The 121,896-nt window shown below is 42.2% G+C and overlaps 1 protein-coding gene across 2 annotated transcripts; it reads right to left on the bottom strand.

Moving 5' to 3' along the window:
• Positions 1–2,958: 2,958 nt before the first annotated feature.
• Positions 2,959–115,635, bottom strand: PRODH (proline dehydrogenase 1). 2 transcript variants are annotated; one of them, XM_069961279.1, is made up of 15 exons: positions 115,240–115,635; positions 105,130–105,338; positions 78,540–78,574; positions 77,912–77,986; positions 70,153–70,302; positions 62,776–62,840; positions 59,989–60,105; positions 56,096–56,175; positions 41,189–41,270; positions 34,155–34,247; positions 25,665–25,811; positions 24,083–24,258; positions 14,733–14,831; positions 8,831–8,919; positions 2,959–7,768 (listed from the first exon to the last, which is right to left on the bottom strand). In XM_069961279.1, the coding sequence occupies exons 1-15, from the start codon at positions 115,573–115,575 to the stop codon at positions 7,578–7,580; spliced, it is 1,944 nt and encodes a 647-aa protein (XP_069817380.1). In that variant the 5' UTR covers positions 115,576–115,635; the 3' UTR covers positions 2,959–7,577. The 2 variants fall into 2 exon arrangements, with proteins under 2 accessions (XP_069817380.1, XP_069817381.1); XM_069961280.1 differs by lacking the exon at positions 77,912–77,986.
• Positions 115,636–121,896: the final 6,261 nt, after the last annotated feature.

The following is a 121,896-nucleotide window of genomic DNA, read 5'->3' as shown; positions in this document are numbered from 1 at the left end:
AGATTTCCAACCTATGAAGTGTTTCAGAATGTGAATGGGCAAATTGGTGAATATGAAACAGTGCAAACATCATAAACTACTGTAGTATGGAAAGTCATAAAAAAACTAAATTTAAGAATATTATAGGCCATTTAAAGATGGTATCTCACATAGTAAATGTAGATGCAGATAATATTTCAGAACAAATCTGCCACCCTGTATTAATGGATTGGTATATTCAGCTCCCCAATAAACAGAGAAACAGAAGACTTTGCTATTGGAGTAATTTCTAGTTCATATCCTACAAGGATAAATATGTTCCTATAAAAGGCCGAGGAAGCGTGACCTTTGTGAGATACTGTCCGCAGTTAATGGTACGGCAAGCCCCGGTAAAAGTAATTGTGGGCCTCTGAACTATTAAGGCAATAAAGACTAAGCCTTCCTGAAGATACACGAGAATGGTTTTCTTCCTCTTACCGCTTTAATATCTGTTTACATGACACTGGAAATCTATTTGCGTTTGACCTCTACGAACAGTTTATATCAGGGTATAGTTCGCTTTTATTTCTCCACGTTTCACGCATGTCTGGTTTTTGCTATTATTTTTAATAATCCATGGCCTGTACACCACTCATCCGAACGGCTGATTGACTCTGTATAATATAAGTAGGATGCAAATGCTGGAGTCATTGGCAGAAACCACACCAAAACTCTGCAACAAAGTGAAGAACAGTGTTAGTGAATTGGGTTTTAAGCATACTTAAAATTTTCAAATATGGAGAATTGGTACTACCTACCTGTGTGTGTGTGCGTGTGCACTTAACATTTACCTAATGTGGGAGATGGGGGTGACTACTTAAGGGCATACAGTACCTGTCTACTTGGGGGGGGGCTACCTGCATAGTGACATACTGGTCTGCTGAGGAGGGGTAACTACACACCTAAGGGCATACTCAACTACCGGGAAGGGGGAAAACCTACTAAAGAACATGCCTGCCTATTGGGGAGACATACATAACTAATAAGGGAACTACATACCTACTGTGGGGATATACCCAGTGAAGGAACTACCTAACTACAATTAGAGTTATGAGAAATATGTATATATAATGCGGGAACTACCTGCCTACGCCTTCAAATGGGTTATAGGGGATTAGAAAAACACGGCCACTTTCCTTCAGAGACAGCACCGCTCTTGTCTCCAGTTCAGGTTTGGTTTTTATTTAAGCTCCATTCACTTTAATGGAACAGAGTTGCGAAGCCTACACCAAAACTGGAGACAAGAGTGGTGCTGTCTCTGGAAGAAAGTGGTCATGTTTTTCTAACGCTGGAAATGAACATTTTAGCATTTTTATTTTTTTCGCCTCTAAGGGTATGTTCACATTGAGAAAAAGTTCCGCCGTGGAATTCCGCCTGTCTCAGTGTCCCATAGCCTGTCCATGGGAGAGCGCGCTCTCCTCCTGAGACGCCGCACTCCGCTCAAAGAAGTGACATGTCACTTCTCCGAGCGGAGAGCGGCGGCAGCGGAGGAGCTCGCGCCCTCTCATTTACTCACAGCGGGACACTGAGCACAGCGGGATTCACCCTTCATTTTACCAGTAATTATACAGCATAACTAGAAAAAAAAATGTGGAGGTGAAATTGAAACAAGTAACAGTATTGTCAGTGATAGTATTGTGTGTTCTTGGTGCACGGATATTATTTGGCCCTAGTATAAGGTTATTGTTGGTCTGTGTATAACGATTTTTACCCAGTAACAGTATAGTGGTATTATCTAGTCATTCTGCTGTGGTAATTTTAGTGTATATAGTGTAGAAGTCCTTTGTATTATACTGGTATTAGAGTCTCGGCATGAGGTTTTTTTTGTTTTTGTTTTTAAGTTAAATCCAATGCTTCATTTCCCTCTGTACTTCTTTCCATTCTCCTCCAAGGGTCCTCAAAGGTGATGGCAAAGACTGCATTAATATTTTTGTAAGTCTCAAAGCTGTGGCCACACAAATGCTCTTCTGCTCCATTTACGAGAGGCTTTTGGAGACCACTGTTTTTGAGATCCTTTGGATCCCTAGAACTCACACATTTATCTACTAAGCAAGGAACAGGGGGATAAATTATTTTAGTGGCGTCTAAGATTCCTTTTACATTCCCTACATTGGTACGTGCAAGGACACAAACAAGCGCCGATCAGTGAGATTATGGAGCTGCCAGGCTGCACTAATGAAGCCTGTATCGTTCTGCAGCCATTCAGAGAAGGTAAACTGACCGCATAGATATGCGTATATCTGTGCTACCAGTTTCCAGATACAGTGACAGAGAGCTGGTCAAAAGCAGGATGCATGTGACACTGTCAGGAAGAAGGTGAAGATGTCAAATAACAGCAGCGCTAATGGTAAGTATGCACCACTAATGTGTTGGCAGTTTCCAGATGCCTTCACAAATACTGTATATGCCTATCCGTTCTGTGTGTTCCCCTTTTGCTATTGGCTGCACATCTCCTGTTTACATAGAAAGATGTGCGGCCAATAACGATAAATTTTGAGGTGAACTCTAAAGATGTGATCAGCCAAGGACTGGGCGTTTTCCCGCTCCTCGTCTGATCGCCGCCGCCACCACTTTTAGGCTATGTTCACACTACGTGAACAACCGGGTGTTCTGGGACTTAAGTACCGGCCAGGTGATCTTTCCGGCCGCGGAGCTCTGATGCGGGCGCATCAGCGCGCGCCCACATCAGAGCTTCCCATAGCCCACAGTCGCTTCCCATAGCCGCTTGCTCCACTGTGTGAACTGACAGGTCTTTCTGCAGCCGGAATTCATTGAAATCCGGCCGCAGAAAACTGACATGTCATTTTTTTCCGGCGCTGCATGGGATCACAGGATACTATGTGTGTACGCTCCGGCCGGGATCCCATTAAAAAAAAAAAGCCATGTCCCACCTCACAAAACTACGGTCTTTTTACAACAACATAGCACTTCAGAGACGTGTTTCATTTACATATTTTTTTAATTAAAGATAAAGAATTATAATTTCATGTAAAATAAACTCTTTATTAATATATCCCTGTAGCAGTTCTTTCATCTATGTCAGAACAGCAGAATTCACAGTTCCCTTTAATACAGACCACAGCATAATATCATAGCAGTTAGATAGCAGATACATAAACCATTATATATTGGCTTCAGAAGCCCTATTACCCATTATCTACTACACCGAGGTCTATTTCCACAGTAGGCACAGCATATGCTGCACATATACTAATCTATATATATATATATATATATATATATATATATATATATATGTGTATGTATATGCTTTTTCTGTGCGTCTTCAACCATTGTGGCTTTTCAATGCTTTGGTTATCTTGGGTTATCGCTTAACAGGACAAAACAAGTGCTTCTTCTGCAAAGCCTACCCCTCAGTTATTACACATATATTGGATCTAATATTACTGTGGCTATTTAAATAGATATGGCAGAGAATAAAATATTCTTAATACAGTTTTAAAATTTTATATATTGTGTAATAACTTTATTCAACAAAAAAAAAAAAAAAACTATGTGTAAAGGGCTCTCTGCTGCCACCAATGTCCGCCTTGGGAAATGCAGGGTTTTTGAGAAGCAGATTGATTTACAAAAACAAAAATAAAAGACACAGATCGACAGGTTCTGAAAGCCACAACCAAAGTTGTAAAATCACAAGGAAAGGATCGGGGGAGAAAACGGACCAGAGCACTTGTAAATCCACATAGAAAACCTCACTGGCTCTGGACAGTTCCTGTCACAGACAAAGATGGCAGCAGAGAGCACTGCGTCAGACTGAAAAGATATAGCACTTACTGCAGGACATACAGCAGTTGATAAGTACTGGAAAATTTCAGATTTTTAAATAGAAGTAATTTACAAAGCAGTGTAACTTTCTGACACCATTTGATTTGAAAACTATTTTCTCTGGTGTACCCCTTTAATAATTCTGTGGACTGATGAGCTGCCTGATCAAGTAACATACGGTCAGGTTATAGAAGTTTCACAGATCCTCTTGACTCAGATAGTGGGATATTGTTATGCCCTTTGTGTTCTTCAAGAATGAGACCAGTTTCCTGTGCTACTACCATATAGGCCGGTTCTTTTTGTAAAATAACTGGAGTGCATACACCATACTAAGGCAGGACACATTCTATAGACAAAAACAGCATTAATACACCATTACCTACTTGTAACAATTTAGACCTACAAATCAGCAGTAAGACACATTTGCTAAGGTGCTTTATAGTCTATATAAGTATAAGCGGATGTACCTAGAAACCTAATACAAATCTCAATGAAGATTATTACATGTAGTAGTAACATTGCTATACAGTAGACATTTATAGTACTCCCCTATGAGAGGACTGGCTGTAACATGGCCACAAGGAAAAACACAACTGTCCTGGCTATACATAAACCAGGGCAATGATTCTATATATATAAATATTGGGTTCCATCACTTTACATTTTACACATAATAAATACTTTAATTTCACACGTTCATATTTGCTTTTGACCTAAAACAGAAAATACTTGTAATGTTGGCCACACACGATTCACTGTAACGTCAAATAGGGGTACTGAAAAAGCTGGGCACTGTCAGGCCCTGTTCACACTGTTTCTGCATCCTGAAAGGGTAGACTTTTATTATTATTATTATTATTATTTTATAGAACATAGTTTATATTTTATATTTATATTTTATATTATTTATTTATTTATTTAGAACAGAAAAAAAAAACTACCTTTAGACCATGTTCACACATGAACTTCCGCCGTTGTTTCAAACGGTCGGTGTGTGACGTGTCAAACAACGGCTGATGTTCATGTGTGAACATGGTCTAAAAGGTAGTTTTTTTTCTGTTCTAAATAAATATAAAATATAAACTATAATTTATTAGAACAGAAAAAAGAAAAACTATCTTAAGACCATGTTCACACATGAACAACGGCAGTTGTTTGACACGGCCGGTGTGTGACGTGTCAAACAATGGTCGAGGTCTCAGATGTTCACCCGGCTGATATTGCAGTATTCGTCAGATGAACATTCGGGTGTGCCCGCACTCCAGTTAGCCATAGAGAACAATGTAAAGTATGGCCGGGAGTAAGGCCGTACTTTACATTGTGAGAAAAGGCTACCCAAAATAGACATGGGAGTTATTTTGTGCGGCCGTGGAGAACCACGGCTGTAGTGTATATGGAGTGTAGACACTCCAGCCGTGATTCCATACAGTGAAATGTAGTTGTACACTGTCATTAAACAACGGCCATTGTTGCAGTCTGCAACAACAACCGTTGTTTAATATAAAAATACATAGTGTGAATATATAGGGAACTTGTCAAACAAGAGACTGGGCACAACCCACTGTACCCCTTAGTAAAGCTTCTGATACTCACCTCCGTCTAGTGATGCTACGGTTGTCGGGAAATCGCCGCCGCTCGTCTTCCCGTTCATTATGTTAATGAGTAGAGACGAGTAAGACGTCCTTAGGAAATCACAACACAGTGATTTCCTATGATAGTTGGACTTATCTCCGCTCATTAGCATAACAAGCAACAAGACTGATATCTGTAGTGTAACCAGGACAAGAGGGTAAGTATGCAAAGCTTTATTAAGGGGTAGAGTGGGTTCTGCCCCTGTCTCCTGCCTGACAGGTTCCCTTTAAAACAGGATGCCTATCCTGCTGCAATTGACTTCTGTTCTAAAGATAAAATAAAATCGTAGGGGTATTTTAGGATTGTAAGCCTTCTGCTTCCTAGGGCTAACTTCCTGTCTTCCGAGGTGAGAGGCAGAGGGCGTAAGTATCGATCATCATATGTGGGTGACACCATATCCATGCAATGTGGCAGCAATAATGATCTCTTATATGGAGAGAATGGCTTTCACAACAGAACATCCCTCTGATCACCTACAGTCTCCTATCAGCTGGCTGTTGTTTCCAATATTCACTATTAATTGGGAGTTTCCTAACCTTAATGGGATATAAAGCTAAGTACTTAATTACATAAATCATAGAATGTGAACAGCGCTCATCAGAACTCTCACAATTTTTAAAAAATCTCCTTTAGAGTTTACTTCCAAGAAGATCTCCAAGCCGGCTGCCGATAGCGTCCGTGTGACTAGAATCAATGCTGAGCGAGACCCTTTGAACTGCAATCTTCCCGCTGCACGCCGATAAGAGCAAATTGAAATTAATGGATAACATGATTTATCACTTAAAAGTAATCAGGCACAAGTTCTGTCTGAAAGCGTTGCTAACTGTATAGTGTCTGGGGTGTGTGTATAAAACATATTCTCTAACGCTAAATCTTTTGGATTGGTAAGTATGATGCCCCATAACTGTCAGTTTATCTGACACATAGTAATTGAGCTGTGTTCACACTGTGCATTTTTGTTGCATTTTGAGACCATGTTCACACATTGTCTATTTTTTTTTTAGTACAATAACGGCCATTATTTGATTATTTGATATTGCAGTGACGGCCACCAGAGCATGTTAAACAACGGCCGTTATTCGGTACTCAAAATAATGGCCTTTGAAAATCATTTTGTGGACATAGCCTTAACATGTATTTTTTTGTTTTGGTTGGTGAACTCCTATGTTTCTCAATGAGTTCTGCAGTCAAAACAAAAAAGTATGTTAGAACCACAAGAACAATGCCCAATGTGAACATAGTCTTACACTACACATCCAACTATCTAAAAAATATATATCTGAAAATCAGAATAAGTGCCTGGAGTTTGGTTACCCCCCCACCACTTACATATGATTCAATGTAATATGGTCCCCATTTTAAAGAGGGTGTTCAGGAAAATTAACTTTTCCCCCTATCCACAGCATAGGGGAAAAGTAGGTTATTGCAGGGGGTCCAACCTCTATACCCCCCACCGATCTTCGTCTTGGGCCCCACCGTCTCTTATGAATAGAACCAAAGGTACGGCACGTGACCCACGGCTCTATTCACTCCTATGGAGCGATGGAAAAAGAAGAGTACAGCGCTCTTCTGGCATACTTGGCTCTTTCTGTTGCTCCATAGGAAAGAATAGAGCCGATGGTCGCGTGCCATACCCTTGGCTCTCTTCATAACAGAGATGTTGGGGCCCGATACGGAGATCAGTGGGGGTACAGAGGTTGGACCCCTCCGCGACCTCTGACTTTTCCCCTTTGCTATGGAATTTTTCCTGGAATACCCTTTTAACTTTAAATATATCCTCTGAATTAATGTTTGGTAAAGCTTCCCATTTTGTACATCTTGGCTTGTACATTGCAGAGTATCTAAAAGCTCTTATGTAAAATCCCTGTATATACCTGTTAATGTTAGTAGCAGCAGCGGGCAAATCTTACTGTGTGCTGTAAATCCAGTTGGCTGATACACAAGTGACGGTTCCACAAAGGTAAACGCCATAGCTGGTAATAGTATTACAAATAGTATTTCCTACTCGATGCACTACAGCAGCCCATAATGTGCATCTATCAAAGTAAATAGATAACCGATTCGCTTGATGAATACTACGGTATGGTTTATGTCACCTATATATCAATTTTGTCAGTTTCACGTCAGGTAGAAAGGTCCCTCTAGAACCTGGGGGTGTAGAATAGGTTTCCGGTCAGCAGACGTCTTTTGAATTCCGTCCAGAGAAGCTCCCGCTCTTTAGTAGCGCCTTTCATGATGCCCCGGTTCTCCTGTGCTCTTCTGGACAGGTAGGGTAGAACTTCATTGACCGGTCCATAAGGAACATATTTATAAACAGGATACCCGGCTTGTCCTGTCATAGGACCAACAGACATATGAACATACTCCCTGGCAGGTATGATTTATTCATTTTAAAACAAATATTTGTAAGGATAAGCTATGCAATTCACAACTGACTGCAAGGCTACATTTTTGCAATCCACCCTTTTCATCAGTTTTTGCAAAACAAACAAACAAAAATAAAAAACGGATGAAAAACGTATGGAAAAAAATGGATGCAGTTGTGTGCATCTGTTTAGATCCGTTTTTCCATTGACTTCCATTATAAAGAAAAAAAATGGATCAAAATGCAAATGGTTTTAAAAAAAACGGATGTGTTTTGATCAGTTTTTTTTTTTTTTTTATAACGGAAGTCAATGGAAAAACGGATCAAAACGGATGCACACAACTGCATCCGTTTTTACCATCCATTTTTTGCAGTAAAAGATGAAAAAAAAAGGATTACAAAAACGTAGTGTGGACCTAGCCTTAGCAGCCCATTAGTAGTAAAGAAAGTGACTGTATTATTCCATGGAAAAATTACCGTCCCCCCCAAAAAAACAAACAAACATTGTCTTCCCCATAATGGATACTTTTATTCTTCCCCACAGTATCTTAAAGAGGTTCTCCAATGAAAACTTGTAATAGATACAAGTAATCGACTGCAGTGGGTCCCACATCCGTGCCCCCCAGCTTCTTCTTTACTTTGAATTCAGCCATGGATCGGTACGCAACCTGTACCTCTATTTGTTCTCTTTGGAGCTGCCGGAAAAGAGCAGAGTGTTGTACTCTGCTCTCTCTGGTGGCTCCATAGAGAATGAACAGAACCGCGGGTTATGTGCAGATCGGCGGCTGTATTCAAAATAACGACGTATTCAAAATAAAAGGGGCTGATCACCGACACCCCTCCCTCGTCCGTGATCTCCTTTTTGTCCCCCTTATGCTACAGATAGGGGACAAGTAAGTTTTAATTGGAAAATCCCTTTAAGTTTGGAACACTTCCACAAACATAGTGGACACTACTTTGATTTCCCTTATTACAGAGAGCTGAGTCAGAAAAGTAATAGAATAGTTAGAAATCAATGTCAATACCTACCAAGAGGAAAACTTATCTGGTCACACATGCCGAGCAACTGTCCAAAATATACTTTTTTCTCTTCAGGATAAATACCCAGCTCGTTCATTCTGGAAGAGAAGGAAGAAAATCATTTCAACCATCGGGACTTAAATACCCAATACAATCTTTTACCGATACATTGTGTTCTTAGCTATCAGAATGAAATCATAATCTTACATTTTGCCGAGTGAATTAGACAATAAGGTCATTGTGTGCATTAACACGATCACATCAAAGTTAGCAATTATTCCTTATTCTGAAGGTGGCCTTTTGGTTGGGATTACTATGTAAAAACGGTACGGCAACAAGTTGCAGAGCCTTATCTCAGCAATTTATCATAAAGGTTACACTGATAATCTGGAGGACATAGTAAATTTCTCCTGAGGGTAGAACAATAAGGTTCACTGTGACATTTAATTTAACAAATGAGGAGAAAGAGAGAACAATGACTCAAAATCTAACTTTTTGGAACTTTTCCAGCTATAAAAACACTGGTGCACATACACGTTCCATTATGTTCCTGTTGACAGGATGGGAAGGAAATGCTTCATATGGCAGGGAGTATAATGTGAATAGCATACACCGCTGTCTTCTTTATAAAATATAACTATAATCTCTCTACTTTTCCTTTAACTTGTAGGAGCAGTCGTGATCACCTGTAACAGTCAATGTCATGGCTTCCAAACTCCAGCAGAATAGTGGTAACTTATATCTATTAGCTTAACATGAGGCCTTTTTGATAAAATTATCACATGGGGTAAAGTGAAGAGTCTATATAGAGGGAAGAGCCAATACAGAAAACAAATCCAAAAAGAAATACAAAACTGTACATTATTATTGCACTCAGCCTTAAATGAGGACAGCATAAACTAGTGACAGAAATGCTGAACAGATCGGTGTATTACATACAGAATTCTGTTCTGCTGTTCTTCTGATATGCAGGAGAATGGGGCTCATGCTACACCATTCAACCCGCCCTCCAGCTGCTGATTGACAGTTGACTGCCTATACACAGCATGGATGGATTACTACCATTCAGCAGCTGGGAGGTGGAGTTGGTTGTTGCTCACGAATATCCAGGACTATTGAGCTTACACAAATAATAGAGAGGACTACTCATTGTCTAGGTTACTGACATTGATAAGAATTGTGGTTACTACATTTGTCTTTCATAGTATGAGTAATAAGATCATAAGTATTGTAGATTGTGTCCGAGCATGAAGAGAGTATTAGCATAAGTCAGATGTGGCATCTTTTACATATAGTACATCTCCTAGTGCATACATTGAGGATCATAATTGTTAGCTGCAGGGAATAGATGGTGTTAACAAAAAAAAAAAATAATAAAATTGTACACACACACACACTCACACATAGTCCTCAACGGGGAAAAAAAAGCACAGAAAAATACAGTAGAACAAAACAAGTATACTCCCTTGCTTATTAAATAATACATAACTTTTTACTTTCTAGTTCAACATGAATAGTATTTTTTTTTCCTTTATTATTTATGATTTCTGTTGACAAAGTTCTACACATGCTAGATAGACAAAAGTATTGGAACACATTACGCCTGCAGGAGCTGTTGGGATAAACCATTCTAAATCGATAGGCAATATTACGGATTTAGTCCCCCAATTGCATTTATAACAGTTTCCACTCTTCACACAAAACCCAACCAATAATGCCTTTAGGGACCTTGCGGTGTTCCCTGGAGTACAGTCATGCTGGAACAGAAGGAGGCCTTCCCCAATTCCCAGGGTCGGGCACAGTTCGTTCAGCCTGGGAAATCTATTACAGTAAGGTGGGATGCATAAAGTATCCTTAGCTTACTGTCATGGATTCCCCATATTGGCCCTAAATAACTGTCTGGATGATGTGCATTGTCAATCTTTATACATATAGAAAACCGTATACCTGCCTCGCCTTGATCGCTGGTGGGTTATGATATCCTACTGCACTCCTAAAGTTATCCTATTACATTACACAAGTATTACTCCGCAATTACAGTGTCCCTTCAGCTTACAATTGCCTTATACAAAGTTCTTTTCTAGACCAATCTAATTTGAATCCATACTCTACATACGTCACCGACAATCTGGACCGATAGCACACGTGGCTGGCTGGAAGATCTGGGTGGGCATTTACCTGATAAGATATATCCTGTATTTTCCTGGGTATAAGACTACTTTTTAACCACGGAAAATCGTCTCAAAAGTCAGGGGTCGTCTTAAACACCGGGTGTCATCTTATAGGGTGGGTGCTAAAAAACTTTAGAACCGGACTGGAGAATCTGTGGTTACCGCATATGGTGGAGGAAGCTAAAAAGCGGCCGCATCCCTGCCATATGCGGCAACCATATGAAGGGCAGGGCAAGCTGCAGGCATCCGGGGTATGGAAAAAAGAAATACAGTAGAGTGGCGCTGTGCCCAGGAAAACCCACCTCTTTCATCCATCTGGCCCTCCCTTGTATCCTACCAGTATTACTGTACCTCCTTCTCTGCCTCTCAGATCTCACTGCTGTCTGATGTTTTTTATTTGGTGTATAATGGAAGAGGAGTAGTCTTATACGGCGAGGATATCCCAAACTCTATGGGGGAGATTTATCAAACATGGTGTAAAGTGAAACTGGCTCAGTTGCCCCTAGCAACCAATCAGATTCCACCTTTTATTTTCCAAAGAGTCTGTGAGGAATGAAAAGTGGAATCTGACTGGTTGCTAGGGGCAACTGCGTCAGTTTCACTTCACACCATATTTGATAAAATTTGATATTTTAACTAGAAAAGCTGGGGGTCGTCTTATATGCCCCAGTTGTCTTACCATTTATATAATTTACAGCCTCCGCCAGCTTTCTCACTTTAATATGTAAGGACTTGCTTCATCTGTTTTAGTTATCAGCTTATTTATATCTAATATTTGTGTTTTGCTATTTTGTACCATTGGAGGCTTCATTATTATTATAACTTGAGGGACCACTGCACTGGTCTTTATCATGATCCCTGATGCATTAGGATATCCCAGCACAATACATTGCTGCCTTTATGTATGGTTTATGTACTGAAGATAACCACGGCTACATCTGTACACAGGGGCAGTTCTAGTGTTTTTTTAGATTGCAAACATATTATCTGTTGTAAGTTTCAAAACTTTTATAGTCTTACACGGGAAGCCGCAATTGTAAGCTCCACCTTCAGAGTCCTTTTAATTATTGTATTACACAGCTGCCAATTCGGAATTATATGGTCACTGACCTTTTAACAATCGTTGCATCCAATCAATAGTTCAAGCAAACAGAAGAGATTTTGTAATGCATCTTAAACTCTTTTTCAACTTATCAGATTGGCAAGGAAAATCCTCCATCCTAAACTTATTGTTCTGTCAGAAGAACACTGCTAATGACCCGCCTCACTGAGTTATCATATATTATGCTTCTTATAAATATCTATGGAGAGGGGGCAAGGAAAGGTTAAAGAAGTTTTCTGATCGGAAATAAATGGGAAATGTATTGGAACTAGAAGTCTTGACTTCTGCCTCACAGAATGTATTTTAATTTCACTTTTTTCCCCCCAAGGAGGACTGCCCTTAAGACTTAATTTCATGAGTCAGTACAATTTCCCAGAATCACGTATAAAATCTAACTTTTATTAGATATGCATTAAAAGTAAAAAATGTGTTCTACACATATGAAATCGGCACTTCAAAACAGATCTAGGGTGTTGACCCTCTGATAGACTGGTATACTTAGGGATAGATTAGCCCAGATATATAAAGATAAAACCAGACTTCAGAAAAAAATTGCGATAAACAGGTATCTCTGTCTCAATCCAAGTCTCTACGTGTTTCACCCAGATATGTCCCTGGGATCATCGGGAGACCTTCACAAAACACAGTGGTTACTGTTTAGAGATTATATAGAATTGTTCTGTTTAAATAAATAGAAAAATCAAATAAATATAGAAAAGGGTAGGAGACAAGTGGGGGTATATATAGTGTGTATACTCTGTGTATGCGTCGGGTGTTAACCCTGGCCCGGCCTCCGATAAGCACTTGGAGCGACAGGTCAGGATAACCCCAAGACACAGACAAACCACACACACAATAGAGTCAGGAGTACACTTTTATGGTTGCAGTATTGCACGTCAGAAAATGTATGTATGACCAATAGGGATAGCAATGACCCTCAGAGACAGTCCTTTGGGGTTCAGGTTAGATACCAGTATCCTATGATGTCACAAGCCACATGTAAACATACATAACCTCTATGATAATCTATGGCAACCATGCATATACTAGCTATGTCTGCCGAGTACTAGAGGAACATCCAATCCTGGAAGATGAAAAAGGTCTCATACAGCAGGTACAATCACAGAAACTGGCAAGTGCATGAAGCATATATACTGACAGTGTTTGCCAAGACAGCCATCATGATAAGTCACAGTGCAGATATGGTGCACTCATCCCCACAGGGATTACTCACTACCCCCAACGTGCCCAGGATGGTGATTCTGGTGCACGTTGGGGGTAGTGAGTAATCCCTGTGGGGATGAGTGCACCATATCTGCACTAGTTGTAATGTGACATTACAACTAGAAGAGCTGCACGACACCAGTGGCTGTCAACCCAGGTGTGATGCTACGGGGCACGAAAAAGGGTAAGTTTAAGTAATTTTCCCGCACCCACCTGCCTGTTTTCAGTTTCATTGAACTTCTGCTTTAAATCTGTACCATCAAATATGCAGTGTGAAATACGTAGGAGATTACGTATTTGTGAAAGTACGCTAAAGGGTTAAACATTGCTTCAAAAGCAGGGCCGTATTTACCACTAGGCACCTGTGGTCCGATGCCTAGGGCAGCACCTTACAGGGGGCAGCACCAGGGAGCAGGGGGAAGGAAACAACTTTTTTTTGTTTTTTATTTTTTAGTCTCCTACCTCCTGTTTATACTTGCCAATAAATCTGGTGTCTTTTCGAAGGGGGGGAAGTGGGGTGTATGGTGGTATGTTGTGATGGGGTTATCCAGTCACTGTATGGTGGTATTGGTCAGGTCTGGTATGGTGGTGTTATCCAGTCACAGTATGGTGGTATTGGTCATGTCTGGGATGGTGGTGTTATCCAGTCACAGTATGGTGGTATTGGTCAGGTCTGGTGTGGCGGTGTTATCCAGTCACAGTATGTCGGTATTGGTCCGGTCTGGAATGGCAGTGTTATGCAGTCACAGTATGGTGGTATTGGTCAGGTCTGGTATGGCGGTGTTATCCATTCACAGTATGGCGGTATTGGTCAGGTCTGGAATGGCAGTGTTATCCAGTCACAGTATGGTGGTATTGGTCAGGTCTGGTATGGCGGTGTTATCCATTCACAGTATGGCGGTATTGGTCAGGTCTGGTATGGTGGTGTTATCCAGTCACAGTATGGTGGTATTGGTCAGGTCTGGTGTGGTGGTGTTATCCAGTCACAGTATGGTGGTATTGGTCAGGTCTGGTGTGGTGGTGTTATCCAGTCACAGTATGGTGGTATTGGTCAGGTCTGGTATGGCGGTGGTAAATGTGACGCCTGGAGCCATTTAGAAACTAGAAAATCATGATGCTAATTGGTGAGAGAAGATGGGGCGTCTTCAGATTTAGTGCCTAGGGCAGCAGCAGCTGTTAATACGGCCCTGCTCACAAGGTAGCCATTTACAGGTGGCACTGGAACTGTCAGTCATTTATTGCCATCTTGGCCGGCTACCCATGATTGGGGGCCTGTTAATGCAAGGTTTGGCATCAGTGAGATTATGATCTCCTGTAAAATTATTCCTTTTATGAACTAAATCCAATAGTCATACATGCTAGCCAGAGTCCATTCAATAAAGGCAATCCATAAAGAAACGAACACGCTACCTACCTTTTCAGAGTGAATTTTACGGTATCTTCATTGTGAGAGGCCACCATCACATTTGCTTTACGATTGTGCCGAATCTCCTCCAAGACATAATCAAGGCATCTGTTATATAAAATGGCAATAATCAAAACTCACAATGGTCTCCATGATTTCACGCGGAATTATACACCTACCAAAGGGATATTTTCTATTCAGATACTGATTTTTTTTCTCTCTCCCCAGAAGGTTAATATATTAAGATAAGAAAATGCTATTTTTTAGAGACGCAATGTCCTAAAACCATTTTTGAAATTATGAACCGGAGACGGTTACATTTAAAACAGTGATATTATTAAAAGCACTTTTCTTGTGCCGGTTCTGATTTATATGAAAAGAATAAATTACAGTTTATCAAAGTAAATTCAGTTCTTTCCACATAGGTCAATGTACATTAACATTATAAAGAACTATTTAAATAGCAAATAAAATCGCATCAAAAATAATTGGCTGCACCTCGAGCGATGATGTATTCGTAATTTTCTAGCATATATAGATTTGCGGTTATTTCAGATAGGAGGAGGTGAACTACCATTCTATGAGCTAGAAAAAAAATTGCAGAACTATTGGAGTAGCTCCAATTTTGACAGACCTCTGTAGTTCTGGTCTTACGTTTACAGCCACTTATGTGAATGGCCACAATGTCATACTTACTTCCCCTGTAGCATCAGTCTCATGGGGCATAGCTTTTGGCAAAATTCCCGGTTTGCTTGGGGTATTGGAAGAGCGACCTCTTATCAGATAGAAGCTCCCCCATTGGGCCAATCAGTGAATCATGTATTGTGTTGATTCTCACATTGCAGGTGTGTGACATATCCTGTGTTCCAAGTAAAGTTGTGATTGTGCGCTGGTCTTATAGATAATTTAGCAAAACTTCCACCTCAGTTTCCTAGATTGTCATCCCACTGCGAGTATGTCAAATTCAGCGCCATTAACCCCAGCGGCCCAGGAACATACTGTACTGGATCCGGCTTGCTTCGGGGGCTCCCAGTGGGCAGCCAATCAGTGCGCTGTGGTTCAGTAAAATACTAACACCTTGTGTAAGTAACTGGTTGAAAAGGTACAGCGCCGCTGCCAGGGATTGGCTGAACAGTCAGCCAATCACTGGCCACAGCACTGTCCCATCTTAGTCAGTGATTGGCTGAACGGGCTGGGGTCAGCTGAAGACACCAGAGAGCCGGAGAAGGACACCGGGGGGAGAACGGACAGGCAAGAAAATTTGTTTCTTTTTTTGGATGTCATCTCTCCAAACTTGTTCCGAACTAATCTCGGTTCAGGAAGTTTGCATTACTCATCTCTAGACTCTACCCTTCAAATCCTTCTAGTTTATGGTTCTGCAATTGTCCCATAGAAATGTGCAAACTACCTGTAGTACCCATTAAATGCCTTGACCTTAAAAGGCAAATCTCGGAGCCCTAGTAAATATCACATTGGAGTACAGAGGTAGCAGCAAATGCAATGATCTCAGAGACAAGGTGAGAACCCATTGCTCCGATTTAGACTTAGAAATGTGATGTACTCCTAAAGGTTGTATAAAAAGGTTCATCAATGTGACTACTGGGAAAAGTAAAGGAGAGTAGAGTAGAGAAGAGCAGAGCTGGCAGGAAACAATGTGGCTGGCACATCCAAGCAGTGCTGCAGAATGTTGATGCACGTCACCAGGCACTCATATCAGGGTTTGCTCCAAGTTTTTGTGGGCCCCCAGGTGACAGAGCCTCAGTGGGCCCCACATCCATCCACAATGCACCCATCATCCACACACTATACACAATCACTTTAAACATCTCTTAACATAAACAAACATACATTATTGACACAGACACTGACTGACACACTCAGACACTAACACAGTGCTTACAGCTCAGTCTTCTCCCTCTTCCTCTCTGTCAGGCTGCTCTCCACACTGTAAGGTTGAGGACTTGCAGGTCATGTGATCAGGTCCTTCACCTTTCTCTCTGTGCAGGTGGTGCTCAGTGTCCCGTGTCTTCTGATGTTCAGCCAGCTCACCCTGCACTACAGTGAGCAGACTGAACATTAAAACACCAGGGACCCTTCTTTGTGCCCCTAGAGGCACTGTGGGCCCCGACACTTGCCCGGGTAAGCCCTGGGCCGACGCCGGCCCTGCCCCGACCCATATAATTTGTTAGGTTATGCTACTGCCTTAGTGTATGATCACACAATATTTTTGTCGTATTTTTGACTCGGCAAAACGTTGTGTGAACATACCCTTAACATCAATAGTTTCAAAGTTTTAATTTTTTGGAAATCAAGAACCTATTTGCCGCTTTTAATATTAGGAGAATAATAGAAGTTATAAAAGGGACCATTACATTATATCACATGTTCTCGCACAACGGTGCTGCATACAAAATAACCTGTTCTCTTGGAATTAGTATCCAAATTCTCATTTTTGGGCAGCACCTGTGAAACGTAGCCCAGACACTGCACAGAGTCTCTCTTTTTGGCTCCAATACACATCGCTAGCAGTAATGAAACTAATCCAGAAGATGTTATTACTAAACTGTAATAAGCCGTTCTCTACAGCCTGAATGCGCTATAAAGCATATGTCCTCGACTTTCAACCAGAATGTAAAGCACGCCCTTGTTCCTGATAAGTGGGCTACAAACACTTGCTGTGCGTATAATAATTAGCACAAATGGCACCTACTGTACCGCAGATTAAAGGGCTCGAATAGTGTTTTATGGTCGGAACGGTGTTAAACTGTAACTGGAGTTTAAAATGAAAAATCACTGTAGTTATAAGCAGCATTAGACGTCATTCCACCGCACCACATTTCAAGAGGATTGTTTTACCCAGGATATTTGTATTTGAAGCTTCTAGATTTACTCAATAAACACATTAGCTTAGGAAGTCAGCTTTGCATTGCTTTGCCAGCTCCATAGGTACCAATGTCATTTACAATAACTAAATACATTATGAACGCTACACTGGATAGGTCTCATTCTCCCTACTCTGGGATTTGGGTACACCCAGGTTTTCCCTTTTATCATCATGGCTAGATGAAGGCCACTAATCCTTGTTCTGTCTTAAAGTGTCACCAGTGTTGGACTGGGGTACCTTGGGCCCACCAGAGAATATTTTATTCTAGGGGCCCACCCTACATACACCAGATATACCCAGCGCCAAACCTTTCACAGTACTTTAGGGACTTTGCACAGTGCTGTGTATGTGACCGGCAATGCTCACCCACTGTTAGTAACTGGTCAGACACTATGCTAGGGATGGGGAACCTTCGGTCATTCAGCTGTTGCAAAACTACAATTCCCATCATGCCTGGACAGCCTTCGGCTGTCCAGGCATGATGGGGGTTGTAGTTTTGCAACAACTGGAAGGCCGAAGGTTCCCCATCCCTGTTCTTGTGTAAAGGAGCTGTCCAGGCATGATGGGAGTTGTAGTTTTGCAACTGCTGGAGGGTCGAAGGTTCCCCATCCCTGCTCTATGCAAACAGCACAGCCGTTCACTTAAAGGGGTACTCCAGCAGGGGGGGCACTTTTTTACTGGGACCAGGGACGAGGTGGCTGAGGGAAAAGACGTCGTCTCACCTCCCTGGTTCCAGCAGCAGGTCCCGCATCGCGGCCCTCCGATGCCCGGTTCCCGGCTGCTTCCTGGTGTCTGACGCGGGCCCGAGAGGTGACGTCTCAGGTCCGCTCAGCCAGTCAGTGAAGGAAGCGTGATCCTTTTTAAGTCTCGGGCCCGCGTCAGACACCAGGAAGTGGCTGGGAACCGGGCACCAGAGCGCCGCAATGTGTGACCCGCCGCTGGAACCGGGGAGGTCCCACCAAAAAAGTGCCCCCCCTGCTGGAGTACCCCGTTAAGTTTCTTCAAAGGTGAAGTCCCATGAAACTAACTGGGGGATTATATGTCATCCTGAAGCTGCTAAAAAGGGATGCAGACCTCCTGCTCAGGGGCCCACCGGGGGATTCCCCTGCTCCCCTGTGGACCAGTCCGAGTCTGAGTGTCACTGTCATCATAAAAAAAAAAACTTTTGACATATCAAAAGTTTTGATTGGTCTGGGTCTGAGTGTTTAGACCTGCACTGGTCAGAAGGAGCGGGGAGAAGACCGCGCTAAGCGGTCATGTGATCAGTCGACTCATAATGTAAGTCTATGGAGCCCAACTGATTATGCTGGAGCAGGTGCACTGTAGTGCGGTCTTCTCCAGGCTCGTTTTGACAATCGGTACAGGTCTGAATGCTCAGACTGGGGCCGATCAAAACTTTTGACATGACTATGACATGTCAAAAGTTTTCTATGACGACAGTAACAATTTAAAATTATGGACATCCAGTAAATTAAATTCATACATACGTACCTGCTGATAAATGCCAGTGGGGGGCATCTTTTTGTCCTCTGTGGCACCATCTTAGAGTAAAGCAAATGTGTCAATCAGTCCTTTTGGTGCACTGGCCCTGTTCCTTAGCCCCTCCCGCTCGGATGTCGCCTTTTACTGGCTACTTACGCATAGATGAATATGTATAAGTGGGAGAGGATGTATGATCCAGAGGGCGGGATGGTACACCAAGGGGACGCCACCAGAGCACCAAAAGGACTAATTTGCATATTTGCTTTATATCCAATTATTTAAAAATGGCGCAATGGACAACAATAAGACCGTCTCTGGGATCTGTAGCTCTGATGGTACAGGTACTTATCAGAAGCTTTGCATGTATGAACCTGCTGATAGATTTCTTTAAAGAGGAACTGTTGGCTGTTGTTGGTTTTATAAAAGGTAGCTGGTAGAGTTAACCCTTTGAGGACCAGGCCCAAAATGACCCAGTGGACCGCGCAAATTTTGATCTTAGTGCTTTCGTTTTTCCCTCCTCCCCTTCTAAGAGCTCTAGCACTCTCAGTTTTCTATCTACAAGCCATGTAAGTGCTTGTTTTTTACAGGAATAGTTGTACTGTGTAATGGCGTCATTCATTTTACCATAACATGTATGATGGAATTCCAAATATATTATTTATGAAGATATAAATAGGTGAAATCGTAAGAAAGAATGCAATATGGTAACGTTTGGGGGGTTCCTGTGTCTACGTAATGCACTATATGGTAACAGCGACATGACACTATTATTCTATAGGTCAGTCCGAACACAACTATATGCAGGTTACACAGATTCTCTAATGTTATATATATTTTTTTTTATGAAATCCTTTTTTTTGGCAATTAAATATTAATAAAATGGGCCTATTGTGATGCTTATAACGGTTTTATTTTTTCACCTATGGGGCTGTATGGGGTGTCATTTTTTCCGCCATGATCTCTAGTTTTTATTAATACCATATTTGTGAAGATCGGACGTTTTGATCACTTTTTATTGATTCTTTTAAATATATAATGTAACATAAAATCGGTAATCTGCGCACTTTTTCCCCTCTTTTCGTCTACGCCGTTTACCGGTCGCAATGACGCTTGTTATATTTTAATAGATCGGACAATTACGCACGCTACGGTATATTATATGTTTATCTATTTATTCATTTTTATATGTTTTATTTATATAATGGGAAAGGGGGGTGATTTAGACTTTTATTGGGGGAGGGGTTTTGGGGTAGTGTAATAGTGTTTTGAACTCTTTTTTTTTTACACATTTGAAGTCCCTTTGGGGGACTTGTACATAGATTAGTCTGATTTCTACACTGATGAATGCTATGCCATAGGCATAGCATTGATCAGTGTTATCGGCGATCTGCTCATTGAGCCTGCCTGTGCAGGCTTAGAGTAGCAGATCGCCGATCGGACCGCACGGAGGCAGGTGAGAGACCTCCTGCAGTCCGTTTTACCGATCGGGACCCCCGCAGTTACACTGCGGGGGTCCCGATCGGTAAGTGACAGGGGACTCCCCCTGTCACTTACACTTAAACGCTGCGGTCGCGGCGTTTAAGGGGTTAGAACACGCGGCAGCGCGATCGCTGCAGCGTGTCATTACCGGTGAGGTCCCGGCTGCTCACTGCAGCCGGCCCCCACCTCCTATGAAGCGCGCTCCGCTCCGGAGCGCGCTTCATAGCGGGAATAACACCCATGACGTAAGGTTACGTCATGGGTCGTCTGGGGACAGACTTCCATGACGTAACCTTACGTCCAGGGTCGTCTAGGGATTAAAGGAGAAGTCCGGTAAAATTTTTTATTGAAGTATTATATTGCCCCCCAAAAGTTATACAAATCACCAATATACACTTATTACGGGAAATGCTTATAAAGTGATTTTTTTTCCCCTGCACTTACTACTGCATCAAGGCTTCACTTCCTGGATAACATGGTGATGTCACTTCCTGGATAACATGATGACGTCACAACCCGACTCCCAGAGCCGTGTGGGCTGTGGCTGCTGGAGAGGATGATGGCAGGGGGACACTGAGGGACACAGGGCACTGGAGGGACACTAATCATCCCTCTGCCATCATCCTCCAGCAGCCACAGCCCGCACAGCTCTGGGAGTCGGGTCGTGACATCACCATGTTATCCAGGAAGTGACATCACTATTTTATCCAGGAAGTGACATCACCATGTTATCCAGGAAGTAAAGCCTTGATGCAGTGGTAAGTGCAGGGAAAAAAGCACTTTATAAGCATTTCCCATAATAAGTGTTTATTGGTGATTTGTATAACTTTTGGGGGGCAATACAGTACTTTAAAATACACCGTAAGGTTCTCATTTAGTAGTGCCCTAGGTTCCACTGTTGCAAGCTGCACCTCACACCTATGGCTGATACTAGTGCCTCTCGGCTGCATAAAAAACAGCAGAATTCTGTGTATGAATTGATCAAGCCACACTGACCCATGTGTATCAGATACCGGCACGAGGTACATGGGGCAGTATGGCTTGATCAATTCATACACAAAATTCTGATGTGTTTTTTATTTAGCCTAGGGGCACTAGTATCAGCCATAGGTGTGAGGTGCAGCGCTCTTTTTCTTCCCTGAACCGCATTTTGTTTCTCTCTTTTCTCCGTGTATTGCACTCCTCCTGGTGAGACCCACATGACCGCAATAAGCAGGAGACACCTGAGTGCACATGGTTTTAATCCCTCCTGTCTTTTCCCATTCTGTCTGCAGCAGCTATGGTGAGCGCAATAACTCATCCAGACTTGTGCTGTTTGGGGGCGACCTTCTCCGCCGGCGGTGCTGGCTGGGTTCTGGTGTGGTGTTTTTGGGTCTGGTCCTGTGGCATGGGGGTCGCAGGGCCGTCCCATGGCCCCCGTTCCCTGACTGTGCACGCCTGCGGGGTTGGTGGCCGCTGACTGGCACGGTGTGGACTTAGTGTAGGGACCCATGTGTATCAAATACCTGCACGATGGTACATGGGGCAGTGGGGCTTGATCAATTCATACACAAAATTCTGATGTGTTTTTTATTTAGCCTAGGGGCACTAGTATCAGCCATAGGTGTGAGGTGCAGCGCTCTTTTTCTTCCCTGAACAACAGTCAGTATAGTGTTAGCAAACTTAAAGGGAACCAATCAGCCTGTTTGAGCTGATATGGTTCCCTTGAGCATTGTTTAAAGCACCTGTAGCGGCCCCGGCACGTACCGGCCACGGCTGCAGCAGGTGCTTTATAACAGAGAAAATAACTTTTATTCCCTGGCTCGTGACTAGATACGAGCGGGGAAGTAGTCATGGTGGGCGGCTCCCCGCTTGTCACTGCGCACTACCTGTTAGTGCGCTCAGAGGGGATGATTGACAGGCAGAGAGGTCCGTTACTGGCCTCTCTGCCTGTCAATCATCCCCTCTGAGCGCACTGACAGGCAGAGCGCAGTAACTAGATACGAGCGGGGAGCCGCCCACCATGACTACTTCCCCGCTCGTATCTAGTCACGAGCCAGGAAATAAAAGTCATTTTCTCCGTTATAAAGCACCTGCAGGCCGGAAGATGCATGCAATAGACACGTGAAACAGTCTGTCGCCTTGAACGCTCCTGCACTCCCCTCCCCACATAAGCTATATGGAATTACAATAAACAGATTGAGTTGCAGCAGAACCTGTGAGTGCAAGCACTTTTTCTTTTATCTATTATTACACCTTAGACCTACATTTAATTTTTGGCTATAATAAGCATTTTACATTTTTTCAGAGTTCCTCTTTCAGTGCAGAATACTAAAAGCACTTCAAGGGATGGAGAAGGCCAGTGAGAAGGAATAATATCCGCAACATAAAAAAGGAACCAAAAACTGGATGTTGTATTATGCTAATAAGTAATTTACTCATCATCCTCCCATTCAAATTAGTTTTCATACAGCTGGCTGATTAACTGAGCGGTGCGCAACTGGACGGATTCTTGGCAGTTTGATATAGATTTTTTTTATTATTATTTATCTGGCAAGGATTTTGGCTGTATCTGTATAAAACAAAGTATATGCTTGACATTTAGAGGCTGCTGTTGCCCTAGGCTATTCTTGCAAATAAAAATAATGTGAAGGGAAAAAAAAGAAAAAGAAAAAAGAAACGGTGTTTAAAAATAATTTCACGAGCGACTCATTTAGTGAGGTCATTGGGATATCTACATACAGATATTAACGTCTTTATTTTTTCCCCCGTAAGCTGCCAGTTTATTCCATCAGGGACCCAGAATACGGATTAAATATTTCAGGAAGCTGAATAAAGCAGAGCTGAAGTGACACGATGATAAACTACGCCTGATTTACTACTAGAAAAATGCAATAAATAGGTAAATCAGATAGATTAGTCTCTGTATATTGGGAGATAAAAAGAAAGAGAAAAAAAAAATGTATGTCTCATGCAGCTTTCAGCATTAGCCAACACATATGGACTACTCACAAAAAGTTAGGGATATTTGGCTTGCGGGTGAAATGTATGGAAAAACATAAAACGTTCACTTTATAGTGATGTTCTATCATGAAAGTAAGGCATTTAAAGTAGAAGCAGCCCCCCTGTCCATGTCAGGAACTGTCCAGATCAGGAGAGGTTTTCTATGGGGATTTGCTACTGTTCTGGACAGTTCCTGACATGGACAGAGGTGGCAGCAGAGAGCACTGTGTCAGAGTGTCACACCACTTCCTGCAGTGCATACAGCAGCTGATAAGTACTGGAAGACTGGGGATTTTTAAACAGAAGTAAATTATAAATCTATATAAAACTTTCTGGTACCAGTTGATTGTAAAGAATTTTTTTTCATCCCCTTTAAGTGAGGGTTTATAATTCAGACACAATCACTCATATGTATGATACACAGAACCAATGATTAATTCCTGCATGTTTTCAGTATAAGTCAGATTTTATGAAAGATGAAATAGCATAGTTGTCAGAATACTACAATGTACAATGGTCTGTATACACTCACCTATGATACATCTCATTAGTCTTCTCATATGTGGGATTGATGGGATCCTCATAGCCCACCTCTGCTGCACGGCTCCTCTCTTGCTGCATGTAAGCCCCTCTTACAAGCTTAGCACCAAAATCCCAGCCCTCTCGGCGAGACAGCTCTACATCAGAAGTCACATTGTCATATGCTTCCTGCAAAAGGAGGAGACTGTGATCAGTCTCTAGCTTCTAGCTTCTAACTTAAAATATCACTTTTATTCATGTGAATTTGCACTACTGCGTTAAAGGGGTACTCCATTGATTTTTTTTCCTTTCAAATTAACTGGTGTCAGAAAGTTACAGTATATAGATTTGAAATTTTCTTCTATGTAAAAATCCTAAGCCTTGCAGTATTTATCAGCTGCTGTATGTCCTGCGGGGAGTGGTGTATTCTTTCCTGACAGTGCTCTCTGCTGCCACCTCTGTCCATGTCAGGAACTGTCTAGAGCAGGAGAGTTTTTTTATGGGGATTTGCTACTGTTTTGGTCAGTTCCTTTCAGGAACAGAGGTGGCAGCAGAGAGCACTGTGTAAGGGTATGTCCACACTACGGAAAGTATCTTCCTTCCACGCTCCCACTTGAATTTCCGCCGGTTTCCATAGGCTCCATTCTATGGTCAGACGGATTCCGCCGGCCACCCGAAGAATGGACCTGTTCATTCTTTAGGGGGGGATTGCTGAATCTGCCTGATCATGGAATGTTATCTATGGGACGGACAGAGTGTGAAGCGGGAGCGCAGGGACGAGCAGCGGAATCCAAGTTATCCGCATGATTTTGCATAGTGTGGATATACACTTAGACTGGAAAGAATACACCACTTTCTGCAGAACATACAGCAGCTGATAAGTATTGGAAGCCATAATTTTTTTAAAAAAATACAGTATATAACTTTATGAAACCCGTTGATTTGAATTTCCTTTTCTCGCCGAAGTACCCCTTTGACCGTGAAGGCTCAATACGTTTGTATGATGAAAGTAATCTTTTCCATGTCCAGAACTTGTCAGTGCGGATGTGAGAAAAAGAATTGTCACCTATTACATGTCACTTGGTATTACAGTGGCAGGTTTATAGAAAGCACATATCTAGTACAACAGTATCCGGTTATTATAGATATTACTTTGGATCATTCAGTACCTCCGGTATGCCAAAAGAATAAAAAAATAAAAATAAAAAAAATAAGTCTTTCTCACAAAGATAATCAATGTTTCCATCCACACACTCAATGGATTTTGCTTCATTTCTTAGTTATCACATCCGTGCTGCAGGGTGCATGATCGCTGCGGCGTCTCTAAGGTTTACCATCCAGAATGGGGGCCTATTGGAGGGAGAGCCGGCTGCAATATCTAATAAACAAGCTAAAATCCACTGAATGAATAAATTGAAGAATTGATCATCTGTTAGCGAGGCCTAATTGCATTTTTCTCTACAAACCAGGAGGCCGACTCTAAATTCACCCAGGAATATAAGGCGATGTAATCCTTGTAGAAGGCGTCTTCTAATTTCCAGGAAAACCTTGTTGTTGTGCAGAGCAGTAATGGTCATTGATATGCAGCCGCTCACCTTTAAGTAGCACTGGTAGGTGTTGAAGATAATGGGATTGTCCTTATTAAATTTACGTTGCATTTCCAATGTCAAACGGCTGATTGCGGGTTGGAAATAGGTCTGCTCTGCATCGACCATCAGCCGAACACCTGTTTCTAAAGCTTTCTAGGGGAAAAAAAGCAGAAATGTAGCAATGTTTTGTAAAGGCGTAAAATAGGGAAATGATAAAAAAAAGAAGAAGAAAAGAAACTTTGACCAATCCCTTTTCCTGTATTACAATATACTTGTTGACACCATGTCATCCACCCACCATTTAAAGGGGTGTTCCAGGAAAAAAAAAAAAATCAGCTTTTCCACTATCCACAGGAAGGAGTTCGTGGGGGGTCCGACCTCTGTACCCCCCACAGATCTTGGTATCGGGCCCCAGCTTCTGTATTAGGAATAGAGCGGCCAGTACAGCACTTGACCCGCAGCTCTATTCATTCCTATGGATTCACCGGAAAGAGCCGTGTAAGGTGGAAGAGCACTTTTTTGGCTCTTTCTAGCAGCTCTATACAATACTATGGAGCTTCCGGAAAGAGCAGAGTAAGCTGTAAGAGTGCTGACGGTAAGAGCATAGTATAGCGCTTTTCCAGCGTACTCGGCTCTTTCTGTCGTTCCATAGCAATAAATAGAGCAACAGGTCACGTTCGGTACCCGCAGTTCTATTAATTTTGCAGAAGATCGGGCCCCATACAGAGATCAGCGGGGGGTGCAGAGGTTGGACCCACCATGATCTCCTTCTTCTAGGGGAAAAGTTGAATTTTCTTGAAATACCCCTTTAAGGCAGTATTCATATTGGGTCATATACCGTATCCAACTTCTCCAGATGCCAGGGGCTGCCGTGCACTGATTGGCTGAGCGGGACCGGAGCCGGGAGCCTGACATGCAGCCGTGTCGCCGAGCAGGTAATGTATGCTCTCGGCGGCGGGCTAACGCACATACAGCGGGATGAATGGGACTGGATCTGCAGCGGATCTCGCTGCGAATCCGCAGCATAAAATCAGCTGCGGATTTGGTAGGTGTGAAGGCACCTTTAATAGGATTTTACTGCCAAGTGACTATTTGGGTGAAGAAATGGAAATGAAATGTTAGTTCTTGGAAAGTTGTGATGGTTGGGATCCTAGAGGTCTCTCCTCCTTGTAACATAATACAAAGAAGTGTGAACAAGAGCATGGAAACATGTAATGTGAAGGACATAATGCCTACTAAAAAACCTGAACCAGGCCAACAAAATAGATCAACTAAAAGGAGAATCCCATCCAACAACTTCACTTGAAAGCGAACAAATGTTGCAACCTTCCTCTTCTCTCCGCGTGTACATTGTTGGAAACTCCAGCTCAACCTTCTTTTGTATGTTGTCACCCTGAACTAAAAGTTTCTGCTAGAAAAGAGTCCTGAGGGATCAGTTTCCTAGGGACAGAGGGAGGGACTACTACCCTAGGCTTCCCTGGAATACTCTACCCACCCTCCTCATGGGCACCACACTTACCCATATTTTCTTTGATTGTTTACCCATTGCCTAAAGGGTTTTCTGCGTCAACCTTACTTGTTCCCTATCTACAGGATACAAGTGTGAGTTTGTGGGGGGTCTGACCTCTGTGCCCCTTGGGATCTCTAGATCGCAGCCTTGGCTCCTTAGTTAAGAATGGAGCCGTGGGTTGGCACGTGACTATTCATTCTCTATGGAGCTGCTGGAGAGTACAGAGTCGAGTACAGCCGTGGACTCTCTGATGGCCCCATAGCGAATGATTACAGCTATGGGTCATGTGCCAACCATAATAATAATAATAATAATAATAATAATAATAATAATAATAATAATATTTATTTGTATAGTGCCAATAGATTTTGCAGAGCTTAAAAACAAAGGAGGGCCGATCTATAGATCCCTGGGAAGCACAGAGGTCCCCTGCAATCTTATTTGTGGGGCATATATTATCTCGTGAAAATGGCCGCCATCAGTGTTTTTAATTTTATGGGGTATAAAGCTTATTGTGGCAGATTTCTCTTCCCAATGTTGGTAAAAGATTGAGTAGAATCTACAGGCAAACTATAACAAAGTAGAGTTGAGAAAAGGAAATCAAGATTCGCTGTGAATCACGCTGTCAATTTGCTTTGTTCTGTAAAGTTAATTTCCGATGATTTGTTAAGGAAATATGCAAAAAAACAAAATGGTGGCCGCACATGCTGTCTGGAGCGTCAATGAGATTAACCAAAATCCCTAGTGCTCGTCCAATCAGCTGCAGGCCCCTCTTTGATGTCAGCACCTCCCCCTCTATATAATTCAGAGGTAACGGAGGTGGCAAGTAAGACGTGTGTGGAGGAGAGAGCAGGATGGCAGCAGGCAGTTACAGCAGAGCAGGGAGAGACTAACAGAGCGATATAGGGACAGAGAGGAGAGGAGGGCTGATTGTGGGCGATGTCAGCACCTCCCCCTCCCCCTCTATATAAGGTGGTTCGTTTATGGAGGTGGCCAGTCGGCTGTGTGTATAGAAAAGAGCAGGATGTCAGCAGCAGTTAGAGCAGAGCAGGGAGAGACTAACAAAGTGATATAGGGAAGAGAGACAGGACAGAAATTGGATTATTGACTTTTTTTAAAATTGTGATTTTCCAATATTTGCCACTTTTACAACAACATGCTTTAACAAATTCAACCTTCTGTATTAGTCCCAGTATTGTAGCTTCTATAGTTTTACCAACTGTTTTAAAGAAATTCGTTAAGATTCAACTTGTGTAACTTAACAAGTTTGACTTAAAATTTGTGAACCTCGAGAATAGTTTACGTTTATATTAATTTTTTGGTGTTTCGGACCCACTCCTGGTCTTGGCTACAAATATTGGTCTAAATGGGCCTATAAGTGCATGTACCCTGCTACATTATGTTACAGTTACTGAAAAGTACAAATATCAGAGTCACAAATGGTTAATCAACCTCTAATGTTTCGCACCACAATTCCCACAGCACACGGTTCAAACAAGCAAAACATCCACAACAACAAGCAGAACGGTTCTGTGCTTAATCTCCATCAGTGAAACAACTACTCCAATGTCATCCAATTGTATTCGGGCACGGGCCGAGGTCCCATCTCATCGGAAACTTAAGCAGCAATCATGTCGTAATTAGACAATTAATCTCTTTCTTCTTTGTGAAGGACACAATAAAGTACATACACTTAAGCGCTCCCATTTTTTTAAAGACGCTGTAAATGTCTCGGAGTCCGCTGATAACTTATGGCACCTTCAAGTAGCTGATATTGTTTTTCATCAGAGTTCAAAAGAATGTGTTTGTTTGCATTTCATTATGAACGATTACATTTCAGCATCAATGCATTTATTCAAATTAGTGCTTATTAAGGGATTTCAAAGACTTCCTGATCTAGCTGACATTTCTAAGGGCTGTTTCTACCCTTTTAGATGTGTAAAATATAGTGGCATTGATTTACTGCACCATCTGAGCCACGGTTACTGCTCGTCTTGGGGAGACGGCTTCTAAATATTAATGAGGCTGGAAGAGTCAGTGAGCACCAGCTCCTGACCAACAAGGCAGATGTAGATGTCAGGTTTTTTTTTTTTTTTTAATACAAACAACTACATAAGAGTATTTATAAAAAAAATACAGCCAAAGTCATATACATATAAGTACTATAGTATTTTATTATATTTTGAGAATTTTCTATAAAAAATAGAGAAATGCTATTCATGTTTTAGCTCAGCTGTCCTTTTATTGGAATGTAATGTATGTTTAACAAATTGATTATGAATTATTTACATATAAATTAAAGAAGTCCAGCAAATTTTTTTAATTAAAGTGTTGTATTGCCCCCCAAAAGTTATACAAATCACCAATATACACTTATTACAGGAAATGCTTATAAAGTGCTTTTTTCCCTGCACTTACTACTGCATTAAGGCTTCCTGGATAACATGGTGATGTCACTTCCTGGATAACATGGTGATGTCACTTCCTGGATAACATGGTGATGTCACTTCCTGGATAACATGGTGATGTCACTTCCTGGATAACATGGTGATGTCACTTCCTGGATAACATGGAGATGTCACGACCCGACTACCAGAGCTGTGCGGGCTGTGGCTGCTGGAGAGGATGATGGCAGGGGGACACTGAGGGACACAGGGCACTGAAGGGACACTGAGCATCCCCCTGCCATCATCCTCTCCAGCAGCCACAGCCCACACAGCTCTGGGAGTCGGGTTGTGACATCACCATTTTATCCAGGAAGTGACATCACCATGTTATCCAGGAAGTGACATCACCATGTTATCCAGGAAGTGAAGCCTTAATGCAGGGGTATGTGCAGGGAAAAAAGCACTTTATAAGCATTTCCCGTGATAAGTGTATATTGGGGATTTGTATAACTATTGGGGGGCAATACAACACTTTTTTTGCTGGACTTCTCCTTTAAGATATTGCTTTACTGAAAGAGTAGTAGATACATGGCATATCCCTGCCATAAGAAGGGAAATACCTTAAAAGGGTAGACTAAATAGCCAAGGGGGCTTTCTCTGCCGACTATCTTCTGCGTTTCTATATTGCTTTTAGGACTTTTATCTTGTAGCATAAGGCTATGTCCAAACACACAGTAAAATAATACCAAAATCGGGCAGTGTTTTCACTGTAAGGCCATGTTCACACACTGTCTTTTTTAGTAAAATAATGTTAACCCCCTCCTGCCACTACACAGTAAATTAATGTCACTGCAGCCTATGCCCGAAGCTGCGGTAATATTAGTTTATGTTCCCTGGATGACACAGGCACAGAAGCTGTGCCTGTGTCATCTGTGGCGGGTCCTGGCTGTCAGTTATAGCTGGGGACTTGCCGTGCTCTGGTACTGACAGTTAACCCTATAGGACCCAGGGCGCGGAAGCGAGCTCAGCCCCCTCCCCTCTCTCCCCTGCTGTTGTTACAAGATTCTAACAGCGGCAGCGGACAGAGGGCAGAGCTAGGGACTTCAGCTAATGGGATCATTATGATCTCATAAGCTGAGGTCCTAAAACGGCCTGGGCATTGATGCCTCAATTGGTCGTAAAAGGGTTAAACAATGGATATTTGACTCTCAAAACAACAACCCTGGTTGTATCAAAATCATTGTATGAACATTGCCTAACAATGCACTCTATTACAGTAAATAGTAAATTGGCCAGCAGGAAACACACCATATACTGTAAAATAACAGCCGTAACTGATTAAAACCAATGGACATTATCAGCAACCAGCATTTGCAAAGAATGGCTGTTTTTTATTTTTTATTTTTACTTGTTCCCTCCTTAGTTTTATTTTCACTCAAAATTACAGCCGTATTTTGGTAATATTATACTGTGTGTAAACATAGCCTAAAAAGTGGCTAAAAATATATAATAGAAATCATACATTGTTGTTCATAAAAATCACTTCTTGCAACTTTTCATATAGAAACTATTTAGAACTTCTCATTGCAAAACCATTCACCACCACACGGTTTGCTGTTCAAGGGAAACCAGAGTTACAGCACTTGGGTTGCACTGAACGTTTATTCAAACACATGTAATATACGCCACCTAGTGGTATAAATGTGGTAGAGTCATTTACTGTAGTTAAAGGTGACTAAGCACAGTCATCGGTCATAATCCTAAAACAAAAAAACATGAGGTTAGATTTGTGGTAGAATATTATGTGGAAACCCTATGCACCTTTGGATCCCGACAGTTCTCTTTAGTTGGTGTGTATACAGATCATACCCCTATATACAACCTGTATTCAGCTTTCAAAGAAAACGTAATGACACTTATAGGGTCAGCAGAATGCTACAGAGCCTTCTCAGAAGGATCTCCTAGTATGGGGCCCCACTGATCACAACTTCACTGTTGTCTCCATGACATTACATTGTCCAACAGTTACTTTAGCCAGGAAAAAGACAAATCCATCAATGTCAAATTTCCTCAGGTAAGTAAAATTACAGTAAACTAAATAAACTTCTTAGGCCAACTTATCAAACGTTATAAAAGAGAACTCTGGCAATTTTTCTTTTGAATCAAAGTTACAGTATATAGATTTGTAATTTTCTTCCATTTAAAAATCCAGTCTTCCAGTATTTATCAGCTGCTGTCATCTCAGTCTGGCACACTGCTCTCTGCTGCCGCCTCTGTCCATGACAGGCACTGTGCAAAATAGGAAAGGTTTTCTATGGGCATTTGCTGCTGCCCTGGTAAGCTCATGTCACAGACAGAGATGTCAGCAGAGAGCGGTGTATTAGACTGGGAAAAATACACCCCTTCCTGTAGGACATACAGCAGCTGATAAGTCTGGGTTACCCTGTCAGCTGTCAGGCTAGAACATTGCACTCCCAGTCAGGCCAAGACTGGAGGCCGCAATATGGACAAAACAATATAATTGCCATACACCTGTGTGTGGGGACCCTGAATTCAATTCTTTTTATCCTGTCTTCAAATTGCAGAACCTGGTTATATTTTGAACTTCATCTATATAACTATATGTCATGTGAACCATGCGCCTCCAAATAAATTACTATAAGGGTACAAACCCACACACCGTATACACAGCAGATACGCAACAAATACGCAGCAGATTTGATGGTGCAGATTTGATGCTGTGTTCAGTTATTTAGATCTAATCTGCTGCGTATCTGCTGCGTATCGCAGCATTATATACGCTGTGTATACGGTGTGTGGGTTTATACCCTTATATAATATATCAAGGATAAATAAACAGATCCCATATGTGTACCATCTACCACACTACACAGTAAGGAACATGATATAAGGTACAATATAATATAATATAAATTTTTGGTCCATTTCGTTAAGATTTGCGAATCGAGCCTTAAAGCGTAACTGTCATGTTTTTTTTTATTGCAGAAATCAGTAGTATAAGCGATTTTAAGAAACTCTGTAATAGGTTTCATCAGCCAAAAAAGCCTCCTTCTGTACTCAAGAAGCAATCTCCCAGCCTCCCCCCCTGACTTCTTATCTGTGCATTATCAGGCAAACACGTCTTCATTACAGAGAAGCCAGTGAAGACGGGTTCTGCTCTCTCCATTGTAAGCCTATGAAGGGGGGAGGGGCTGAGGGAGATGAGGGAGCAGGAAGAGGTGACAGGTCAGCTGTTTGTAGACTCTCTGGGCACCTAAAACGCTAAATTCAGGTGTCAGAAAGGTCAGTGCTTATCTATGAATTTACTGAGAGAAGATTGCAGGGTGTTGTGCTGTGCAGGACTGCTCTGTGCTCAGTCACTCCTAACAGCCCCTCCCCCCTCTATAGCCACATAATGGAGACAGAAATCCTGCTTCATTTGATGAGAGGGGGAGGCTGGGAGATTGTTTTTCAGTACAGAAGGAAACTCTTTTGGTTTATAAAACCTATTACAGAGTTTCTTAAAATCACTTGTACTGTTGATATTTAATGTTTTCAGAAAAATGACCCTGAAATGACAGTTATGCTTTAAGGAATTTTATTAAAACAGCCCAAACTATAGTAGCTACAATACTGGGACTATTAAAGAAGGGAGAATTTGGTAAAGCATGGTGTTGTAAAAGTCAAAAAAATCAAAAAAATAACAATTAAAAAAAAAAAATGTCAATCAGCCAGTCAATCAATCATCCAATTTCAGCCATTCCTCTCCTCTTTGTCCCTATATCGCTCTGTAAGGCTGCATTCCCACGTTCCGTGATCCTAAGGGATCACGGACGTGGAATGCATGTACCGGAGTCCCCCCGCACCCGGACAGCATCTGTAATTAGATGCTGGGAGCGGGGGAGACTGTATTCATAAGCGCCGTGCTGTAGTAACAGCACCGCGCGGCTGCATCATTACAGCGCGGCGCTTATGAATACAGTCTCCCCCTCTCCCAGCATCTAATTACAGATGCTGTCCGGGCGCGGGGGGACTCCGGTACATGCATTCCACGTCCGTGAACAGTCAGGACCACGGAACGTGGGAATGCAGCCTTAGTCTCTCCCTGCTCTGCTGTAACTGCTGCCATCCTGCTTTCTCCTCCACACACAGCCGACTGGCCACCTCCGTTACCAAACCAATTATATAGGGGGTGTGCGAATTTCCTTAATGAATTCGTGGGAATTCATTTCTCTCATCTCTAAATGTGATGGTTCACAACTATTTTGGTTGGAATCCATTGATCTTTCTTCTTCACCCCTATAAAATGAAGACTTACACTCATGCAGGCCAAATTCCTACAGTAGGTCAGGCTCCCAGACTATGGTAACCTGGAAAACCCTTTCAATACAAGGAGTTGATCAGTGTTCATCAGTGTAGCACCAAGACATTTCCACCACCTCCTCCGATCTGTTCCTTGCATCTTTTTTCGATTCTTCCGCACTGTTTTAATCATTGCCATTTCCCTCCTTAGTGATGTGTTATAAATTTTAAACCTGACAAGTACTGAGAGGAAATATACAATGTGTCAAGCAAACTGCCTCGAAATACATTCCTGACCTTTGCGAGAACATCCATCCTCTGCAACATCCTCTTCATCTGCTGGTCTTCCTCTTCGGTGAACCTGGACAAGAGGGGCTCTACCTGACCGCTCTAAGGAAGACAAAAAACATACACCATTACTGATACAACACAGTTATACTCTTCCTTATACTCATTGTATGATTGTATTCTCTATGGAGCCCTATAAACATAAATATGTCACTGCGCAAATGATTTGTCAGCGCAATTTATTCCTCCGCTGCAAATGTATTCAGGTGTGAATAAAAATCTGCCTAATTTATGCAAATCCATCCCAAAGGGCCCGCTACAAATCAACACCAAAATGAGCTGATTCTCCTTTACAACTTAACTACTTGGTCTTTATTGCGTAGAAAGAAGAAAGTAGAGACAAATAGGAAACTTTATTTATAGTTCCGTCCTGGTCGATCTCGGCGAATATTTCAAATATTTACCAGTAGGCGACATTCTTAGCGGGAATAATAAGGTGCGCGAGAGGCGCATTCAAAGTGTCAAACGGGGAATTAAAACGTTATCAATTTATACAAAGAAGCGGCGTGCTATTAAATTCTTCAGACACGATATAAAAAAAAAAAAAAAAAAAAAAAAGGAAAATCCTGCTGTAACTAGCTGAAAAGAACAGATTCGAATTATAGCCGCACTCTTCTGGAGATGTAAATCCCATGCAATAAGCCTGATGTCAGCTCAGGCTTCAGTATTCATGATGGAATTATCATCCTCATCATCATCAAGGTCAAGATATCATGGAGATAAATGACAAGTACGAGGGTCAAGAGGCGCAGAGCACAAGCTCGGAGGGGAAAAAAACCTTCGCAGGTCTCTGAAGAGCCAGATGGTGGCACAGTTTCATTACATATTGCAGAACGGAGCTGGGAACTTGTTCACTTCTTTAGCATGCTGATAATAAGCCGAAGCCTAGAATTTCACACATCGTGCAGGTGGCAAATCCCAGAAGGTTTCCCCCCCCCCCTTATATCATGCTCTAATACATTTAGTTAGAAATATTCCCCCTAAAAAAAAAGGGATATAGCTCTGACGAAGCTGCAGAACAAAACATAAGAAAAGGCTGGTAGGGTAGAGAATAGTCTTCCCTGCACTGCTGGGAGCTGCAGTAATAGAGAAGAGGAATATATAATGAAGACAACCTATATGTCAGACAGTATACGGGATTAACTAGGCTTCGGCTTCACACAGGGGGGGTGAGATGACAAGTGCGTACTACTCTATAGAGGCTAAAAAAGTTAACACCAACATGTGTCGATCAGAGGTGCAAAACAGAACAGGCGTGTAGGAAACATTTCTCCTCTTCTGCATTCAGTGTAAGATTTCTCACACACAGAACATAACAAGTACAGGTGGTACATGTATGTATGGTACAGGCTGTGCTCATTTGCGAACTTCTTTTTTCTTCTTCACAACCACTAAAGAGAAAGACACTTATCTTTCCATCATACTTGTGTTTTATAAGGTGGGTCAATGGGAAAGAGAAAGGAAATGAAGCCATCGCAATAAATCGGTGGCAACATGTAGCGTATTAAGGTTGTTGTAAAGCATTACACCTAGGCATTGTATGTCCTGCCAATGTCACTTAGATACCTAATATTGTGGTTCAGAAGCCGGTCGGGTACAGGACGTATTACCGGACCTTAGTAATGTAGCAGATGACCGTCAAATGGCAACTACATTGTAAGCAATTTCTTGTAAATGACACATCTTTATATACTTTTTATAGTAGCTCAGTATTAATATATTAAAAGGGTATTCTAGTCAGGAAAAACACATGTTGAATCATCACCCCTCCTGAAGACTAACAATTTGGTCCATAATTGTTATGATCTTTTTAGTCTCCCCCCCAGTTCTGAGCCTGCTGCTTTCTGCTGAGGACACAGAAAACTGTGTGAACTGTTTACTCCATCTCCTCCCCCCTCCCTTCCGAGATGGCTCATGTAAACAGCGTCCCTGTAACTGCACTCTGTGATGCTGGGAGGGTTAATCACCAGCAACTTGACCTCAGATTAACCCTCCCCACATTACAGAGTGCAGAGACAGCCGGCCAGGAACACAGTTTACATGATCCGTCTCAGAAAGGAGGGGGGAAAAAGGGAGTTCAGAGCAGAGATGGACTGAGTAGCTCACACACAGGTTTTTTTTTTATTGTCTCCAGCAGAAAGCAGCAGCTCAGAACTAGGGGAAGGAGACTGAAAAGATAACAACAAGTATGGAATCAATTGTTATTCTCCAAGAGAGGCGATTATTCAACATCTATTTTACCTGATCAGAATACCCCTTTAAAGAGAAACTAACAGCAGGTTAGAAGACCGTCAATAGCAACCATAAACTGGTGTAACAATTGGCGTAAACTGCCCAGAGCAACCAATCACAGCTAGAGCTGAAAGCTGAGCTGTGTGTAAAATGTTAACTGTTTAAAATACCCGCAGCAACAACAGCAGCTTGATAAATCTGGGCCCTAGTGTGTTATTTACCATGTGGGTGATCATTCCGGTTCTTAGCCGATATGTGATCCCCTTTACAATATGAACTAAAAACTTGATGTTCGACTATTAAATATATAATACTAGAAAATGTACCCGGCGCTGCCCGGGTATAAAGTGTCAGTGTGTTAATTAGATTTGTTCTAAGGTGCCCAGGAGGCCAAGCTAAAGGTATTGTTTCATCTAAGTTAATCAGTGGAATTAGTGTATACCTGTAGTGCATAGTTGGAGGGGTTCTGTATACCCACAATGTATAGTTTTTAGGGGTCTCGCATATCTGTAGTGCATAGTTGGGGGGGCTGTATACCTATAGTGTATAGTTGGGGGGTCCTGTATACCTGTAGTGTGTAGTTGGGGGGGCTGTATACCTGTAGTGTATAGTTGAGGGAGGTCCTGTATACCTGCAGTGTACAGTTGGTGAAGGTCCTGTATACCTGTACTGTATAGTTTGAGGGTCCTGTATAACTGTAGTATATAGTTGGTGCTGTATACCTGTAATATATAGTTGGTGGAGGTCTTGTATACCTGTAGTTTATAGTTTAAGGGTCCTGGATACCTGTAGTGTATAATTGGTGGAGGTCTTGTATACCTGTCGTATATAGTTCGGGGGTCCTGTATACCTGTAGTGCATAGTTTGAGGGTCCTGTATAACTGTAGTATAGAGTTGGTGGAGGTCCTGTATACCTGTAGTGTATAGTTTGGGGTCCTATATACCTGTAGTATATAGTTGGTGGAGTTCCTGTATACCTGTAGTATATAGCTTTGGGGTCCTGTATACCTGTAGTAAAGAGTTGGTGAAGGTGCTGTATACCTGTAGTATAGAGTTGGTGTAGGTCCTGTATACCTGTAGTGTATAGTTTTGAGGTCCTGTATACCTGTAGTGTATAGTTTGGGGTCCTATATACCTGTAGCATATCGTTGGTGGAGTTCCTGTATACCTGTAGTGTATAGTTTTGGGGTCCTGTATACCTGTAGTGTATAGTTTTGGGGTCCTGTATACCTGTAGTGTATATTTTGGGGTCCAGTATACCTGTAGTATATAGTTGGTGGAGGTCCTGTATACCTGTAGTGTATAGTTTTGGGGTCCTGTATACCTGTAGTGTAAAGTTTGGGGTCCTGTATACCTGTAGTATATAGTTGGTGGAGGTCCCGTGCACTTGTAGTGTATAGTTTTGGGGTCCTGTATACCTGTAGTGTCCTGTATACCTGCAGGGTCATATTTACCATTAGGCACCCATGGTCTGGTGCGTAGGGTAGCACCTTGCAGAGGGGCAGTACCCTCTCGTTCAGACTTGCCAGAAAATCTTTGGTCAGGTCTTGTATAGCGGTGTTATCCAGTCACAGTATGGCAGTATTGGTCAGGTCTGGTATGGCAGTGTTATTCAGTCACAGTGTGTCGGTATTGGTCATGTCTGGTATGGCAGTGTTATCCAGTCACAGTATGGCGGTATTGGTCAGGTCTGGTGTGGCGGTGTTCTCCAGTCACAGCGTGGAGGTATTGGTCAGGTCTGGTATAGTGGTGTTATCTAGTCACAGCATGGCGGTATTGGTCAGGTGTGGTATGGCGGTGTTATCCAGTCACAGTATGGCGGTATTGGTCAGGTCTGGTATGGCAGTGTTATCCAGTCACAGTAGGGCGGTATTGGTCAGGTCTGGTATGGCAGTGTTATCCAGTCACAGTATGGCAGTATTGGTCAGGTCTGGTGTGGCAGTGTTATCCCGTCACAGTATGGCGGTATTGGTCAGGTCTGGTGTGGCAGTGTTACCCAGCCACAGTTTGGTATACCTGTAGTGCCCTGTATATACATGTACTGTATAGATGCAGTAGGGGGTCCTGTATATACATGTACTGTATAGATGCAGTAGGGGGTCCTGTATATACATGTACTGTATAGATGGAGTAGGGGGCCCTGTATATACATGTACTGTATAGATGGAGTAGGGGGCCCTGTATATACATGTACTGTATAGATGGAGTAGGGGGTCCTGTATATACATGTACTGTATGGATGGAGTAGGGGGCCCTGTATATACATGAACTGTATAGATGGAGTAGGGGGCCCTGTATATACATGTACTGTATAGATCAGGGGTGGGGAACCTTTTCCATGTCGAGGGCCGGTCGGGCCTTAATAAAATCATTCGAGGGCCGCACTCAATGTTATACCGTGCGCGGCAGTTAGTAGCGGGGGTTTGCAGCACCCGAACAAGGCAAAGTATTGTTCCCCTAATGCCCCTGCTATTGTAGTTAACCCTCTGTGATGCCCCTTGTACCTGATTTGAATCCTTAGTGATGCCCCTGGTAGCCTAGTTAACCCCCCAGCCATGTCCCTGGTGGCCTAGTTAACCCCCCCAGTCATGTCCCTGGTAGCCTAGTTAACCCCCCCAGTCATGTCCCTGGTAGCCTAGTTAACCCCTCAGTCATGTCCCTGGTGGCCTAGTTAACCCCTCAGTCATGTCCCTGGTGGCCTAGTTAACCCCTCAGTCATGTCCCTGGTGGCCTAGTTAACCCCTCAGTCATGTCCCTGGTGGCCTAGTTAACCCCTCAGTCATGTCCCTGGTGGCCTAGTTAACCCCTCAGTCATGTCCCTGGTGGCCTAGTTAACCCCTCAGTCATGTCCCTGGTGGCCTAGTTAACCCCTCAGTCATGTCCCTGGTGGCCTAGTTAACCCCTCAGTCATGTCCCTGGTGGCCTAGTTAACCCCTCAGTCATGTCCCTGGTGGCCTAGTTAACCCCTCAGTCATGTCCCTGGTGGCCTAGTTAACCCCTCAGTCATGTCCCTGGTGGCCTAGTTAACCCCTCAGTCATGTCCCTGGTAGCCTAGTTAACCCCTCAGTCATGTCCCTGGTGGCCTAGTTAACCCCTCAGTCATGTCCCTGGTGGCCTAGTTAACCCCCAGTGTCTGCCCCAAATGAAAAAAATAAACATCCCACTCACCTTTCCTCCGCTCCCACGCTGTCCAGGTCCTCTTCTCCCTCCTCTCTTCTGTGCCGGTCTTCTCCTGCAGGTGGCGCGCGATGAAATGACGTCATCGCGCGCGGCCCGCAGGAGTCAGAAGACGTGCGCCGCTCTGCGCCGCGCTGGTGAGGCAGGAGCCGGCATACAACACATCTTCCTGTGTCTGTGCCAGCTCCTGCCTCACCAGCGCGGCGCACGTCACAGGAGGGCAGGAGACAGAAGATGTGCACCGCTCTGAGGGGAAGGAGCCGGCGCTCACAGCATCCTCCTGGCAGCTGTCACAGACACAGGAGGATGCCGTGTGTGTCGGCTCCTTCTCCTCCAGAGCGGCGCATGTCACAGGGGAGCCGCGGGCCACATCCGGAGGTGTCAGGGGCCGGATGCGGCCCGCGGGCCGGAGGTTCCCCACCCCTGGTATAGATGGAGTAGGGGGCCCTGTATATACATGTACTGTATAGATGGAGTAGGGGGCCCTCTATATACATGTCCTGTATAGATGGAGTAGGGGGTCCTGTATATACATGTACTGTATAGATGGAGTAGGGGGCCCTGTATATACATGTCCTGTATAGATGGAGTAGGGGGCCCTGTATATACATGTCCTGTATAGATGGAGTAGGGGGTCCTGTATATACATGTACTGTATAGATGGAGTAGGGGGTCCTGTATATACATGTAATGTATAGATGGAGTAGGGGGTCCTGTATATACATGTCCTGTATAGATGGAGTAGGGGGCCCTGTATATACATGTCCTGTATAGATGGAGTAGGGGGTCCTGTATATACATGTACTGTATAGATGGAGTAGGGGCCCTGTATATACATGTACTGTATAGATGGAGTAGGGGGTCCTGTATATACATGTACTGTATAGATGGAGTAGGGGGTCCTGTATATACATGTACTGTATAGATGGAGTAGGGGGTCCTGTATATACATGTCCTGTATAGATGGAGTAGGGGGCCCTGTATATACATGTCCTGTATAGATGGAGTAGGGGGTCCTGTATATACATGTACTGTATAGATGGAGTAGGGGGTCCTGTATATACATGTACTGTATAGATGGAGTAGGGGGTCCTGTATATACATGTACTGTATAGATGGAGTAGGGGGTCTACCAGTTATTACTGTGGATGTTGTGAGGCAGCTTCCCTAGCAACCATTGCCGTGTCTGCTGCAGCTAATTATATCACCTGTGTTTGCAGTGAGGAGACTTTCCCATTCATCTCTATGGGGCACCACTCTTCCCCCTCCTCCTCCCCTCCTGTACATCTGGCGGGCACGGGACCTTCGCTAAAACCTTCCCGGGCACCCAATGTATCTGTGTGTCAAATTTGGGGTAAAACGGTTCAGGCGCTTGGAAGTCTATTTGGGACAGACAGACAGACAGACTTTGATTTTTATGATATAGATATTGCAACAATTGTATGCTACATATTACTGTGCATTTTTCCTTATTCATACTCCTGTTCACCAAAATGCAAAAAAAAGCCCACATATCCATCTTTGATACCAAATATATAAAATAACAAGAAATAGTATAAGAAATACATGTTTACCTGTAAGTTTGGTACCAGAAGTAGTTTGGAGAGCTTGGTTCTGCTGTCAATTAAACTGTTCCAATCCAGCAGATCCATGGTCCTAGACAGGAAAACACAAGGTTACACAATTCAAATAGCCAACAATGTAATACAAGGCGATTCAGACTGGCATCATAACTTTTATGTAGGAAATGACAGATGTTGGATTTTATTGGCTTGAGTTTGTATTAAAGTGTACCTGTCGTTATAACCTTTACACTCTAAATCAACAGTAAATGTGATATAAAGCAAGTTTACAAATTACTTTCATTATTTTTTTATTTTTTTTAGTTATAGAAAAAAAAAATGGCACTTCCTGTTTTCTGACCTTTTTTTTCCCTCAAAAAACAGGAAACAGTCAGAAAACAGAAGTCTTTTGTATCCCAGGCCATCTGAGCGCTCACAGAGAGAAGGCAGTCATGTGATTGATGGACACATTGAGCCGTGACTCTCTGTACTGGCCAGAATTCCTGTGTTTAGTCTGTTTTTTTTTACAACGAGCACAAGTCAGAAAATCTGCCTTCAGGAGACCGGACCTGGATTTCTGGTAAGTTCAGCATGATAAAAAAAAAAAAAAAAAAAAAAAAAGAATGTAGATGGCAAACTTGCTTTATTTCACATCTACTGTTGATTTAGATTTTGAGTTGTCACAGTGACACTTTAATTGGGTTTCCATATTTCCCCCCCTTCTACAGAATAGATGTTACCCTATTCTGTCTGGCAAAAGCAATGGAAAGCTGATGATAAAGAAACACAAATGTGATAAATATTTTACATGCTAAAAGGTAAAGCAAAAGAATTCTATTGAAAGCCAAAAAAAAAAAAAAAAAAAAAATCTGACAATTAAGATGAGTCAAAGGGGTTGTCTGGGAAAAATTCATTTTTGGCCATGCTGCCAGATCTGCCCAGGACATGACAGTAATGTATACTTACCTGTCCCGCTCCTCCACCTCTGCTGTTTTCTGGGCTGCCTGTCCTGCGCCACTGTCAATGTTTATAACATCCACTGACGTGCCGCTGTTGTCTCTATGCTGACCAGCCCTTTCTAGTGGGAGTGGCATGTCATTGAATGTTTTCAACACACTGACAGTAGTGGAAAGCTAGCGGTCCGGGAACCGGCAGTGGTGGGGAAGCAGGACAGGTAAGTATACATTACTATCATGCCCAGCGCAGACTCAGCAGCATGGCCAAGTATGATTTTTTTCCCCATACAACCCCATAAATCATATGCTTGTGTAAGCTTTACCTTTTATACGTAGAATGCTTATGGTTTAAGTTTAAGTAAAATACGCAATTCTCCAGAGCTATAATACTGGAATTTGCTCAATATTTCCAGCAACATGACTCGTTTTATACATTATGGAATTATTGTATCAAATAATTATACAGCTAAATAACAGCTAAATGTTCATGTAGCTTATGCACACCATAGGTACGGCTTCTATGTGCTAAGCTACAATTATGTTTTATGTTTCGTATTCATTGTTCCAGGGTAAAGTTTTTATATGTGCACAAAGGCAACCCGGTAAGTTCATTGTCAAGTTAATAAAGACATCTGTGCAGAAACTGGTTGAGAACACAGGGTTGCTCAAAACACCCTAAAAATTAAGATGTGCTGTGGAAATGTAAAACCTTAAAGGGAAACTGTCCCCCCAGTTTTTCTGTGTGCTGTTTTTGGCACCATTAGTTACAAACAGTGTCACTAAGGCTGGGCTTAGCATCTGTTGAACCCTGGACCGAGGCAGGGAGAGCCGGCTCGACGAACACCAAGACTCACCTAGGTGACGCGGTCTGTAACTGATGGTGCCAGTAACAGCACACAGGAAAATGGGGGTGACAATATTTAAAGGGTAACAGCCACTTTTTACAGCTGTCAGACATATCATAGTGAGTATAGGACCATTTATACTCTCGGTAATCCACGGACCCTACAGGGCGTGAAGCTATGCAGTGGACTTGCAGACCTCCTGACTGTACTGATACAGCCACTTATCTCCTCAGCCCCACCTTGTAACCGGCCGATAGATTCCCTTTAATTGTAAAATGGCCCTAACAGTGGACACGTGCTTTAAACAGAAGGCAAATATTTTTCTAAGCAAAAATTGCCGAAAAAAAAAAATAGAAATTGATCCCGTATTGTTAAAATATTATGTTTCCTAAACTGTTCAACATATACATGACAAAGATTATATTTCATAAGAAAATACTGAAACCGTTATCAGTCAGCTGAGCCTTTTACTTGGTTCATTGCACATGTACTCCTCGCTACAGGCTCCATTTATCCACCGTGTTAAAGTTCCTGCAAACTGTATTTTATTTAACCTAAATGTTTTCCACATATACTGTAGGCTGTGACTGACAGGTCTGGTTTGTCTCCATTAAATTCCTCACATCTTGACACTCACCTGACTGTATGTAATGTAACGAATAGACAGACTTCTGGGAAAAATCAAGAGAACATGGCTGGTTTCATTGCTCAGCCAGTAAAGGTGTAACTAGACTTGCTCTTGCTGTGAAAAGGTATTTGCCCATTATTTTTTTTGTAGATTTGCACATTTTCAGAACAATGTTATGTGACTGAACACACAGTCCTATTGCATTTATAGAAATGTCTCTGAACCCGAAAGCTTGGCATTTGATTCCTGGTGTCTGGAGAAGTAGGGCCGCCAGGAGAACAGCCTATGGCTGTATCCATGTTTTCCAGGACCCCTTAGGGCAGCATTAGGGATGGTCCGAACCTGGTTCAGTTCGGGTTTGTACGAACCCTAACTCTCGGTAATGATTCCCGCTGTCTGCCCTCTCCGTGCAGAGGGTGGATACAGCAGGAGGACAGTCTGGAAAACTGGGATACAGCCATAACCATAGGCTGTATCCCAGTTTTCCAGGCGGTCCTCCCGCTGTATCCACTCATTGCACGGAGCGGGCAGACAGCGGGAATCCGATGCCGAGCGTTCGGGTTCATGCGAACCCAAACCTCGGCAGGTTCGGACCATCCTTAGGCAGCATCCAACTTATCCAAATGCCGGGAATCATAGAAACAGATGTTTGAGAGCATACAATTATCACCTGGTCAGTCTAGTCCGCCCTTTTAGTATTTCCATTCTGATTATCTTAGGATAGATGTTTATCCCAGGAAGGTTTAAAATTCAGTTCTTGTAGATTTACCTTCCACCTCTGCTGGAAGTCTGTGCCAAGCATCTACTTCTCTTTCAGTTTAGTAATATTTTCTCATGTTGCTTCTATTCTTTCCCCCAACTAACCTCAGATTATGCCCCTTGTCCCAGAGTTAATTTTTTTTATAAAAAAAAAACAAACAACTTTCCTCTTGAAACTTTATTAGTCCTTTAACACATCTAACAGTTTCGACCATGTCCCCCCTTTCTCCTTAAGTCTGTCCTGATATGTTTTGTGTCTCACACCCTGCACCATTTTTGTAGCCTGTCTAGAGACCTGTTCTATCTTATCAATATCTTCTTGTAGCTGAGGTCTCCAGAACTGGTCACAGTATTCCAGATGTGATGTCACTAGAGCTCTATACAGCGGGATCACAATCTCCCTCTTCCTACTGGTTATACCTCTAGCTATACAGCCCAGCATACCATTATATATATACAGCCCAGCATACCATTATATAAACAGCCCAGCATACCATTATATATACAGCCCAGCATATGATTTGCTTTCCCTACTGCCTGGTTGCTCTGATAACACATTTTAAAGCTGTTAAAAATCACTACCCCTAAATCCTTCTCTTCTGAAGTCTTTGCCAATACAGAACTAATAGGATACTAGGATAGAGGGTTCCTTCTCCCCAAGTGCATTATTTTACATTTGGAAATGTTAAAAGTGAGGTTCTGAAAAATTGCTGAATTCAGACAGTTTCCTCAAATCCGCCCATCACTAACGATAAGAATCCAACACCTATATTGCCTATACAACAAATAAAAGGGCCTCTTTTCAAATCAACCACATTTATTTGATCATTATAGTAATTACTTCCGAAATGGCACAATATTTTTTGTGCCCTTTAGGATAATAAAAGTATGGGACTGAATCTATCATATTTAGCTGACAGATCCGCTTTCAGAAATGACCCTAGTCAGCTAAATCTTCATAATAAAGTATTGACCAAGATGAACAAAACATCGAGCGCTGAAGCCTCGTAAAGATTTTTCAGCCTATTCTAGTTACATCATATATTGCAATGGTTTCACGTAGGGTGAGCAGATCCTTTGTGCTTATAGAGGACCATTAGAAAAAAACACTTTACTCAAACTATTTTCTCTATATAATGTTTTCTCAAGCACCTAATCTCTTCAAAGGGAGCCATAATGTGATGACAATACAGGCCAGGGAAAGGCATTGTGCGCCATACAGAGTGGCATGGATAAAAGGTCGCTAATGGTTTCAAGAGGAAGCACAAGTTTTCACATGATTCATCCATGATTATTCTATTCTATAGTTTCATCATAAATCTAGTTTCAACAACTTTGTCTGTCTTACCTATTGAGGAAATATTGGAGCAGATGCCAGGGAAAAGCTAGGACTATGTTCACAATTGCATTATTTATTTGGGGGCACTTTATGTTATTTATTTTTTTTAAGCAATGGATGTAAACCGGTCGTACACAGTTTTCCAATCTGTACGTATAAATAATACATCTAGATTGCATAATCCTATGGATGTCAGCACTTCTTGATAATCGTCATTTAACAAGGTGTGTATCAGTATACGGTGCCCTGCAAAAGTATTCTAGCAGTATGCCATAACTGTAGTGAGAAAACCTGCATGTTTTTCTTTTTTTTTTTTTTTAAACCGGCTCTGCAGTTTTTGAGGCAAAGCCAAAAGTGGATCCAGCAGAAATCAGAAATAGAATTCCTTCCTTTATATTTCTCATTCCTTTAGAATTTACTGTTAGTTTTGGTTCAAAAAACTTGCCTAAGTGATGGCAGCCTTAGTCTCTACAGTGGGCAGGGTTAGAAGTGTTAGCCCGGCTCCAGGGGTGTAGCTAGGGGCCCCATAGCAAAAAAATGTAAGGGGCCTCCCCTCCCCTACGCACAACATAAAGCACTGTGTATATATTATATATATATATATATATATATATATATATATATGCTCTGTGATGTTCCTGGCTGCAGCCACAAGAGTGACTGCCAGAGCAGAAAGCCAATGGCTGCTTGCGATGACGGTCCACATTTTTTTACCTATAAGGGCCCATTAGGGGCCCTTATGGTTAAATAGATAGCTGCAGGAGCAGACTACCTTCTGCTTAACCCCTTATGTACTGCTGTGTGCAAAGTTCAGACGACAGATATCTGCTTTATTGCTGGTCCACTGATAACCCCTGACCTCTGCACCTTGCAGCTGGAGAATAGAGGTCAGAGGTTATCAGAGCAGTGAAGCAGAGATCTCTGTCTTCTGCTTGTTAACCCTTTCTGTGTGTTGCAGTATGTAAGTTAACATTGGGTCACTTACACACAGTGCAGTACATAAGGGGTTAAGCAGAAGGACACATGCTCTTACCTTCTTCCCCAGGCCCCCCTCCTGCATGGGCCCCATAGCAACTGCCTACCCTGCCTCTATGGTAGCTACGCCACTGCCCGGCACACTGTAGAGACTGAGGACATGTGGCCGGTGAGTTAATAAAGGGGGCTTTGGGGGATATTATTTTAAAATGGCCTGGGCGGAAAACTCTTTTTACTATATAAACCTATAAGATCGTTGGCAGAAAGACCACCTGGTCCATCAAGTCTGCTCTTTTAGTATTTCCCTTTTTATTATCTTAAGATAGATAGATGTTTATCTCAGGCAGGTTTACATTCTGTTATTGTAGATTTACCAACCACATCTGCTGGAAGTTTGTTCCAAGTATCTACTACTATTACAGTAAAGTAATAATTTTTCAAGTTGCTTCTGACCTTTCCTCCAACTAAACTCAGATTGTGTCACCTTGTTTATGTGTTCAGTTTTTTTTTTTTATTAAAAATACTTCCCTCCTGAATCTTATTTATTCCTTTAACATATTTTGATTATGCCCCCCCTTCCCTTTTTTCTTCCAGACTATTCAGATTTAGATCTTAAAGTGTTTCCTGATATGTTTTATACCCAACACCCTCCACCATTTTTGTAGCCATCTTTGGACCCGTTCTATTTTTATCAATATCCTTTTTGTAGGTGAGGTCTCCAGAACTGGACACAGTATTCCAGATGTGATTTTACTAGAGCTCTATACAGCAGGGTCACAATCTCCATCTTCCTACTGGTTATACCTCTAGCTAAACAGACCAGCATACCATTGTATATACAGCCCAGCATACCATTGTATATACAGCCCAGCATACCATTGGCTTTCCCTACGGCTTGGTTGCACTGGTAACTCATTTTAATTAAGAAATCCCCACTCCAAAATCCTTCTCTTCTGAAGTCTTTGCCAACACAGAACTGCTGATATGATACACAAACCTATGGTTTTTTTTGTAGTAGGGCTTAATTTTAAGCTTAACCCCCAAAACCTGCAAAATGAAACTTTTCGAACTAGGTTATAATTTTCATCGAAACACATTACTTTTTTTTATTGTGGTAACAATTGCTATATCCAGCACCATGTGTAAATATCCCTAGGAGTAACCACTTTTCAGTCAGGTATATTCATACATGTAGTACTGTATGTTAGTATATTGGTCTATCTAAAATAAATAGATGTTTACTCCACAAATCAGAATAAAAGATGATACAGAGATTCTATGAACCATGCCAATATTGCTGCCAGCTGGTGCTGCGCTGTTATCTTAGGATTTCTCCCAGAAGACCCTCTTTGAAATGCACCTGTTTGACTATTGATGCTTTGGAAGCTCAGACCTGTGTAACTGACCTCGCAGCAAAAAGCTCTTACCAAAGAGGATTCAGGACCGAGAAATGTTAACCCCACTAAACACACTAACTTTAAAAGAAAATGTATGTTTTCCCAAAAGGCAAGTTTGCACAAGAAGCTTTTTTTGCTTCAACCTAATAATACTGCTGAACTATTAAAAGTGTCAAAACGATATGCAAATGCTTGAGATTTTCCAATAACTATTTTTTTTGTCTGTAAAACAATGAATAATCCATTTCTAAGGGACTTCTTTAATAGAATGCACATGATGTAACCCCATAGGGACAGGCTTTTTGTTCTCATCCTTTACCCTGCAAAAGAGAATTATACGAAGACTCTGCTATTTAGGGCACCGATGACTCACACTATGGAAAAACTAATTTATTACATAGTACGGCAAGTAACTGGAGCATACAAGATTGTGAGCGCAATGGTGCCAAGCTTTTAAGGGTGCTAGTTTATAGACTAGGATAATAAGCTAACTTCTTCCTACAGACCCCATGCATATTAAAGGGAACCCATTACTATGAAAATGTTAGCTAAGCTATTGGCATCATGTTATAGAGCAGAAGGAGCTGAGCAGATTGATATATATCATTATAGGAAAAGATTCAGTATAACTTGTAATTTATTCATTGAAATCTCTCATGTTTCCATTATAAAGAGTCCAGTCCATTGAGTGACACCGCCCACTGGACTCCTTAACCCTTTAAGGACATGGCCCATTTTCGTTTTTACGTTTTCGGTTTTTCCTCCTTGTGTTTAAAAGGTCATAGCACTTGCATTTTTCCACCTAGAAACCCACATGACCCCTTATTTTTTGCGTCACTAATTGTACTTTGCAATTACAGGCTGAATTTTTGCATAAAGTACACTGCGAAACCAGAAAAAAATTCAAAGTGTGGTGAAATTGAAAAAAAAAACGCATTTCTTTTATTTGGGGGAAATGTGTTTTTACGCCATTCGCCCTGGGGTAAAACTGACTTGTTATGCATGTTCCTCAAGTCGTTACGATTAAAACGATATATAACATGTATAACTTATATTGTATCTGATGGCCTGTAAAAAATTCAAACTGTTGTTAACCAATATACGTTCCTTAAAATCGCTCCATTCCCAGGCTTATAGCACTTTTATCCTTTGGTCTATGGGGCTGTGCGAGGTGTCATTTTTTGCGCCATGATGTGATCTTTCTATCGGTACCTTGATTGCGCATATACGACTTTTTGATCGCTTTATATTACATTTTTTCTGGATTTGATGCGACCAAAAATGCTTAATTTTGCACTTTGGGATTTTTTTGCGCTGACGCCGTTCACCGTACGAGATCAGGAATGTGATTAATTAATAGTTCGGGCGATTACGCAAGCGGCGATAGCAAACATGTTTATTTATTTATTTATTTATTTATTTGTTTACTTTTATTTAAAACCTGGGAAAAGGGGGGTGATTCAGACTTTTATTAGGGGAGGGGGATTTTTACTATTAACAACACTTTTTTTTTTTTACACATATACTAGAAGCCCCCCTAGTATATACACTTGGATCTCTCATTGAGATCTCTGCAGCATAGATATGCTGCAGAGATCCATGAGATCGGCACTCGTTTGCTTTCGGCTGCTGCAGCCGAAAACGAACGAGTGCCGAGCCGAGGACGGCGCCATCTTGGACGCGTCCCCGGCCGGCATCAGTAACGGAGATCGCTCCTCCGGGACAAGGTCCCGGAGGAGCGATCTCCCCCACTAGAACCCAGGGAAACGTTGCCTCCGGTAATCGGAGGCAGCTGTCAACTTTGACAGCTGCCTCCGATTAGCTAATTAGCGGGCACGGCGATCAGACCGTGCCCGCTAATAGCAGCGGTCCCGGGCTACTCGCGGCACCCGGGATCGCCGCGCGGCCCCGCTTTATAGTGCAAGTGAGGACATATGACGTACGCATACGTCCTATGTCCTTAAGAGGTTAAAGGAGAAGTCCAGCGAAAATTTTTATTAAAGTATTTTATCGCCCCCCAAAAGTTATACAAGTTAGCAATATACACTTATTATGGGAAATGCTTATAAAGTGCTTTTTTTCCCCTGCACTTACTCTTGCATCAAGGCTTCACTTCCTGGATAACATGGTGATGTCACTTCCTGGATAAAATGGTGATGTCACTTCCTGGATAACATGGTAATGTCACAACCTGACTCCCAGAGCTGTGCGGGCTGTGGCCACTGGAGAGGATGATGGCAGGGGGATGCTCAGTGTCCCCCCAGTGCCCTGTGTCCCTCAGTGTCCCCCTGCCATTATCCTCTCTAGCAGCCACAGCCAGCACAGCTCGCACAACTCTAGGAGTCGGGTTGTGACATCACCATGTTATCCAGGAAGTGACATCACCATGTTATCCAGGAAGTGAAGCCTTGATGCAGTAGTAAGTGCAGGGAAAAAAACACTTTATAAGCATTTCCTGTAATAAGTGTATAATGGTCATTTGTATACCTTTTGGGAGGCAATACAATACTTTAATAAAAATTTTCACCGGACTTCTCCTATAACACAGAATGATCAGGGATTTCAATCAACATGTTACACATTATACTGAATTTCTTCCCACAAAGATACATATCAATCTGCTCAGCTCTTCCTGCTCTATAACAGGATGGTGATAGATTAGAGAGTATTGTCTTGGTGACAGGTTCCCTTTAAGGAGGATTAGGTGGTCCCTTTACCATAAGCTCTTTATTTTATGGGTCCTGGTTTGATGGCACTGTAGACTCCTACACATAGGGCCCTCAGCAGGATTGGGAGGTCACACTGACAATATACATTCAGAAAAATAAAAATCTTGGTGCCTAATCGCACTGTGTGTGAACAGTCCTGTACCCAGTCGCCAACCTGGGTCTGAACAGCATAAGGTTAAATAAAAAGCCAGGACAAAAGATACTTTTAGAAAAATTCTTGTTTTGTAAATGTTTTCCTTTTGCAATATAACTTTGTTACACATGAATAAACAGAAAAAATATCACCACAGTGCTCAAAAGGTTGGAGGATCCGATGTTCACGCTGTTGCGCTGGTAGACTCCATTCCTTTTACTGAAGACTCTCACTCTCCACAGGACACGAGATGACGACAGCACGTCTTGCTACGTTTCGGGGGTCCGCCCCCTTTCTCAAGCATAACGGAAGTGCACCCTCCACCATATTTATAGCAATTGCTAAATTAAGTATTACATCACTATAAAAACAATAAACATATAAAAGTTATGGATCTATAACCATAATGGTATCTACATCTAATAATTCTATATATATTTACGAAATTATCTTGTAGTATCACCCATATGTTATATACGTCATCCTAGTCAGATAATGAAAAATGCCACTCCAACTCTACAAAAAGACTGAAAAATTACAAATTTCATTCAACCCTTTTGGGTATAGACTTTCTAATTGATGTATCCAGAATGTTTCCTTTTGCAACAACCTTCTTTTAATATCACTACCACTGGCTCCATTAACTTCCTCTAGTACCAGCCACCTCAGGTCACAAACCTTGTGACCAAATTCATGGAAGTGGCGTGCAACAGAGGTTTCTCCAAATTTTTTAATTTCTTTTCCCAAATTTTCTTGTACCTCCTTTTTCTGTCCATACGTTCTTATAGCCGACTTATGTTCATTTATTCTCACTCTGATTTCTCGTGTAGTCTGTCCTACGTACACACGTCCACACGGACATTTTAACATGTATACTACGTTGCTGGTTCTACATGTATACATCCCTTTCATCATGATTTTATATCCCTTAAGAGGATGGCATATACTTTCACCTTTAATTATGCCATTACAATTCTGGCATGAGAGGCAGGCAAATGTTCCCTTTCGGCATGTTCTAAGTAACATTTGTCTTGATTTTGCTACAGGTTTTATGTCTGATTTCACTACCATATTGGCGACCGATTGGCCTTTTCTGTATAGGAATCTAGGGGGCTCAGTGAATAATTTGCCATATTTTTCATCATGTTTTAACATTTCCCAATGTCTCAAAATTGTTTTTTTAATGATGTTGGAGTGTTTGTCAAATTTAGACTGAAATGTAATCTGACTTTCTTTTTTATCTTTCTCTCGTCTTTTAATTAAGTTTTCTCTTGGGATTGTTTTTACCTCTTCCCATGCTTTATGTACTTCCTCTTTTCTGTAACCTCTAGCACAAAATTTATCCATCATAGTAGCACATTGAGCCTCACATATAACATCATTTTTACAAATACGTTTAACACGCATCAACTGTCCCTTAGGAATCCCTTTAAATGTCATAGGGGCATGGTGACTGGTTCTGTGCAATAAATTGTTCCTATCCATTTCTTTGCTATATAATTTAGTGTCTATCTGGCCATCTTTCACTATTATTTCCACATCTAGATAACGCACCGTTGTGGTGTGGATTTCAGCTGTAAATTCTATTAGCTCATGAATACTGTTCAGATATTCTATAAAGGAATCCAACTCCTCTCTCGTCCCAGTCCAAAACAATAGGACATCGTCCACAAATCGGAACCAGGTATGTAGATGAACACTATGTTCATGAGCCAATAGATATTTATCTTCTAGCGCGGCCATAAACACGTTGGCAATGCTAGGGGCTACCGGTGACCCCATCGAGACGCCTTGCGTCTGAAGAAAGAAATCATCTCCAAACCGGAAATAATTTTAGTAAGTACTAACTCTAGAAGTGATATCAAAAACCTAATTGTAGAGTTATCAAGGGTGGCATTTTCACACAGTTTCTCACGAACCACTTCTATCGCTTCTTGACATGGTATATTAGTGTATAAGCTCTTGATGTCAAGAGAACCGACAAAAGTCACGTCTCTGACATCAAGAGCTTCCAATCTAACTAATAAATCAGTAGTATCTTTAAGACATCTTGGTAATTTGGACACCACCTCCTGTAAATAATGTGCTACTATGATGGATAAATTTTGTGCTAGAGGTTACAGAAAAGAGGAAGTACATAAAGCATGGGAAGAGGTAAAAACAATCCCAAGAGAAAACTTAATTAAAAGACGAGAGAAAGATAAAAAAGAAAGTCAGATTACATTTCAGTCTAAATTTGACAAACACTCCAACATCATTAAAAAAACAATTTTGAGACATTGGGAAATGTTAAAACATGATGAAAAATATGGCAAATTATTCACTGAGCCCCCTAGATTCCTATACAGAAAAGGCCAATCGGTCGCCAATATGGTAGTGAAATCAGACATAAAACCTGTAGCAAAATCAAGACAAATGTTACTTAGAACATGCCGAAAGGGAACATTTGCCTGCCTCTCATGCCAGAATTGTAATGGCACAATTAAAGGTGAAAGTATATGCCATCCTCTTAAGGGATATAAAATCATGATGAAAGGGATGTATACATGTAGAACCAGCAACGTAGTATACATGTTAAAATGTCCGTGTGGACGTGTGTACGTAGGACAGACTACACGAGAAATCAGAGTGAGAATAAATGAACATAAGTCGGCTATAAGAACGTATGGACAGAAAAAGGAGGTACAAGAAAATTTGGGAAAAGAAATTAAAAAATTTGGAGAAACCTCTGTTGCACGCCACTTCCATGAATTTGGTCACAAGGTTTGTGACCTGAGGTGGCTGGTACTAGAGGAAGTTAATGGAGCCAGTGGTAGTGATATTAAAAGAAGGTTGTTGCAAAAGGAAACATTCTGGATACATCAATTAGAAAGTCTATACCCAAAAGGGTTGAATGAAATTTGTAATTTTTCAGTCTTTTTGTAGAGTTGGAGTGGCATTTTTCATTATCTGACTAGGATGACGTATATAACATATGGGTGATACTACAAGATAATTTCGTAAATATATATAGAATTATTAGATGTAGATACCATTATGGTTATAGATCCATAACTTTTATATGTTTATTGTTTTTATAGTGATGTAATACTTAATTTAGCAATTGCTATAAATATGGTGGAGGGTGCACTTCCGTTATGCTTGAGAAAGGGGGCGGACCCCCGAAACGTAGCAAGACGTGCTGTCGTCATCTCGTGTCCTGTGGAGAGTGAGAGTCTTCAGTAAAAGGAATGGAGTCTACCAGCGCAACAGCGTGAACATCGGATCCTCCAACCTTTTGAGCACTGTGGTGATATTTTTTCTGTTTATTCATGTGTAACAAAGTTATATTGCAAAAGGAAAACATTTACAAAACAAGAATTTTTCTAAAAGTATCTTTTGTCCTGGCTTTTTATTTAACCTTATGAGGTCACACTGACTGCACCACCGGTACTGCTACAGGGAACGGAAACCTGTTTTCTGTTGATAAAAATAAGACGCAAGACTCTCATTGACTGATAAGTATTGCAGAAGCAGTTTCTTCGACATTCAAGTAATTGTCAAAGTGAGCCTGCGTGGCATAAATGGGATCACATATAAGGGGAAAGGATATGCTTCTGATAAGCGATCTGTATATAGAAAACACAGCAACTGAGAAACACAGGAGCTAAAGCTTTGTTCCAGCTTTGCTATCAATGATCTGTGTACATGGACACATGCAGGGAACACACAGATCAATTTGCTTCCTGCTATCCTGAGCCCTAGTAGTGGAGAATATAGAATACAAATGCAATGTTGTGTATGGACGTCTTTGTTAAGGTATTAAATGTAGTTAAAGTTTACTAAGTGAACCAATAACTTAAAGTGAACCTGTCTTTACCAAAAAATGTTGACATGTCAAAAGTTTTGATTGGTCTGGGTCTGAGTGTTCAGTCCAATACAAACTGTCCGAACGAGCGGTAGGAAGACCGTGCTGCAGAGCTCCCCGCTCTGTGTCGGCGAAATAAGTCGGGCTCCATAGACTTACATTATGCACCGAACTGATCACATAACACAGAGCTGGGAGAGGATCACGCTTAGTGTGGTCTTCTCCCATCTCGTTTTCCCGATTAATACAGGTCTGAACACTCAGACCCATGCCAATCAAAACTTTTGACATGTCAAAACCCTTCTTATGGTGACCATGACACTTTAAGCTAGCTGTACACATTGGATAGATGGGGCCAGAATCTGCTGGACTATCTACCTTGACTAAAGGTGTCCATACACCTTATACTATACTCCAGCTGATTGTATAAACTATATGGCGACCTCCTGTCTCTGCACAGACAGAGGTTGTCAACAGACAGAAGGGACGGGCAATCTGGAAATTTGGTGCCCATCCTTTTTGTACTTTGGGGGATAAGCTGGCACCAAAACTGTCTAGCTGCAGTTTATCCTCCCCTTCCAGCTAAGAAAGCACATGGACATTCAGCCGTCCCGACCATTTATGTGTATAGGCAAGCCGGCAGAGGTGACCTTCGGCTGAATAAATTATTGTTCGGCAATTATTGAAGGTTATGGCAGCCTTAACCATAACGGCAAATGTTAGGGTAGGTTTTTAACTGCATGATCCTCCTATTCTTTGAGAGGTAAGTCGCCACCAGAGAAAGTTAATAACACTTGCAAGCTGAGTATACGTGTGTATGGGGGAGGATTTGGAGAGACAAATATGTAAAAAAAATTAAAATAACAAATTTCCCCATTTCTCCCTATAGAAAAATATATTACTATTAAATAATAATAATAATAATAATAATAATAATAATTATTATTATTATTATTATTATTATAAACCCCTATGCAAAATTACAAGAAAATTAAGTTATCTGCATATTCTTCAAATGTATTCAATGTTTGAGATGCGTCTACTTTCTCCTAGAATGTAGAATGCAGGAAGGCCTATAATACCTCGGACATAGTTTGATAGGCATGAAATAATTAGGCTACATCCATGGACAGTAGGAGTCAAGGAATTTTACACCGAGCAGGAACATGTGATAAAACAAAGGTACTTAATGGGGTGAATTAACGGCGTACATTTCCGATTTTACAACTGAGGGATAAAATGAAACAAGGATATATGGTAGACTGTGCATTTAGAGGATATAAAAAGTACAATTTAATCAGTGAAGCATACCCCGAGAGTCCGAGATTCTCACCCGTGAACCAGTTATGAATTTCATCTTTTGTAGCAATTCCAAGTTTTGCCAGGCTCTCCTGTAAGGGTACACAAATCTGATTTATTTGGCTGTATAGCTTCCTACATAGGCTCAAATACACAAAGGACAAACGGCACAGATAATACAGAAGAGATGCACAGAAAAGTATGATAAGTTAAGCCCTAAAGTGAATATACTCCTAAAGGACACAAAGCAATTTTATGTTTCCCCAAATGTTCTCACAATCTTAACTGCTCACAACTGAACATTTAAAGGGGTTATCCAGCATTAGAAAAACATGGCCACTTTCTTCCAGAGACAGCACCAATCTGGTCTCCAGTCAGGTGCTGTTTGCAATTAAGCTCAATTCACTTTTATGGAACAGAGTTGCAAAACCTGCACCCAAACTAGAGACAAGAGTGGTGCTGTCTCTGGAAGAAAGTGGCAATGTTTTTCTAACACTGGATAACCCCTTCAACCACCAATACACCCTTAGGCATGGCTTTTGCCAAGCCCCTGTCTGCAACTCATTGGCACCCTGGCGTAACCGTGCTCATTCCCTCTATTTAAACCTACAAATGTTGGGATGAATGTGACCACTGCATCTGAATTTCAAAGTCAGGATCACCAGGATTGAAACAGAATGTGACACAGCTGATTCCCATGATACCTGTGGCATGGGCACAGCTCCTGAACCAGCCGCACAATGTAACTGTATATTGTGGTAACTAGAGAGGAGCGAATTGCTGATCTTAAAGCAAAATCGCTTTGTTTGATCAGTGCTCTGCTCATCAAGCCAGCAGCCTTTCAGCTCTGCTCCGCTCCTTGCTGCTCCACCCCGGGTGCCATTGTAAGGCTATGTTCACACTGCGCATGAGTCCGGCCGGACGAGCTTACGGCCGGATCGTATGCGGCCCCCGTGAAAAATGAACAAGACCATTGTTTGAGGACGGAAATGTTGAAACTCACGGCCGTGGATTTCCATGCGGTCGCGTACGAAGTACTTATTTCAGCCAAATTGAACTTGATTTTTCGATCCAAAAGGTTCTGTGAGTTTTATTGGGCTGGGCGAAGATTTCCAAGTAAATGACCTGCCTCAGATCGCTTCGAAACAAGCTAGGGAAGCATAACTGTACTACGGGTGTATGTTCGCGGTTCGTACGCATCCGGCCACATGTCTATTTTTCCCACGCCCGTAGTTTCAGCCGCACATGTACGGCGGCGTACGAAATGCGGCCGGACTCATACGCAGTGTGAACATAGCCTTAAGCTGGATCCAATCCTCGGAGAAGTTTCCAAGGATTTGATCTAGTTTTTCCCGGCATCCTGGGAGGAGTGTCAGGGAGCGGAGCAGTGCTGAAAGGCTGCTGGCTTGATGAGTGGAAGGCTGATCCAAAAAAAAAAAAAAAAAAAAAAAAAAAAATCGCTTCCCTTTGTTGAGATCAGTGATTCACTCATCTCGAGTGGTAAGCAAGGGGGCTCTTCACTCCCCATGCAGATGCAGCTACTGATTGAAGTTCAGGTTGCAGTGGAAATGTGTCGGAGTTCCGAGCAGGAGCCAGATTGTTCTCAACAGGGCTCCTGCACGGAACTTACCCATTCTTATGATGCTTTAAAACAAATGAAAGATACTTATGTGCTTAATGTTATGGTGCCCAGGTCCTCACTGCCCAATACTTTCTGGTGACACAAAGGAAATGTCCATAGCAGAAACAAACCTCAACCAATGGTTTTGCACGTGTTAAGATTTGGCCAGAAAGTAGTGAGCAGCAGGGACCTGGACGACGTCTGAGTTGCAGTGGCTGGGGATTGGGAAGGTGAATATAATTACTTTTTGTCTTCCCAAGAAAAGTTATACCACGGCACTACTCACTCAGGTAATCAGTCACACAGACCTCAGACTGGTGGATGAAAGGTGTTGCCCCAAATAGCCACTCTTTCACTCCTGTGGTGCTCAGCATTCAAAATCTTCACAAATCCAAAAATACAGAGTATATAGAAACAGCACTTACCTTTGGTATCTTGAAACAAGGCTTTATTCCATCTTCGACAGACTGTTTTGCGCATCTGCACTTTTCTCTCAGCCCTTATGAGGAAGAGCACAAGTGCAGGAGCGTGAAACTGGCGGTTGCCCTTGATATCTCCATCTCGCGACTGTAGATGATGGACTAAAACCTTGTGTGAAGATACCAAAAGTGAGTGCTGCTTCTACACACTTATTCATTTTGTATTTTTAAACCATCCTGGTCTCTTTTAAAAAAAACTTTCCCTGGAGAATGACTTTAGTTGAATAGATAAAATTTCTAAAATAAAAAAAAAAGGACACCAGTAAACTTCTCAGGAAATATTATATTCCACTAATTCTAAGTATGAAAAAAAAGTTACCTCCTCAAACATCTTAGGTCTTAAGGGGAGAGAAATCAACTAGTCAGAGTAATTGACTTTCCTGGAAAGATTCAATCACTGAAAAATTTTTTTCTCATTATCATCTTATTAAATATGTATCCACATGGCTTTCTGCAGGCTTCTAGATGTCCACAAGAACCTCCTGATCGGATCTCTTTGCTCTAGAATTACCTTAGCAAACAGACATTACAACCTCTTAAAAACACTGTCGGATGTGACCAGCCCGTGTTCTAAACCCCACATCCAGCAGGAATAAGAGATCAGAAGGACACATACAGAACCAATCACTTACACTATATACAATGCCACAAAAATTTGATGTGATGTTGTTTCCCTCCGGCGCAGGAGAAAAGTGCCAGAGGGAAATTCAATGTTCAATGTTTTCAATAGGACAGTTCAAAGAATGCGTCGGGCAAATAGTGCCGCCGTATCGGCACACACATTGTGCGGCAGAACTCTTCTTGCAGCGTCTTGATGCACCGCCTGTCCGGCGATGCAACGCTGCATCCATTAAAGTCTATGAGGCACCAGAGGCCTCGCTGGTACAAACGGGCATATTTGCACGGCTGGCTTTTGCCTCCAGCACTCCAAGGAAAGAAGATGTCCCCAATGTTATTAGTCCCCCATTAACCCTTGTGACCCCCACCCTGCAGCAGAGTGGCCCCTGGCAGGAGGAGCAGCCCAACCAGCTCCTCTATACACACACTGCACCCTATAGGAGATGTCCCCATGTCCTGCTGTCCACAGTAGAGGACTCCGATGTGAGTTGTCCCCCCCATAGTAGTTTGCCTGCTCTGGTTCTGCCTTCTATAGTAGCTGACCCTATAGTAGATGGCTCTTTGTGAAGTGTACCACCAAAGTAGATGGTCTCCTGTGCTGCTGCCCCTATAATAGATGCCCCCCTTTAATGCTGTAGAGGAAACAAATGTTGACAACTGATGGAATAAACTTATGGCAACAGTTATGATCACGGAGCCGGGTCACAGAACGGCTGGTCTCTGCCCGGATCATCTTAAAGTATCGGCTGGATGATCTTTCAGGCCGCAAAGCCCTGATGTGGGCGCATCAGTGCGCTCCCGCATCAGAGCTTCCCATAGCGCACCGCTTGCTTCATTGAGTGAACTGACAGGGTTTCCTACGGCCGCAATTCACTGAATTGCGGCCGCAGAAAACTGACATGTCAGTTATTTGCGGCCCCGCACGGGATCCCGGCCAAAGCGTATACGATGTGTATACGCTCCGGCCGAGATTGCATTGAAAATAAGGCATTGTTCCACCCTCGCTAAAAGTACGGACGTTGTTGCCGATGGCAACAACGGCCGTACTTTTACGTAGTGTGAACATAGCCTATATATGTAAACCCAGCCTTACAGTATATTCCGAATCAGAGAGTTCAGGAGTCCTTATTCATGTGCTGAATGAGATATATGAGCAACAATACTTGGATAAAAGGTCATTGTCTTACCTGTAACTTCTCCACTTCAAGTTCAATCTCCACAGCAGCCAGCCCAGCTTTGCCCTGATCCGCCGCTAGCTGGTGGAAAAAGCTCCGCCATTTTACGAGCACTTCAGAAAACTGCAACTGAAGGAAGACAGAGAGGATGGATAAGAAACCCATTACAACACAGTCAGAGATGTTCCATCACATTCATTTTCTTTACCTCCTACTCTCTCTTCATATGAAAACACTGCGCAGCTTATATTAATGGCTTTAATATGTTGTAACATGATAGAGAGAGAAATTTTTACAAGAATGAAGAACAATGGTAACATTATAGGGAGGCAATAGAGATTATACCAAATTAAAGAGCCAATATAGGACAAATTGTACCTAAATGAAAAGGCTAAATTACTTTCATTGCTACAGGATATGCATGGCTTGCCGATTCGCAAAATGAGTGAACATTACAGTTTGTCTATGGTAGAAACGGTTGGAAAATTTCTACTAGATGGTTGTGTCTCCATTAAAAAGGGTCAAAAGTGCACTGTGCGGGGTTGGAGCTGGAGGGGCCTTAGTGTACAGTATAGCGCTGCTGTGCATTGAGGCCCCAACAGATCCCCCACCCAGTGCACAGTGCACTCTGCTCTGTCCTGATATGCGTGGCTGGCACTTAAAGGGGTTGTCCAGTGAAAAATATTTCTTTCAAATCAACTGGTGTCAGAAAGTTATATAGATTAGTAATTTACTTCTATTAAAAAATCTCAAGTCTTCCAATACTTATCAGCCGCTGTATGTGCTGCAGGAAATGTTTTAATTTTCAGTCTGACACAGTGCTCTCTGCTGCCACCTCTGTCCATGTCAGGAACTCTCTAGAGGAAGAGAGGCTTTCTATGGGAATCCCTTTAGAAAACCTCTCCTGTTTTGCACAGTTCTTGTCTCGGCCAGAGATTTTTTTTAAATAGAAGTAAATAGAAGTATCTATATAACTTTCTGGCACAAGTTTATTTGAAAGGAAAACATTTTCGCCGGAGTACCCCTTTAAAATGAAGTCACTTTACAAACCTACTGCTCATATTCAGATCTATGTATCTTATCTTATTATAAATATACACAGTGTTGCCTGATTCTTTTTAACGATTAAGGACTAACGATAATCAATCGCAAATGAGATTGTTTATTGTTAACCTGAAATCGTTCACCATATTACACAGGATGATGGTCATTAGTTAAGATTAGAGATGAGCGAACCAGGTTCGGGTTTGAGTCGATCTGAACCCGAACTTTCGGCATTTGATTAGCGGTCTCTGCTGAAGATGGATAAAGCCCTAAGGCTATGTGGAAAACATGGATATAGTCATTGGCTGTATCCATGTTTTCCAGACAACCTTAGAGCTTTATCCAAGTTCAGCAGCCCCCGCTAATCAAATGCCGAACGATCAGGTTCGGATCGACTCGAACCCGAACCCAGTTCATTCATCTCTAGTTAAGATCATTAATACGATCATTATTGCGATCATCATTAATACGATCGTTATTGCGATCATTACTATTACTATGATCGTTTATTCCTTCTGATCCCAGAAAAACAATAAACAATGTGCAATTACACTGAACGGTTAGTGAACAAATGCGGAACTTGAGGGAACGAATGTGAAATTACAGCGAACGATTAACGATAATTTTAGGTTCAGATCTAAATCAACGATCAATGACATCCGAATGATTTTTCAATCGTCACCTGCAATTACACAGAACGATTATCGTTTAAGTTCAAATGATATAACGATTTTTCGCACAATAATCGTCCCCTGTAATACGACCCATATTCCCCCTCTCCTCTTCCATCTTCCAGTCATGGACAATAACCTGAAGCATTTCCTTACTGACTATATTGCTATTCCTTAGAATGGATCACATATATTAGTATATACAATTTATGTAATGATACCAAGATTGTGCAGCAAACAATGAAATGATCGATTTCCACCGCTGCCCATTAAAGTTATACTATGTCGCTATCGGAAATCTGTTCTATTCATGGTAATATATTGGATGTAACATAGCATTTCACATACATATGGACAAAACTATCTGATCACTTGTCTCTATACAATTGTTACTATTCTCTGTCGGAGAGTCTGCGGAGGGATATAGAGAACGCCCGTATACCCGGCCTCCTGGAGATGGAGCGGTAACAGACCTCGCAATTAACTCTTGTGGTTTTCCTTTGTGTCTGTTAAATTAGCGAGGTCTAAAGTGGCATTGACTTATGTAGCAAAGACATTAGCCGCCATTGCTAGTCACTTAAATTACAAATTCAATAGGATGGTCAATAAAGCAGAATGTTACAAGTTTTCTTCTCCCTCTTTGTCTTTTGTACGGCGTACAGCTCGCGGCGAATAGAAACATTACACTAAATCTCCTTTATCTTCAATACGATTATAAAATAATCCTTATTTATGTAATTAACTGACCAGAGTAAAGCCTAATAGGATTTCATCATCATTTATTATCTCACCCTATGGATGCGGGAATGTCCGCATGGCGGCTTACAGAAGATGGAGTAGAACCGAATTGGTCATTGGATTTCCTTTCTGGGTGATAATTTACTGCCGCGAGCTAGCGGGACGCACAATATAGCTGGTGGTTGTATGGAAATAGAGGAAGAGCCTCGGCCAGAAAGCACTTCTATCTGAGAGCAAGAAGGCTGGGATTACTAGGTTTACGGGGTCTCCACCAGACAATGGACACAGAGAATTGTAAAATATTTGCTACAGGGGGTTTTCTAAACCAGGTAAGATATTTGATTACCAGAAATTGTGGTCTTCCTAATGCAGTCAGCTTTATTGCAGAGAATCCATCTTCTGAACTTCCACCTATGATAAAGACCAAAATAAGTAAGAAAAAAAAATATATATATATAATTATTGCACATGACTCAGGAAAGGGCTACACTGCAAGTTATGGCCATGTGAACGATGACGCTTGTTGACGGGTTGCAAAACAACAGTCAGCTGTATGTTGAAAAAATGTGAAAATTCTTCAATAAAAAATGTTAAATTAATAAATAAATAAATAAATAAATAAAATAATACAAACCAGATAGTAAATGTGTTGGCACAGTTGTGATTTAAGCAATATAATATATCAATATAGCAATCTAATGGTAAAAGTTGCTGTGTGGCTTTAGCTTAAAGTGTACCTTATACACCTTATATACCATTATAACTTTCAAAACCTAAATCATTAGTAGATGTGATATAAAGCAAGTTTGCAATTTACATTCATTATTTGTTGTTTAGTTATCATGGAAAACACGGCACTTCCTGTGTTCTGATGCTTTTCTGGTGCTCCCGTGTTTCATAGGTCATCTGCACCCATTACAGGGAAGACAGTCATCTAATTAATGGATGCATTGCGCTGTGACTCTCAGGCCGAGACATCCTGGGGGGGGGGGGGGGCTTATTAACTTAAAAAGTTCTTTTTTTCAGCATAAAACGGGCAGACGTGAATTTATTCGCAAAAGCCTGTTTTGCGAATAAAATTTTCGCATCAGCCCAGTTTAGGCCTCTTGCGCCTGGGTGGCAGAACGGGGGCGCGGACTCTAGGTCCGCTGAATTTATGATTTTTCACTCTGAAAAATAGGGAAACCTATGCTAGATCAATTGGTGCCAGAAAGTTTAGAAATTTTGTAATTTAGTTCCATTTAAAAGTGTAAAATCTTCCAGTACTTATCAGCTGCTGTATGTCCTCCAAGAAGTGGTATTGTTTCCAGTCTGGAGAGCTGGAGACGTTTACTATGGGGATTTGCCACTGCTCTGGGCAGTTCCTGACATTGACAAAAGTGGCAGCAGAGAGCTAGAGTGTCACTTCCTGCAGGACATCCAGTATTTATCAGCTGCTGTATTATCCTGCAGGAAGTGATGTATATGAGTTCTCTCCAGTCTGTCACAGTGCTCTCTACTGCCACCTCCATATCAGGAAGTGTCCATGTCAGGAAATGTCCAGAGCAGTAGCAAATCCCCATGGAAAAAAAACACTCCTTCTCTCCAGACTGGAAAGAATACACCACTTCCTGCAGGACATACAGCAGCTGATAAGTACTGGAAGACTTAAGTTTTTTAATGGAACTAAATTACAAAGCTTCTGAACTTTCTGGTACCAATTGATTTGAAAGGCTCTTTTGTGAACTACCCCTTTAAGAGCAATCATGGCACCTCCATGGTACAAAGAGTCAAACAAATGTTACGTTATTGGCAATAATATGTCGTCAATTAGCTACCCCCCCCCAAAAAAAACAAAAAACAAAAACAAAACAAAACAAAGAAACAAGACAAAAACAAGCAAAACAAACACAAACATAAATACAAACCAAACAACAACAAAACCTTAAAGTGACACTGTCACCCCCTTTCTGCATTCTGACATCTCTACACAGGTAAAAAGTGTAAATTTAGCGTTTTTCATACCTTATTTCATATCATACATCATGGTGTCTGTTCAAGTAAAAAGTGTCCTTTTATCAACTGCAGATTGTATTAAGTGGGCGTGACCTCGCGGCATTAGCGCCACTTAGCCTCGCCCCCTTGATGCCCATTGCTTGGCCGCCGTAAAGGGAATGGGGTCTAGACCTTTCAGCCAGCCTGTTCCAATGGCTGGCAAGAGGGGCGGGGCCAACTGTGGCGTTGTGGGTGGGGTTAAGTGGCGCTAATGCTGTGAGGCCCCGCCCACTTAACACAATCTGCAGTTGATAAAAGATGACTTTTTACTTGAACAAGCACCATGACGTATGATATAAAATAAGGCATGAAAACCGCTAAATTTACCCTTTACACCTGTGTAGAGATGTCAGAATGCAAAAAGGAGGTGACAGTGTCACTTTAAGGATGTTATTACACTGGCCGATGAAGGCCGGATAATAACTGTAAATGAGCGCCGATCTGCTATATCGGCGCTTGTTTTCTGGGCCTATTACACGGCCCGATTATCATTTAACAAGGGCTGCAGGGACATCGTTATAGATGTCCTTGCAGCCCTTGCTTAACTTTATACATTACTTGTCCAGGCTGCAGGGCTCCTCTTGCAGTCTTCTTTTCCCCGGGTCCCGCACGCTCCAGCTTCACAGCGGCCTGTCTCAGCTGACAGGCCGCTCAGCCAATCACTGGCCGCGGCGGACCCAGACAGTTATTGGCTGAGCGGCCTGTCAGCAGAGACCGGCTGCTCTGCAGTTGGAGCGAGCGGGACCCATGGAGAAGAAGATCGCAAGAGGAGCTTTGCAGCCTGGATAGGTAATGTAAATAGTCAGCCGCTGGTTGCGCCCCGCTATTACACGTAGTGATGCACAGTCGGCTCCCGACAATTATAGGTTTAAACCTATATCAACGATCAGCCGATGATCGTTGTCATCGGCTGATCGTTGTGTTTATTACACGGAGAGATAATCGGCCAAATCGGGCCGATTCGGCCGATTATCGTTCCGTGTAATAGTGCCCTAAAGCATCAAAAACAGCCAGAACGTCTAGTTATGGAAATTGATAAATTTATATAGTCACATCCAGTGGCGTAGCTACCACGGTCGCAGCGGTCGCCGCCGCGACCGGGCCGCTACCAAGGGGGGGCCCGCGAGGCCCCCCCTTGCCACTGTACTGCTCCCATCCCACTCCCTCTTGTGACCGCAAGCAGTGTTTTGCCTGCAATCACAAGAGGAGGCTGGGACGGCCCCCGCTGACTTGCGGGGCTGGGAGCATCTTGAGGGTAAAAAAAACAGGTCCCGCGAAGCTCCGCCCCCTCAGCTGGAAGCCCCGCACCCAGCCGCGGTAAGCCCGCCAGCGCGCGTGACAAGAAGACTAGAGGAACCATTCAGGTGAGTAAAGATTTTTTAGTTTTTAAAGGGCATGATGGGGGTGTAGTGGTATGATGATGGAACAAGAGGATGATGGGGGGTGTAGTGGTATGATGATGGAACAAGAGGATGATGAGGGGTGTAGTGGTATGGTGATGATGAAGGAACAAGAGGATGATGGGGGTGTAGTGGTATGATGATGGAACAAGAGGATGATGAGGGGTGTAGTGGTATGATGATGAAGGAACAAGAGGATAATGGGGATGTAGTGGTATGATGATGATGAAGGAACAAGAGGATAATGGGGATGTAGTGGTATGATGATGATGGAACAAGAGGATGATGGGGGGTGTAATGGTATGATGATGATGATGATGAAGGAACAAGAGGATGATGGGGGTGTAGTGGTATGATGATGAAGGAACAAGAGGATGATGGGGGGTGTAGTGGTATGATGATGGAACAAGAGGATGATGGGGATGTAGTGGTATGATGATGATGATGATGATGATGATGATGGAACAAGAGGATGATGGGGGTGTAGTGGTATGATGATGATGGAACAAGAGGATGATGGGGGTGTAGTGGTATGATGATGGAACAAGAGGATGATGGGGGTTGTAGTGGTATGATGATGGAACAAGAGGATGATGGGGATGTAGTGGTATGATGATGGAACAAGAGGATGATGGGGATGTAGTGGTATGATGATGATGATGATGGAACAAGAGGATGATGGGGGTGTAGTGGTATGATGATGATGGAACAAGAGGATGATGGGGGTGTAGTGGTATGATGATGATGGAACAAGAGGATGATGGGGGTGTAGTGGTATGATGATGATGGAACAAGAGGATGATGGGGGTGTAGTGGTATGATGATGGAACAAGAGGATGATGGGGGTGTAGTGGTATGATGATGGAACAAGAGGATGATGGGGGTGTAGTGGTATGATGATGGAACAAGAGGATGATGGGGGTGTAGTGGTATGATGATTAAGGAACAAAAGGATGATGAGGGGTGTAGTGGTATGATGATGAAAGGGCAGGAGGATGAAGGGGGTGGTAGTATTATGATGGAGGTGTTTGTAGTATGATTATGAAAGGGAAGGAGGATGAAGGGGTAGTAGTATGATGATGGAGGGGCAGGAGGATAAAAGGGGTAGTAGTATGGTGAAGTTGCAGGAGGAGGGGACAACATGGGGGGCATCTGTAAGGGGAATAACATGGGGGGCCATCTATATGGGGGAAACATTGGGGGCCATCTATAAGGTGGACTACATGGGGGGTGTATACAATAGGGCATGCACAGAGGGGGGCATGTACTGTAAGGAGGTCACATAGAGTCAGGGCTACCTACTAAATGAGGGTGTAAAGGGGACAGTACAGATGTGCAGTTTTAAGAGAGATGAGGATGGTGTCAGTGTGAGGAGCCTAATATGTCTGTCTGGCAGATTCTGTGGATTCGTGGCCCAGAGAGGTTCTCATAATGACCCAGGGCAAAAGAAGAAGATGAAAAGGGAAGAACTCCAATCAGAGAAGACGTCCCCTGTGAGTCACTTGATATAACTGCACTGTAATGTATATGGTGTATAGATCCTGTGTACAGTGCGTCCACCTCTATATGACTGTATGAAGTGATATTGGTCTATGTACAGAGTATTATATTCAGTAGCAGCGGTGGTGTTAGTCACTATGTGGTGGTATTATTTGTTACTTGTTATCTGGTACTGTGTTTTATTGGATTTAGTATACTGGATTTAGTCAGTAACAATATGGTGGTGATGGTTGTGGTGTGGCGGTAATATTTCCCCTTGTGTACTGGTAATACTGGCAATATTGGTCTCAGTAAACAGGATTTGTTTAGTAACAGTATGGCGGTGATAATATTTCCTGTATACTGGTATTATTGGTAATATCAGTCCTGAGATAGATATATATACCAATAGCATCGAGAAAGGGGGGGCCCAAGTTGCACCAGGGCCCAAGAGACATTAGCTACGCCCCTGGTCACATCTCTCCATAAAGCCACAAACTGGCTTCAAGCCTTTTTCATATCAGGACTACCTGAGTTTTAAGCCTTCACCGATACACCAGGGGGAAAAAAACAAAGAAAAAACACAAAACACAATGTAAGCATTAATTGCTTAGAGAATAAATAGCAACATAATGTATCCAAACTCCTTGCAGAGATGTTATTTAGCTACGCGCTGTGCACTCTCATTTCAGCTGGAAGACGCATCGCAGAACAAATAAATACCAGCTGGAATTCAAGATCAAGCAAGCCTGTCCATTCAGCCACACAGTGCACCATATTACAAAAGGAACATTACATTTAAATAAATTACAGCCGCTCTCATTGTAAAGTGACAAGGAAGCGTTTCAAAGATGCCCCCCCTTTGGAACATGTGAGCGTCTTCAAATACAATTGATTATATTCCAGGTCACCGGGAGATCTAAAATAAGCAAACTTTATATACCTTTTCCTTGTAAAATAGATGTGAAAATCACATAATTGTGAACACGTAAGTTTACAGATGCTGCCTCCAAATTCATAAATAGCATTATTCTCTCGGAGAGGAAAAAAGGAAAAGTAGAAATAAGCCAGAAATCAGAGGCGGCGTCTTGTAGTGTCTGTTTGATGTATCGGAAAAGAGGTCTAACTACTGTACCAATATATCAGAGCGGAACATTGGACCTAAGGTAAAAAGAACGAAACTAAATAGCATTCACTTTGAGAGTTTTGGTACTTGGATTCCCAAGTTCCCATATCTTCTAGTTAAGGAAGATATTTTTATAAGGTTGGGCGCCCTGGTTTCAAGCCATCCATAAGTTTTCAGCCCTAGGGCCATGTTCACAGTAATCACGGCCGTTGTTGCAACGGCCGTGATTAGTATGGAACTTACGTTGTGCTGCACATAGTATACACTTTAGCCGGGATCCCTAGCGGCGCTGCGGGAAACTAACATGTCACTTCACACAACGTCAGTTCACACAATGGAGAGTGCGGCTCCGGCCACACGCTCCATTGTATGCAGTGGGGAGTTTTGATGCGGATGCGCACAGATGCGCCCACATTAAAAATCAGCGGCGCTAATGATCATCCGGCCGGTACTGCAGTACTGGCCGGAATGATCTTTTCTGAGACTGGCTGTTGCATGACTCGGCCACGTTCCGTGACCCGGCCGGTCTCTTACAGCGTCTGAACATAGCCTAAAACTGCATGGGGATAAAAACGTTATGATTCACCCAACAATCTTGGAGAGTCTAAATTTTCACTTCTTCCAATCAACATACAAAATAATTAGAGTTGAGCAAACTCCAAGCTCACTCTGGTTCATCAGAATCCGAGCGTGTGGCATTTAAATAGCGTTGGCTGCTGAAGGTGGATGCAGTCATATCGGTCGCTGGCCCAACCTGTAATGTCCCTGGTAGCCATCCAGGACCTTTGTCGTGACCATGGTGTAATACCGCGGTGTCCACCACATTAGGTCCATTGTTGAGCAGCACTTGCACATATACTTACCAGGAAAGGGGCAGAGTTAGAGTATCCAGGCCTTTCTTTCCCTACCAAAGCCAGATTGCTACAGATGGTCCCAGTGCAGCTGTCCAACTAGCTACCCAAGTAATTTTAGGGGGTGTCAATGTGCCCCTCATAAAATTATACATTCGTTCCCCAATAAAAATATACAAGTCCGAATATAGGGGGAGATTTATCAAACATGGTGTACAGTGAAACTGTCTCAGTTGCCCCTAGCAACCAATCAGATTCCACTTCTCATTCCTCACAGACTCTTTGGAAAATGAAAGGTGGAATCTGATTGGTTGCTAGGGGCAACTGAGACTGTCACTTTACACTATGTTTAATAAATCTCCCCCATAGTGTTTAGAATTTTTGAATGTTTCTATAGGCAACATGCAAAACTCCCTATACCACTATATTCATTTATTTATATATAAATAATTATAATAATAAAAACAATGTTATTCTGTACAATATAAGGTTAGTGTGTGTGTGTGTGTGTGTGTGTGTGTGTGTATTCAAAAAATTGCCATGGGGGCCAGCTACTTCTAGTTAAGCCCCTGCACAAAACATAGTCAACAACAGTTTTGTTTTTGTTTTTTTTTTTCTATGCGGAAGATCTTTTTGTATTTAAACTTGTATCCCCTGGGTACAAACACAGGACCAGCTAGAGAGAACTGGGGGAACTGGGGGTAAAGAAAACTAAGACCTATGGAAAAATCTAGTACAAGCGTAAATCTGCTGAAAACGACAATGAAACTATACTTAATTGGTCTAAAGGAATTGAATTAACTAAAGAAACAAAAACAAACTTGTATCCCCACCTGAAGCTTCAATACATTTCAGAAAGGTCTCCATGTGATGGTCACACTTTGCTTCATCGGCATAAAAATATGTTCGGGCACTGATGACACCGCCACGTCTGTCACCAAAACCAGGCTGTACTTGGTACTTTTTCTCTCGTTGCACTGTACCTGGAAAGAGAAAAACATTGTACATTGACTGACATGTATACATTATTAGTAGAAACTGGAGTATTTCTGCTAGCATTAGCCATTGTCTAGGACAACAAAACAAGCTACTGTAGGTTTAGTATTGCAGCTCAGCTTTTTGACATCACTTAAAAGAATAAATATAGCCTAGTTTTTTGTTTTTAGTCAAAAACGCAAACTTTTTTTCCCCCTCACTGTTCCTATTTTCTGACCCTAATGATTTGTTTTATATATTTTTTGTACATTATTATAGGGGACGCATCCCATTCACATAAGCGAGAAACATTCACACTTAAACAATTAATCTGCCTTACTTGGCCGATTACAGACCATTCAGGACGAAAATTGGTTAGTATAATAGCGCATGTTGAAAGGCAAAGATCAGCCGGAATCGTGCATGCCAGCATAAACATGCTGAAAAATCAGCAGACTGCTGATGACTTTCGTGGGCAGCCCAAACGATCTAAGTATCGTTTGACCATCCCCATCCGCTCCTCCCTGCTTGCTGTCTGTATGAGAAGCAGAACAGGCAGTGAGGGGGAACGAGGGTGAAGCAAGTGCTGAGCTGACAAGTTGGTGCTTGCTTCCCTGGAAAAATCATGTGTTTAATAAAGCCTTTAATCTTACAGTAGTGGTGAGAATAAAAAGTGCAAGAGTATAGGATTTCTCAAAACTATAGATAGTAAAATGGAAAATTACAAAACAAATTTACAAAAAAAAATAAAAATAAATCTAACATAAACCTTGATTTAAATGACATATCATCTTTTGACGACACACACAAAGCCCATGTTAATCAAGTCTGATGGTGGGAGACCACTATATCATCTGGGCTGCAGTGGCGAGCTATTTATTTATTTTATTTGGGACAACCCAATGGTATTCATGAAAATCAGTTCTGCAGTTCTACCAGTTGTGTCCGAGATATGTGAAGATCCTTATGAACAAAACACTTTTTTTTATTACTCACTTTATGCACCAAAGTAAGCTGAACAGCTTACTTTGTAGTTGTACATAGGTGAGGAATAACTACATTGCTCTTACATTCAGTATTATTTTGTGCAGTCCTTGAGTAAATCTACAAAGTTTGAGAAGACCTAGTGTCAGGAATCGAGCCGGGCGCCTGGTTCCATTCTCTGCCAAGGCGCGCGGCTCAGCTGGAAGAAATGCTGACGGCATCCTTCACAATGGACAGGACCATTTGCTAGGGGCTGTAGTTCACTGTAAATCCCAGCCCTGGTCTTATCCCATTGCCTGTGATAGCGCCTTGTGCCTTGACCTAGCATTCTCCTGACTGTTTGTTATTGTGACTTTGACCTTTGGATTTCGTACCCTGACTTTGCTTCTTGGATTCTGATTTTGTACCTTCGCTGCCCGTGTGTTACTGACCCCGTACTCTCACCATTCTCTATTGTGTTTGTTTGTCCTGTCTTGTTTTGTATTGCACTTATTTCAGTGTAAGGTTTGTCGACCAGTTGTCCGCAGTAATCTTTAGTACTGTTTGCGGCAAGTAGGTAGGGTCAGCTGGGGCGGGTGCTAGTCTAAGGCTGCACTCGTCTGTTGTCTTCCCAGTTCCCTACCTGACACCTAGGGACATAAAAGGGGCATACAATATACCCATAAAAAAAATCATAATCGGCAAGTTTATTAGTTTTGGCTGCATTACAGATCGCCAAAAGGACAGACATCATTTCATTTATTATTGTGTCCACAAATGTGATTAAGAGCCATACATTTATTCCTGTCCTTTCAAAAAGAAAAAAAAATACAGATTCCCTTGGTGCCCGGCTAAGACAGGTCAGAAATAAGTGATTTATTAAGGCCGGACGTTATGGCTTCCCATGGCATTGTAGTCAGAAAAGCTAACTCTGTGCAGCAATCCCTCTATCAATCCTTGCAGGCTGGCCGGTGCCATCATTTACTGACACTGTCACCATGTACAGGTGGGTAAAGGTCAGCTTTCTATTCCTTAATGAATCTATTTAACCAGTCAATTAATTTAGAGAAGGATACATCATTATAGAGTATATTGCTTACAGGATGTATTCATTAAAATACAGGCAGTGGTGTAAACAGATTCTAAAACTCCTAAGGGGTTAAGACGGGATTTGGGTCTTTACAATATATTCTATTCTGAAATACGTAGTCTGATCGATAAGTATCTAATATTCCTTCTGTAAGAAGAAGTATAGAACAGAGAGTACAACAAATGTACTCAAAGCCAGTAAAGTTGGATACGTCTGTATTCCAGCATACAGTACATTTATTCTGCACAAGCACATATTGTATAGAAGATAAAATACAAAGCACATTATAACTTCTAGGGGTTATATTCTGCAAAGGGATAAAAAAAAAAAAAAAAAAAATTGTTAATGATATCCCTGATACTTGATTTATTAGGCCCCACGCCCAAAATCATATGCACAAAACCTGCGCAACAACACACAAGCCCCTACCAGCGTCCGTGTGCTAATGTACAGTTCTTTCATATGGACTAGGGATGAGCAAATTTACAGTTCTAGCGAAGAGAATCACTAGGCTTGGCCATTGGCTTTTCTGCCAGATGCCTTTGAACTCCGTGCCGCTTCTGGTGCCTGGAAAAGCTGGATCCAGTCCTGGGAAACTTTATTGATTTCCATTGAAGTCTATGGAAACAATGGCCGTTAATTTACCCAATGCATAAAATGGCCGTTCATTGGCGGATGTTATTTTAAGTTGTTCACACACATCTTTTTTCCAGATGTCCATTGATTATCATTAGAAGGAGCGGGTTATCTTGGTGAGATGGGGGCGGACAGTGCTCCTAATGGTGCTCCAGGCCATGGATTCAGCTACTAACTGCACAGGAATGGCACCAAGGAGGAAGGTAAGAGACATACCCTTCCCCTCGGTGCCCCGTGAGCATTAGGGAGCTATCAGCAGGTTAGATTCGTCTAACCTGCTGATAGTTCCCCTTTAAACAACGGCCATTATTTTGAGTATCAAATAACGGTTGTTGAAAGTCGTTGTATAAAGATCTTAGTGGGAAAGGGACTGAGCTACATGTGGGGTTCCAATAGGTGATGTCCTGTAGTTCATTGCTGCTCAATTCCAGTCCTCATGGCCTACCAACAGGTCATGTTTTAATGATATCCCATAGAAAGTACACCTGTGATAATACCTGAGAATAATTATATCACCTGTGAAATAATTTTGTGAAATCTTTACAACATGTCATCTACTAGCGCGTGCCGGGAATTTTTTTCTTCTTGGTTTACAGGAATTCAGCCACACTGTAGATATAGATCTCCGGCTGGTTAGAGTGGTGATCACCTGACCCAGGTGCAATAATGAGAGGGCTCAGTATGTATAGATGCAACAGAGCTGGGATGAAACAGACCATACCGCAGAAATATTGCTGGTAAGATAGCATTACAGTATGTATCTAAAATAACATTTTGCCGGAGTGCTTCTTTAACGAGAACGGAGGTAGAATATAGCAGAGCTACATTTTTCTTACTTATGCCCAACTATTCCACATTATATTTACCATCACAACGGAGATAAACTAGCCTGTAATTTACGGCTTTATATGATTCGCAACATTTTATGAACATTTTGGCTTACTGCAAAAGGAAAAATAAAGTGGTTTTATCTCTTTTTTTTCCCATGGGATAAGTACAGCACAGAGTAGTAGAGACTAATCAAACACACAAATTATATATATACACAGTATATATAAAAGCCTTTATAGCCAGGACAGAGAGGGCAGAAGGACCATTAAAGTACTGTCACCAATTTTAACAGTTGCCAACAAATCTTGTTCATGATGGTTTCAGAAGTGTTCAGCAAATATGGGACCTTGAAAATCATGGGGCGGCTGTATATCATGGATTGGTGTGAACACTTAACTATAAGCCGTGCGACCAACGTAGAGTGGTTTGGAGAACACCCAAATGAGCCATATAGTAGACAGATGGGCTAGAACTGTCATCTGAACTTTGCTTTACTAGAAAAGTCGTCCTTTGAGGAGAGATGAACACCGCCAAATATTACTTCTTTAAGGATTTACTCAATTCTGTTAATAATAGTCATAATCTGCTATATATCGCCGACGGGAGCTTCCCCCATTTCTCTTTACTATTAGTTATAGTCATCACTTTCTTTCAGCGAAATTGAAGTGTGCAAATAAAATTACATAGAAAAAAAACAACTCATCAAATGAACGTCTAAAGGCGGAAAACGGGACAAGGATATACGACACCATAGAGATTATAGGTGCAAGCATATTAGGTTGGCAAGAAAATCTGCATATTATATAAAAACACTATGCAGATGTGAACAGTCACCAAGGCCCGGATTTATCAAGGTGCCTGAAACCCTCAGCACCCAATCAGTGAAGCTTCAGGCAACTTGATAAGTCTGAGCTAATATGTTATCTTACCTGTCACTCGTTCCCTGCTGTCCGTACCAAAGGCAGCCTGAAAAACTGACAGGCGCCCTTACCACAGTGATATATGATTTACTCCGAATGGTCGTGCCTTGTCAGAACAATTGTAGATGTAACTGCAATTGGGAATGGGGCTATCAGTTATCAAGGTGGTCCCTGTCCCTGACAGAGAGAGTTTTCCTTATATGTAAACCCCTATGAATCAGAGCCAGGGACCACCCTGATAACTGTGACTGGGAATGAGGCTTTCAGTTAAGGCCCTATTACACTAAACGATTATCGGCCTTACTTGGCCAATTACAGACTGTTCAGGCTGATAGTCGTTTAGTGTAATAGCGCATGTTTAAAGGCAATGATCAGCCGACATGCACAATGTTTGCAGTCCTTTAATGGACCTTCAATGGGCAGCCAGCACAATCTAAGAGTCATTCGGGTGGCCTCTCCCCACTCACTGTGTGTTTGTGTAATAGCACAGGCAGCGAGCAGGGAATGAGGGGGAAACGGGACATTGAACTGATAGGTTGGAGCTCGCTTTCCCTGGAAAATCATGCCGTGTAATATGGCTTTTGCATCTACAACTGCTCTGTATATCATTGAGCATTATATATCAGTGTGATGAGAGCAAAAGCAAATTAAATTATATTACAAAGATTATTTGCACTAGACTACATTTAGTAAACTCCTCCTAGTAAAATATATTGCACACTTCTCGCAACTCTCAGCACTATAGCATAGGTAGCAGCATCAGCACACAAAATGCTTACTGCCAATTTCCTCAACTTCAGTAAAGGCCCTATTACACAGAACGATTATCGGCAAATGTGCATATACCGTCCTTCATATACCTTCCAAGTAAAGCAGGTTAGAAGAAGCATCGAAGAAACCCAATAAATGCAGCTTATGTACAGTAGGTCGCCCACTGCTGGCATTAAAGGTTTATATTGCAGCAGCACTTACGGTACGTGTGCACAATAAATACTCACAGAGCTGAAATCCAAGTCTGGATAGGACCCATGATGTTCCGATGTTGCCTGCATCCGATGGCACTGGCGGAGACTCTACACCAGTCCATGCCAAAATAACCTGATCTTGTCCATTTACACTAAGGCAACATGCTATAAAGTGAGCTTTCCAAAAGGCCTCTATTTTAGTTGACAAACGTGTGTGCACCAACTTATAAGTTTGTTATTGTAAGCCTGTGATATTGATGCGATGGTGGTAAATAATACATCTCAATTACTGGCAGAAAAAGGTTACAAATAGAGATGAGCGAAGCGAAATTAGCTGTAAATCACGCTGTCAATTCGTTTTGTTCAGTGAAGCAAACTCACTCGGATTTGTTAAGGAAATTCGCTGAAAAACATGGCGGCCGCACATGCTGTCTGGAGAATCACTGGGCGGGAGAAAGGGATTAACCATAATCCCTAGTGTCCGTCCAATCAGCTGCAGCCCCTCTGTGATGTCAGCACCTCCCCCTCTATATAAGGTGGTTCGGTAACAGAGGTGGCCAGTCGGCTGTGTGTGTAGGAGAGAGCAGGATGGCAGCAGGCAGTTAGAGCAGAGCAGGGAGAGACTAACAGAGTGATATAGGGACAGAGAGGATAGGATAGTAACTGGGTGCCTATAGGAATTCACTGGAACCAGGGAAGACACAGTCCATATTATTCACTCACTGGGCACTGTAAACTCCTATGGAGTTATACCAATTGACTGGGATCAGTGAATGGAGTGTGCGCCTTATATAATCAGTGGTTGAGCTTCATTCCTACTGTGTTCTAAAAATTTGTTTTCATATGTCTACATTAAAATAAAATAAAAAAATCAATTGAAATCAAAATGAAATTGTCACTTAAATTGGTGCCACTTAAAGAAGACCTGTCACCACAGCTGCCAGGGTAAAGCCCTTATACTTACCCCTTCCTCCAAGTCCCAATCCCGTTGCCGAGCAATCCCAGTTGGAAGCCGTGCGTTCGCTCATCAGAGAAGAGTCCGACGCCCACAGAGAATGACTGTCATTCTCTGTGGGCGTCAGACTCATCTCTGGTGAGTGTGAGCAAGGCCTCTGACAGAGATTTCTTGGCAACGGGACGGGGTCTGGGACCGGGACTTGGAGGAAGGGGTAAGTATGAGGGGCTCCATCGGGTGGCCGGGCGGGCTTCACCCTGGCAGCCGGGGTGACAGGTCTCCTTTAAACTATATTGAGATACAAAGGGTGCCACACAAGGAGAGGTGAAAGGGTACTTGAAGGTGGATTGAACGCATTAAATGGTTTATTAGAAAGTTTATATAGTTTATGCTGCTGTTCCACCAAGGTTCACTGCTGTCCATGACGGAAATTGGAGGATTGGCTGAATGACATTTTTTTTTTACAAATTGTGATTTTCCCATTTTTGACACTTTTACAAGAACATGTGTTAACAAATTCTCCCTTCTTTAATAGTCCCAGTATTGTAGCTATTTTATTGAAATTCGTTAGAATTCGATTAGAGAATCTTAACAAGTTTGACCCAAAATATGCGAACCTCGCGAATTGAATTTTCGTCTGCTTTGCTCATCTCTAGTTACAAAAATAGTTCGCTGTCTAGCAGGGGGTGAAGTGTAAGGAAATCTTTACGAACTTCCAGTCTCAGCAAATGGGTACTCTGCAAATATACACCCTCTTAGAGATCTATGAGCTGGACTGCCCATATGTTGAATAGTATTAGATTTCATAACCATAGTTTTCTATAGCCTGTTTTTTTTCTATATTATTCCGCCTGGCAGTGCACTTACTGATCAGTCAATGGCATCAGGTGGTGGAGAAGTCCAGAAAAGTCTACAGAGTAAAATCCCCTGCGTGTACTGGCGTTCCCTGGTAGGCGGTGGGGCATATAAACCATCGCCTCCTCTAGCAATTACCCTCCATATCCATTAACATTGCATTTTTATGAGCCCTTATTTAAATCTACTGACAGGAAATGGTTATTGTTTTTTCAACTGGGAAAATGCCGCTCTCTCATGGAGCTTACTGTGAATCACTCCCATGGTGCTAAACTGCAGTGATGGATGAATACGTCTCCCTTGTTACAGCTATGGTCTGAAGATTAGGTAGGCATAATGCAGCAAGTAAGATCAGCACCGCTCTAAAGCCGACACACCGAGCAGGTGAGCATGCGCACTGACTTGGACTGCTGTTGCTTTCCATAAGTGCCGTATGAAGTGCATACAGCAACGCTGGTGCCGTCCTCAGCAACACACCTGGTGATCATTGATTAATTGTCAAAACATTGCATAGTATTATAAACAATAATATTTAAAGAAGGTTCATAGGAGTTTAGGGACTTTCTTCCTGTCCTGCAGTAAGTGTTTTTCTTTCCAGTCTGACACACGTGTATACAGCCTCAGTATACAGAGGAAGTAAATAGTAAGAGAGCAGAAATACATTGTTATTTGCGCATCCAAATAAGCACATGAATAATCCTGCTAATAAAAGTAATGTTTACTGATTACTGTGCACATCGGACGTCACAAGTACCTGGAAGCAGCTGAAGCTGGATGGCCCTGGTACTATTTTAAAAAGTCATGCAGGACGTGTGTAACTGGAGTTCAGAATGTGGTTACATGCAAGTTTCCAGCTTAACTGGAAGAGAACATCCTCTTCTGTACGGTGATGTAAACTGAAGCCAGTGTGGGATCAGCACACCAGTGTCATGACCCTCTGCAGCCCAGCTCGGACTCGCTTACTAGTGCTTGGAACAGGACGACACAAAAAACAAAACAAACAAACATACATACAAAGAATAGATCTTACCAAGATTTTCTTTTTCCGCTTCAGCAGTACTAGATCTAGAAGACAAAACAGAGACAAGAAGAGTTAACAAAAGTAATATTTCAACACAAATGACCAACAAAGGGGGTGGGGGAACAGTGTAAGGTTTGATTCTATACTTTTACATACGCATTGAGCTTATTTTGTTCTAAGATCTTGTCTAAGGATCCTTCTATGCCGCCTGATATGGGGGTTGTGCAAGGACGCAAGGGAGCGCTGATCAGCAAGATGGACACTCTTATCCAGCATCTTTAGAAGGCAAAATCGGTCACGCTGCTGGGCCACACAAATGATCACTGTATTGTTCATACGGCCATTTGAAAATATATTGCTGTCGACCCCACATTTACACAGGGAGATGTGTAACTGATAGCAATATTTTTAAGTGTGCGACAAAAGAGTCAATAAGTGGGTGTATTCCCGCTCTTCGGCTGATCGCTGGCACTTTGACATAGGTCGATTATCAGCCGAGGAAGCTATTCTAGCAATGCTCCTTGCCGATATCAGCCTGTATAAAAGGGACTTAAAGGGGTAGTCCACTGTCAGATGGTTAGATTAACAATTCATTCCATACTTCTTATCATCTATTCAGTCTCCTTCCCCCAGTTCTCAGCTGCTGATTTCTGCTGAAAACAAAAATCTGTGTGTGAGCCTCTTTCTCTGTTTCCCCCTTCTCTCCCCTTCCTTCTGAGACAGGTGATGTAAACGAGTCCCTTACTGTCTTTATTTGCAACACTGTATCTTCTTCTTTTTTCATGCTGGGAGGGTAAGTCTGATGTCAGGTTACTGATAAACTCAATGTGAATATTCCTCCCAACATTACAAAGAAGCTACAGTGTTGCAGCTAAAGCCAGTCAGTGGCTTGTTTACATCAGAAGGGAGGGGGGAGGAGGGGGAGACAAGAGAGAAAAGCTCACACACAGATTTTTGTGTCTTCAGCAGAAAGCAGCATCTCTGAGCTGGGGGAAGGAGACTAAATATGTAACAACAAGTATGAAAGTATGTTAGGCTATATTCACACATCTGCTGTTCTGTTCACAATTGTGTGCCCGCAATTGCGGACAGAACATAAAACCAATGTTATTCAATGGCCCCGTTCACATGTCCGTATGTGTATACGGGGCCGCGATCCGTGCCACAAAAAAAAAAAAAATGGGCATGTGATGTGGACGGTTTTTTGCTTTGTGAAGCACGTAGCACTACGGATGCACATTCGTAGTGTGGTCCGTGGTCGCGGGCTGCACTACAGGTGTGTGAATATAGCCTTAGTCTCACCATGGGCAGCAACATATCAATAGTTATGGTTGAGTGGAATACCCCTTTAATCCTGTTTTGAAGCCTTCACTGTTCTTGCTAATACCAGATCCTGTGGTAGACTGTTCCAAAGATTCACTGTTCTCAATGTAAAGACGGCTTGTTGCCTCCGGACATTGAACCTTTTCTTCTCCAGGCGGAGGCGGTGCCCCTTTTTGGAGGGTTTTTATCTTTAAAATATTTTCACTATATTTTTTGTAGGGGCCATTTATACACATAAATAAATCAATCAATCAATCAATCATCTCTCTCATCAAGACCAAACAAATCTAATTCTTTTAATCTTTCCTCATAACCAAGATTCTCCATTCCCCTGATTAGTTTGGTTGCCGCCTTTGTACCATTTTCAGCTTTAGGACGTCCTTTCTATGAACCTGTGCCCAGAACTGAACAGCATACTCCAGATGAGTCCGCACCTAAGCTTTATAAAGCTGCCATATTATTGTGTCCCCACCTGATGACAATATCCTGCTGGCCTTAGAAGCAGCTGACTGACATTGCGTACAGTTCTATAGTCTATTATCATCCTGCTCCCCAACCACTGCTATTGTAAATAAGCCATCTCATATTTAGGATCAACCACTTTTTTCCCTCCATTTCCCAGAATGCTGGTACAGTACCTTTGGAAATAGCAAAAAAAAAAATAAAAAAAATAAAAAAATACCAGAATCAAACTGAACACAAGAATTCCGCAATGAAGCTATGCAGATTATTTCAAGAACAAAGGAAGAAAGTTTTGTCCATATAGATTTTGTGGGTGTATTAAGGCAAATGTATCATGCTACAAAGCCTTAAAGTGTCTGGAGAGGAAGCCTGATATTACTCTAATTCTACATTCCTGTTTTGTTTTGTTTTTTTTGTAAGAAATAATTTTATACTACACATTGTTTGCCTGTTTATTATGTTATAGTTCACAGAGCCTGTGTTAGTATTAGGGTCCTATTAAATGAGCTGGTGGGGGCCTGATCAATAATGTAAATAAGCACTGATCTGCTAGATCAGCGCTCGTTTACTAGGCCTATTACAAGGCTCGCTTATCGTTTAGCAAAGACTGCATGGACAGAATAATTGATGTCCGTGCAGCCCTTGTCCTAAACTGTTCATACATTCCCTTTCCACGCTCCCGGTCTCCTCCTGCCTTCTGCTCTTTTCCTGGCACCGCACGCTACAGCTTCTCTGAGCTGACAGGCCGCTCAGCCTATCACTGGCCGCGTTGGTCTTGGCGTGTCAGCAGACAAACAGCACACTTAACACCCCCCCCCCAGCTGGCTTCCCTTCCTCCCGCTTTCCCTCCTTCCATAGTGGTTGGTTCGGAGTGTGCCTAGCCACCCTCCTCCTCCTGCAGGGGTTTGTTTCTTTCCCCTCTCCTGCCTTCCTGTCAGCGCTCTCTGGCTCACACAGGCACTTGCCAGGCCATCAGTACCTGGCAAGTGCGGCCCTCTCGGCCCCTGCATGCTTCCTCTGGCCCGGGCTGGTTCTCTCCTCTCTCTCCTCAGTCCTCACACTCACATGTTGCCCGGAGCTGCTGACGGCCCGTACTCCTCTCCTGCTGTGTGAGGAGGGAGAAGAGGGAGTGATGGCTGCAGCTGGAGGCCTCCTACCAGTGACTGGACTGTGAAGAGGAGCAGCAGCAGCTCTGACTGAGTGTCATTATTAATGTGTTGTCTGTCAGGCTGCTGAGTGCTGGTAGTATTGCCCAAACCTCCATCATACCCTGGTAGCTGAAGTGTTACATGACTACAACCCCCATCATCCCCTGATAGCTGCAGTGTTACATGTTTACAACACCTGCCCGATAGCTGAAGTGTTACATGACCACAACCCCCATCATACCCTGGTAGCTGCAGTGTTGCATGACCACAACCCCATCATACCCTGAGAGTGGGGTTGTGCGGTAGGATTTAGTGTGTGTGTGTGTGCGTGTGTGTGTGTGTGTGTGTGGCGCCGAAAAAAGCTTTGCACAGGGCGCCGTCTACCCTAAGGCCGGGCCTGCCCTTACACCATGGGCAGAAGAACATACTGTACAACCTTCTTTTCCAGAACATTTCCCTGACAGTATTTGATCTGTTATCTTACTATCATATCCAGCGGTCAGTAAATCACACATAAGACTTCTATGAAGCAATCCGCAGTGTTGTATGTCTGCTAGCTGCTGCTAGAACAACGCTGTTACACAAACCATTGGTGTTATGAAATTTCCACGCTAGACTCCGGGCAGAACATGAGCACGAGGTTTCAGCACAATGGAAAGGCAAACAGTGTCAGATAACCAGATGACTCTGACGTTAATGTAGTCATGTGTGTAGAGGGTAAGCAGGAGAAGCCTCCTCCATCCCAGCCAATAACAAGTAGGGGTGTGAGAGGGGTGTGGATGGTATGCATTCACTTCAATGTTATGTAATCCACCTGGCACAAAGACAAGACGGCTTCTGTAACTCGGTAATGTGGCATAGTAATGTCATGGTCATCCGCAGCGGAACGGAAGAGGGGGATGTGGACTGCTAAAAGATTAAGCAACAAGCAAAACATTGGAGAAACCAGTGTCCAGCTACAAAGTAACACTCCACCAACTCCCTGTTCTCATTCTACTTCTTTTTATCCTTTTTGTTATCATATAAGTGTACCAAAGGTACATTGCAAGATACAGCAATCTCATATCAAGTACAATGATTAGAGGTGATGAAAAATCTGTATGGAAAATCATAGTCACTAAATCAAAGATGATCCAAGACTGATTTGTACCCTGACCGTCTGATTTCTGATTGCAGTTTACATGTTGTGGTTAAAGGGGTATTCCAGTTGAAAAAAAAAAAAAAAAAAAAAAAAAAACGAAACAAACAAACTTTTCTTTTAAATCAAATTGTGTCGGAAAGTTATATAGATTTGTAATTTACTTCTATTTAATAATGTCAAACTTCCAGTACTTATCAGCTGCTGTATGTTCTGCAGAAAGTGGTGTATTCTTTCCAGCCTGACACAGTGCTCTCTGCTGCCACCTCTGTCCATGTCAGGAACTGTCCAGAACAGGAGAGGTTTTCTATGAGGATTTGCTACTGATTAGTGAGGAGCGAATACTGTTCGATCGAATAGATATTCGATCGAATAGTAAGGTATTCGATTTATCGAATCTTATCGAATAGTTCGCCAAATATTTGAAAAAATTCGATAAGCGTTCAAATCCCCCAGCTTCCGTTTTTTACCTCCAAGTGGTCGAATAGATTTTTTTCAATGATCGAATACTTGTTCCCATATACTTTAATGGGATCGAATATTTGAACTATTCACTATTCGCTCATCACTACTAGGGATCTAGACAGTTCCTGACATGGACAGAGGTAGCAGCAGAGAACACTGTGTCAGACTAGAAAGAATACATCAATTCCTGCAGGACATACAGCAGCTGATAAGTACTGGAAGACTTGAGATTTTTAAATGGAAGTAAATTACTGTAAAAGTAAATCTGTATAATGTTAAAGTGGACTTATCAGCAGTTCTGGGTGATCACAATTGCTGACAGCGCCATACAGAAGTCAGGGAGGAGAGTCCAAACATTCATGAGGTCTCAGATAAACAGTGTTGAAACTGCAGACGACAACACTTGTCCAGGGGGTGGACTTTGCATGTTAAAGGGGAAATCCAGGACAAGCTAAAGCACAGCTACTTTCTTGCAAAAACAGCACCACACTTGTCAGGTTGCATGCGATTGCAGTTCAACTCCATTCATTTCAATGGTATTGAGCTGCAGAACCACACCAAAGGTCGCACTCATGTGTTATGTACTGTCAGTACTGTATCGCAAAGTTGCGGTGCTCCTGGTATCATAGTGAGACATAGTGCCAGGAGGTCCGTGCATCCGGTCCATATCACATCTTCCGTGCATGGACTGTATTTACAGAACGTAAGAACGAGGCAGAACTGAAAACCAGAGTGATTTAGTTTCTGGAAGAAAACAGCCATGTTTTTAAAGCCGGGATAGTCCCTTAGGGTGGATTCCCACTATGGAATCCGCGCAGGATAAGTTCAGTCGGATTCTGTCGCTCGTACCCGCTGAAGGCAGTGCTCATCTTTGCCGGTCCCATAGACACAATTCTATGGCCAAGTGGATTTCGCCGTCCGACAAAAGAATTGACATGTCAATTGACATGTCACATGGAATTTGCCAGCCCATAGAATTGATTCTATGGGACGGGCGGAGATGCGTGTCGCCGTAAGCAGGTACAACAGCATTTACTTTGCTCATGCAAGCTGCATTACTGAGACATCAGCTCGGTATGGCATCCCCTCCGCGACCTCTGTGCAGGTCTGTCTGCAGTTTTGATCAATCATTTTGCCTCTAACAACCACTTGCATCTTATTCAGTTCTGTGCTTTGCTATACGAAAAATGTCAATTAAGGGGGAAAAAAGTAAACTTCAATACAAAGTTAAAAGGGGTATTCCGCTCAAATATAGAACTTTTGATATGTTGCTGCTCATATTGAAACTAACCATTCCTCCCTACTGAGATGGCTGATGTAAACATGTAACAGTCCCTGGCAGGCTGTATTTGCAACTTTGTAGCTTCTTTGTAATGCTAGGAGGGTTAACCTAAGGTCAAGTTGCTGATGCTCTTACTGTGATTAACCCTCCCAGCATAACAAAGTTGCAGATAGGGACTTGTTTACATCAGGCATCTCAGAAGGGAGGGAGGAGGAGGGGAAGACTGAGAGAAAAGCTCACACAGAATCTTTTGGGTCTTCAGCAGAAAGCAGCAGCTCAGAACTGGTGGAAGGAGACTAAATAGATTACAAGTATGTAAGAATTGTCAGTCTCACATTGGGCAGCGACATATAAAAAGTTATATTTGAGTGCAATACCCCTTTAAACATATTAGTATCATCAGTTTTCCCGGCAGAACATGCCCTTCCTGTTCATTAGTGGCGGTTACAGGAAGCAGATCGGCTATGCATCTAGTAATTCCCATTGATTTATACGGATGGCGCAGATACTCGCTTTATCAAGTGTGACAAGAACTTGTTAGAATGAATTCTTAACATTGTTAAGAGATAAACAAGAGAAAGCATCTATGGGACCGCTCGCCTTACGAGACTGCATCTGTCATGGTGATTTTAGGATTGTCAGCTCATTGTATAAATATCCCGGCGAAGCAGATGCCGCAACATTTAGCTGCTTCTCGGGGAGCTCGTCGGACAGCTAAAAGGCTTTCTAATTAAAGGGAACTGTACATGAGAGTATACTACATCTGCTTCCATGCTTTTCCCCAAGAGTACACTAGAGGAGATAAAACAAGAGTCTTAAACACGAGAGAAGTACAATATAAAATGACAATGACTTGTTGGTTTTCAGAAGGGTTGTTAAGCAAAAATCCCATTGAAATTTAGATTTCATACATCTTGATTCTGCAAACTCATTGCAACCTAATGCATAACGTGTCGAGCGTTTAGGTGACAAGTATAAATGAGTTTTCCTGCAAATTAGTTGTTTGCCACAGGTAGACCGGTAAAAGCTGTAAAAGTCGGCGGCTTACACTTATTTCCGAGTCCATCCATTCTCCCTTGGAGGAACACAGGATATTCCCAGACCAACAGCGCTGTCTAACACCTGTCTCTTACAGCTTGTTAAACTGTCTGCAGTGCTCCATGCTGCCGAGTAGAGACATAAAAACAGTAGCAAAAGGTGTAGATAAGGATTTCTGTCTTATCAAATTGGAAAAGAATACAGCCTGGAAATAAAACAAGTCGACGGGATTTAGGAAGCGGCCAATTCAGCAGGTGTGAAGATTAAATGACAGAGATAGGAGGATCTCCTGTTCTAGCTATTAATGGGTGGGCATGAAAAAAAAAAAAAAGTGTATAAACCAGTGCCATAGAGTTTTATATGCCTGTGCAGGATCTGAAGACAAAAAAAAGCTTTAAAACAATGCAAAATAAAAGAGTAAGCACACTCGATTCATTCAAATTAATCAGGGTGTTAAAAGGGTATTCTGCTAAAATGTAACTTTTCATATGTTGCTGCCCATGGTGAGACTAACAATTCCTTTCATACTTGTTATTATCTACTCAGTCTCCTTCTCCCATTTTCGAGCTGCTGCTTTCTGCTGAAGGCATAAAAAAAAAAAAAAAAACTGTATGAGACTCTCTCTCTCTCTCTCTCCCCATTTTCCTCCCCTCCTCCCCCCTCCCTTCCCAGGCGTCTGATGTAAACAAGTCCCTATCTGCAATTTTGTAGCTTCTTTGCAATGCTGGGAGGGTTAACCACAGTGAGTTAATCCGCAACTTCATGTCAGATTAACTCTCCAAGCATTACAAAGAAGCTACAGACACAGCCTGCCAGAGACCTATTTACATCAGCGATCTCGGAAGGGAGTGGGGAGCTCACATACAGTTTTTTGTCTTCAGCAGAAAGCAGAAGCTTAGAGCTGGGGAAGTAGACTGAATAGATAATAACAAGTATGGAAGGAGTTGTTAGTCTCACCATGGGCAGTAACATATGAAGAGTTAAATACGTCCTTTCACACTCAACAGATTTTTCAGCAACGGGTGGCCACAAAAGAGCTATGTATTGTTTGTGCATTTACGGAAACTGACAGAATGTATATACTTATACCTGTGCTGTCAATTTCCAGATCACACAGTAGTGCATACTTACCCAGTGCGCTGCAGCTGTGATCTGGCATTTTTTTCTTCGGCTCTCCTATCCAGTTGCTGTGTCTTTAGGCCCTGCCTCCACCGGCTGTCAATCATTCTGGAGGAGGTGATGACCTGAAGATGCAGTGCCCGGATGGGAGAGCTGGAGAAAAGGATGCCGGATGACAGCAGTAGTGCATTTGGTAAGTATGTACTGCTGTGTGATCTGGGAACTGACAGCACAGTGAGATGTGCGGCTAATAAAGGGGTTGTCCAGCACTACAAAAACATGGCCTTTTTCTTTCAGAGACAACCCCACTCTTGTCTCCAGCTTGGGCGGTTTTTGCTACTCAGTTCCATTGAAGTGAATGGAGCTTAATTGCAAACCGCACCTGGACTGGAGACAAGAGTAGTGTTGTTTCTGAAACAAAGTGGCCATGTTTTCGTAGCACTGGATAACCCCTTAACGATAAATTTTGAACCGAGAACTAGGTATTTTCCCCCTCCTCAGCTGATTGCTGTCACTTTTACAAAGGCCGATTATCGGCCGCAGGAGCTTTTCTTGCAACCCTACTGGCCGATATTCATTGCGTATAAAAAAGGCCCTCTAATGTGCTGAGATGAAGCAACCAAAGCCAAAGAACTGCAGAGAAATTCATTACACAAGCAACATGGGTATTGCCACCCAAAATAAGAAAATAAATAAAAACTTAAAAAAAAAAATAGATTTGACTATATGAGAAAAGTTGCACATAGCTGTCCCCATGCACGAGCACTTAAGTATCTCTTTGTTCATGCTCGTGAAATGAAAAGTAAAGCTTAAAAGAAATTGGAATTTTTAATCTTTAAGGCAAATGGGTTTTGCTAGACAACTTCACTGGAAATCAGGACTAGGTGTTCACGTCCTTGACAATGACCGTCAGTTAATACTGGTCCCTCCGCACTAACAGCTCCTGTTCTGGATGCTAAACAGATTTCTCATAGAAATTTAAGCCGTTTGCCAAAAAAATGTTAACTTTGTTGCATAAAAAGTATTTTCCTGTATAAAGATAGTCTCCTAAAAATACTAGAAATATAATGTAGTTACAAAATGTATAAAACAAAACATTTGCCATTACGTTTTTGTTGCCTCCAACTGCATTGAAAAGCTGGGCATGAACTCTATTATCAGGTTCAGGCAGTGGACGGCATAAACTTATATTTAACTGCAACCAGCACAGTATAAAATGTTATTGAAGCCGCAATATCATTTAGTTTCACTTTATTCTTAAAGGGGATATCCAGGGAGTAGGATAGGTATTCGTCTTTTCTCACTCCCCCTCTACTGCCCTGCTGTGTTGGAAGTACAGCCATATGCAATGATCAAGGGTAGCACAATGTTGACCAAGGGACTGGATATGTGTACCAGCCACTGGACTACTAAACTCAGAACCGACAGAGTTAAAGGGGTTATCTAGCGCTACAAAAACATGGCCACTTTCTTCCCCACTCTACACCACTCTTGTCTCCAGTTCAGGTGTGGTTTGCCACTTGGTTTGTCCAGCGAAAATCTTTTTCTTTCATATCAACTGGTGTCAGAAAGTTATATAGATTTGTAATTTGCTTCTATTAAAATTAGTTATCAGCTGCTGTATGTCCTGCAGGAAGTGGTGTATTCTTTTCAGTCTGACACTGGAGAGGCTTTCTATGGGAATCCCCATAGAAAACCTCTCCTGCTCTGGACAGTTCCTGTCTCAGCCAGAGATGTCATCAGAGAGCACGGTGTCAGACTGAAAATGAGCCCTTATTTTTTGCGCCACTAATTGTACTTTGCAATGACAGGCTGAATTTTTTCATTAAGTACACTGCGAAACCAGGAGAAAATGCAATGTGTGGTGAAATTGAAAAAACCCCCCAAAAACGCATTTCTTTTATTTGGAGGGTATTTTTTTTACACTGTTCGCCCTGTGGTAAAACTGACTTGTTATATATGTTCCTCAAGTCGTTATGATTACAACGATATACAACATGTATAACTTTGTTAACAATGGTTTGAATTTTTTACAAGCCATCTGATAATATAAAATATTTGTTCCTTAAAATCGCTCCATTCCCAGGCTTATAGCGCTTTATCCTTTGGTCTATGGGGCTGTGTTAGGTGTCATTTTTTGCGCCATGATGTGTTCTTTCTATCGGTATCTTAATTGCGCATAAGGCACTTTTTGATCACTTTTTATTACAATTTTTCTGGATTTGATGCGACCAAAAATGCGCAATATTGTACTTTGAGATTTTTTTGCGCTTACGCCGTTTACCATGAGAGATCAGGAATATTATTAATTAATAGTTCGGGCGATTACGCACGCGGTGATACCAAACATGTTTATTTATTTATTTTTATTTATAACATGGGAAAAGGGGGGTGATTCAAACTTTTCTTAGGGAAGGTTTTTTTATTATTATTAATTTTTCTTTTACACTTATACTAGAACCCCCCGTCGGGTTAAGGTTATTCCCCCCCTGGGGTTAGGGTTATTCTCCCTAGGGGACTTTTAGTATAAGCACACTGATCTCTCATTGAGATCTATGCTGTATAGTAATACAGCATAGATTAATGAGATAGGCACTCAATTGCTTCCGGCTGCTGCAGCCAGAAGCAACCAAGTGGGGAGACGGGATCAGCACAGACCCCAGCCTGAGCCGGATGTGTGGATCGCTCCCCCGGGACAACGTCCCAGAGGAGCGATCCACCCCACTAGACACCAGGGAACAGCTGCATAAGGTAATCGGATGCAGCTGTCATCTTTGACAGCTGCATCCGATTACCTAATTAGCGGGCACGGTGATCGGACCGTGCCCGCTAATAGCCGCAGCCCTGGGCTACACGCGGCACCCGGGACTGGGGTGGTTCAGAGTGCGGCCCCGCTCTGAACACCCGTAGGCAGCCCTGGACGTACAGGTACGTCCAGGGTCGTCTAGGGGTTAAGCTCTATCTATTTCAATGGAACTGAGTTACAAAATCAACACCCCACCTGGAGACATGAGTGATGTTGTCTCTGGAAGAAAGTGGCCATGTTTTTGTAGCACTGGATAATCTCGAGAAGAAAGTTTAGCGTGCATTCACACATACAGGATCTGCAGCAGATTTGATGGCCCAGATTTCCTTTGCTTTGAATCAAATTTGCTGCAGATCCTGTACGTGTGAATGCACCCTTAAAGTGGATTTCGAGCAGCTCTCTTTCTTCCATTGGACTCACAGAGTTTGTGGAGACACCACTAGACCCCTGGTGGGACAGCTGTAAAGCAATGTGTGTGTCCTATTCTAAATAATAGGATAGATGTATGATACCTGTTGGGCATTCACCTCAGTAATTGGCCCAGCTGGGGGTGCAGTGGCATATTATTATCAGGCATCATCCGTCATCCATCTTTTCATATCCCTTAATATTTTTCATTATCTTAAATCCTTCCTATTTAAAAGAAAAAAGTCACACAGACAGCAAACATCCATCACTTTTCACAGCTGTTTTTTGCTTCTCCATTGACGGTATCTTTCAGCGCTCAGCCACTTTGGCTCGGGCCGCAATGGTGTTCTTTTTTTCTTCCCCCTCTTTTTATTTATTTTCTAGCAGGATATAAGGACTTCAGAGCCCATCCGTGCCATGAGGCTGTATCATCTGTACATTAATCATTCAGTGCGAAGTGAAATAAATGCCAGGAGGAAAACTCTAGCTGGGTACATTCGTCTGGCAGCTGTATCCGAGCCCCGCTATATGCTCAAAAGCACAGCGCACCTTTATATTTATCAGATCAGCACTGGTGATACAAGGAAAGATAGGTTACGTGGGGAGACTGGAACGAAAGCGGATTTACATACTAGCTGCACATTCCCCTTTGTCATCCTAATCACGTTCCGCACAGCTTCCTAGTTCTGCAAAAAAAATATGTATGGACGCGCATTTTAATTTCCTCACGGCTCTCCTGATCACTGTCCTATGGTGTGTACTTATAACTCAGCACTGTTCAGTTTGACAAATGGTTCTGTTCCCAGCTGTCGGAAATGAGTTCAAACATGTAAAATTCAATAGCTTAAAGAAAAGAGGTGAGGGGGAAATATAGAGCAGCGGGTGGTATATAGATGCAGACATCAAATGCACGTGTAGAGTGCTATATACGGGAGAACATTATATACCCGGGATAGTCTTAAACCATAAAAAAAATATATATAATACATCTTAAAATAATCAGAAATCTACTGTGACTGCATTGGTAAATGCAATGAGACAAAGTAATAGTAATAATGGAAGCCACAGACATTGGGTTTATTCCATGTTCTGGTAGGCCTTTACTCTACAGCCAGTTTCAGGTTCCAAAATTTTGCTTCAGATTTGGGGGAGATTTATCAAACGTGGTGTAAAGTGAAACTGGCTCAGTTGCCCCTAGCAACCAATCAGATTCCACCTTTCATTTTCCAAAGAGTCTGTGAGGAATGAAAGGTGGAATCTGATTGAAACTGGCTCAGTTGCCCCTAGCAACCAATCAGATTCCACCTTTCATTCCTCACAGACTCTTTGGAAAATGAAAGGTGGAATCTGATTGGTTGCTAGGGGCAACTGAGCCAGTTTCACTTTACACCACGTTTGATAAATCTCCCCTTTTAAATGTATTGTCAGCTAAACCAAGCTGAGAGCAACTGGGAACCCAGGATGTGTTGGAATGGAAATGGCAGGGGATCAGTAAAGGTGAGGATTATTATTAATTTTATAAAATTGAGAGAATTTTTTCAATATGTTTATATGATTGGTAACCCTTGTTAGGGAAGTATATACATTCCTACTACTGATGCTCCGTGCAGTAGGAACGTGTATATATGTTCCTGCTGTGAAGGGGTTAATGTGTGTGGGCCACTTTAGTGTAATGCTACACTTACACGAAGCGATAATTCGCCCAATTGATCGTTTAACGATTTTGTAGCAACAATTTGGTTTTCATAACGATCAGCGTTTATACAAATAAATCGTTAGAAAATTCGTAAGAAAAGTCGTTATTGCGATCGTTTTTAAGATCGTTTAAGGCTTTAAGCCCATCTTTTATATAGGGTGAATCTTTGAAAGACTGTTTACACGAAGCAATTTGGAATTTTTAGCGAACGACGATTTAAAAACCATGTTAAAAGATCAAAATGAACGATTTTTCACTCATCGCTTGATCTTTTGCTGTGTTTACATGGAACGATTATCGCTCAATGCGATCGTTTTTGCGAAAATTCGCCCGATAATCGTTCCGTGTAAACGCAGAATTAGGGTCCATTTACAAAGAAAGATTATCTGCCAAAGATTTGAAGCCAAAGCCAGGAATGGATTTGAAAAGAGGAGAAATGTCAGGCTTTCCTTTATGACCTGATCTCTGTTTGTAGTCTGTTTCTGGCTTTGGCTTCAAATCTTGGCAGATAATCTGTTAGATAATCTGTCTGTGTAAATGGACCCTAATGGAGCGTTTACACAGAGAGATTTATCTGACAGATCTTTGAAGCCCAAACCAGGAAGACTATAAACAGGGATCAGGTCATTAAGGAAAGACTGGGATCGATCCTCTTTTCAAATCCATTCCTGGCTTTGGCTTCCAAAATCTGTCAGATAAATCTGTCTGTGTAAACGCAGCATAATGCTGGGTTTACACGGAGCGATTATTGGGTGAATTTTCGAGATAACGATCAAATTCGAACGATAATCGTACGTTTAAACGCGGCAAACGATTGAAAAATCGTTCATTTTGATCTTTTAACAGGTTCTTAAATCGTCGTTCGCAAAAAATTCGCCGATCGTTCCGTGTAAACAGTCGTTCACTGATTTTCCCTATGTGTGAGATAGGCTTAAGCGATTGCAAAACGAATTTCCTGTACGATATATCGTACAGTCTAAACGCTGATCGTTATAAAAAAAAAAATCGTTACTTCAAAATCGTTAATCGGACGATCGGGGGAATTATCGCTCCGTGTAAACCCAGCATAAGAAGCCATTAGTATCCCAGGAGCTGGGTATAATCACAGGCAGCTGAGATCAAGGTGTGATTTATAGTGATTGCAGAATTCAAGGAGTCAGTGACAAGAGAAGTACCTGTCACTGACTGATCGGAACCTCCTCAGCGTGATTACTGATTACTTTCCCTGACAGGCAAGGGTATATCACTTAAATCTTTCCTGTTGGATCGGTGATATCTCCTCAGGCAGACTATGTGCAGATGGCATAGCATTGATCAGTATATGCAATCTTATGATTGCTTAGATAAGTCCCCTAAGGAGGCTTATAAAATGTAAAATATATATATATATATATATATATATATAATTTTAAAACATGGCAAAGCCCCTCCCCAATAAAAATTAAATCACTCCCTTTTCCATTTTACAAATAAAGATATATAGACAAAACAAAAATAATATAAAGATAGAGAGCGAGAACTGCGCGGAATTGTACAATTAAAATATATATATATTCCTGCACAGTGAACAGCGTAAACAAAAAAAAAACTAACAAAAAAAAAAAACAAAAAACAGGATTGCTGCTTTTCATTTTATTTTTTTAATTATATATCAGAAAAAAAATAAAAATAAAAAGTGATCAAAAACTCCCATTTGAACCAAGATGTCACCAATGAAAACTATAGATCATGGCACAAAAAATGACTCATAGTTGGAAAAATAAAAGCATTATGGCTCTTACAAGGTGAGGAGGAGAACACAGATTCACTATGACCTGGATATCTGTGCATCACTGACCTTTGGTCATAAGGGGGTTAAAAAAAATATCGACTCAATCCCGTACAGAAACATTCTAGGAAAGCAATATACAGTATCTAGCATAAAAGCACTTACACTATGCATGGCTATGACATTCTCAGGGCTGATCTACAGTACCTTCTCATATAAAACAATAGCCAGATTCCAATTCTAGACTGGCATGGAAATTAATTTAGGAGACGTTTTCCTGTTAAGCACCGGGGTCAAGCTGAATTTCATTTACATTTCCACTCTATTGCACGGAGTACAGATTTAAACATTAACACCATATGAAAATTCACATGGCTTTTCTAAAAATCTGCCGGTAACAGACGTGAAATAGATTTAAATCCAATTTGTACCTTACTGATGGAACAGGCCAGAGGTTACAGAACTTTGCTACAAGGGTTATAAATGATTTAAAATCTGTGGAATACTCAGACGCAAATGCAATAAAGATTTCAATCTGAAACTATTTATACTGTAGGAAATGTGGAAAAGACTAAACATAATGTAAAACCAGAAAATATAAAAAAAAAAGTACAAGCAACACTGGACTGAAAACTATGGCATTCTCTAGGGGTTGGAGTTCTGCATCTCCTCCTATGATGTAGTGTTGTGAATGGTGACCCTTCTAAGTGTGACCCCTTTTGCAGGGGTTCAGGTACTCTAACAAGGTTTGTGTCCATAAGATACTCAAGTGTAGAGAATTTCATGAGCAGTGTGAAAAGTGTGTTACAAATCTGTAGGATGCATCAGAAGTTTTTGGCCCAGTGTCTATGTGATCTTTAAAGGGGTTATCCAGCGCTACAAAAACAGGGCCACTTTGGCACCATTCGTCTCCAGTTTGGGTGCAGGTTTTGAAACTCAGTTCCATTTAAGTAAATGGAGCTTAATTGCAAACCACACATGAACTGCAGACAAGAGTAGGGGAAAAAAGTGGCCATGTTTTTGTAGCACTGGATTACCCCTTTAAATGGCAGACGTCTGCTAGAGCCCCATTACACAGGGGGATCTCCAGGAGCAAACGAGTGCTGACCTGTCAGGTCAGCGATTGCTTGCTCCTCGTCCATTAATAGCAAGCGAGCAGTGGTGGTGGTGAGGGGGGTGTGAAGAGGTGCATGGTCTGGAGATAGCGGCGGTCCAGAGCGTCAGCAGCAGATCATTGCTTTACTAATCCTTTGTGTTTCTATACGTTAAAAGACAATGATCAGTCGAAATCAAACTTGGCTGATAATTGCCTTTTATTACAGGAAGCCATTATTGGCCGTAATGGTCGTTAATCTGCCAAATACGGCCGATAATTGCTTTGTGCAATAGGGCCTTAACGATGCCTCAGAGTAAGGGCTGTATTACACAGGCCAACCTCTCAGGTCAGTGCCCGCTTGCTCCTCATTCCCAGCTCGCTGTCGGCACTATTTCACGTACAGACAGCGAGCGGGTAAGAGCGGGAGGGCCATGGGGAGCTGTGGGAGGGGTTCCCCGAACGATCTTTAGATCACCTGGGGAGCCCATAGGAGATAGCAGCGGAGTGATGCCTCCCTCCTCTTACATGGTCAGCAGGCCATCAACATCGAGATTTTGGTCCCTGTTGTAAAGCAGCGATCAGCCGACATTGTGCATGTCGGTTGATCATTGTTTTATAACACAAACAATTATTGGCCAAGGACAACCGATAATCGCTTCATGTAATAGTACCCTAAATGCCAACTTCCATGGATTCCATGAACATTACAGCACAGAGTAGAAAAAGAAAAGCGTCAACTCACCGTTTCTTGTGTGGTTCAGTGCAACGTTAGTCACATAGCTTTCGGGGGAAAGTGGCACAGAGCGTGTCTCAGCGACGGCCTGTTTCGTGTCAATCGGACACCAAACAAGCCATTACTGAAACTAACTCCGTAAGACACTCTCCCAAACACTATGTGATACACGTAGCATCAAAATAAAGAAACCGCACAAGAAATGGTGAGTTGACGCTTTTCTTTTTTTACTCTGTGCTTCATGTTGACTGTTAGCGCTGTATGAGCGGTAAAGCGTTTAACTTTAAAAGTATCACAACCAGCAGGTATAAGGACTAGCCAAAGTAGTGCCGCTCCAGATTTCTCGCTGTATAGTTACAGTTCTAGTTTATTCTCTCCGCTTATGGGCTTTCTAGGAGGTGTGTTCGGTGCAGGATCTGTTTAATTAGCCGATCACTGGCCGCAACTGTGTCCCCTCCCGGTTTGACTTTTATAATTTTATCTATACTATAAAGCAGCCTAATAACAGACCTGAATACAAGACATCTTTACACGAAGAGATAGGAAGACACAAACGTTTTTCCTTTATTATTATTATTTTTTAAGTTTAACTCATTACAATAAAACCTTTGACTATTGGTGTAAAATATTGCTAGGATTGCTGGCCTAAAGTGTTCAATTATTACTGAAATGACACTATACATGTATCATTCATGCAGGAGGGGACTCATATGAGTGGGAAGATGTTATCACATTAAATATCCAGTTGTATCCTTGTCTGGGTGGTAGTAATAAAAAAAAAAAATTATATAAATCTATCTATATTTAAATATTATTATTATTATTATTATTATTATTATTATTATTAATAATAATAATAATAATAATACACAGCAAGAACATTTTTACAGCAAGCAGGAGTCCCCTTTTAGCTATAGGTGGCGGAACAGACGATCGCACAACTCGCTTAGTACTGCGGAGATCACTGAAAACAGAGGAAGTTCTGGTTGTGCTGCTTACAGCTATGAGAGACAGCAGCTTGGCAGCCTATAATTTATCATCTGTATTGGAGTTGGGAAATCAAGTGCTTGTGTATATTCTCCCTGCAGTGTGTGTTCAGTCCAATCACTGCACAGAAGAAAAAACATTTAGGAGCTCTAAGGCCAAAGTTACACCAATCACCCCCAGCAGCCAGATACCACATGGATGTCAATGTGATTTATAGTAATTGCATTCACATTACAAAACTAGAAAGTAAGTTGTTTTGCAGGGTTCTGCAGTTACTTCAACCCTATTTGTCCGACCTGTTTTCTGCTGTGTTAAAGTGTTATTGCCACTTGCAATGACATCAGACAAAAGTTATTGATTGCAGTGGGTCTCACTTTTGAGACCCACCACGATCCTAAGATAAAGTACACTCTGGGAGAGATCATGGCAGTTTGCGTCACTTTTCGGCTGTCATTCAAATCCGACTCTTTTGCTTCTTTATAGTCTATGAAGAAAATTAGTTGGATCTTCGGGCGATCGGGAAATGGAGCACACTGCCACACTCTTTACCAAACTGTATCTTGGGATCAGAGTGGGTCTCAGCAGTGAGAACAGCTGCAATCAATAACTTTTGATATATCTGATAACATGTCAAAAATTATTATTGCAGATAGAAAAATAAATGTTACATCTTTTAGGTAACAAGGAGAAAATAAAAGGAGAAAATAAAAGCCCAAAAATAAAAATTGGGTGTGGAGGTAAAGTGTTAATCATCATTTTCAAGGTTCACTATCTGTTAGTGAATGGTAAGGCTTTGTTATCATTGTGTCGTCAAGTCTGGGTGTTCCTTTGACCCAAAGAGTCAAGACTCAATAAAATACATTGATACTTTCTATCAAACCATGCAGTGAAGGGAAATCGTATCAAATCTGACTAATTCTGAGTCGCAGTGAATCAGGCATAAAATTTGCTTCGTAATGATACGCAAAATCTCCAGATTTGATTCGCAAATTTGCTAAAACATGGCAGCCGCATATGTTAGCTTACATAACTGTCTTTTGGTGGGAGCAAGGGATTATCCATAATCCCTTATGCCTGTCCAATCAGCTGTAAACCCCACTGTGAAGTCAGCACCTCCCCCCCTTCCTCTATATAAGGTGATTGGCCTCCTGGAGGCGGCCAGTCGGCTGTGTATAGTGGAGAGCAGGTTGCAGCTGGCAGTTAGAGCAGGGAGAGATATACAGAGAGATAGGGACAGAGAGGAGAGGAGGATTGATTGTGGGTGGTTTTCCTTGGGAACAGTGAAGCCATTGTCCAGTATACCAAGTAACTGGTTAACTGTTGTTCATTATACCAAGTCACTGGGTGCTGGGTGTGCATTATACCAAGTCACTGGGTGCTGGGTGTGCATTATACCAAGTCACTGGGTGCTGGGTGTGCATTATACCAAGTCACTGGGTGCTGGGTGTGCATTATACCAAGTCACTGGGTGCTGGGTGTGCATTATACCAAGTCACTGGGTGCTGGGTGTGCATTATAGGAAGTCACTGGGTGCTGGGTGTACATTATAGGAAGTCACTGGGTGCTGGGTGTGCATTATAGGAAGTCACTGGGTGCTGAGTGTGCATTATACGAAGTCACTGGGTGCTGGGTGTGCATTATAGGAAGTCACTGGGTGCGCATTATAGGAAGTCACTGGGTGCTGGGTGTGCATTATAGGAAGTCACTGGGTGCTGGGTGTGCATTATAGGAAGTCACTGGGTGCTGGGTGTGCATTATAGGAAGTCACTGGGTGCTGGGTGTGCATTATAGGAAGTCACTGGGTGCTGGGTGTGCATTATAGGAAGTCACTGGGTGCTGGGTGTGCATTATAGGAAGTCACTGGGTGCTGGGTGTGCATTATAGGAAGTCACTGGGTGCTGGGTGTGCATTATAGGAAGTCACTGGGTGCTGGGTGTGCATTATAGGAAGTCACTGGGTGCTGGGTGTGCATTATAGGAAGTCACTGGGTGCTGGGTGTGCATTATAGGAAGTCACTGGGTGCTGGGTGTGCATTATAGGAAGTCACTGGGTGCTGGGTGTGCATTATAGGAAGTCACTGGGTGCTGGGTGTGCATTATAGGAAGTCACTGGGTGCTGGGTGTGCATTATAGGAAGTCACTGGGTGCTGGGTGTGCATTATAGGAAGTCACTGGGTGCTGGGTGTGCATTATAGGAAGTCACTGGGTGCTGGGTGCGCATTATAGGAAGTCACTGGGTGCTGGGTGCGCATTATAGGAAGTCACTGGGTGCTGGGTGTGCATTATACCAAGTCACTGGGGGCTGGGTGTGTATTATACCAAGTCACTGGGGGCTGGGTGTGCATTATAGGAAGTAACTGGGTGCTGGGTGTGCATTATAGGAAGTCACTGGGGGCTGGGTGTGCATTATACCAAGTCACTGGGGGCTGGGTGTGCATTATAGGAAGTAACTGGGCGCTGGGTGTGCATTATAGGAAGTCACTGGGGGCTGGGTGTGCATCTTAGAAAGTCACAGGAAATACAGTGTCCATCTTAATACTTCACTGGGTGCTCATTTACCAAAGTCCACTGCTGTCCTGGGAGAAAACTAATATTACGCTGCTAATCCCCCCAACGTCCACTACTGTCCATGGCGGAAATTAAATGATTGACAGGCTGATTGACATTTTCATAGCATAAGCTGTTTGAAAAACAAAAACAAATTGCTATTCTATAATAGTCCCACTATTGCAGCTACTATAGTTTGCCTGTTTTTATGAGATTTGTTTGAATGCGATTCACAAAAATTTCCAAGTGATTCGCTCATCTCTGATTGTGATGACTAGGAATTTATTGCAGGGATGCAGAAGTACAATAAGGATGCCAATTTGCATAAGTCACCATGGTATAAAGGTCTATGAATTCATTTATTGCCTCTCAAAACTTCTGTCACCTCCCAACACCCTCAAATATCTGCACAAAGGAATGTAAAAATAGCATGTAAATACTGTGTGCTAGAATTCGGCTTCATCTTGGCATACCGTCCCTTTAAGGCAGACATTACACCCTTCAGATGCATCCTGCCAATTAAGACAAAATAAACCGACATGTTTCCTTTGTATGCTGAGTAATAAATAGTCCTCTTGCCAATAAAATGTTATTTATACGCGGTTTACAAAAAGCTAAAATGCCGACAGAATTTCACATTTACATCTGTGCATCTTTTTTACTTGTTTCTTAATGGTCTCCCTTTCCAGATGTCTGTCTGCTCAACCTACAACATATAGTACATGGTATATGACACAAGGACTGTTACAGAATACAGAGGTAAGAGTAACTTGGACTAAAAGCGCTTTGCAAGTAGAGCTCACAGTTTTTCAAAATTGTGACTTGGTTTAAAAGCATTGCTTTGGTTTAAGAGCTCCTTGTACTGGGTGGGAGAGGAGGGGCATGGTCTGCATAGTGTGGTTAACAGCACTGTACTCTGACCAAGGAAGTCTCCCTCACTTTCTAAATCATAGCAGATCCACTTCAGGCTGGGGCTTGCATCAGGGGACAGGACTGTGCAGGTAATCTCTCCATAGCTGTAACCCCTCTCTCCCCGGACAGAGAGTGTTGCATTTGTGTGCCCACATATGTCCTGCTCATTCCTTTATGCTCCCTGCAGTCTCTGTCAAATCTTGTGTTTCCCAACCTCTCCATTCCTGATATAATGTGCCTGCCCTTACACTCAGCTATACACACTGCTGCTATAATGTGCCTGCACTCACACTCAGCCATTCACACTGCTGTATAGAAAAGTTTCTGTCACTGTCCTTCTGCACAGCTCTGTGATTCTCACTTCCTGATTGGTCCATGCTGGACACACCCCTTCCCCACTGCTGTCATGGGACCAAACAGACCTCTAACAGCAGCTCTGCTTCACTAGCCTGTTGTACTACACTACTGCATTATGGGCATCTGCAGTTCCATCCTGTATCTACAAATTGCTGCTGTTTTTAAGTGTTATGCCCTTACTATACATTATACTCCACATGCTGATTGCTATACTGTACAGTAACTTATAATATCACATATTCAGCTGGTTATAAATGTTTGTGGGAGGTGGAGCAAATTGTCTGCATTCAATGATTTCTTATGGGAAAATCTGCTTTGGCTTAAGATTTGGATTAGAAGGACCATCCCGGAACGAATTATGATTGTAATCCAAGGCGCCACTGTACATCAACTATTAATCATACGGTACAAACACTGGTTAAAAAAGCACTCTGGAGTTTATTTTGTCCATATAATAGACACTTGCCCCCAGTGTTCCTGCAGTGTCACCTGCTTCACCCCAGCTCAGCTGCATCCATAGATTACATTACTGCATGGCAAACTTGCTGTACAAAGTGGCAAACCTGAACCATGACAAACATTAAAGAATACAATATCATAGTGAAACCAGTTCAACCTGTAAAAAATATTTTATTTTAAAATATATAAACAAATTGGTCATTTGGCATGAATCATTTTATCCTATTCCATATTGGACTGTGCATACACGGGACAACCTATGTACATATTTGTTTTAATTTTCTTTGGCAACCTAAAGAGGAAAAAGATTATCTAATATGTTTTTGTGAATATATTATAATAGTTGGATAATTAATATAACTGTGTAATCATAAAACCAATCAAACCAGACTGTTCTGTACAACAGGTTTTCCAGAAAAAGGAGCTGACCTGAACCAACCTTTAGGAAGGTTCTAGACAGCCGATGACAGAAACAGATGTTCTTAGGCTGCATTCCCACGGATGTGGAATGTATGTACCGGGGTCCCCCCGCACCCGGACAGCATCTGTAATTAGATGCTGGGAGCGGGGGAGACTGTATTCATAAGCGCCGCGCTGTAATGAATCAGCCGCGCGGTGCAGTTACTACAGCGCGGCGCTTATGAATACAGTCTCCCCCGCTCCCAGCATCTAATTACAGATGCTCTCCGGGTGCGGGGGGACTCCGGTACATGCATTCCACGTCCGTGATCCGTCAGGATCAAGGAACGTTGGAATGCAGCCTTACTTCCTTAATAGAGAAGCAATTTAGTGACCGCTTATAAGGCAGTACTTATTACTGGGGGTGAGTGAGCACCAAAATACTTGAGTGCCCGAGTATTTTCCAATGTTCGAGTGCTCAACTGGAATAAGGAGCCCAGTTGAAAACAATGGGAGACTCGAGATTTGAAAGTAAGTGTGTGTGTGTGTGTGTGTGCGCGTGCTATAACTCATCCAGAATTGCTTGGATGAGTTATAGCATCATGGATGTATAACCACATAAAATGAGACAGGTCAGATAAAAAAAAAAAAAAAAAAAATGGGCTCTGGTCCTTCAGGCCATTTCTGGACCGGTCCTGGAGGTTATTATACAATCTATGAGTGACATTTATCATATGGGGGGAGATTTATCAAACATGGTGTAAAGTGAAACTGGCTCAGTTGCCCCTAGCAACCAATCAGATTCCACCTTTCATTTTCCAAAGACTCTGTGAGGAATGAAAGGTGGAATCTGATTGGTTGCTAGGGGCAACTGAGCCAGTTTCACTTTACACCATGTTTGATAAATCTCCCCTATGTTTAATCTAAAAAAATCTCGGTATATAAAATCCACACTTGAAGCCTGCAGTGTTCCCGACACCAACATCGGCAAATTAGGTCTTTCAAATGCATACTATGTTTAAAGTTAAAAGATTCTGTTAAAATTTTTATTAAAACCATGCACTTTGCTTTAAAACTGTGACTTTCTGCATTCATTTTTTCCCCTACCATCTCTGTTGTTTTCTACCACCTTATCTGGTAAATTAACGTCCCACATTTTGTAAGCATACTGTATGCCCTTGACCCCTTTACCAGAGTGAACAAACATGAGACTGGATACTGGAAGCTATTGAGATGGCCAGCATTATACATTTTGATCCTTAGGTCAATGTGAACAGAAACCTATTATTATCCAGTGAATTCAATGAATACTGCAAACCAACAGAGTAAACAAAAGACAATAATCTCAGAACAATACAGTGAGTCAATGCCAACATGATCCAAGCAAAAGCGATCAGTGAAATAACTAGAAGATAGAACCATAGGACTAAATATTGTCATTTTATATATCAGGAGCAGTAACCTGTACGTCAATAGAATCTCTTGAACAACTTTCAGAAATGTCAAGGAACTGGATATTCTGTATATCTATTGAGACTTTATTGGGTTATTTTTTACCTATTTTTTTTTTTAATTAATAAAATTTTTTTATTATTATTTTTTAGATCTTTTTCATCAAAGATTTCATTTTAAAGACACAAAGCAAATTTTGGGGCAATTTCTAGTAAAACACACGTTACACACTACTGCAATAAACTAAATAGACTATGACATTCAACTCTCAGAGCTTTATCTGCTGCGTTGCTGGAAATAATATTCAGCTGCCGCTCCTGAAGGAAAACTTGGCCAGTGCAGCCACATACATTTATTTTGGCATTAACAAGTCACTTGGTAGGAACAACTTGTTCAGTACATTGTTTTCTAGTGAACCCTGCCCAATACAAGGCAGAGATGGATTCTTTGACTGACTAGAAACGACTGAATGTTTGGGCCAGATTTGTGTCACAAAAAAAATCATGATTTCATATCTGTAGAAAAATGGTGACCGGACGTTAAAAAAACAGCTAAGGCTGGGTTCACACTGCATTTTTTGAGACCGTTTAACGTATTCATTTTTAAAGGAGAAATCCAGTGTTTTAAAAAATTCGGCAGCCGGTAGGGGAAAATTGATTACAAGTAGGAACTTACCTCTTCCCGTGTGAGTTGCCAGACTGGTCTTGGGACGGCTGGAAGGCCTGTCTTGGCTGATGGACTGGCTGCTCATCCAATCAGTGACTGGAATGGCCAGTCCACCAGCTGGGACATGACAAGTCATGGAGATCTCGAAGCCCGAGGCCGGTCCAACCACTTGCCACGGGCCCGGGGAGAGGTTAGTTCCTACTTGTAAACAATTCCCCCCCTGCCGGCTGTAGGATTTTAGAAAACACCACACTTCTCTTTTAAATGGTTACTATTTTACAATGTTATGGTAAAAACATAGCACTACAAGCTTTGCTATTTTTATCACTCCAGAATTACAGAAAAAGTGTAGCTTGCAGTTAAACAACACAGCTTCCACAGCTCCTATTCATTTTAATGGGAGTTTGGGAAACATCAAAAAATATCCCATTCGCCTGTTATTGGCTGTGAATGTAATGTTCTAATGAACATTTGCTCATGATTTTTCCCCCCTTTTGAAAATATAAAAAGCATCCAAATATCAACTGCTACGAGTTTTCTGCAATGTGTCATTCACTTTTAGGCTATGCTCCTACAATGTGTCTTTTTGGACAGCTGTGTTTTTGGAGATTATGGTCATAATTTGATGCCCGTCAAAAAAAGGGTAGTCATAAAATGACCAGAAAACATAGAAAGAACCAGCGTGGGGACAAGCGTTGGAATCCATGAGATCTTATTCGGGCAGATTCCATAGAGTGAACGTGCCCTTAGACTGCCTGCTGGGCACAGGCTGTTTAATGAGATTGACCTGCAGTCTGCATCAAGCAGCATCTGGCAGGGCATAGCAACAAACTGCAGGGGGAACTATCACTGCTTGGGGGCACAGAAGAGGCATCATTATTACTTGAGGGCTCAGAAGAGGCATCATTATTACTTGAGGGCTCAGAAGAGGCATCATTACTACTTAAGAACACAGAAGGAGACACTATTACTATTTGGGGGCACAGAAGGAGGCACTATTACTACTTGGGTCATAGAAAGTGGCATTATTAATATTTTTACTTGGTGGCATTATAATAGTGTGGAGGCACAGAAGGGATCTTATTAAAATGTGAGGGCAAAATGGGTGGTATTTACCGCGTGGAGGCACATAAGAGGCTAACTCCTGTTTGGGGCTTAAATGGGGCACTATGGATGTGAGTTTGTATGAAGCTTAGAAAGGTGGTGGGAAAATATCTTATAGATGCTGCAGGGCCAAATCATGGCAAAAAAGAAGTCTTCATGAAGGCCTGGATTAAATGGAGAAGGAAAACAAAAGTGGATAACTCTGATGAGGGAAGACTCCACCTGTTACTGCGGAGACAGAACTTTGGTCCAAACTTAGCCGTGTCTTTTATTTTAAATCCACACAAGTCGCAACGTTTCGGCAACATTTTACCTTTGCCAACGTGCCAATTAACAAAGACAAAACGTCATATCTTGTGAGCGGATTTAAGATAAAAAACATGGCTAAGTTTGGACCAAAGTTCTGTCTCCTCTGTGACCTCTTGTTCCTTTGCATGTGGATCTGGATTGGCACTCCGGTTGATCACTTATAGGCCGGGGGGGTGGGGTGGTGGTGGTGACACAGTCCTGGCTTTCCCTTTTTACTTGACTGCACTGTACCCCCAGGTAGTACCAATATTGGGATTACAGTGCAGTCAAGTAAAAAAGGAAAGCCAGGACTGTGTCATCACCCCCCCCCCCCCCCCCGCCCTGTAAGTGATCAACCGGAGTGCCAATCCAGATCCACATGCAAAGGAACAAGAGGTCACAGAGGAGACAGAACTTTGGTCCAAACTTAGCCATGTTTTTTATCTTAAATCCGCTCACAAGATATGACGTTTTGTCTTTGTTAATTGGCACGTTGGCAAAGGTAAAATGTTGCCAAAACGTTGCGACTTGTGTGGATTTAAAATAAAAGACACTGCTAAGTTTGGACCAAAGTTCTGTCTCCTCTGTGACCTCTTGTTCCTTTGCATGTGGATCTGGATTGGCACTCCGGTTGATCACTTACAGGGTGGGGGGGTGATGACACAGTCCTGGCTTTCCCTTTTTACTTGACTGCACTGTAATCCCAATATTGGTACTACCTTGGGGTAATCCATACAGTAGTTTTCATTGGGGTATTGCAGGGTAACATATTGCTAGTATGTAACATTATTTGTCCTTTGTGTGGTGTAAATATTATTAGTAATAAATTTTTAGACAAACTAGAAAGCCCAAAAAAATATATACATTCGATGGTCGAAAATGATGGGACGTTTGCAGAATTGTATTTTTGACTCTCCAATAGCAAAAAAAAGTTTAATGATACTAACTCAATTTCTTTCTTTTCCGCCTCCTCTTGGGTAAGATCCTCTTCCACGCTATAGTCCAAGACAGACCCCACGCCAAACGCTCTGTTTCGCCTTATAATAGGCTTAATGGACTCCTGATCTTCTCCAGCAACAAACTGTCCATAGAAAGTCATCTTCATCATTGTCTCAAAAAGGGTCTGTCCGAGAAGTTTCCTTGACAATTGGAGAAGCTATAAGAAGACAGAAAACTCATCACAATAGAGTAAGCTTTTTTCTTAATTCTTATGTATAGATTTTTATATGCTCTCAGGATGATAATTTTAATAATGCTGACCCCATAAATGACATAGTCACTGCTGTTTTATACAATCGCCCTGCATTTTATAGTCTTATATGATTCCTAACATTTTTATAATTAACTTTATTTATAAAAAAATATCTTCTTAGGCCTTATTCACACGTTCCACAAACTTATCCGTAATTGCTGATCCGCAATTATGGACACGTTTAGGGCCTATTGATTTCTATGGGGCTAGTCACACTATCCACGTTTTTACAGATTTGCAATCTGTGCTGTAAAAAAATAGGACGGTCCTAGTGCAGACCGTAATTGCTTCACGCAATAGTCAATAGAAATCCATGAGATCTGAAAATCTGAGTAAAAAATTTTGCAGTAGTGTGTGATAGGTCCCTCCTGGCAGGTTCTAAGTTTTTTGACTTTCTATATCATTGCATTTACACATATAATGGGGGAGATTTATCATACATGGTGTAAAGTGAAACGGTCTCAGTTGCCCCTAGCAACCAATCAGATTCCACTTTTCATTCCTCACAGACTCTTTGGAAAATGAAAGGTGGAATCTGATTGGTTGCTAGGGGCAACTGAGCCAGTTTCACTTTACAACATGCTTGATAAATCTCCCCCTTAAAGTTTCATTCAATTCCAACAACAAATCCACAAACTACTTGGCACATTCTTTCTTTTTTTTGTTTTTATGAGTGTAGTTGATTTTTATTTAGAATTTTTTATGACACATTTCCTGTTTGGCTAAAGGTTTCAATGGCCCAGATTAAATAAACTTGGCAGTTTACATTGCCTTCGGTTTTATACAGTTTGAAATCTTGGTCAAGATCTGTTTTGTGTGCCCACTGACGGAACCAAAAATGCTAAGAAAGACTCACTTAAAGGGGTACTCTGGCAATTATTTTTTTTTCAATCAACTGGTGTCAGAAAGTTATGCAGATTTGTAATATACTTTCCAGTACTTAACAGCTGCTGTATGTCCTGAGGGAAGTGGTTTATGCTTTCCAGTCATCTGACACAGTGCTCTCTGCTGCCACCATTTAAGGAACTGTCCAGACTAGTAGTAAATTCTCAGATAAAACCTTCCCTGCTTTGGGCAGTTTCCGTCATGGACAGAGGTGGCAGCAGAGAGCACTGTGTCAGACTGGAAAGAATACACCACTTCCTGCAGGACATACAGCAGCTGAAGGCGGTAAATCACAAATCTATATAACTTTCTGACACCAGTTGATTTGAAAGAAAATACATTTCCCCAGAATACCCCTTTAAATTTCAGGAATAATAAAAATAGGCTGGAGAGAGAGGAAGAGAAATAAGAAAAAAAAAATTAAAACTTCACATAGAACAACGCCAGGCACTTATCTTTTCAGATCCGTTTTGATTTTAAGGGTGAAACGCTTTAATGGCCATCAGTAGGATTTCTCCAGGCAATGTGTACTTACATACTTAAACTTGCTTGTGCTGTCATGTTTATTTGTGCTCACATTCTCATTGCTGTCAGTCTAAAGTTACATTATTTCTTCATGAATCACTTCAGAAATAGTCATTTATGGATTTAAAGAGGGTGTATGAGATTGGAAAAACACTCCGCTCTTACAGAGTACTCTCTGGGTGTACGCACGGCTTCTCATAGTAAGGGCTTTATATGGCGGCAGCGTTTCTGCAGCACTTTAGAATTCACAGGTGACATGCACCAATAAAATCCCACAGCCTAACTCTCTCTACGTATGACATCCTCTGGCATAGGGTTCAGGGGGTAAGTGCCTATATAGGCATACATTTGCAAATGTCACAATTAATGCTTGTAAAGATGCCTATTAGTGATGAGCGAGTACTAAAATGTTCGGGTGCTCCGTACTAGAGACAAATATTTCCTGATGCTTGTGTGCTCGTTTCGAGTAACGAACCCCATTGAAGTCAATGGGAGACTTGAGCATTTTTGCAGGGGACCCAAGCTCGGCCCAGGGAAGCTTGCGTGAAAACCTGTCAACCTCAGAAAATGATGGAAACACCAAGGAAATGGACAGGAAACAGCAGGGGCAGCATGTTTGGATGCCTCATCGCACCATTACGCCAAATTCTGGGCAACAGCATGGTGGTCAACCTCAAGACACCCTGCAGACTGACTGCAGATGACAACAGATACTGGTCAGTCTGGTTTTTGTAGGTAGTCATATAGAGTCTGTGTGTAAGTGGTGCTTTTTGGTGTATGCCACCTCTTAAACAGGACAATGAGCAGTGAGGTTCTATGCAGCTGTACTACAAATCACAGCAATATAATGTACAACAGCAGCAGCACCAGCCCCAAAATAATATAATAGTACTGAGGACTTCTTTGAGGTCTGTATGCAACACTTGCTGTCCCCTTTATGTCAGCAGCCGATCACCACAGTGTGCTGCTGAAATCGTGGTAGCTGTACTGCAAGTCCGAGCCAGCAGTCTGGAGTACTCTAAAAAAAATAAACATTTTGAGCCCTTACAAGGGCTGTTGGGTTCTGTATATAGTATCCCTGCCTACAGGAACTCTAGTTCCCTCCCTAACTCTCTCCCTGACAATCAGCAGCTCTGTCCCTAATCTCTTCCAGCATGCATGTGAGGCTAGCACCGCGTGCCCAGATTCTTATATGCCCGGGTCATCTGATCTGGCCAACCTATAGCTGCTATCGACATGTATGGGTCCCAGGTCATCACAGGATGTACCAAAGAGTCTCCTGCATGTTTATTGGCTGAGAAATTGCACCCAAACATGCAAGAAAAGGATGATGCCATTTTCTCGAGTATCACAAGATGCTTGTCCGAGCATCGAGCACCTTTGAGTACTTTTTTTTTTATATACAGTATATATGGATTTATTGCAATAAATCTGGACTGGATCCGGCAACAATTGACATACTGTCAGTTCAGTAGCGTAGTGCTCGGAGATCACTGTATCTTAATGATATATATATATATATATATATATATATATATGAGCTGTATATTATCATGGACATGTGAATGTAGCCTGAATTGCCTAGTTGAGTGTAATAAATATGCATGCAGTAGCGGATTATAATAGGTCCGTTTTGGGCGGTAGCCCGAGGTCCATGGCCCCCCAAAAGACTTATACTTTCAGTAGAGTATTGTCTCCTGACTAAAGTTCTGCCGTGATGTTCAAATAATATGTTTTTTAATGCAATTTTGCCCAAATCAGGGCGTCATGACATTATTTATCCCGTACTATGAACACCACACTAGTGCTGCCATAGTTACAGTGGGATTAGGGGCCCAGGCTTGGTGAACAGCCCGGGGCCTATGGTAAAGGTTATCCGCCCCTGTAAATATGAGGTTATTGGCATTGTCACTGCTTGAGGTTTACCCTGAAATGTTGCAGAAAGATGTGAATAAAGGACACTGGTGATAGTACTGCCTTAAATGATATTTCTTTTGTATTCCATGCAGACCTTGGACTGGGCCTGGTAGAGGGTGCACTCATATAGCCTTTGTATATCTCCAGTGCTGCTCATGTGTGGTGTTGAATTGTTGGATCGGATGGTGTGCACAGATATTATAGTAATATAAACAAGAAAGCCAGCACCACCGGCATTAAATTATTCACAATCTTTTGGATATTAATTGAAATGTAACGGATATAGACTAGGCACGGGGGAGTTGAGGTGGCGGATATAGACTAGGCACGGGGGAGTTGAGGTGGATCCCCGAGGAGTATTGCTGTGCCTTCTCCAAGGAGTGGAACCTAAAGGGGCCCAGAACAAGATGCTGAGAATTAGAAATGGAGCAAAAAAACCAAAGGGCTAAAAGAACGCTAGGAAGTCAGGACGTGTCATATAGCCAGGGAGCACAGGCATGGTTTGCTGACTGGAACACACCAACAACTGAGCACAGAGGTGAGGGCTGTATATACCCTCAAGTGATCAGCCTGGAATTCTCTAGGCTGAGCTATAAATACAGGAACACGCCTGCCACTAGAGGGAGCCGTTACAGGAAATAGTAAAGGAGCACTGAAGGTGGTGCACTAATACAAAAAAATAAAAAACTGTGGCACTCACCGTCTCCTGTATGTTACCCCATTGGCCTGGGAACTGCGTGTCCTGACCGGTTTACCATATTTTAATGGAATAATAAAAATGACATTTTACATATAGGAGTCAATGAGTGCCCCAGGTTTCTCTTCTTTAGCCACACTGGCATTATAATATGACTTTTTGAGGTACCCTAATAGGGTGTTCACATCTGATGATGTTGAGAGGTGTAATAAGGGATATATCTTGAATATGCCAATGGATTAAGGGAAAAAAATAGTCATTGTGAGTAGGTGTAACTGGAGACTAATGCACCTTTTTGATTCCACTTCCTGAGTATTATACAATGAATATAATTCCATGTGGTATGAGATCACATCTCACACCCAATCTGTTTCCTAATAATGCTGAGTTCTATGAGAAATTCACAGGTACAGTATCTAATACATACTCTATGGAAATAATGTCTACAAATTAAGGCTGTACAGTCTTGATGTGATGGGATTATGACTACAATGGCATCTATAATATCTGAGGAGGGCCTGTGTACATATAAAACCAAGGTGAGACAAACAAGGGATACATTTAAAATGGAATTCTATTCTACTCTGAAAACCACACAGGGCCGCACATCCCCATGCTATACACTGATCCACTTCTCAGTAGAACCAACACAAACTTCAGGAGTTAGCTACATTTTGATCAGATCGTATAAGCCCACACGTCATGTCACATGTTTGGAGCATAAGGGTCCATTTAGGCCTTCTTTACACGTCCCGTAATGCACATCAATCAGTAGATGAAACGGATGAAAATCAATGCCGAAAAAAAAAAAAAAAAAAGAGACCATGTCCTAGTGCGGACCCAGATTTTTTTACGGATCCTCTCATTGAAATCAATTGTTTGCGGATTGTTTACGGATTGCAACACGTTTGGCATCCGTATTTCCGTATTCCCGTTAAAAAATACGGATGGCTCATAGGTCACAAGGTTCTGTTTTGAAGCAACCACAGGCTGACAAGCGATCATGTGACTTATTTTAGGGGTTGAGCAAACTGGTGCTATTTTTTTTTTAACCTACTCAACTTTATTAACTTGTATAAAGCAGTCAGTAGTAAAAACGAATTTACGGAAATACGGATGCAATACAGATGTACTACGAATGTCCAATCCGTAATTTTTAGCGGGTTTTTTCAGGACTAGAAAATATTACTGAATGTGTGAATAAGGCCTTTCACAGAAAGATTATCTGCCAAAGATTTGAAGCCAAAGCCAGAAACAGCAGGAAAGCCCTGTAACGGACTCATCACCCGGCATCATACATTAATATCATGCTAGGAGCGGGGAATGCATTTGAATTTTCGCAGCACAGTAATGAAGCAGCCGCATGGCCAAATGGTCACGAATCAGAAGTTACAGACAAAATCCCTAGAGGCAAATATTTCCTCTGCTATGTAGAATGAATATTCTACTCCAGTTCTGAATGTTCCATTGGTTGAGACTGTTATGAAACTAGTAAGGAAACTAGTAAGGAAACAAGTTGAACAACCACAAAATAGTTTTGACTGTACACAGTGTTCTCTAAACAGGAACATCTTTCCCTTCAAGGGCTGGAGAACGATGCATCTGTGATGATTAAGCAGGGCAGTGGCCGACATAGACACATGACAATATCTAAGTGTACGTTAAAAACAAAAAGGCGATAGGAACGTCTGTGTACCACTGAATGGGTACAGAAATTTGTTATCAAGCGTAAAATTGATATCCTAATGCTGCTTTTTGACAGCAATCGGTATTTGATTAGCGGGGGCTGCTGAACTTGGATAAAGCTCTAAGGTTGTCTGGAAAACATGGATACAGCCAATGACTATATCCATGTTTTCCACATAGCCTTAGGGCTTTATCCAATTATCCAATGCCGAATGTTCGGGTTCGGATAGACTCAAGCATGCTCGAGGTTCGCTCATCTCTACTGGTCACTCATGTTGTATATTATCGGCCCAAGAAGCACCTCCTTAGGCAACCCACCGGCCTGTTACATAGTCTCTGGTTAGGATTCAGTATTTGCCCTTCTATTTAGACAAACTGGAGAAATATGCCACCTCAACCCAGTCATAACAGAAACACTTCAGAATTTATCTATAAACTGGGAGATGTCAGAGTGACTGATCCTTTCATGTATGCAATATACTTCAATAGATCATACTAGGGGCATGTAGGCGATTAGAACTAGAGATGAGCAAACTTGCATTATAAAAAAAGCAAAGTGATTTGTTTGCTCGGCACTCGGCTGCTTTTAATCTCCGTGCCGCTTCCTGCTGCTCCACCCCGGGTGCCTGAAAAAGCTTGAAGTTTCCCAGGACTGGATCCAGCTTTACCAGGCACCCGGGGTGAAGTAGCGTGGAGCTTAAAGGCAGCCGGCGTATAAGCTGAGTGCCGAGCAAAGACAGCACTTTGCTTTGTTTATAATGTAAATTTGCTCATGTCTAATTAGAACCATCTTGGATTTCTCTGATACAGCATGCTATGGCATTAAGTTTATCATGGGTTCGCTTGCAATAATACTAATAGAAAATGACTTCATATCCCAAGAGAACCAAGATGAGTAAATACGTAGCAAGGATTAAATGGTGTAGCATTTTGGGTAAAACTCCTCCACACATTTCTTAATTCTCAAAATTCCTGTGTTTGACATATTGTGGTTCCAAGAATACGAGAGACAGAATTAGAGATGAGCGTGACTCGAGTCGGATCGCTTGGAATTTGAGTACCCGTGGCTGAAAAAGTTGGATGCAGCCCTAGGGAGTCATGGAGAATATGGATACAGGCTGTATCCACATTTCCAGGACCCCCTACGGCTGCATCCATCTTCTTCAGTCACAGATATTAAACCCCAGAGCGTTCTGACTCAAGCATGCTCTAGATAGAATGTTTAGAAAAGATGTGGGATCCATTTCTAGGGAGATCCAACTATTTTTGTACATTAGGGGTATGCTGTTACACCTACCTAAATTACACTAATTTAATATGTTGAACAGCATGTATAGTATGCGTGATACAATGGGTAAAAACTGATGAGCGAACCGGGTTCGGGTCCATCCGCGGCATTTGATTAGCTGGGGCTGCTGAACTTGGATAAAGCTGTAAGGTTATCTGGAAAACATGGATACAGCCAATGACTATATCCATGTTTTCCACATAGCCTTAGGGCTTTATCCAACTTCAGCAGCCACCGCTAATCAAATGCCGAATGTTCGGCTTCGGATGGACTCGAGCATGCTCCAGGTTCGCTCATCTCTAGTAAATAATATTTGAGAGAGACAAGTGTAGGGTGTCGGGAGAGATTGAATAAACATAGGTCCACCATTAGAACTGGGAGATTGGATTAACTGGTCCAAAAAATGCTTCCGAAAAAGACGTCTGAAGCATCTGAAGATGAGGGCGACACATTGAGGAAAAGACGGCCACTGCAGCAGAAGTCACAGCAAAGAGTGGCAGCGCTGGGACACAGCCATGTCGGGACAACACACTTCCGGCAGCAGAGCTGCTCAGAAGTGAAGATGGGATAGAGTACCCTGTTAAGGTGTGCCTGTCATGAAGTATGCTGACCCGATCAGCGTGAAATCCATTCTGTGGCCGGAAGTTGGGGCATCCATGGATATGACCATGCTACTGTAGGCCAGTACTATGCATGAGCGCAATGGTGGTCAGGCACAGCACTGATCAATCGTGGTCATCTCCATGCATACCCAAACTTTCGGCTGCAGAATGGATTTCACATTCAGGACAGCGTGCTTCGTGATAGGTACACTTTAAAGTGTCACTCTACTAACTAGAGATAAGACAGGCACTGGCACTTACTGTTTCTTGAGGTGTGTTATACAATTGCTTTGCATGGGATTGAGAAAGATGCCCGTATGGGGCAGTGATACTTCATCAGGCTGCGCACTAGTGCCATCCAGCGATGCTATGTATAAATAGGGAGGTGCACATTTAGGCCAGGTTCACAGGCTGTATGAAAGTGGCCGTTCTGTGACACAGAACGGCCGATGTCAGTGAAGTTCATCCTGGTCGGTATTGCAGTACGCGCCGGAGCCGCGCTTTACATTCAATGAATAGCGGCCGCACAAAACTGACATGTCAGTTTTTTGTGTGTCCACATAGAATCCCAGCCGGAGCGTATACAGTGTGTATATACTCCGGCCGGGATTCCAGAGCAATTAAGGCTGCAACTACAGCCTTTGTTTAATGAATTTATACTGTATGTTAAAGGGAACCTGTCACCTTAACTGCCAGGGCAGAGCCTGCTCGACCCCCCGGTGGAGCCTCGGATACTTACCCCTTCCTTAAAGTCCTGCTCCTGGACCCGGAGCTGAGAAATCGCTGCCCACGTTACGCAAACCTTCAGAGACAAGTCCGACGTCCATAGAAAATGACTCATTTTCTATGGACGTCAGACTCATCTCTAGTGATCAGCATAACGTGCGTGCACAGCTTCGGGTGGCGATTTCTTCGTGCTGGGACCGGGTTCAGGACTTCCAGGAAGGGGTAAATATCCGGGGCTCTGCCCTGGCAGTCGGGCTGACAGGTTCCCTTTAAAGCGTACCTATCATTTCAACAAACATCTGCTATGTGATAGTGGATGACAGACGTTTGCATTGCTGGGGATCCAGGTGCTGAGAGACCACCGATCACTAATATTAAGGGGCGTAAACGCTGCTGCACACACTTTGCCCTTTATCTCTGCTCTAAACTGCTATCATGAGCCGTCTACGATATTACAACAGAAGTCTATGGTACTTCCAGCAATTCTGTATACAGGACGTCCCATAGACTTTCAATATAACTATACACCGCTTGATAAAGCAGTTTAGAGCGGAGATGAAGGGGCATTATTTATAACATTTTTTATTATCTGCTTATGATTTTTGACAATAACACTATTATTGAGTGCAATAGTATTGTTTTTATTAACCAATGGATGCTAACTGTCAACCTGCGAAGTAGAGGGCAGGTTGTCCCATCACCCAGGGGAGGTCAAACTGGGAAGACAGGACAACATAGGAACCCAGGTATATATATATTTGCCATAGACCCTGTGTGTTATACTGGTCGAATTACCTTATTTGACACATCATATATGTATATAGTATACATACACTTGGAAATCACACTAAGGGTCCATTCACATATACAGGATCTGCTGTAGATTTAATGCCGCACATATCAATGTAACTAAACGCCGCATCAAATCTGCTGCAGATCCTGTGTGCGTGAATCAACTAGGTTCAAGTATCCATGTCATTTGAAAGCTTTTTCACATATTGCAGAGACAAAAGTTTTGATCTGTCCCCGTCTGGGTGTTCAGACCCCACTGATTTTTGGAATGAGCTGGGAGAAGCGCAGAGCAAGTGCTTCTCTCTCCAATGAAGATTGAAACCACTTAAAGGTGTTATCCAGCGCTACAAAAACATGGCCAAAAACTCAGTTCCATTGAAGTAGATGGAGCTTAATTGGAAACCACACCTTACCTAGAGACAAGAGAGGGGGAAAAGTAGCGCTGGATAACCCCTTTAAATTCACACTTTTTCAAGCTCATTCTAATGATAGAGGCCTGAACATCCAGACCTAGACCAATTTATACTATATATTTGTCCAACAGATGGGGCATCGGGGGCAGGACGTTCTCCGATCATAGACCCCTGTAGCCATGTCGCCTGCTGGTGAAGCTCCTGACTTGGCACAGACATGGGATATTAGCACTACAGGTAGCATGGATACTATGGGCGCCCCCTGGCATCTTACCTGCTGATTTCGGTCTACAAGGGAATCAATGGAGCAGAGCCAGAACACCATCAGACTTCTGAGCAGCTCCCATGTGGCTTTACTCTTATAGGCTTCCTGCGTGTTCTCAAAATTCATAGTGACAGCCGGGCAAGGCTTATGGAGCAGGTTCTCACTTCTCTCTATGTGATCTACTTGGGAACCCAGCAGACATGGCTTCCCCTGTGCTCCATCCTCTGCTGCCTGCTCCTTTGCTTTGGCTGCAGCTGCTGTAGATCTCATCCGTACTGACTGTGTGAACGGGCACCTGAAGCTGGCAGCTAGCCTCATGGCTGGAGACATCTTGCTGCACGCCATAGCTGCTGATGCTGCTGCTGTCTATAGTGCTGGGGAAGCTGAGCACACGTGAGGGCTGAGCACAGATGATACGAGAAGGGTGTGATGGGGAAGTTCCCAGTCATTGTAGAAGCTCCTCCCCCACCCACACACCCCCGCACTCTGATTGGCTCCTGCCTCATTATGTAACTGAAGACGGAGATGTGTAAACACATGGCGCGCTTGGCTCCTCTGCTCACATGGGCTGCGCACATCCATAGACTGATCAAATGAAAGCTGAGCTCTGGTTGGTTGCTATTGGTATATAAAGAATCCTATTTATCTAAACAGCTTGCTTAGATATGGGATATCAGGCAAACCTTGTGGTCATACATCAATGATTGCACGGCAGCATGTGTTAGGGTTCTATTACACGGAGCGATTTTTAACGATGAACGACTAATGATAAACGATCGCAACCAAGATTGTTTATTGTTAACCTGAAATCGTTCCCCGTATTATACAGAATGAAAGTCGTTATTGCGATTGTTACTATGATCGTTTATTCCATCTGATCCCAGCAAAACAATGAACAATGTGCAATTACACTGAACGATTAGTGAAAAAATGCGGAACTTGAGCGAACGAATGTGGAATTACAGCGAACGATTAGCGATGATTTTAGGTTCAGATCTTAATCAACGATCAACGACATACGAACGATTTTTCGATCGTTACCTGCAATTACACAGAACGATTATCGTTTTAAATTCGAACAATATAACGATATTTTAGTCATTCCGTGTAATAGGGCCCTTAGGCTGGGTTCACATCGCACTTTTGGGATTTTTTTTTTTGCGAAAAAAGGATTAAAAAATACTGACGCATTTATGTGCATTGATTTTAATCCGTTTTTCCATTGACTTCTATGATAAAAACAGAGTCAAAACTCTCCTTTTTTTATGTACATAAGAACGTGGTCAGCCTCATTTTTGTGTCCGTTAAAAAAGATATCGGATCCGTTTTGACCTTTTTTTTTTTTTTTTTTTTATAAATTAATGGAAGTCAATGGAGAAATGGATCAAAACGGATGCACACACAAAAAAACAAACAAACAAACAACAGATTGCAAAAACGCAGTGTGAACCCAGCCTGGGTTTACACTTCGTTTTTACAGTCCGTTTAACATATTTGTTCAATGAGAAAAAAATTATATATTTGTGTGCATCTGTTTCCATTATAAATAAAAAAACAAATCCTTTATTTTTATATATGTTTAAAGTAACTATTTAAAAACAGATCTGTTAACCGGAAGGCAAAAACGCAGTGTGAATCCAGCCATACACCCCTCTAACACACCTAGTAAAGTGCTTGCAAATTAATAGCACTTTCATAGTCCGTAATCCAAAAATACCTAATATAAAAATACTAGCTCACAAGTCCGCTCCATGTGCCTCGCAGACCTGTTCGGCTGCATTCCTGCATTAGCATTTGTGAACTGACTTATAATGTAGTAAAGTTTGTTGATTCCATTTCATTATGTATCATACTGAGTGTACCCAGCCCCAATCCAGCAATGATGATCACATGGCAGAGCCCAGGCAAAATAATTAAGTTCTAACCATGTACGCAAAGAAATGCAATAAAGTTGCAAACATGAGAACACAGCCCTAGGAGAGGGACAGAGGTAGCAGGAGAGCTCGGGAGGAGTTCTAGTGAACAAAAGCAGTCAGAGCGACATATAGCAATAGCAGAGTTCAAAAGGGGTGGGATAAGGATCACAATGTACTCTGCATGAGAGCTGTGGGAGGAACTGAGGTTAACGCCCATCTATGAGCACACACCCTGTCTAGCATTACATGTGACAGGCAGCAGGAGCAGAACTTATAGGGAATAGAGTAGAGATTGCACTATGCAAAAAGAGACAAAGCTGCGAGAAGGAATTTACATGAACTTCTACTAAAAAATAGTGTAGTAGTAACGGACCCTTTAGGCAGGGAGATTTTGCTGACAGATTTTTGAAGCCAAAGCCAGGAATGGATTTGAAAAGAGGAAAAAAATCTCAGTTTTTTTTTAGCTCAGCCTTTATGACCTGTTTATACAGTAGTTTGTTACTGGCTTTGGCTTAAAAAATCTGTCAGCTGATAAGGCCAGGTATTGGGATTTTACCTACTTGCACCATACCTACATGACTACACCTATATATACTGCCCTCTGAAGAGACTGGAGATGATCAGAGCGTGATCAGAGGGTGACAGAGAGATGTTCTGGATGAAGAAGAGGAATGCTGGAAGCACGTCAATGAGAACAGCTCCTGGAAAGTTATCATTTATAGTCACAATACCCAAGGAGAAGAGAGCCAGTAATCTATAAACAATTTTTTAATAATAAAACATTGTGTTACCTTGACTGCGCAGTACAGGATGCTACTGACCATTTATGGACTGGCCTACCAGAGTGTGACATGTATGTGTCTTGTGACTTGGAACCCCGCCTGTATTGGATGTTACATATTTCATATGAATGAGTAGTACCGCCCCATATTCTGTCTATAAAATGTGATTACCATAATAAAACTTGGGCCAATTATCCAGGCTTATAATCATGATACAATGTCTTATCTGTGTCCGTGATTTATAAGTGACGAGTTGGTAATACTGCAGGTTACAGCTCTAGCTATCAATTGATAACCATCCTTTATCCTGGGTATTTGACTTTTCTCCATAGAGACGGGTCAACATCTAAATTTAGACTTATCACAGCTAAATCTCTCTGTTTAAAGGCACCCTTAAAGGAGGAGTCCGGCGAAAATTTTTATTAAGTTATTGTATTGCCCCCCAAAACTTTTACAAATCCCCCATATACACTTATTACGGGGGAATGTTTATAAAGTGCTTTTTTTTCCCTGCACTTACTACTGCATCAAGGCTTCACTTCCTGGATAACATGGTGATGTCACTTCCTGAATAACATGGTGATGTCACTTCCTGGATAACATGGTGATGTCACTTCCTGGATAACATGGTGATGTCAAAACCTGATTCCCAGAGCTGTGTGGGCTGTGGCTGCTGGAGAGGATGATGGCAGAGGGATGCTCAGTGTCCCTCCAGTGCCCTGTGTCCCTCAGTGTCCCCCTGCCATCATCCTCTCCAGCAGCCACAGCCCGCACAGCTCTGGGAGTCGGGTCGTGACATCACCATATTATCCAGGAGGTGACATCACCATGTTATCCAGGAAGTAACATCACCATGTTATCCAGGAAGTGACATCACTATGTTATCCAGGAAGTGACATCACCATGTTATCCAGGAAGTGAAGCCTTGATGCAGTAGTAAGTGCAGGGGAAAAAGCACTTTATAAGTATTTTCCGTAACAAGTGTATATTGGTGTATAACTTTTGGGGGGGCAATACAATACTTTAATAAAAATTTTCACCGGACTTCTCCTTTAATGACACAAACATTAATTTGATCTTCTGTATGGTGGTAACTATGGATATTGTTTCCTTAGACTTTAATGGAAATCATTGAAGACTGAAAACAAAGTCAAACCTACTTTGAGAAGAGCAGGCAAGGGGGTGAGGGTGTGGGGTGCAGGAAAATAATAAACAACCTAAAGTAATGGTCCTTTTACACGGATCGATAATTTGCCCAATAGATCGTTTAACGATTTCGAAGTAACAGTTTGGTTTTTATGCCTTTCTGCGTTTAGACGGAAAGATTAATTGTTGATAAATCGTTTTTTACGATCATTTTATAATCACTTAGAGCGCTAAACAATTATTCACAAAATAACACACATTACTAAGTTATACAACTTTGTTATGTATCTTATGTATGTGAATGGCCCCCTTCACATACATAATACACATTACAAAGTTGTACGTATAACTTTGTAATGTGTGTTATTTTGTTAATAATTGTTTGCTGCCGCAATACCCCTTTAAGGCCATCTCACGCACTAGGATTTATCTGTGAAAGACTGTTTAGACGAAGTGATCTGCGACCAACGATGATTTGAGGACATGTTTAAAGACCAAGATGAACGATTTCTCGCTGGTCGCTTGATCGTTCGCTGTGTTTACACAAGCCGATTGTCACTTGAATGCGATCGCTATCACGAAAATTCAAACGATAATCGCTCAGTGTAAAAGGACCATTACCCATCCCCTTGCCTTCGTTGCACTGCTCCCAGGTCCCGCTGACCGCTGATAGAAGGGATTTTCCTCTTTAAACTGGGTATATGACATACCTGGCTGTGGTGCCACAATGGGGTAGTGTGATTTCACAATTGTAATGTTATACTGGATCACTGTGATGTCACAAATGGGCATTGCAATCCTGTGAGATCAACCAGTCCGAAATGGTTAAATAGTTTCATAATTAATAACATTGAAAAAAGACAATCCATTGAGAGTCCATCAAGTTCAACCTAATTCTACTGGTGTGATCCGGACGAAGGCAAAAACTCTCATGAGGCAGATGCCAACTGCCCAATCACCAGGAAAAAAAATCCCTTCCCGACTCCAAAATGTCAATCAGAATAATTCCTGGATTAATGTCCCTGGATCTAGTGCCCATAGGTTGTAATATATATATATTTTTTAAAAAGTATCCAGGCCTCCCTTATGTAATGAATCAGCCATGACGACATCATGAGAGTTCCATAGTCTCACTGCTCTTACACTAAAAAAATCTTCATCTGTGCTGTGGGTGAATTATTCACACAATTTTGCAACGTGCTATCTCATACAATTCTGGAAATCTGTGAGGTTACATGTTCAGGAATTCTGTGAGGTCACGCGTTTCGGAATTACGAAATTGTCTTCAATTTAAACAACGGTCATTCTTTTCATAATGCAATGAAGTCCATAGACTTCAATGTAATTTTTCATAGCTGTTGTTTTGAGTGCCAAATAACGGCCATTGTTTATACATAGTGGGAACATAAGGCCTTATTACACGAAACGATTATCATGCAGATAATCGTCATATCGTTTTAATGTAAACAATAATCGTTCCGTGTCAGTGCAGGCAACAATCGAAAAATTGTTTGTGCATTGTTCATCGTTTATTTAGATCTGACCCTACAATCATCGTTAATCGTTTGCTGTAATTCCACATTTGTTCACTAAGGGGGAGATTTATCAAAGGGTGTAAAATTTAGACTGGTGCAAACTGCCCATAGCAACCAATCACAGCTCAGCTTTCCTTTCAGCACTGCCTAAAGCTGAGCTGTGATTGGTTGCTGTGGGTAGTTTGCACCAGTCTAAACTTTACACCCTTTGATAAATCTCCCCCTAATCGTTCAGCGTAATTCCAAATCGTTCCTTCTTTTGCTTGGATCAGATGGAGTAAGTGATTTTATTAACGACTATGGTTTTGTGTAATGGTGAATGATTATAGGTTAACAATAATCTTGTTTGTGATTGTTTATCGTTAATCGTTAAAAATCACTTTGGCTAATAGGACCCTTAAGCCCCTATTACAAGGGGCGATTAGAAGGAGCAAGCGAGTGCCGACCTGTCAGGTCAGCGCTCACTTGCTCCTCGTTTCCCGCTTACTAATGGTGCTATTACACACGCCGACAGCGAGCCAATATGTGTGTGTGGGTTCATGGGAGGCTGTGTGTGTGTGGGTGCCCGGGTGATCGCTGGGGAGGGGGGGGGGGCGGGTTGAGCCCATAGTAGATAATGGCGGTCTGCTGCCACCACTCTTATTACACGGAGCAAGGGCAGCAGATTGCTGCTGTCTACGTACATCGTGCATGTCGGCTGATCGTTGTCTACTATTATACGCAGCGATTATCGGCCAAATACGGACGTTAATCGCTTCGTGTAATAGAGCCTTTGGGCTTAGATAAACATAAACATTTTCTTCCAGAAACAAAACCACTCTTGTTTCCAGTTGGGATATGATTTTGCCGCTTAGTTCCATTGAAGTGAAATGAACTGAATTGCAATACTGCACACAACCTGACATCACCTCTGGACAACCCTTTAGGCCATGTTTACACAACGTAATTTCCGTGCTAATCGAGGCCGTTGTTGCAACGCTTGTGATTGGTACAGAACCTACGTGGTGCTGCAGGCCGGGGGAATCCCGGCCAGAGTGTATACACAGGGTATACCTTCCGTCTGGGATCCCTAGCAGCTGCAGAAAACCCTATCAGTGCACACTATGGAGCGAGTGACTCCGGCCGCATTCTCCACAGTGTGCAGTTGGGAGTTCTGATTGAGGTGTGCATGGATGCGCCTGCAGCAGAACACAGCAGCGCCGGGATGATCTTTTCTGAGACTGGCTGTTCCGTGACCCAGCCGGGTCACGGAATGGCCGCTCTCATACTACGTGTGAACATAGCTGT

This window comes from Dendropsophus ebraccatus, chromosome 3, assembly GCF_027789765.1.
Source record: "Dendropsophus ebraccatus isolate aDenEbr1 chromosome 3, aDenEbr1.pat, whole genome shotgun sequence".
In the NCBI taxonomy this organism is placed as follows: Eukaryota; Metazoa; Chordata; class Amphibia; order Anura; family Hylidae; genus Dendropsophus; species Dendropsophus ebraccatus.
This window is presented reverse-complemented; position numbering and strand designations above follow the sequence as displayed.

Bases quoted from the DNA above. Each gene is read 5' to 3' on its own strand.
- PRODH (XM_069961279.1), bottom strand. From the start codon at position 115,575: ATGGCGTGCAGCAAGATGTCTCCAGCCATGAGGCTAGCTGCCAGCTTC. The intron at 62,841-70,152 runs GTGGGGATACAA...TCTTTATCATAG, and splicing joins GAAATGTATTGAAGCTTCAG to GTGGAAGTTCAGAAGATGGA. The intron at 41,271-56,095 runs GTATGCTTCACT...TTTCCTGTCTAG, and splicing joins GAGAATCTCGGACTCTCGGG to GACCATGGATCTGCTGGATT.